Below are 131,545 nucleotides of genomic sequence, written 5' to 3'. Positions count from 1 at the left end.
GAGACTGGATAATGAAACACAAGAGGCAAGGAACTGGATTACCATGTATGAGATACCTTCAAACATTTTTGTCAAACTAATGAGTATAATGAGATTAAATGTTGCTCCTAAGGTCACTGAATAAAGTGGGGGGAAAAAAGGATGAGATCAGGGATTCAAATTCCCAGCCCAAGCACTGTATAAATGATTGAAAGCTTCTAGGTCTATCCTTAAAGAGATACTTAACTGCAGAGCTGAGATTGCTGAAAACCAAACCCAGAATCTCATCTAGTTTGTAACTGAATTACAGTTTAATTGAAAAATGAAAGCATCGATGAGGAAGGAATGGGATCCTGATATTTGGAATGGGATGTATGAGAATACCCTGATGACGCTGGGGACATTGGGCCTGTAAATTCTGTTGCACTTTCTTTGCCGATAGAAGCAAGCTGTCTAGAGGGGATCCCTGGGTGGCTCAGCGGTTTAGCGCCTGCCTTCGGCCCACGGCGTGATCCTGGAGTCCCGGGATTGAGTCCCACATCGGGCTCCCTACATGGAGCCTGCTTCTCCCTCTGCCTGTGTCTTTGTTTCTCTCTCTCTCACTCTGTATCTCTCATGAATAAATAAATAAAATCTTAAAAAAAAAAAAAAAGCAAGCTGTCTGCTTGTCTGAGATACACCCTCCATTGCACTAGGAAACTGCAGTAGTCTCCTCCAAGGCAGTTGCCTTGAAAGACACTGCTGATTTTCTTCAGAACCCACTCCCACCATTCCTCTTTGCTTCTAGAACTATAAGTAGACTAATATCCCAATAGGCCCTGGAAATACAAGTATATAAAGAAGTGACCCAAATATCCTTGGTCCCAACTCCTGCTATCCTACCCCCCCCCTCTTTTTTTTTTAAATTTATTTATTTATGATAGTCACAGAGAGAGAGAGGCAGAGACATAGGCAGAGGGAGAAGCAGGCTCCATGCACTGGGAGCCCGATGTGGGATTTGATCCCGGGTCTCCAGGATCATGCCCTGGGCCAAAGGTAGGCGCCAAACCGCTGTGCCACCCAGGGATCCCTGTCCTACCCTCTCTCTCCCAGCCTTCACCTGTGACCTCATGGGAAGTTCCCTGTGATCAGGTGACAGAGGAAGAGAAAACTTGGCTTAAAGTGGTTCTTGGGGGATCCCTGGGTGGCGCAGGGGTTTAGCGCCTGCCTTTGGCCCAGGGCGCGATCCTGGAGACCCGGGATCGAGTCCCACGTCGGGCTCCCGGTGCATGGGGCCTGCTTCTCCCTCTGCCTGTGTCTCTGCCTCTCTCTCTCTCTCTGTCACTATCATAAAAAAAAAAAAAAAATTAAAAAAAAAAAGTGGTTCTTGAATTACAAGTGGTTGTGCAGGATATGCAGGTACCACCCAAAAGTGGACAGCTGTGTACATCCATGAAAGGCAATGATATAGAGAGATCCTCTCAGTAGGCAGGACTTAGAAGTCCATTTTGCTTAGAAGGAGAAATGGCCAGATGAGTTGATTATAAACCAATTCATGGGCTGTGGCCAATGGTTTGGCTGGATGGTCAGGGACTTGGTAAGAACATGATTAGAAAATTGGTGACAAGGGAGTCTGGGAAAGAGATACATAGATTGACTTCCTTGGATGGGTGAAAAACGTGAATATATTTGTGTCCTATATAAATGCTCACCAAAGGGTGACCTCAGTAGAGGAGGATTTTAGTAAGTGGATAGCAGTTGGCCTCTTCAAGCCACTGCTGTCATGGCCCAATGACTATTTTAAAAGTGGCCATGATGGCAGAGATGGAGGTTATGATGGAATCAACAATATGGACTTTGATTCACCAAGGCTGACTTGGCCATAGCCACTGCCAGGTGCCCAGTTTGCCAGCAGCAGAGACCAATACTGAGTCTCTGATATGATACTGTTCCTCAAGGTGATGAGCCAGCTGCCTGATGGCAGGTTGATTACATTGGACCGCTTCTGTCATGGAAGAGGCAACAGTTTGTTTTTACTGGAATCAACACTTATTCTGGACATGGATTTGCCTTTTCCCGCATCCAATGTTTCTGCCCAAACTACCATCCATGGAGTTAAAGAATGCCTTATCTGCTATCATGGTATTCTACAGTGTTGCTTCTGGTGAAGGAACTCCCTTTACAGCAAGTGAAGTGTGGCAATGGGCCCATGCTCATGGAATTCACTTGTCTTGCAATGTTCCCTACCATCCTGAAGTATCTGGTTTGATGGGATAGTGGAATGGCTGTTCAGACTCACAGCTCCAGCAGTTACAGTACCCTGTAGGTGGCAGTACCTAGTAGAGCTGGGGGCAAACTTCTCCAGGTGGTTAATGTGCTCTGAATTAGTGTCCAATATATGGTGCTACTTTTCTCATAGCATTCACAGGTCTAGGAATCAAGTGGTGGCAGTGGGAATGGCATTACTATAACCCACTAGTAAAATTTTTGCTAGCTAGCCCTACAACCACTGGCCTACTGGTCTTAGTTCTAAAGGGAGAAATGGGGATCCCTGGGTGGCGCAGCGGGTTTAGCGCCTGCCTTTGGCCCAGGGCGCGATCCTGGAGACCCGGGATTGAATCCCACGTCGGGCTCCTGTTGCATGGAGCCTGCTTCTCCCTCTGCCTGTGTCTCTGCCTCTCTCTCTCTCTCTCACTGTGTGCCTACCATAAATAAATAAAAATTAAAAAAAAAAAGATTTAAAAAAAAATTTAAGAAAAAAAAATAAAAATAAAAAAATAAAGGGAGAAATGTTTCTAACTGGAGACACAGTAATAGTTCCATTGAATTGGAAATGAAGATTGTCACTTGACCACTTTGGACTCCTCATGCCCTTGAATCCACAGATTTGTCCTTTTTTTTTTTTGTAAGATTTTATTTATTTACTTATTTATTTATTTATTTATTATTTATTTATTTAAGATTTTATTTATTCATGAGAGACAGAGAGAGAGAGAGAGAGGCAGAGACAGAGGCAGAGCGAGAAGCAGGCTCCATGCAGGGAGCCCGATGTGGGACTTGATCCGGGGTCTCCAGGATCACACCTGGGTGGAAGGTGGCACTAAACCACTGAGCCACTTGGGCTGCCCAGATTTTATTTATTTATTAATGAGAGACACAGAGAGGCAGAAGGAGAAGCAGGCTCCCTGCAGGGAGCCCGATGAGGGACTGGATCCTGGAACCCCAGGATTACGCCCTGAGCCAAAGGCAGACACTCAACCGCTGAGCCACCCAAGCATCCCAACAAATTTCTCTTTTGACTTAATGGAGTTTGTTTTTGTCACGTGGAAACATTTTTATTTAGATGTGGTTAGACTTTTTTTTTTTAAATTGGAGTTCAATTTGCCAACATATAGCATAATACCCAGTGCTCATCCCACCAAGTGCCCCCCTCAGTGCCCATCACCCAGTCACCCCAACCCTCCACCCACTTCCCCTTCCACTACCCCTTGTTCGTTTCCCAGAGTTAGGTGTCTCTCATGTTTTGTCACCCTCACTGATATTTTCACTCATTTTCTCTCCTCTCCCTTTATTCCCCTTCACTAATTTTTATATTCCCCAAATGAATGAGACCATATAATGTTTATCCTTTTCCAATTAACTTATTTCACTCAGCACAATACCCTCAAGGTCCCTCCACGTCAAAGCAAATAGTAGGTATTTGTCGTTTCTAATGGCTGAGAAATATTCCATGGTATACATTATACTAGATGTGGTTGGACTTATTAATGCTTTTGTAAATTTGAGTACTCAGAAGTACTGCAAAAGTTTATTTCTCCCTCTACTTGTAATTTTTGTTTTTGAGTATGATATTTACACAATTGCTGATATTTATAACTTTTCATTGTGAATTATAACTGAAAGCAGTATTTTCTCATTTAAAGATATTTGGCCTCCGCCTCATCTTCTATTAAAATTTTTGCTCCTTTCTTTTATTTGCCTTTGACTAGCACACCTTTACTCATCCTATTTCAGTCTTCTGAATCACTTTGAGGTGAGCATCAATAATGCAACATAGAGTTTGGTTTAACTTTTTTTTTTTTTTAAGATTTATTTATTTGACACAGAGAGAGCACAAGCAGGGGGAGAGGAAGGCAGAGGAGAGGGAGAAGCAGGCTCCCTGCTGATGTGGGGGTGGATCCCAGGACTCTGAAATCATGACCTGAGCTGAAGGCAGACTCTTAACTAATTGAGCCACCCAAGTGCCCCTGTTTTACTTTTTGAGGAATCTGAAAATGTTTTTATTTTAAAAGATGATCAAACCCATCGACATTTATTAAAATGACAGAAATATTTAGTCTTAATTTTAACATATTGGGGATCCCTGGGTGGCGCAGCGGTTTGGCGCTTGCCTTTGGCCCAGGGCGCGATCCTGGAGACCCGGAATCGAGTTCCACGTTGGGCTCCCGGTGCATGGAGCCTGCTTCTCCCTCTGCCTGTGTCTCTGCCTCTCTCTCTCTCTGTGTGTGACTATCATAAATAAATAAAATAAAAAAAAATTTTTAACATATTTTGTGTTATGTCTTTTCCTATACTGTTTGTTTGCTTTGGTATGTGTAATTATGCATATATACTCACAGATTTTCTGATATTTAAGAAGTTTTGTATTTTTGTTCTGATGATAGTGATAAATATGCCTCTTTAACTTTTAAAAACTATTTTTTTCTTTATCTTCTGATTTCAGTTAACATTATTTTTCTTACTATTACCACTACACTGTTAAATATGTCATAAATATTACCTTTAACTCCAGCTGTTGTAGATGAAACAACCAGCAAAAACTTACCCTACTTCATTTCTTATATAATCTTTGCCTCCTTTTTTTCCGTAGCATCATTTCTATATTGCTAGAGTATATTACATTTATATTCTGTTTTTTTTTTAATCGTCCATACCTAAGTTTGTCCAGTCTTAGTTTTGTAGTTATATATACTTAATGCCCCTGCTAGTTCCATCATTGAAGTTTCCCTTGGCATCCATTGGCTGGTAGAAATTTGTTCACTAGTAGTTTTCTCAAGTATCTCCGTGGGAAAAATATTTCCAGCATTCTTTTTTAAATTTTTTTTAAGATTATTTATTTATTCATTCATGAGAGACACAGAGAGGGAGAGAGAGGCAGAGACACAGGTAGAGGGAGAAGCAGGCTCTATGCAGGGAGCCCGATGTGGGGATGTGGGACTCAATCCCGGGACTCCAGAATCATGCCCTGGGCCAAAGGCAGGCGCTAAACCACTGAGCCACCGAGGGATCCCTATTTCCAGCATTCTTGTATGCTTAAAACTATTGTTCATAGCCTTTATGTGAATAATGGTTTAGGTAAAAAAAATCAATGACTTATATTCTCTTCTCTTCCGTACCTTGTAGATCAGTGCTTCTACAACTTTAGCCTGCTTTAGGAACATCTAGAGGCTTCTTAAAACACAGATTATGGGTCCCTGTACCCCAAGTTTCTGATTCAATGTCTAGGGTGGGAACCAAGAATTGTTTTTCTAACGAGTTTCCAGATGATGCTGATGTGGGTTTAAGGATCTTGTTTTGAGAGACACTATAGTAGCTTGTCTTTTTTTTTTTTTTTTTTAGATTTATTTATTTGTGAGAGAGTGCATGTACACAAGTGTGTAGGGGAAGGGCAGAGAGAGACTCAAGCAGACGACCCCCTGAGTGGGGAGCCCAATGCAGGGCTTGGTCTTGTGGCTCTGAGATGGTGACTAGAGTTGAAACCAAGAGTTGAATGCTTAACTGACTGAGCCACCCAGGCCCTCTGTAGCTTGTCTTCTGATACTAAATTCCTCTATGGAGAAGTATAAGGTTATAGTCCCCCACTCTCACCATGTTACTTGATCTATTTTCCTGGCAGCCCAAATTAGCCTTCCATCATTTTTATTATTTATAAATTAGTTAATTTGGAGGATCCTGTTTGATTCAGTTCAGTCCCCTCTACTTTGTTATTGATATAACAAATTACATCTTTGTGTGTTCTGTATCGGATTTGTAATTATTCTCATGCATTTCTGTCTTACTCCTTTATTTTTATTTTTTTTAAATATTGTTTTGTTTTAGATTTTATTTATTCATGAGAGACAGAGGGAGAGTGAGAGGCAGAGACACAGGCAGAGGGAGAAGCAGGCTCCATGCAGGGAGCCCGACGTGGGACTCCATGCCGGGGTCTCCAGGATCACACCCTGGGCTGAAGGCAGCGCTAAACCCCTGAGCCACCCAACTGCCCTGTCTTACTCCTTTAGAAAAGTAAAAGTGGGGTTACAAACCTAAATTATAACAACACCGGTTTTTATATTTGTCCATATGTTAATCTTTAAAGAGATCTTTTTATCTTTGTATGACTTCAAGTTACTCTCTAGCATCATTTCATTTCAACCTGAAGGACTCCCTGTAGCATTTCTTGTACGTTAGGTCTGCTGCTAATGGCCTCCTTCAGCTTTTGTTTATTTGGGAATATCTTATTTTCTCCCTCATTTATGCACAATGGATTTGCTGGATATAGAATTCTCAGTTGACAGTTTTTTCTTTTTTTTTTTTTTTTAAGATTTTGTCTATTTATTCATGAGAGACACAGAGAGAGAGGCAGAGACACAGGCAGAGGGAGAAGCAGGCTCCATGCAGGGAGCCTGATGTGGGACTCGATCCTGGGACTCCAGGATCATGCCCTGGGTCAAAGGCAGGTGCTAAACTGCTGAGCCACCCAGGGATCCCTGACATAAGTGTTTCTTATTACACTTTAAATATATTATTCCACTTTTCTTCTAGCCTCCGTTTCTGCTGAAAAGTGGCTGATGATATTTTTCTCCTTTTTAAAAGTATTTTCTTTTTTTTAAAAGATTTTATTTATTCATGACACACACACACACACACACACACAGAGGGAATGGCAGAGACACAGGCAGAGGGAGAAGCAGGCTCCATGCAGGGAGCCCGACGTGGGACTCGATCCCTGGTCTCCAGGGTCACGCCCTGGGCTGAAGGTGGCGCTAAACCACTGGGCCACTGGGGCTGCCCCTTTCTCTCTTTTTTTATTTTTTTTATTTTTTATTTTTTTAAATAATTTTTTTTAATTTTTATTTATTTATGATAGGAACACAGAGAGAGAGAGAGAGGCAGAGACACAGGCGGAGGGAGAAGCAGGCTCTATGCACCGGGAGCCTGATGTGGGATTCGATCCCGGGTCTCCAGGATCGCGCCCTGGGCCAAAGGCAGGCGCCAAACCGCTGCGCCACCCAGGGATCCCGTAGAGCGTCTTTTTTTAAATTGAAGTATAATTGACATACAATGTTCTATTTCTGGTGTACATCGTGGTGATTTGATATTTTTGTACATTGTAAAATGATCCCCATGATTAGTTTACCATTTATCATACAAAGTTATTACAATATTAACTTTATTCCTTATGCTATACATGCTCATGACATTTATTTTATAACTAGAATGTTGTACCTCTTTTTTTAAGTTCTTTTTTTAAATATTTTTAAATTTATTCATGAAAGACACACAGAGAGAGGCAGAGACACAGGCAAAGGAGAACCAGGCTCCATCCAGGGACTCTGGGATCACGCCCTGAGCCAAAGGCAGATGCTCAACTGCTGAACCACCCAGGTGTCCTGAACTTTGTACCTCTTTATCTCCTGTACCTATTCTCTATTGCTTCATTTATCTATGTGTCTGTTTTTGTGCTAGTACCATACTGTTTTGTTGGTTACAGCTTTGTAGTACAGCTTTAAGTCCAGAATTGTGATGACTCCAGCTTTGGTTTTCTTTTTCAACGTTACTTTGGCTATTTGGGGTCTTTTCTGGTTCCATACAAACTTTAGAATTGGTTGTTCCAACTCTGTGAAAAATGTTCGTGGTATTTTGTTTTTTTTAGATTTTATTTATTCAGTCATTCATAAGAGACACACACACACACACAGAGGCACACACAGGGAGAAACAGGCTCCCTGCAGAGAGCCTGACGTGGGACTCAATCCCAGGTATCCAGGATCACACCCTAGGCTGAAAGCAGCACTAAAGATAAACCGCTGAGCCACCCAGGTTGCCCTGCTGGTGGTATTTTGATAGGGATTGCATTGAATGTATAGATTGCTTTGGGAAGTATACATTAGAAAAATAATTGTCCTCCCAATCCATGAGCATGGAATATTTTTCCATTTCTTTGGGTCTTCCTCAATTTAAGTGTTCTATAGTTTTTGTTTTTAAGATTTTATTTTATTTTTTTATTTATGAGAGACACAGAGAGAGAGGCAGAGAGATAGGCAGAGGGAGAAGAAGCAGGCTCCTCAAAGGGATCTGTGGACCAGGATCACGCCCAAAGGCAGACACTCCCCCGCTGAGCCACCCAGGTATACCTAAGTGTTCTATAGTTTTCAGAGTACAACTCTTTTATCTCTTTGGTTAGGGGTGTTCTTAGGTATCATATAGTTTTTGGTGGAATTGTAAATGGGATAGATTCCTTGATTTCTCTTTCTGTTGCTTCATTGTTAGTGTATAGAAATGCAACAGACTTATGTGTGTTGATTTTATACCCTGTGATTTTGCTGAATTCCAATATCAGTTCCAGTACTTTTTTGGTTTTTTACAAAAGTCTTTTGGGTTTTCTTCATAGAATCATGTCACCTGTGAAGATTGGAAATTTGACTTCTTCTTTGCTGATTTGGATGCTTTTTATTTCTTTTATTTATTTGATTGTTGATGCTAGGAACTTCCAGTACTATGTTGAACAACAGTGGTGAGAATGGAAATCCCTGTTGTGCTCCTGACTTTAGGGGAGAAGCTCTCTGTTTTTCCCTGTTGAAGATGATATTCACTATGTTTTTTTTTGTATATGGCTTTTATGTTATTGAGGTATGTTCCCTCTATTCTTACACAGCAGAGCATTTTAATCAAGAAAAGATGCTAGTATTTTGTCAAATGATTTGTCTGCATCTATTGAAAGGATCATATGGTGATCCATATTAAGTGGTGTATGACATTGATTTGTGGATGTTGAACTACCCTGCAACCCATGAATAGATCCCACTTGGTCTGGTGAATAATTTTTTTTTTTTAATGTACTGTTGGATCCTATTAGCTTGTATCTTGGTGAAGATTTTTACACCCATGTTCATCAGGGATATTGTTTGGTAATTCTTTTTGGTGGGATCTGTGGTTTTAGGATCAACCTCATAGAATGTTTGGAAGTTTTCCTTCCATTTCTGGTTTTTGTAATAGTTTCAGAACAGATATTCATTCTTCTTTAAATGTTTGGTGAGGGATGCCTGGGTGGCCCAGTGGTTGAGTTCCTTTTAACAAGCAGACCAAAACACACCCAGGATCTAGTTTTGTTTGTCTTTGTTGTTGTTATTGATGTTTTTATTGTTTTTTTCTATCACCTTTTCCTTTATGGACAAAATGACTAGATGGAGAAATTTACCCCAAAAGAAAGAATAGGAGGTAGTACTCACAACCAGGGAGTTAATCAATACAGCTATAAGTAAGATGTCTTAACTAGAACTTATTTTATTTATTTATTTATTTATTAAGATTTTATTTACTTTTTCATGAGCCACCAGAGAGAGGGGGGTGGGGGGCAGAGACACAGGCAGAGGGAGAAGCAGGCTCCATGCAGGGAGCCCGACGTGGGACTTGATCCCGGGTCTTCCAGGATCAGACCCTGGGCTGAAGGTGGTACTAAACCGCTGAGCCACCTGGGCTGCCCTGAACTAAAATTTAAAAGAACAATTATAGGGAGGAGGGGCAAGATGGCGGAAGAGTAGGGTCCCCAAATCACCTGTCCCAACCAAATTACCTAGATAACCTTCAAATTATCCTGAAAATCTACGAATTAGGCCTGAGATTTAAAGGGAGAACAGCTGGAATGCTACAGTGAGAAGAGTTCGCGCTTCTATCAAGGTAGGAAGACGGGGAAAAAGAAATAAAGAAACAAAAGGCCTCCAAGGGGGAGGGGCCCCACGAGGAGCCGGGCTGAGGCCGGGGCGAGTGTCCCCAGGACAGGAGAGCCCCGTCCCGGAGGAGCAGGAGCTGCACCAACCTTCCCAGGTGGAAAGGGGCCCGCAGGGAGTTAGAGCAGGACCCAGGAGGGCGGGGATGCCCTCGGGCTCCCTGGGACACTAACAGGCCCCTGCGCCCGGGGGAGAGTGCGCCGAGGTCCCTAAGGGCTGCAGCGGCACAGCGGGACCCGGAGCTGCTAGGAGGGGCTCGGGCGGCGGCTCCGCGGAGGGGGCTGGGCGGCTCCAGGAGCAGCTCGGAGGGACTTGGGCAGAGGAAGAGGCTCCGTGCAGAGGGGGCTGCGGGGCGGGAGCGCGAATCCAACAGCGCAGACCGGGAGCACTGGGCGCAGGGACACAGCCCAGGATCCGGCCTCCCCCCGGGACAGGCAGAGGCCGGGAGGGCCCAGGACAGCAAGGACGCTCCTGCCCGGAGCTGAGCAGATCAGCGGCCCCACCCCGGAGCCTCCAGGCCCTGCAGACTGAGAGCCCCGGAGCTACTGCCGGAGCTGACTCCAGGGCTGCAGAGCTGCCCCCGCCACTGCGGTTGTTCCTCCTGGGGCCTCACGGGGTAAACACCCCCACTGAGCCCTGCACCAGGCAGGGGGCAGAGCAGCTCCCCCAAGTGCTAACACCTGAAAATCAGCACAACAGGCCCCTCCCCCAAAAGACCAGCTAGACGGACCAGGTCCAGGGGAAGTCAAGGGACTTAAAGTATACAGAATCAGAAGATACTCCCCCGTGGTTTTTTCTTTTCTTTTTTTTTCTTTTTGATTTCTGCTTGCTTCCCCCACCCTTTTTTTTCCCTTTCTTTCTTTTTCTTTCTCTTTTTCTTCTCTTTTTTCTCTTTTTATCTTCCTTTTTTCTTTTTTCTTTTTCTCTTTTCTTTCCTTCTTTCTCTCTTCTCTTTTTCTCCATTTCCCAATACAACTTGCTTTTGGCCACTCTGCACTGAGCAAAATGACTAGAAGGAAAACCTCACCTCAAAAGAAAGAATCAGAAACAGTCCTCTCTCCCACAGAGTTACAAAATCTGGATTACAATTCAATGTCAGAAAGCCAATTCAGAAGCACTGTTATACAGCTACTGGTGGCTCTAGAAAAAAGTGTAAAGGACTCAAGAGACTTCATGACTGCAGAATTTAGAACGAATCAGGCAGAAATTAAAAATCAATTGAATGAGATGTGATCCAAACTAGAAGTCTTTTTTTTTTTTCATTGATTTATGATAGTCACACAGAGAGAGAGAGAGAGGCAGAGACATAGGCAGAGGGAGAAGCAGGCTCCATGCCCCGGGAGCCCGACATGGGATTCGATCCCAGGTCTCCAAGATCACGCCCTGGGCCAAAGGCAGGCGCCAAACCGCTGTGCCACCCAGGGATCCCCAAACTAGAAGTCCTAACGACCAGGATTAACAAGGTGGAAGAATGAGTGAGTGACATAGAAGACAAGTTGATGGCAAAGAGGGAAACTGAGGAAAAAAGAGACAAACAATTAAAAGATCATGAAGATAGATTAAGGGAAATAAATGACAGTCTGAGGAAGAAAAACCTACGTTTAATTGGGGTTCCCGAGGGCGCCGAAAGGGCCAGAGGGCCAGAATCTGTATTTGAACAAATCATAGCTGAAAACTTTCCTAATCTGGGAAGGGAAACAGGCATTCAGATCCAGGAAATAGAGAGATCCCCCCCCTCCCAAAATCAATAAAAACCGTTCAACACCTCGACATTTAATAGTTAAGCTAGGAAATTCCAAAGATAAAGAGAAGATCCTTAACGCAGCAAGAGACCAAAAATCCCTGACTTTTATGGGGAGGAATATTAGGGAAACAGCAGACCTCTCCACAGAGACCTGGCAGGCCAGAAAGGGCTGGCAGGATATATTCAGGGTCCTAAATGAGAAGAACATGCAACCAAGAATACTTTATCCAGCAAGGCTCTCATTCAAAATGGAAGGAGAGATAAAGAGCTTCCAAGACAGGCAGGAACTGAAAGAATATGTGACCTCTAAACCAGCTCTGCAAGAAATTTTAAGGGGGGACTCTTAAAATTCCCCTTTAAGAAGAAGTTCAGTGGAACAATCCACAAAAACAAGGACTGAATAGATATGATGACACTAAACTCATATCTCTCAATAGTAACTCTGAACGTGAACGGGCTTAATGACCCCATCAAAAGGCGCAGGGTTTCATACTGGATAAAAAAGCAGGAACTCAACACCAAAGAAACAAACAATCCAATCATGAAATGGGCAAAAGACATGAAGAGAAATCTCACAGAGGAAGACATGGACATGGCCAACAAGCACATGAGAAAATGCTCTGCATCACTTGCCATCAGGGAAATACAAATCAAAACCACAATGAGATACCACCTCACACCAGTGAGAATGGGGAAAATTAACAAGGCAGGAAACAACAAATGTTGGAGAGGATGCGGAGAAAAGGGAACCCTCTTACACTGTTGGTGGGAATGTGAACTGGTGCAGCCACTCTGGAAAACTGTGTGGAGGTTCCTCAAAGAGTTAAAAATAGACCTGCCCTACGACCCAGCAATTGCACTGTTGGGGATTTACCCCAAAGATTCAGATGCAATGAAACGTCGGGACACCTGCACCCCGATGTTTCTAAGATATAAAAAAGCAGGACCCATCTATTTGCTGTCTACAAGAGACTCATTTTATTTTTTATTTTTTATTTTATAAAGGATTTAAACCTTCTTTTTTAATTTTTATTTATTTATGATAGTCACACACACAGAGAGAGGAGAGAGAGAGGCAGAGACACAGGCAGAGGGAGAAGCAGGCTCCATGCACTGGGAGCCCGACGTGGGATTCGATCCCCTGTCTCCAGGATCGCGCCCTGGGCCAAAGGCAGGCGCCAAACTGCTGCGCCACTCAGGGATCCCAAGAGACTCATTTTAGACAGGACACCTACAACCTGAAAATAAAAGGTTGGAGAACCATTTACCATTTGAATGGTCCTCAAAAGAAAGCAGGAATAGCCATCCTTATATCAGATAAACTAAAATTTACCCCAAAGACTGTAGTGAGAGATGAAGAGGGACACTATTTCATACTTAAAGGATCTATCCAACAAGAGGACTTAACAATCCTCAATATATATGCCCCAAATGTGGGAGCTGCCAAATATATCAATCAATTAATAACCAAAGTGAATAATTACTTAGATAATAATACACTTACACTTGGTGACTTCAGTCTAGCTCTTTCTATACTCGATAGGTCTTCTAAGCACAGCATCTTCAAAGAAACGAGAGCTTTAAGTGATACACTGGACCAGATGGATTTCACGGATATCTACAGAACTTTACATCCAAACTCAACTGAATACACATTCTTCTCAAGTGCACATGGAACTTTCTCCAGAATAGACTACATACTGGGTTCCAAATCGGGTCTGAACCGATACCAAAAGATTGGGATCGTCCCCTGCATATTCTCAGACCATAATGCCTTGAAATTAGAACTTAATCACAACAAGAAGTTTGGAAGGACCCCAAACACATGGAGGTTAAGGACCATCCTGCTAAAAGATGAAAGGGTCAACCAGGAAATTAAGGAAGAATTAAAAAGATTCATGGAAACTAATGAGAATGAAGACACAACCGTTCAAAATCTTTGGGATGCAGCACAAGCAGTACTCAGGGGGAAATACATCGCAATACAAGTATCCATTCAAAAACTGGAAAGAGGGGATCCCTGGGTGGCGCAGCGGTTTGGCGCCTGCCTTTGGCCCAGGGCGCGATCCTGGAGACCCGGGATCGAGTCCCACGTCGGGCTCCCGGTGCATGGAGCCTGCTTCTCCCTCTGCCTGTGTCTCTGCCTCTCTCTCACTGTGTTCCTATCATAAAAAAAAAAAAAAAAAAAAGACAAAAACTGGAAAGAACTCAAATACAAAAGCTAACCTTACACATAAAGGAGCTAGAGAAAAAACAGCAGATAGATCCTACACCCAGCAGAAGAGAGTTAATTAAGATTCGAGCAGAACTCAACGAAATCGAAATCAGAACTGTGGAACAGATCAACAGAACCAGGAGTTGGTTCTTTGAAAGAATTAATAAAATAGGTAAACCATTAACCAGCCTTATTATAAAGAAGAGAGAGAAGACTCAAATTAATAAAATCATGAATGAGAAAGGAGAGATCACTACCAACACCAAGGAAATACAAACGATTTTAAAAACATATTATGAACAGCTCTACACCAATAAATTAGGCAATCTGGAGGAAATGGACGCATTCCTGGAAAGCCACAAACTACCAAAACTGGAGCAGGAAGAAATGGAAAACCTGAATAGGCCAATAACCCGGGAGGAAATTGAAGCGGTCATCAAAACACAAAGTCCAGGGCCAGATGGCTTCCCTGGGGAATTCTATCAAACGTTTAAAGAAGAAACCATACCTATTCTACTAAAGCTGTTTGGAAAGAAAGAGATGGAGTACTTCCAAACTCGTTCTATGAGGCCAGCATCACCTTAATTCCAAACCCGACAAAGACCCCACCAAAAAGGAGAATTATAGACCAATATCCCTGATGAACATGGATGCAAAAATTCTCAACAAGATACTAGCCAATAGGATACAAGAGTACATTAAGAAGATTATTCACCATAACCAAGTAGGATTTATCCCCGGGATGCAAGGCTGGTTCAACAGTCGTAAAGCAACCAATGTGATTCATCATATCAGCAAGAGAAAAAAGAACCATAGGATCCTCTCATTAGATGCAGAGAAAGCATTTCACAAAATACAGCATCCATTCCTGATCAAAACTCTTCAGAGTGTAGGGATAGAGGGAACATTCCTCAACATCTTAAAAGCCATCTACGAAAAGCCCACAGCAAATATCATTCTCAATGGGGAAGCACTGGGAGCCTTTCCCCTAAGATCAGGAACAAGACAGGGATGTCCACTCTCACCACTGCTATTCAGCATAGTACTGGAAGTCCTCGCTTCAGCAAACAGACAACAAAAAGACATTAAAGGTATTCAAATTGGCAAAGAAGAAGTCAAACTCTCCCTCTTCGCTGATGACATGATACTCTACATAGAAAACCCAAAAGACTCCACCCCAAGATGCTAGAACTCATACAGCAATTTGGTAGCATTGCAGGATACAAAATCAATGCCCAGAAATCAGTGGCATTTCTATACACTAACAATGAGACTGAAGAAAGAGAAATTAAGGAGTCAATCCCATTTACAATTGCACCCAAAAGTATAAGATACCTAGGAATAAACCTAACCAAAGAGGTAAAGGCTCTCTACCCTAAAAAGTATAGAACACTTCTGAAAGAAATTGAGGAAGACACAAAGAGATGGAAAAATATTCCATGCTCATGGATTGGCAGAATTAATATTGTGAAAATGTCAATGTTACCCAGGGCAATTTACACTTTTAATGCAATCCCTATCAAAATACCATGTACTTTCTTCAGAGTGTTAGAACAAATCATTTTAAGATTTGTGTGGAATCAGAAAAGACCCCGAATAGCCAGGGGAATTTTAAAAAAGAAAAACATAGTTGGGGCCTCACAATGCCAGATTTCAGGTTGTACTACAAAGCTGTGGTCATCAAGACAGTGTGGTACTGGCACAAATAGAGACACATAGATTAATGGAACAGAATAGAGAACCCAGAAGTGGACCCTCAGCTTTATGGTCAACTAATATTCGATAAGGAGGAAAGACTATCCATTGGAAGAAAGACAGTCTCTTCAAATTTTTTTTTTAATTTTATTTATGATAGGCACACAGTGAGAGAGAGAGAGAGAGAGGCAGAGACACAGGCAGAGGGAGAAGCAGGCTCCATGCACCGGGAGCCCGATGTGGTATTCGATCCCGGGTCTCCAGGATCGCGCCCTGGGCCAAAGGCAGGCGCTAAACCGCTGCGCCACCCAGGGATCCCGACAGTCTCTTCAATAAATGGTGCTGGGAAAATTGGACATCCACATGCAGAGGAATGAAACTAGACCACTCTCTTTCACCATACACAAAGATAAACTCAAAATGGATGAAAGATCTAAATGTGAGACAAGATTCCATCAAAATCCTAGAGGAGAGCACAGGCAACACCCTTTTTGAACTTGGCCACAGTAACTTCTTATAAGATACATCCACAAAGGCAAAAGAAACAAAAGCAAAAATGAACTATTGGGACTTCATCAAGATAAGAAGCTTTTGCACAGCAAAGAATACAGTCAGCAATTTAAAAGACAACCTACAGAATGGGAGAAGATATTTGCAAATGACGGATCAGATAAAGGGCTAGTTTCCAAGATCTATAAAGAACTTATTAAACTCAACACCAAGGAAACAAACAATCCAATCATGAAATGGGCAAAAGACATGAAGAGAAATCTCACAGAGGAAGACATGGACATGGCCAACATGCACATGAGAAAATGCTCTGCATCACTTGCCATCAGGGAAATACAAATCCAAACCACAATGAGATACCACCTCACACCAGTGAGAATGGGGAAAATTAACAAGGCAGGAAACCACAAATGTTGGAGAGGATGCGGAGAAAAGGGAACCCTCTTACACTGTTGGTGGGAATGTGACCTGGTGCAGTCACTCTGGAAAACTGTGTGGAGGTTCCTCAAAGAGTTAAAAATAGACCTGTCCTACGACCCAGCAATTGCACTGCTGGGGATTTACCCCAAAGATTCAGATGCAATGAAACGCCGGGACACCTGCACCCCGATGTTTCTATCAGCAATGTCCACAATAGCCAAACTGTGGAAGGAGCCTCGGTGTCCATCGAAAGATGATGGATAAAGAAGATGTGCTCTATGTATACAATGGAATATTACTCAGCCATTAGAAATGACAAATACCCACCATTTGCTTCAATGTGGATGGAACTGGAGGGTATTATGCTGAGTGAAGTAAGTCAATCGGAGAAGGACAAACATTATATGGTCTCATTCATTTGGGGAATATAAATAATAGTGAAAGGGAATATAAAGGAAGGGAAAAGAAATGTGTGGGAAATATCAGAAAGGGAGACAGAACTTAAAGACTCCTAACTCTGGGAAACGAACTAGGGGTGGTGGAAGGGGAGGAGGGCGGGGGGTGGGGGGGAATGGGTGACGGGTACTGAGGGGGCACTTTACGGGATGAGCACTGGGTGTTATTCTGTTTGTTGGTAAATTGAACACCAATAAAAAATAAATTTATTTTAAAAAATGATACAGCATAGGGAATATAGTCAGAGGTATTGTAATAGTATTGTATGGTGACAGATGGTAGCTACATCTGTGGTGAGCATAACAAAACATATCGACTTGTTAAATCACTATGTTGTACACCTGAGACTATTGTAACACTGTATGTCAACTATACTCAAATACAAAATTTTTAAATAATGGGATCCCTGGGTGGTGCAGCGGTTTGGCGCCTGCCTTTGGCCCAGGGCACGATCCTGGAGACCCGGGATCGAATCCCACGTCGGGCTCCCGGTGCATGGAGCCTGCTTCTCCCTCTGCCTGTGTCTCTGCCTCTCTCTTTCTCTCTCTCTCTCTCTGTGACTATCATAAATTTAAAAAAAACCCCACAAAATTTTTAAATAAAATACTTTTTGTTTATAAAAAATAAAAAAAATAAAAACTTTCACATGAAAAAATAAAAGAACAATTATAAAGATACTAGTTGGGCTTGAGAAAAGCATACAAGACACTAGAGAATCCCTTACTGTAGAGATTAAGAACTAAAATCTAGTCAGGCCAAAATTTAAATTTCTATAACTATGAATTGCAGTCCCCAGGGGAGACTACAAAAATGAAGGTGAAATCTCAGGGTCCTAGGAGTGAGCCCCACAACAGGCTCACTATTAAGTGGAGAGTCTGCTTCTCCTGCTGCCTCTGCCCCTCCTCCTGCTTGTGCCCTCTCTGTGTCTCCCGCTTGCTCTCTCCTCTCTCAAAGGAAATGAATAAAATCTTTTTTAAAAAAGGAACAATTTATAGACACAGCATCTTCATGGGTAATGCAATGGCACTAAATTCAGATTCTTAGTGGACTGAGCCACTCAGGTGCCCCTCTCTGTTCCTTTCTGATCTTTGTTACGTTTGGTCTTCTGCTTTAATATTTCTTGCAGAGCTGGTTTAGTTTTCCCAATTTCCTTTGGTTTTTGTTTATTTTGGAAACTCCTTATCTCTCCTTCTATTCTGAATGGTATTCTTGCTGGATAAAGTATTTTTGGCTTCCTATTTTTCCCATTTCGTACATTGAATATATCATGCCAGTCCTTTCTGTCCTGCCAGGTCTCTGTGGACAGGTATGCTGCCAGCCTTATGTGCCTACCCTTATAGGTTAAGGACCTCTTGTCTCAAGCTGTTTTCAGGATTTTTCCTTTATCTTTGTAATTTGCAAGTTTCAGTATATTATGGGGTGTGTGTTTGTGTGTGTTTTAAAGATTTTATTTATTCATGAGAGACACACAGAGCGGCAGAGACATAGGCAGAGGGAGAAGCCAGGCTCCCTGCAGAGAGCCTGATTCAGGACTCAGTCCCAGGACCCTGGGACCATGACCTGAGCCAAAGGTAGACACTCAACCACTGAGCCACCCAGGTGTCCCTTTATCATGGCGCTGCCTTATCTTTGGTGATTTTGAGTGGAGTTCTCTGTGCTTCTTGGACTTGAGTGCCTATTTCCTTCCGTAGATTATGAAAGTTCTCAGCTATAATTTGTTCAAATAAACCTGACTTTTTTTCCTGCTCTACTTCCTCTGGGATTCCTATAATAGGGACATTATTTTGCTTTATGGCATCACTAAGTTCCCTAAGTCTACCTTTGTGACCTAATAGTTTTCTTTCCCTCTTCTTTTCAACTTCATTATTTTCCATAATTTTATCATCCATATCATGGTTCACTCTTCTGCTTCTTTCACCCTCATTTTTGTAGTCTCCCCTGGGGACTGCAATTCATAGTTATAGAATTTTAAATTTTGACCTGACTAGATTTTAGTTCTCTAATCTCTACAGTAAGGGATTCTCTAGTGTCTTGTATGCTTTTCTCAAGCCCAGCTAGTACCTTTATAATTGTTCTTTTAAATTTTAGTTCAGGGCATTCCAGGTGGCTCAGCGGTTTAGCACCACCTTCAGCCCAGGGTCTGATCCTGGAAGACCTGGGATCGAGTCCCACGTCGGGCTCTCTGCATGGAGCCTGCGTCTCCTTGTGCCTGTGTCTCTGCCCACCCCCTCTCTGGTCGCTCATGAAAAAGTAAATAAAATCTTTATAAATAAATAAGTAAATACATACATACATTCTAGTTAAGACATCTTACTTATAGCTGTATTGATTAACTCCCTGGTTGTGAGTACTACCTCCTATTCTTTCTTTTGGGGTAAATTACTCCATCTAGTCATTTTGTCCATAAAGGAAAAGGTGATAGAAAAAGAAAAAACCAAGAAAAACAACAACAAAGACAAACAAAACTAGATCTTGGGTGTGTTTTGGTCTGCTTGTTAAAAGGTACTAGAGCTCCAATTAAGAAAGAGTTAAAAAGGGATCTCTGGGTGGCGCAGCGGTTTGGCGCCTGCCTTTGGCCCAGGGTGTGATCCTGGAGACCTGGGATTGAATCCCACGTCGGGCTCCCGGTGCATGGAGCCTGCTTCTCCCTCTGCCTATGTCTCTGCCTCTCTCTCTCTCTCTTTGTGGCTATCATAACTAAGTAAAAGTTTAAAAGAAAGAATTGGAAAATAAGGAAATATCTGAAAAAAATTTCCTAAAGGACTAAAGAATACAAATACAAAGTATGCTAGATACTGTTATCCCCTAGAGCTGAAGCTTGCAGCCTTCCATCAGTAAACTAGGTGGGAGAGATTGTGCTGGTCTTCCGGGGGAGGGACCACATGAGTCACGTGGACTTGCCCTACCTGGTGAGCGGTACCTTCAGTGCGGAAGGAGGCGGGGTTCCGTGTAGGCAGCACTTTTGTCCGCCAGGTAGCGCTGTTTTGCTCCCCGGAGGCTTTGAGCACAGTTGAGCGGGATGACTATGGCAGGGCCCAGGTCTCTAGCCCCAGAACTGAAAATATGCATCCCTGAGTCTTCGGTGAGCCCTCTCAAAAGAGCAATCGAGCACTCTTGTCTACCTGGTTTCTGTCAGAACTCTGTTCACCCTGCATGTGGCTGAGCGTTTTTATCTCAGGCATGCACTGAGTTTCACAACTCTAACTTTTAGGGACTCCTGGGGCGCAGATCCCCACTGTTCTCCCCGGGGCGGGGAGCGGGGGGGGGGGGGGGTCTCCCCAGCCTTCTGTCTTTTGCTGGAGCCGCTCCACAAAGGTGGTCACAGGACTGTGCAGCAGTTCGCAGTTTACAGCAACACAGAGCAGGAGGCTGGCGCCTAGACTCACTGTCCTCAGTGGGCTTCTGGGCTTCTGTCCCTGGGAGCTGGTGGCACTCAGGCACCACCGTGCTTTCTCCCCTGGAGATGCACAAACGGTGTTCCACGCGGGGTTCCACCCCACTAAGCCACCTGGGCATATTTAGGCCAGGCACGTGTCGTCTCCCCACCCCCCCAACCCCCCAGCTGACTTCTAAAGGTTCCCATGTTGTGCTCCACTGCTCTATAATACTATGGGGCAGCCAAGCAGGCTCCCTCCCCACGGTACCTCAGCTCTATCACACCAGACTCAAGTCTCCACACCTCCTACATTCCAAAGTGGTCGCTTTTCTACCAGTAGACTTGTAGCTTTGTTTTCTCACACTTCAGATAGATTTTTCTGGTGTCCAGAAAGATTTGATAACTATCTAGTTGTATTCGAGCCACGAGATGAACTTGGGGCCCCCATACTCCTCTGCCATCTTAATCCCTCTCCTGAAGAGGTCTTTACATCCACGAGAAGAACTGTATGGATCTCTAGATTGCATCTCTCACAACTCCCCCATTTCATTCTTCTGGGCCTGATTCAGACACCATTATCTTGGGGCAACTGCTCTTACTTTCAAGGCTTCTAGAAGTGAAGACCACACTATGGTTCATCTTAATAGGATTAGTGTCCTGCAGATGCTGGAAAGATGGGGAGGCCTTGGCATGGATCTCTGGCACCAGGTCCAGGAGCAGGAGGACCTGAAGGAGGCTCTTGGGGACAGCGAGCAGATGCAAGTTCAGCCACTGCCTTCCACCAACAAGGCGGGCAGGGAGCTGCTGATGGTTTCTTAAACTGTGTCTTTCTTTAAATCAAGTAGCTGTTATTTAGATATCTTTAAATACTTATTTTGTTCTCATGTTTTGGTTATTTGGGAAGCTCAACTGTCCTTATAGTGTGTCTCCCTTGCCTATTGTCTGTAGCTATCGTTTTTGTTCTCTTTCATTATCTCATATTGTTTTCTTTGCTAATTTTTATCCTCTGTATTGGTAAATGCGTTTTTCATAGTATCAATTTTTATTTATGTTCTTTTTAGTTTCATCTTTATTGATTCCCTCCTTTGTTTTTTATTTTTATTTATTTTTTATTTTTATTTTTTAAAATTTCTCTTTATTGGAATTCAATTTGCCAACATATAGCATAACACCCATTGCTCATCCCATCAAGTGCCCCCCCTCAGTGCCCATCACCCAGTAACCCCAACCTCCCGCCCACCTCCCTTTCCACCATCCCTTGTTCATTTCCCAGAGTTAGGAGTGTCTCATGTTCTGTCTCCCTCTCTGATATTTCCCACTCATTTTCTCTCCTTTCCCCTTTATTCCCTTTCACTATTTTTTATATTCCCCAAATGAATGAGACCATATAATGTTTGTCCTTCTCCGATTGACTTATTTCACTCAGCATAATACCCTCCAGTTCTATCTACGTGGAAGTAATATGCTGACTTTTGTATGTTGACCATATATCCTATTATCCTGTGACCTTTTTAGTTGTAGGAGATTTTTTTTAAATCCCTTGGGATTTTCTATGGAGATAATCATGTTATCTGAAAAAAAAAAAAGGACAGTTTTTTGTTTTGTTTTTTGCCTTATTACACTGCCTGGGACTTCCAATATAGTGTCAAATAGGAATGGTGATGAGAGGACATTCTTTCTTTATTCCCTATCTTAGGAATTAAGCATCCAGCCTTTTTTTTTTTTTAAGATTTTATTTATTAATTCATGAGAGACACAGAGAGAGGGAGAGACGCAGAGACACAGGCAGAGGGAGAAGCAAGCTCCATGCAGGGAGCCTGACGTGGGACTTGATCTCGGGTCTCCAGGATCACACCCTGGGCCAAAGGCAGTGCTAAACTGCTGAACTACCCGGGTGGCCGTCATGCAGACTTTCTTAATTAAGTATGAGGATATCTTTATTTTTTTTTTAAATTTTTTATTTATTTACGATAGTCACACACACACACACACACACACACACAGAGAGAGAGAGAGAGAGGGGCAGAGACAGAAGCAGGCTCCATGCACCGGGAGCCTGACATGGGATTCGACCCCAGGTCTCCAGGATCGCGCCCTGGGCCAAAAGCAGGTGCCAAACCGCTGCGCCACCCAGGGATCCCGATATCTTTATGTTTTATGTAGATGCCTTTTTATTAGGATGAAGAAGTTTCCTTCTATGTGTAGTTTGCTGAGAGCTTTTATCATGAATGAATGTTGAATTTTGTCAAATGTTTTTTCTGCATCAATAAGATCATGTATTTTTTCTTTATATTGTTAACATAGTGTTTTATATTGATTGATTTTCTAATGTTAAATCAGTCTTGCATATTTGGAATAAATCCCACTTGGTCATGGTGTATAGTTCTTTTTATTCGTTGCTGGATTTGATTTGCTAATTTTTTCTTGAGAACTTTTGTGCCTCAGTTCCTGAGATACCAATCTATGGCTCCCTTTCCTTCCCTTCCCTTCCCTTCCCTTCCCTTCCCTCCCCTTCCTTTCCCTCCCCTCTTTTCCTTTCCTTTCCTTTTCTTGCTTCACCTTTCCCTTTTTTTAGTACTACCTTTGTCTAGTTTTGGTATAAGGGTAATACAGGCCTCATGAAATGAATTAGAAAGTATTTCTTCCTTTTCTATTTTCTAGAAGAGAGTGTGTAAAATAGATGTTAATTCTTCCTTAAGTGTTTGATAGAATTCTCCAGTGAAGCCACCTTGGCCTGGAAATCTTTTTCAAAAGCTTATTTAAAAAATCTTGCAGATTAAATTTCTTTAATTAATATAGGAATATCTATGTTATATTTTTCCTATTGGTTAAGTTTGGTAGTTTGTGATTTTCAAAGAAATTGGTCCATTTCATCAAAAATATGTATAATATGTTCTGAGTATTTCCTTTCTATCCTTTTAGGGTCTATAAGGTCTACAGTGATATCTCCTGTTTCATTCCTACACTGGAAATTTGTGTCTTTTTCTGCTTCCCCCCTTTTTCTGTCAGTATTGCTAGACAGTTGTCAATTATATTGATCTTTTCAAAGAACTAGCTTTGGGTTTTATAGATTTTCTCTATTTTTTTCTTTTCAATTTTAAAAAAAGATTGATTGATTGATTGATTGATTGATGAGAGACACACAGAGAGAGGCAGAGACACAGGCAGAGGGAGAAGCAGGCTCCCTGCAGGGGCCTCATGTGGGACTTGATCCCGGGACTCCAGGATCACACTCTGAACCGATGCCAGATACTCAACTGCTGAGCTACCCAGGCATCCCAAAAGTCTTAATTTTTGATTGGATGTTGGGTATTTTGCACTGAATATTTTAGAGACTTAGTTTCCATTATCTTTTTCTAAAGAATGCTTACATTTGTTCTATCAGAAAGTTAAAATAATGGCTAATTGCCTTGTACTTGTGGTGTCTTATACTTTGTTAGGCCACCAGCTGGCCCGAGAGGGCTTCACAAGGCACCTGGGAGACACTCTGGAAGCTCAGCCACGCTGGGCTAAACTCCCCAGGTTGAGCCCAAGACTTTTATATCTGTCCGCCTGTCCCCTTCTGACGTTTCAAGCAAACCCTTTGAAGACGTGATCCCTTAGTTTTATCCTTAGCTCTCAGTTTTAAAGCAAATACTTTGTTCTGGGACATAATGTTTGCTCCTAAACCGGGGTCCTTCTGGGGTTTTAGTGGAAAGCCTAGGATGTGTACAAATCCCTCTACTTTTACAAGATTCAAATGAGTAAACTCTGTTTACTCAGTGGTGCACAGCAGCTGAGATCTCTGTTCAGGTTTCTTTAGCCTTCCACCTACAAATAATAGAGCGCTCAACTGCACTGGCTTAAACAAACAGGATTTTTAAAAAGAAATCTAGAGATGGGTGGCTGTTGGTATTGGGAACCATGGTGCAATCATTTCTAGTTGGTTGCTGTCATTTTTTGGGTTTTTCTTCATGGTTGCAAGATGACCGCTGTACTTCCACTCATCTCATTAATATTAGAGGCTGGAGGAAATAGAAAGGGAGTAGGCCAGTAATGTTATTTTCTTCTCATATTAGGAGAGAAAAAAGCCTTTCCAGCAATCTCCTCAGCATGTTTCTGTATGAATCCCACTAATCAAATCAGGAATGCATGGTCACCCTAAGTTGAACGAGATCTAGGAAGGTGGATTACAGAATTTCACAGTTGGCTAAGACTAGTTAGCAACTTTATTTATTTAAAAATATTTTATTTATTTATTTGACAGAGAGCAAGAGTGATCGAGCGAGCGTACATTAGCAGAGGGATGGCAAGCAGGAGAGGGAGAAGCAGGCTCCCCACTGAGCAGAGAGCCTGACGTGGGGTTCAATCTCAGGACCCTGGGATCATGACCTGAGCTCAAGGCAGACGCTTAACTGACTGAGCTACCCAGGTGCCCCCAGTTACCAACTTTAGATAACTTTTTTGATAATCATTTGACTTAGCAATTTGAGGCATTTATTTATTGATTCATTTATTTTAGATTTTGTTTTACTTATTTTTTTATTGTGGTATAGGTGACATATAACCTATGTTTCAGGTATACAACATAATGATTTGATATTTGTATATATGGTGAAATGATCACGATAAGCCAATATCCATCACCATACATATTTACAATTTTTTTCTTAGGATGAGAACTTTTAAGATCTACTCTCTTAGCGACTTTCAAATATGCAACACAGTATCATTAACTGTACAACCATGTTGTGCATTACAGTGAGATAATAAAAATATATATCTGTTCACCCCTGGTTCTTGGCACAGAGCTCTAGAATTCTTGTTATTTCCTAAGTGATAAGAATACCAGGAGCATCTCTTGTTTTAATATTGGTTTTTGACTTCCGGTTTTTCTTTTTAAGATTTTATTTATTCATTCATGAGAGACACACAGAGAGAGAGGCAGAGACATAGGCAGAGGGATAAGCAGGCTCCCTGCAGAGACCCCAATGTGGGACTTGATCCCAGGACCCTGGGATCACACCTTGAGCTGAAGGCAGACGCTCAATCACCGAACCACCCAGGCCTCCCTGACTTCTGTAGCTGAAACAGAGTTCCTAAAACCCTTATAATTTCCTGGGTGATAGGAGCATCTTGTGTTCTAATGGAGTAATTCTAGGTGGGCTTCTGGATGAGGTCTAATCACCAGAAAGACCAGTCCATGATTAGAAGCTTGGACTTTTCAGCCCTGCCTCCCATTCTCTTGAGAAGAGAGAGGGCTGTAAATGGAGTTAATGATTGATCATGCCTACTCGATGAAACCTCCGTAAGATTCCAAAAGTATGGCGTTCAAAGAGCTTCCAGGTTGGTGAACACACCCTCCCTGGGGAAGGTGATATATCCCAATCTCATGGGGTCTGAAGCTCCTGTGCTTGGGACTCTCCCAGACTTCACCCTATATATCTCTTCATCTGGTTGTCCATCTGTACCCTTAGTAAGCTGGTAAATGTAAGTAAGTGTTTCTTGAGTTCTGTAAACCACTCTAGCAAATCAGTTAAACCTAAGGAGGGGGTCATTGGAACCTCTCCGATATATAGCCAATTGATCAGAAGCACAGATAATAACCTGAGTATCTGAAGATTGTGTGTTGGGGGGGCAGTCTTGTGGGATTGGGCCCTTCATCTGTGGGATATCATGCTTTGAGAAGATAGTGTCAGAATTGAGTTAGGAGTATAGGATATAGGAACATCTGGTGTTGCAGAGAATTATTTGAAGGGGGGTTAAAACTACTGCATCTGATGACCAGAAGTAAAGTGTTTTGTGTAAGTAGTAAAGGACAGCACAGGAGGAAAGAATTGGGTTTTGCTTCCTACATGGGAAGGAAAAAAAAACTGAGTTTTCTCATTTTAATCATATACCTGTAACTTATTTATTTTATAACTGGAAATTTGTACTTTTTGGGCACCTTCATGTATTTCACCCTCTACCTACTCCTAAAGCGATTTAGTTTTTTTTTGTTTTTTTATGATAGGCACACAGTGAGAGAGAGAGGCAGAGACGTAGGCAGAGGGAGAAGCAGGCTCCATGCACCGGGAGCCCGACGTGGGATTCGATTCCAGGTCTCCAGGATCATGCCCTGGGCCAAAGGCAGGCGCCAAACCGCTGCGCCACCTAGGGATCCCCTAAAGTGATTTAGTTTTAACTGATTCACAAATTATTACAAAAGTAATAAATGTTTTAAAACTAATCTCAACCAATATGAAACCAAATAAATTGGAAAGGTATATTCTTCATTCTTTTTACTCCCCAGGATTAATTGCTCGCCAGAATTACTATTGACATGCACAGAGTTTTCTTCTTTCAGAAATGAGAATCAAACTGTATATATAGTTCTGGAGCCACTTCTTTCATAGGACATATCATAGACATATTTCCATGGTGTGACTTATTTTGAATGTCAATATTTACATTAAGTTGTATTTTTCTTTAACTATATTCTTTTTTTTTAATATTTAATTTATTTATTCATAGAGACAGAGAGAGAGGCAGAGACACAGGCAGAGGGAGAAGCAGGCATCATACAGAGAGCCTGACCTGGGGCTTGATCCAGGGTCTCCAGGATCACGCCCTGGGCTGCAGGTGGCGCTAAACCGCTGTGCCACCGGGGCTGCCCTTAACTATATTATTTTGAAACATGATATTTCAGGGTATTCGTATTTAATGTATTGATATACAAATATCACAAAAATATATATACACATACAAATGGATATTAAAAAAATATCTGTATACTCACTGCCATTAAAGAACTCTATAATTTCTCCCCAGTCTCATTTTCTTTCCTGTATCCAGAAGTAACTACCATCCTGAATTTTATGTAAGTACCTTTTATGATATTAAATGATATTCTCTTTTTTTTAAGTTTCTGGTCAATGACTCTTTATATGTATACACTATTGTTGTGAACATTCTTGTATGTGACTCCTGCTACTCATGTGTGAGTTTCTTCTGAGTGTATTCCTGAGGTGGAATCACTGGGTTATAGAAAATGTGCATGTTCAGTGTTACTAAATGTTATATTGTTTTCTGGAGTGATTGTTCCAATTTACTCCATTTTAGAAGGCTATTTTATTAGCACTGAATTATTTTTAAAACATACATGATCCTAATATAGTTAATCATCAGTAAATATGCTAGCTTATAAAAATGTGATCTATAGGAAACCTTTCAGGAACACTATTAGTATTACCTGTATTACTTTTTACTAACCAATTATGATGAAAACTTTGCAAATAATTTGCTACTGTTTTATTATCCTGCATTGTATTTGATTCACATGTGCTATTTAACATTATTCCAGAAGAACAATGAAGCATATTATGATGTGCTTGTATAGTTAGTTATGCCTTGTCAGGGAAGATTACTTGGTGATTCTTTTTTTTTTTTTTTTTTTACTTGGTGATTCTTAGATGTATCTGTGACCACCCATTAGCTTCCTCTGAACATTTTTTTTTTTTAATATGGTTTGTGTTTATAACCTGCCACCTTATTACCACAAGTGCTAGTACAGGTGTGAATGGGAGGTGGGTACAGAGGCCAGATTTTATTTAGTACAAATATTTTATTTGAAATCTGCTTCATATTAAACATCTTTGAAATATGAATTACAGCAGAAATTAATTCTACTTTTTCACGTTATTGTACTTGGGTTTCTTTTCCCCTAGAAATACCAGAACATAAATTACCATTTATGTTCATATACAAGTATTTGGTGTTTAACATCTTGTTCTTTTATTTTTATTTTTTTAAAGATTATTTCTTTATTCATGAGAGACACAGAACGAGAGGCAGAGACACAGGCAGAGGGAGAAACAGGCTCCATGACGTGGGACTCGATCCCCGGTGCCCAGGATCACACCCTGGGCTGCAGGCGGCGCTAAACCGCTGTGCCACCGGGGCTGCCCATCTTGTTTTTTTATTATACTTATTTCTAAATTACTACAAAATATAAACAGTTTCTTAACTAGATTGTTTTTTAGACTCCCTTATTTTGCTCTCCTCCCATTCGTGGTATCATTTTTTTACCTCACATTTTAAAACATCCAAATTCCTCCTGTCTGTTCTTCAGATCAGAACCATCTTGGGCAGATCTGGGAGAAATTAAATCAGGTGTGTCCCAAACCTGCAACCATTTTCTTACAAATGGCATCTGACAGTACTAACCTTCAAGGGCCCGCCTGGCGCAAGAGCAGCAGCACTCTTACAATTCTGGACAGGATCGTGTTCTTGAGAGGCAGGGATGCTCTGGCCAAGTGGGCTCTGCTCCAGCAGCTGCGACCCCTGCCCCAGGGACCAGTTGGAGGGAGCCTGCAGAACTGTTGGCATCTGAGGTTTCAGGCCGTGTTTTAGGGAGGGGCCCCAGCCCAGCTCCAGCCAGCTGAGCCAGAGCTCCCCCTTTATTTATTATAGTCCACTCAAAAGGAGCTTAGCAAGTGACTCCTAGACGAAAACTGGATGACAAGAAAAAAAAAAGAATGTAGGTTCATTTGTCCGCTCAGGGTTTTCCGCATTTTAGTTGCCAATATAAGTAGCTCTGCTCTTTTAATCGCAGTATAGTTGACATGTAGTACGAATATTCCAGCTACTGAAACTCTCCTGGAGACCTCCGTTCCTGCGAGAACAGGAGGTCAAACGCGGATTCAGGAAAGGTCCCTAAGGAGCTTTCGCTCGCGGCCACAGCAGCACAGAGCCCCCGGCCGGCGCCTGCCCCGAGGGTGCGGGCGGGGAGCGCTTCCGCCCTCTTCGGCGCGGTGCGGGCGGGGTGCGCGCCCCGCCGGGGGAGGGGCGGAGGGGCGGAGGGGGGGAGGGGCGGAGGGGCGGAGGGGGGAGGGGCGGAGGGGGGAGGGGCGGGGAGCCCCGCCGGGGAAGGGGCGGAGGGGCGGAGGGGCGGGGAGCCCCGCCGGGGGAGGGGCGGAGGGGCGGAGGGGCGGAGGGGGGGAGGGGCGGAGGGGCGGAGGGGCGGAGGGGGGAGGGGCGGAGGGGGGAGGGGCGGGGAGCCCCGCCGGGGGAGGGGCGGAGGGGCGGAGGGGCGGAGGGGGGGAGGGGCGGAGGGGCGGAGGGGCGGGGAGCCCCGCCGGGGGAGGGGCGGAGGGGCGGAGGGGCGGAGGGGGGGAGGGGCGGAGGGGCGGAGGGGCGGGGAGCCCCGCCGGGGGAGGGGCGGAGGGGCGGAGGGGCGGAGGGGGGGAGGGGCGGAGGGGGGGAGGGGCGGAGGGGCGGAGGGGGGAGGGGCGGGGAGCCGCGCCGGGGGAGGGGCGGAGGGGGGGAGGGGCGGAGGGCGGAGGGGCGGGGAGCCCCGCCCCGGGGCCGGCCGGCTCCCCCCCGCGCCGCGCCGCGCCGCCAGCCTGCTGAGCCCCGCGCGGATCCGCGGCTCCCGGGGTCTGCCTGGGACGCCCCGCGGGCCCGCACGGGTCACCGCCGCCGGGTCGGAGCGCCGCCGGGGGCCGGGGCCGGGGCCGGGGCCGGGGCGGGGGCCGGGGCCGGGGCCGGGGCGGGGGCGGCCCAGGAAGGAGCCGCCGGCGGCGGGGTGAGTCTGGGCATGTGTGTCGCGCTCCCTGTGCTCAGCCCCGTCCTCTGCCGCTCGGCCTCTTCCGCATCTTGGCTTCGCGCTCGGCCTGTGGTTACTAGTCGGGGTAGGTAAACAGAACACTCCATGGGGGTTCGGGGTTTCTTTTCGTCAATGTACTTTTGAGGAGGTGACCCTTGCTTCACCCCCTTGCTGCCTGTTACCAAACAGCATGAATGAATGATGCAATCCTGCTCGGGGCAGTCAGGACAGGACCCGGAGAACCTCGGACATTTAGAGTTGCTGAAAGTGTCTGACTTTCTCATCTTTCCCATCAGAATTAGAATTTATTTATTTATTTATTTATTTATTTAGTATACTTTTTTATTGGAGTGCGATTTGCCAGCATATAGTGTAACACCCACTGCTCATCCCACCAAGTGCCCTCCCCAATGCCCGGCACCGACTTACCCCATCCTCCCATCCACCTCCCCTTCTGCAGCCCTTTGTCTCCCAGAGTTAGGAGTCTCTCTCATGGTTTATCTTCCTCTGTAATTTTTCCCACTCAGTTCTCCTCCTTTCCCTTATAATCCCTTTCACTATTTCTTATATTCCCCATTTGACTGAAACCATAGGTTGATTGTCCTTCTCCCATTGACTTACTTCACTCAGCACAATACCCTCCAGTTCCATCCATGTGGAAGCAAGTGGTGGGTATTTGTCGTTTCTGATGTCTGAGTAATATTCCATTGTGTATATAGACCACATCTTCTTTATCCATCTGTCGAAGGACATCGAGACTCCTTCCACAGTTTGGCTGTTGTGGACATTGCTGCTGTGAACATTGGGGTGCAGGTGTCCCGGCGTTTCACTGCATCTGTATTTTTGGGGTAAATATTGAGTGGTGCAATTGCTGGGTCATAGGGTAGTTCTATCTTTAACTTCTTGAGGAACCTCCACAGTTTTCCAGAGTGGCTGCACCAGTTTGCATTCCCACCAACAATGCAAGAGGGTTCCTCTTTGGGAGACGGAGGATCTTAAGCAGGCTCTATGCCCAGTGTGGAGCCCCATGCAGGGGGGGCTTGATCTCACCACCTTGAGATATTGATTCTGAGCTGAAATCACGAGTCAGATGCTTAACTGACTGCACTACCCATGTGTCCCACAAGGGAATCTTGAAGAGCAGAAGTTTTTCATCTTGATGAAATCATTCTATCATGTTTTCCTTATATTGTTCACGCTTTGGGGATTCTTTTTTTTTTTTTTTTAAAGATTTTATTTATTTATTCTTGAGAGATAGAAGGAGAGACAGAGCCAGAGACACAGGCAGAGGGAGGAGCAGGCTCCATGCACCGGGAGCCTGACGTGGGATTCGATCCCGGGTCTCCAGGATCGCGCCCTGGGCCAAAGGCAGGCGCCAAACTGATGCGCCACCCAGGGATCCCCTCGCTTTGGGGATTCTTAAAGAACGTTTTGCCTATCTCAAAGCTGTTATACTAGCTGTCTATTGCTGTGTAATGAATTACCACCAAACTTAGCAGCTTAAAACAACAAACATTTATTTTTTCACAGTCACCATAGGGCAGCTACCAACGTGGGCAACTGCCCTTCCTTAGAGCAGGGGGAGAAGGCTGGGCCAAGATGGAAGCCATATTCCTTTTTTTGCTTTTGAGATTAACTCAAAAATTGGATGAAAGGGTATGCAACCCCTTTTGAGTTCAGTAAGGACTACATTTTAAAGCTTCTGCATTATTTATTTCCATTCTGGATCCCTTCCTTTTCAACCTCTTTGCTTTTTCTTGCCTCATCTTCTTAACTATTTCTTTTACCTTTTATCCTTCTGAGTTTTGGAACTTCTATTTACAGTTTTAATTAGGATTTTAATTCAAAATTGTTGGCTTTGTTCCCTTGATATTGGGCAACAGGACTCTTCTGTGACTGTTCTGGGCATGTTGGTGACTTTGTCTACTCGTTTTGAAGACAGCAGGATCTGTTTTGCAGAGTCTGCAATACACCTGAGTCAGCTCCTCTGTGTCTGCATTTTGCTCTCTCAGTAAATCCTCTTCCCCTTCCCTCTCCTTCGCATTCTGCTGATCAGGTGGAGGTGATTTCCTGTCCGATCTGAAGCTTTTGCAGAATTAAAGCCAGCGAAGAAGACGTGTTTATTCCTCTGCAGTGCTGAAAGGAGGCAGAAGTCAAACGTTTCGCAAGGGAAGCAGTCTTAGGGAACTTTGCATCTGACCCTTATTTTGTGCCAGTCCTACCAGTGGGCAGAGGGAAGCTAGACTGTTCCTGTCTTTCTTGTGTCTGGACCTTGATGTCCATTTCCACCTCTCCTTCTGGCTCTTCCTCTTGCAGAACTCACAAGATCTCTCGTAAAGAGATTTGTGGTCAGAACTTTATGCTGCATTTTTATTCAGGAAAGAAGCAGGAAGAGAAGAGTCTCATTTCCTAGGAATCCAGCACTGGAGAAACGTGAGTCCGATTTATCTTTGTTGTTATTTAGCTGTGACCAGTTTCCTCTTCACTTGAATAAGATTGTCTGCTATAATGTATGTGGGATGCATAAAATCAGGTTCCCTAGAACAACTGTTCTTTTTTCAAATCATAAAATATATCATAAATGCATTGTGGGGGGAGCACCTGGAGGGCTCAGTGGATTAAGTAGCTGCTCAAGTCCTGGGATCACCCCATGTCAGGCTCTCTGCTCTGTGGGGAGCCTGCTTCTCCTTCTTCCTCTGCTGCTCCTCCTGCTTATGCGCGCTCTCTCTCTCTCTCAAATAAATAAATAAAATCTTAAAAAAAAAAATTAGTGCATTGGTCAGGAACGGTAGGCCTAGTTACCTTTGACTCTCCTCTGACCCAGAAGCTTGTCAAGCTGCCTTTGTGCAGTGCCCACAGGGCCTGAAACAGACTCACCCCTCCTACCCAAGGTGACATCTGCCTAAGCCTAGTAAGTTTTGTTCTCTTGCATGTGCTTGATCTCCACAACCTCTGTACCAGCTTATATTTGTTCTTACACAAGTGAAAGTAAGAGGTCAATCCTAACAAAAGAGTAAGTTGGTGAAGGCGATTTTGGATGCCTCTTCTGAGACACATAGATGGAGAAGTTCAAAGAGAGTTTAGGTGAATAGGTTTTTCCCTCTTATGCAAAATCAGATCTCCTAAGGCTGGCCCTGAAGGAAAACTTGCTTTTGTACTTTTGGAACTAGGGGTGAGGGGAGGTTATCAGCCTTTGCTTCTTTACCGTTTGGTCCTCTCTTTCCCCAAGACGGGCCAGCCGGGTGCCTGGTGGAAGGGAGACCTGTTCTGACCCACAGAAGGGCAGTGCTTCAGTGGTCAGCGTTGGGCCTCGGAGCTGCCTTGTCAAAGCACATACTCTTCCACCAGGGTCTTTTCCACAGCCAGTCCTGTCCCTGTCGCAGGGCCAGATGCGAGGGATCCAGAGTCTATTCTCTAGCAATGATTTTTGTGTGTGTGGTCTCCTAATGTACACAATTTACTTTTTTTTTTTCACAATTTACTTTGAAGCACCTGAACTTATTTATTTTTTTTATTGGAGTTCAATTTGCCAACAGATAGCATAACACCCAGTGCTCATCCCATCAAGTGAAGCACCTGAACTTAGCAGATTTTTTCCCCCTGGTAGCCAAGAAGATTTTGACTGTGAATTCTGAGTGACATGAACAAGGAGACAGGGCACTTCACAGTGCATGCTGGGAAAGGCTGACGCGAGCTGAGGCCACTTGTTCTGAAGTCTGAGCAGGGAGCTGAAAGCTGCGTGACCCTTGGGGTAGAGGGCATATCCCCTGACCTGAGTGTTGTGTGGACAAGATTAAGGGTCGAATTCCATAATCCAGCTCTGTCTCCTTGGGAGGGTGTGGAGAAAGAATCAGCCTTCCTAGTAAATTCATTGCAATGTTTGTCTCCAACATCCTGTTTTCTCTGCCTTTGGTACCACAGTGCCACCCAGAAGGCAGGGGTCAGTGATTCTGAGTCACAGGTCAGGACTAGTGTCCATCGGAGGGTCTGGAAATCCGTCCTCACTGTATTTGAGGAAATGTGTGTTTCCTTGCGTATTTGAGGCTGATGGTCTGCTTGAAGCTACTGCTGTTGTCAGTGGTTGGGGAGAGCCTCAGGTCACTGGCTTCTCAGACATGGACAGTAATGACTTGTCTGAACCCCTCAGTGAGACTGGCAGCCTCTTGGAGACAGTGCCTGTGCCGAACTTCTCCGGCCTTAGGCTGGGCACAGGGTGGCAGTGTGCACTGGCTTTGGCCTTACGAGGTCTGAGGCTTCAGGAGCCTGTCAGTTATTTATTTATTTATTTATTTATTTATTTATTTATTATTATTTTTAAAATTTTTATTGGAGTTCAATTTGCCAATATATAGCATATCACCCAGTGCTCATCCCATCAAGTGCCCCCCTCAGTGCCCGTTACCCAGTCACCCCAACCCCTGCCCACCTCCCTTTCCACTACCCCTTGTTCGTTTCCCAGAGTTGTATCTCTCATGTTTTGTCACCCTCACTGATATTTTCACTCATTTTCTCTCCTTTCCCCTATATTCCCTTTCACTATTTTTTATATTCCCCGTTTGAGTGAAACTATATAATGATTGTCCTTCTCCGATTGACATACTTCACTCAGCATAATACCCTCCAGTTCCATCTATGTCGAAGCAAATGGTGGGTATTTGTCGTTTCTAATGGCTGAGGAATACTCCATTGTATACATAGACCACATCTTCTTTATCCATTCATCTTTCGATGGGCACCAAAGGAGCCTGTCAGTTATTCTGATAAGTGCCCACTCTGAGTTACATTGTACTGCCTCATGCACAGCCTTTAGCCTGTCCCATTGATCTCATTTTAGCTCTTCTTACGTATTTGTCTGTTCATGGCTTTCTTTCTATTTATGTGATTCATTCTCTATGCTCAATGGGGTTGCATTGCACCAAGCATTGCTTTTCCACCGATAGACCGCTGTCTTTTTTTTTTTTTTTTAAGATTTTATTTATTTATGAGAGACACAGAGGCAGAGACACAGGCAGAGGGAGAAGCAGGCTCTATGTGGGGAACCCCATACGGGACTCGATCCCAGGACCCTGGGATCACGCCCTGAGCCGAAGGTAGATGTATAACCACTGAGCTACCCAGGTGTCCCTAGACCCCTGTCTTTTAGGCTTGTGGAGCGAGCCTGCCTAGCCATGTGTTATGAGTTTGCATTGATTTCCTCTAGTCCAGAGCCCAGTAGGTGGTTACTGAGTCACAGACAGGGTAGGGTAGGAAGCTATTTGGTGTTCCCCAGCTTGTTGGAAACTTGATGATTTATGAAACCTGTTTCTATCTGCTGGTCTCCCAAAGAATGTGCAGACTTTCTTCTTTCACTGTTAATGAATGATAACCCATTGTGTTGTCCAGCTAGCAGAACTTTGGTCTGAGTTCTTGATGAAAATGTTTGACATTTCCTGAGTCTGCATAGGTTTTTTTTTAAAAAATTATTTATTTATTCATGAGAGACACACACAGAAAAAGAGAGGCAGATACACAGGCAGAGGGAGAAGCAGGCTCCATGCAGGGAACCTGATGCAGGATTTGATCCCAGGACCCCAGGATCATGGCCCTGAGCAAAAGACAGATGCTCAACCACGGAACCACCCAGGCATCCCTGATTAATTAATTCTAATTAATTATTTGAAGGGGTGGGAAGGAAATAAAACAGTATCAGGAAGGTTATTTAATCTTCATCTTGAAGAATAAATAGGAATTTGTCCACTAGGTATGAGGGATTAGGTGATTTTAGGCAGAGGGAACAGCATTTGCAAAAGCACAGAGGTTTAAAAAACCATGACAGGGGCAGCCGGGGTGGCTCCATGGTTTAGCGCTGCCTTCAGTCCAGGGTGTGATCCTGGAGACCCAGGATCAAGTCCCACGTTGGGCTCCCTGCATGGAGCCTGCTTCTCCCTCTGCCTGTGTCTCTGCCTCTCTCTCTGTGTCTCTCATGAATAAATAAATAACATCTTCTTTAAAAAATTAAAAAATAAAAAACTATTACATATTTAGAGAAGAAGACATCCTGTGTATATCTTGAGCATAAGTGTTGTGTGTGTGTGTGTGTTGGAGAAGAGCAATGAGTGATAGATTGGTGAAATAGATAGGATCCAAATCATGAAGAGCATAATCTAATTGAATAACGGAGACATTATGTTAATCGATATGCTGATAATGGGGAATGGATTTGCAAGGGCATTGTTAAGTCTGATATGATTAAGTCTTAATGTGATTTGATTCTAGAATCCTCAGAAGCCAGACATGAATACAGGCAGGTACAGGAGTATATTTAAAATTAAAATGTAATGGCCATGTTAAAAAACAGTCCTTACATTTTAGAAATATACACTGAAATATTTTGGATGAAATTATGTGATTTGATTCGAGATAATGAGAAAAGGTGGAGGTGTTTGGGTGTGATATTATGATTTTATTTATTTATTTATTTATTTGTAAATTTTTATTATTATTTTTTAAAGATTTATTTTTATTTATTTATGATAGACAGAGAGAGAGAGAGAGAGGCAGAGACACAGGCAAAGGGAGAAGCAGGCTCCATGCAGGGAGCCCGACGTGGGACTCGATCCCGGGTCTCCAGGATCACACCCCCGGCTGCAGGCGGCGCTAAAGCGCTGCGCCACCGGGGCTGCCCTATGATTTATAATAAGAAACATATTTAGGCATCTCTGGCACAAAGCTCTTAAAACCCTTGGAACTTCCTGTGATGAGAGTGATAAAGGTGTTCTTATGATAAAGGTGTTCCACACACACACACACACACACACACACAACACTTAGTGAGGTGACTTTTGGACTGCATGCACCTAACAATGGGAGCTATCTGCCAACGGAACTGACCTTGGTGACTAGAGGATTGGAATATTTAGTCTTATGTCCCTGACCTCTGGGGAGCGGAGAGGGGTTGGTGATCTAGCTCAGTCACCAATGGCCAATGATTTAATCAGTCATGCCTTTGTGATGACTAAAAACCCAAAAGACAGTGTTTGGAGAGCTCCCATGTTGGGTTGGTGAACACATGGAGGTGCGGAAGAATGGCAGGCTCAGAGAGGGTATGGAAGCTCTGTGCTTCTTCCCACATAACTTGACCTGTGTGTCTCTTCTTTTTAAATTTTTTTTTTAATTTTTATTTATTTATGATAGTCACAGAGAGAGAGAGAGAGAGGGGCAGAGACATAGGCAGAGGGAGAAGCAGGCTCCGTGCACCGGGAGCCTGATGTGGGATTCGATCCCGGGTCTCCAGGATCGCGCCCTGGGCCAAAGGCAAGCGCCAAACCACTGCGCCACCCAGGGATCCCTGTGTGTCTCTTCCATCTGACAAGTAAAACATGTCTCTGAGTTCTATGAACCATTCTAGCAAATCAGTCAAACCCAAGGAGGAAGTTGTTGGTGCCTCTGCTCAATATAGCTAATTGATCAGAAGCTCAGGTGACAACCTAGACTTGGCACTGGGTCTTTTTTTTTTTTTTTTAAGATTTTATTTATTCATGAGAGACACAGAAAGAGAGGCAGAGACACAGGGAGAGGGAGAAGCAGGCTCCCTGCAGGGACTCAAACACAGGGTCCCGGGATCATGCCCTGAGCTGAAGGCAGATGCTCAACCTCTGAGGCACCCAGGGTCCCTGACACTAGGGTCTTAAATGTGTGTGTGTGTGTGTGAGAGTGTGTGTGTGTAGTGGTGGTGGTGGTAGGGGGTTCAGTCTTGTGGAGCTTAACCTGTGGAATCTGGTACTATCTCAGTAGATAGTGTCAGAATTGAGTTGAATGATAGGGGACACCAGGTGGTGTCTAAGAATTGCTCAGATGTGTGGGAATTCCCCATGTTGGAATTGGGGTACAGACCCTTTTTTAATGGAGTTGTTGACCACTTGCTGGGATCATTGAAGCAGGGTGATGCATACATGGAATTCATGTATTTGTTCACTCTATTTTTCTATGTATTTGAAATTCTCTGTAATAAAAACCTAAAAAAAATAGTTACGGGAATGTACTTCACAATGATATCATTTCATTTATTCAACCTTCAGAAATTAATTGGCATCTACTCAAAAGAGGCTCAAAATCAGTGTTTTGGGGAATTTTGGATCTTAGTATGAAGAACTTGCAATCCAGGAGTGGAGGTGACATGCACATAAATAAGTTTAAGATAATTAGGAATATTATGAATTTCATATATTGAAAACAGGTCTACATGAAGTACTGTGGAAGTTCTGGGGAGAATTTTTTTCAGCCCCCGGGAATCAGGGAAGACTTGGTAGTGAAGACGGCATTTGAGCTTTATTCATTCACTTACTCAACAAATCTTATTAAGCTATGTGCCTGCTACTGTTCTTAGTCCTAAGGATCCAGCAGTGAACAAAGCTTATAAAATGAGGACAGACGGACAATACTTGGTAAACATAATGAGTATCATTTATCGTATGTTAGAAGATGATAGATGGGGATCCCTGGGTGGCACAGTGGTTTGGCGCCTGCCTTTGGCCCAGGGCGCGATCCTGGAGACCCGGGATTGAATCCCATGTCAGGCTCCCGGTGCATGGAGCCTGCTTCTCCCTCTGCCTGTGTCTCTGCCTCTCTCTCTCTCTCTCTCTCTCTCTCTTTCTCTGTGACTATCATAAATAAATAAAAATTTAAAAAAAAAAGAAGATGATAGATGTTACAGAAAAAAGAAAAAGACATAGGGATATTAGTAAGGTTGGGTTAAGGATAAGGAGGGAGAGGTTGCAGTGATAAACAGGGTGGTCAGGGCTGGCTCATGGAAGAAGGTGATACTTGGGCCAACCCCTTTTTTAAAAAATTCATTTTTTTAAAATTGAAGTATAGTTGACACCTAGTATTATTTGGGCAAACTCCTGATAAGGGATTTGGCCAAGTGGTGTCTGAGTGAAGAGCATTCCCACGAGGGGCACAGCTGGAGTGAAGGCCCTGAGTGGGGAGTTGGCTCAGTGCATTTCCAGAGCAGCAGGAAGACCAGTGTGGCTGGAGCAGAGTGAACAGGGGGACACAAGTAGGAAATGAGATCAGAGAGGCAATGGGGAGGGCGTGGTGGTGGTTGTGGTACCAGGGGAGGGGCAGACCTTAGAGGTAGTTGTAAAAGCTTTGGCGTTTACTCTTAATAAAATGAGGAGCTGTTGAAGGATTTTGAACTAGAAGTGTGACGTGATTTGTTTAGTAGCTTACAGTGATTACTTTGTCGGTTATGTTGAGAACCGAAACTGGGGGGGAGGGCTTTTAGGAGGCTGTTGGTACAGTCTTGGCAAGAAACTTTGGCAACTCAGGCTAGAGGGATAGACATGCATGGGGGGAGAAGTGGAGAAGTGGTCAGATTGTGCTTGGACTTTAAAGGTGGAAGCAACACAGTTTCCTGGATGATTGTTTTGGGTACGGACTGTTGAGGGAGAGAAGGAAGGCGCAAGATGGCAGTTTGGGGGCAAGAAGATCAGGAGTACAGTTTTAGGCACGTGTAGTTTGGGATGTTTACCAGATACCCGAGTGAGGTCAGGTCGGTGGTTGGAGTTGAGAGTTTGGGAGATAGGACTGGGCTCCAGGTCTGTGTTGGGGGTCACTGTCATAGAGGTGACATGTAAGGCCCCGAGCCTGTATGGCTCCATTGAGGGAGTGGGTATGGTCAGAGGAGACCAGGGGTGGACCGTGGGTCACTGCAACATTCAGAGAAGCAATCAACAAAGGAGCTCAGTCGCTAAGAGGGGATGATGTGTGAACCTGGGAAGTCGGTCCTCTGAGGTGAGGGATTGGCTTTAACGGGAGCATGACAGGGGTGGAAAGAGATTATGGATAATTAGTAGAATGTGTATTTAGTATTCATGTATTTTTAAAAAGATGTATTTATTTGAGGGGCAGGGGAAGGGCAGAGAGACACTGTGCTGAGAGCAGAGCCGATGTGAGACTGGATCCTAGGACCCCCAGATCATGACCTGAGCTGCTTGACTGTCTGTGCCACTCTTGTATTCTTGTATTTTTAATAGTTTTCTGCTTAATAGAAACTTCATTCACATTGAGGCTGATGTTAGAGTTTAATACTCTGTTACCTTACTGGATGCATTAATTTGCCTCCTTTTCCCCTGTTTTTGTGGGTCTCCAGTGAAACTCCCGTTTCCCATTTGAAGCACTCTTTTGTAAGGGTTCCAAACAAGGGTCAGCAATTTTTCTGTCAGGGGCCAGATGGTGAATATTTTAGGCTGTGGGGGCTTCAGTCTCTGTTGCAGCTCCTTCCCTCTGTTGTGTGAAGGCAGCTCTGGATGCATAAACCGGTGAGTGTGGCTGTGTTCTGCTGAAACTCTACTTATGGACACTGGATTTTGAAATTCATAGGTTTTGTGTGTCACAGAGTTCTATTCTTTTGGTTTTTTTTCACAGTTATTTAAAATATAGAGGTGCCTAGGTGGCTCAGTTGGTGATCTCACCTCAGGTCTTGATCTCACCTCAGGTCTTCATCTCAGGGTTGTGAGTTCAAGCCCCGTGTTGGGCCCTGTGCTGGGTATGGTGCCTACTTGAAAAAAAGAAAATAAAGGGGTGCCTGGGTGGCTCAGATGATTAAGCATCTGCCTTGGCTTAGGTCATGATCTTTAGGTCCTAGGATCAAGCTCTGAGTTGGGCTCCTAGCTCAGTGGAGTCTGCTTCTCCCTTTCCCTCTGCCTCTCCCTCTGTTTGTGCTCTCTCTCAAAGGAATAAATAAGGGAGACCCAGTGGCGCAGCGGTTTAGTGCCGCCTGCAGCCCGGGGTGTGATCCTGGGGACCCGGGATCGAGTTCCGCATCAGGCTTCCTGCATGGAGCCTGTTTCTCCCTCTGCCTGTGTTTCTGCCTCTCTCTCTCTCTGAATAAATAAATAAATCTTAAAAAAAAAAAGGAATAAATAAAAAATCTTTAATAAATAAATAAATGAAATGTGAAAATTAGTCTTACTTCACAGGCTGTACAAAAACAGGTTGTAGTTGATTTGCCTACTGGCTATAGTTTGCCAGCCCTGCTGTAAAATGTTTTTTTTCTCCTCAGGTCAACTTTCGCTTGGATCATTCTGCCAGACGCAAGGTTAGAAATCAGTTAGGAAGCAGGTTGGCCAGCTCCTTTGAGTCTGTTTTTAGCCGGCATCTTATCTTATCTTTTCTTTTCTTTTCTTTTCTCTTTTCTTTTCTTTTCTTTTCTTTTCTTTTCTTTTCTTTTCTTTTCTTTTCTTTTCTTTTCTTTCTTTTCTTTTCTTTTCTTTTCTTTTCTTTTTTTCTTTCTTTCTTTCTTTCTTTCTTTCTTTCTTTCTTTCCTTTCTTTCTTTCTTTCTTTCTTTCTTTCTTTCTTTCTTTCTTTCTTTCTTTCTTTTCTTTCTTTCTTTCTTTCTTTCTTTCTTTTCTTTCTTTCTTTCTTTCTTTCTTTCTTTCTTTCTTTCTTTCTTTCTTTCTTTCTTTCTTTCTTTCTTTCTTTCTTTCTTTCTTTCTTTCTTTCTTTCTTTCTTTCTTTCTTTCTTTCTTTCTTTCTTTCTTTCTTGTTTCTTTCTTAAGATTTTACTTATTTATTCATGAGAGACGCAGAGACACAGGCAGAGGGAGAGGCAGGCTCCATGCAGGGAGCCTGATGTGGGACTCGATCCAGGGACTCGATCCAGGGACTCTGGGACCACGCCCCAAGCCAAAGCCAAAGGTGGCTCAACCGCTGAGCCGCCCAGGCGTCCCAACCAGCATCTGTTCTAAATATAGGTTATTTGCATCATCTGTGTGGCCTCATACATGACATATTTGATGAGAGGTGTAGGCAATTTTTAGGATCCCATTTACCCCTAATATTCTAGTCCAGTGATTTGCTTAAAAAACACAAAACTCTTGGGGGCACCTGGGTGGCTCCCTCAGTGAAGTGTCTGCCTTCGGCTCAGGGCATGATTCTCAGGTCCCGGGATGGAGCCCCACGTCAAGGTACCTGCTCCACAGGAAGCCTGCTTCTCCCTTTCTCTCTGCCCCTCTCCTAGCTCATGGTCTCTCTCTCAAATAAATAAATAAAATAAAAATATAAGATTCTGAAAATTCTTTTTTTTTTTTTTTTTAAAGCTTCTTCAGCACTGTGATCTCCAGTCCCTTCCTGTGAGCCTGACCTCCTCTTCCGTTTCCTTCCCAGGCCGTTTCCTTCCCTGAGCTGACCCTTTCCATTTCTGCAGGCTCTGCCCTTAGCCCTCTTCTTTCCCTGCTCTCTCCACTGTGCTGACTTTCGTCAGGCCATACCCTCAATTATGGCCTCTGTATTGGTGACTAATCCATGTGCGGTTCAGGTGCGGTTCAAGCTCTGACCTCTCTTCCACGGCAAAAAGCCTTTCAAGGTTTCCTGTTACCTGGATGGTATGATCCAAATTCCTCAGCCTGGCCCAGAGCCCCCCTTGGTGCACCACCTGGCAGCTGGACTCCGTGGGGCAGCTTCCAGGATCTCATCCACCCTTCTGCTCCTTGCCTTTGCCACACCCTCCTCTCTGCATCATGGTCCTCTCTTCTTGCCTCCACCTCCCTGCTTTCTCCTCCCTGCACATGCCCAACTGATACGCTGCTGTTTGAGAACCCACTCAGGTCACTTAACCCTTCAAGGTTCATTTTTTTTTTAATTTTTATTTTTTACCCCTTCAAGGTTCAGTTCGAATGACTGTCCTTGGGATGCCCTGTTTCAGGGCAAGGTTAAGCATTTTCTCTCTGTGCCTGCCCATAGTATCTTAGGCACATTTCCACTTCAGCACTTGCCTTATTGCTATTATTAGGTCAAAAATAGTTGAATATTGGTTGAACATCAGATACATTTATAAGCTGGTACCTTCATTAGAGTGATTCCTGGGAGAAGAGTTTGGCCCACCTCATCTTTGTCTCCCCAGAGCCTGACATTTAGAAGATGCTTACTTTTTGTTAAAAAATGAATAAATCCTTGAGTCCATGTTTATGTGGGATATGCTTGACTTTGATATGAATCAAAGTATATTGGCATTAGTAGGCAAAATTGGATCTTCTTGTGATGATGGGTCTTTAAATATATTTATCTTTTCTTGTCGTAGGAAGAAGATTCTTTCAAGGATGGTCTCCCATTCAGAATTGAGGAAGCTTTTCTGTTCAGCTGACGCAGTGTGCTTTGATGTTGATAGCACAGTCATCAGAGAAGAAGGAATTGATGAGCTAGCCAAATTCTGTGGAGTTGAGGATGCTGTGTCAGAAATGTAGGAACAGTATTTAGTCACTTTATGAAATGAGAAAGAATTGCAAAAGAGTGACATTTGGATGACAGGCAGGACCATAATTCCCCTATTTTTTTTTTTTTTTAATTTTTATTTATTTATGATAGTCACACAGAGAGAGAGAGAGAGGCAGAGACACAGGCAGAGGGAGAAGCAGGCTCCATGCACCGGGAGCCCGACGTGGGATTCGATCCCGGGTCTCCAGGATCGCGCCCTGGGCCAAAGGCAGGCGCCAAACCGCTGCGCCACCCAGGGATCCCTAATTCCCCTATTTTTAGTCCCTGACTGCCGATCATGGGCAGTAAGCTTCTTTTATCACTTTGAGCTGAGTTGGGTAGTGTACATCATCCTGTCATCCATTTATGCAAATTCTCATGGCAAAAAAAAAAAAAATAGTTGCCTCTGATAAATAAATATGGATGACATGCTCTTAGTTTGGTCAGAGAAACGATGACCATAACCAACCAAAGAAGAATGATGGGGTAGGGGATAACGCTCCCCCTCCCCAGTGCTTTGTGACATGGCTAGTTTTGGTTCAGTCTCTCAGTTTCTACCTGGGTGAGACTCCTCCCTCCTGCCTGCCCTCCCCATTGCTGCCTACAATCACCAGGTCATGGACCATTTCATGTTCAGCTGCATTTGATACGAGACATGGCCACAAAATACTAATATGATTCTCAAGCAAACTTGCAGGAAGTTTATTCCCAGGCCTCAGTCCCATGGCATTGTAGCATGTCTGCTGTATGGTGGGGCTCTGGGTAGCACCTTCCTTGTGGGCGAATGTGGGGGGAGCTGGGGAGGTAAGGCCTGTGAACCCAAAGGGTTGTCTGACGTGGCTAGCCTGATTGTTGGGTCTTTCTCCTAGGACGCGGCGAGCCATGGGTGGAGCAGTGCCTTTCAAGGCTGCCCTCACAGAGCGCTTAGCTCTGATCCAGCCCTCCAGGGAACAGGTGCAAAGGCTCATAACAGAGCACCCCCCACACCTGACCCCTGGCATAAGGTAAGAGGAGCCCGGGTCTGGTTGCTGTCTGTCTGTCAGCACCTGTGTTTTGGGGCACATCCTCTGAAGAGTATCTCACCATTGCTCTAACAGCCCCTTCTGCCTGCTTCTTTGAGCTCTTCCCTGTGGTCCTGTCAGACTGGTTGGCCCCGCCCAAGTCATCTGCCCTTCTCCCTTCCCCCCTACTCCCTACGGAGAGCCCAAGCTTCCTCTTCATTTTGTGTTTCTAGGTTCATGGGCAGAATAGAGTTGTGGGATGGTTTCCTAAGCAATCCAGCCCCACCTATTAATTTCTAAGTGCATTTTGAAAAACACACATACAACATGATTAACCAGGCAATAATACCTTGTCCAATGTATTTGGGCAAATCTTCCAGGGGAAAAAATGTATTTTACTTTTCACATTTCATGTTTTTTCTTTTATATTAATCAGTGTTTTGGTGTTTTATATTTCTTTTTTTGCAGGGAGCTAGTAAGTCACCTGCAAGAGCGAAATGTTCAGGTTTTCCTAATATCTGGTGGCTTTAGGAGCATTGTAGAGCACGTTGCTTCAAAGCTCAATATCCCATCAACCAATGTATTTGCCAATAGGCTGAAGTTTTACTTTAATGGTAAGACTTTAATGGTATCATTTTCCCTTTCTGGTCAGTTTTAGTGTTCAATAAATGATGTAATGTGTGTTGGAATGCAACTGAAGCACGGCAGCCTCAGAGTTAAATATTGAGATGAAGGATTCTCTCTTTTTAAATTTAATTTAATTTATGTTATTTTATTTAAATTCAGTTAATTAATATATAGTATATTGTTAGTTTCAGGGGTAGAGTTCAGTGATTCATCAGTTGCCCAAACGCCCAGTGCTTATAACATCAAGTGCCCTCTTTAATGCCCATCACCCAGTTACACCTCCCCATCTCCCCTCGAGGAACCCTCAGTTTGTTTCCTAGAGTTGAGAATCTCTTATGGTTTGTCTCTGATTTTGTCTTGTTTTATTTTTTCCACCCTTCCCCTATGATCCTCTGCTTTGTTTCTTAAATTCCACATATGACTGAGATCATATGATAGTTGTCTTTCTGTGATTGACTTATTTTGCTTAGCGTAATACCCTCTATTTTTTTTTTTTATAATTCTTGGGTTTCATTCATGTTGTATTTATTTATTTTTATTTTTTTTTTTTATTTACTTATGATAGGCACACAGTTAGAGAGAGAGAGGCAGAGACACAGGCAGAGGGAGAAGCAGGCTCCATGCACCGGGAGCCTGACGTGGGATTCGATCCCGGATCTCCAGGATTGCGCCCTGGGCCAAAGGCAGGCTCTAAACCGCTGTGCCACCCAGGGATCCCACGTAATACCCTCTAGTTTTTGTTTTGTTTTGTTTTGTTTGAGATGAAGGATTCTCTTGACCGATGTCTTTTGCTCCTTGGTATGCTTTGCTCTGTAAAATAGACTTAGGCCATCATCTCTCCTGGTTTTAGTGTCCATATAATCCCTCTCTGTATATAAATGTCTGCACTTGATTCCTGGGTACCCAGGTGACTCATTCTTGTTACATGTCATATTTCAGTTTTTTGAGAGTTCTTATGTATTTCAACCAGTTTAGGCTCAGGAAGGAGAGGTTGTTAGCAACAAGTCGCTGCCTTTGAAGCGCCCCTGGCCCCTCTCTGGATCGTTGCAGAGCTGCAGCTGTTTTACTGTCATCTCAGGAGGTCTCTAGTTATGGCAAGGGGTGGCTGACATCCTTAAAACTAAATATTAATTTAAAACATTTTAAATGTGTTGACAGAACATTTTTGAAGGGTCTACAGGTAGGTAGAGCTCATAAAAAAATGTAGAGAGTGAGTGTGGTAATTGCTGTAAGAAAGAAAATCGATCACATGTAAGTTGGAATCTCCTCCTTTTTTTTTTTTTAAATTTTTATTTATTTATGATAGGAACACAGTGAGAGAGAGAGGCAGAGACACAGGCAGAGGGAGAAGCAGGCTCCATGCACCGGGAGCCTGACATGGGACTCGATCCCGGATCTCCAGGATCGCGCCCTGGGCCAAAGGCAGGCGCCAAACCGCTGCGCCACCCAGGGATCCCTGGAATCTCCTCCTACATGAAATAATATAGTAACTTTTTAAAAACCTTTAGTGTGTTATTGTTTCATGGTGTTCTGGCTCAGCAGCAGGCTTGAGAACTACGACTGTGACAGCTTAGAGGACAAAACTGATCGGCCTTATGGTGTTTATGACCTAAAGGAGCAAACGCAGAGAGAGGTGCCTGCCTTTATAAAGCCATGCTTGTTATGTGGAGGAATAGGTGTGGGAGTCCAGGCTGTGTCACTTTACTGAGGCCATTTTTAGCCTTCTTGGTGACATTTAAGGGAGGGTATAATCTGTGCACAAAGCTGGCCCTACTGATATAATTCTGCGATCACTGACACTGTTTTTGTTTTGTTTGTTTTTTGTGATTGCGATGAGTTTTATTTATTTTTTTCACTGACACTGTTTTAACTGCTCTTTTAAGGTGAATATGCAGGTTTTGATGAGATGCAGCCAACAGCTGAATCTGGTGGGAAAGGAAAAGTTATTAAGCTTTTAAAGGAAAAATTTCAATTTAAGAAAATAGTCATGATTGGAGATGGAGCCACAGACATGGAAGCCTGCCCTCCTGCTGTATGTATCAAGTGTGCTAGTTTTTTTCTGGTTGTATTTTTGTTTTAGATGGCTGAGTAAGAAATCCATAAGATTGGTGAGAGGAAAATAAGAACATACTAGGTATCATGGTAACAAACCAAAACAAATGAAACAACTCAATATCAATATGTCAACTGACTTCTTGCAAATCTAAGAAAGAAAATCTTTTAGAACTTAACGACCCTGTTCTTGCAACATGGCTGCTACCTCTTGGCCCAAGTGTTGGCTCCAGGTTTGGCTTCGTCTCCCCCAATAATTCCACAGATAATAATACAGCCCTTAATACTGTAACCAAAATGTTAATGTCTCTTTATATTTGATACACTATTTCTTCATACATTACCCTCTCCTTTTTACTGATTAGGGAACTGAGGCTCATAGAGGTTTAATAATGTACCTGTGTTAAACTATTTTATTCTGGGATGCCTGGTGGCTCAGTGGTTGAGCTCCTGTCTTTGGCTCAAGGCATGATCCTGGGATCAAGTCCCATGTCGGGCTCCCTGCAGGGAGCCTGCTTCTCCCTCTGCCTGTGTCTCTGCCTCTGTCTCTGAGTCTCTCATGAATAAATAAATAAAATCTTTAAAAAAATAAATAAAGCATTTTATTCTTCTGAATAAATGCCGTTTTCTGAAACTAGCAGGAAACACATACTGGATAGTTCGTGTCCTGAATATCCTGTGTGTCCCTTTCATGTAGGACTTTGCCCTTATCGTGTTATTCTAAATGAAGAAAACCTGAACCAAATATAGTGGTGAACTTTTTATTACCTACTTTCCTTAAATCTAAAAATAGTTTTCTCTGAATGATTAACCCAAAGGGGTTAAAGAATCTTTGGATCCTTTTAGCTGACTTGAGTCAATTCAAGATGAGACATCTTTAGAGGATTCACAGCCACCAAGGGGTTGACTAAGTCATAGATGCTGGGCTGGTTTAGGGAGGAGTGTGTAGAAGTAAAGGGTACAGAGTTCCGTCAGGGAGCTCCTAATCCTGACATCGAGAAATGACAAAATCAGACATTCCAGAGGACCCTGCCAGTCATCAGAGGGTGACGTGGCCCGACTGAACCAAGAGCGAGGGTGCACATGCTGTGTGAAGCCCTCAGAGGTGGAGGGTTGGCCGCCATCACCTGAAGCCCTGGCCGGACCGAGGAAGTGTCCAGAGGCAGGGAGGCAGCAGAGAACAGTGTCCTAGGCACAGACCTGGGTGGTCAGCTGGCAGGAGCCCCATATACAGGCTTTCTCTTCAGCAGCTGTGGAAGACTTGATGCATCAGGCACTTTGGTGTTGCCGTCAGGTCCTGGGAAGCCCTGGGAGGCTTCTGGACAGAGAAGGAATGAGTCAGTGTGTCAGGACAGCCAAGCTGGGGCTGGCATGCAGAAAGGGCTGCCACACGGCAGGAAGCTCAGTGAGGGGGCTAAATTTAACTGGAAGGTAAGAATCTCATTACTTTTGCCCAGTTCCCGCCACCCACCCCCCCCGCCTTGTGTGGTCTGAAAAAAAAGTGAAGATGCAAGTAAAAGAATTTTGAATTTCCAAATTATGTCTCTTGTGCCTATATCCTGGCAGAAAAAGAGAAAAAAAAACATTTTAAAAGATCACTGACAACAGGAAGGTATCACTTGGTAGAAATTAAGGAAACAAGGTCATGTAGTTGAAACCTTAAATAATCTTGATGATGGAAAGTAGGGGGCAGCCAGCAGACCCTGGGCTGTCGTCTCCTTCGGCCCAGAACAATCCACGCCCTGGGAGGGAGGAGCGTTGGGTTCACACAGGGTGCCTGTCAGGAAGTGCCTGCTCTGGTCCTGGTCGAGGCCCCAGGGGCCCTCAGCTGTACCCCAGGCTTCTCTTCCACCTGCCCTCTTCAAGATTGCCTGGCTTGCCTCCAGTGTAGAACTCAGATGGTTGCCACCTGATGTGATTTTATCTTTCTAAAACAGTTGTATTGGTTTTAAGAGGGCTTAACTTCTCCATGAAGCTTGCAGTGTCCCCTGGCCTGGATGGGGTGCAGTGCACGGACTCATTCATTCTTGGGACACTGGAGGCAGGGAGGCTCCCAGGGTGCTGGGGAGGCTTCCCCTCCAGGCTGGGCTCCACTTCTAACAGTTTCTTTTTTCAAGCAACTCTTACTGTCCCAGGGTGCTGCTGTTTCCTCCCCCTCCCCTTCCTCCTCCTTGTCCTCCTCCTCTTCTTCTTTTTAAAAGTCTTTCCTTTTTTTTTTTTTCACTCTCTTAGGATGTTTTCATTGGATTTGGAGGAAATGTGATCAGACAACAAGTAAAAGACAACGCAGAATGGTACATCACTGATTTTGTAGAGCTTTTGGGAGAACTGGAAGAGTAATACCAATTTTTATATGGTTCATTTTTTCAGGTTAATTTTTAAAAGTCAGAGTTTGATACTGTTTGCTTACAATTGCCTATTACAACTTAATGTATAGATTTGGTATTGATTATCTGTACTTCCAAGTAAACTATGGAAAATCACTTTTTTAAACTGCAGTCCCAGTATTATTATGACCATTAATTACCTGGACAGTTTTATAATCTGAATTCTTTATGTATTTTCCTAGTGATATTTTATTTGAGACTTTTTAAAGGAGGATAGTAAATTAAACACCTTTCCTATTGGAAATATGGGTTAGGCAGCTTTAAGTGAATATTGGTTTTCCCTTTGATAGGTAAATAAAAGTTTATCCATTTATCAGCACAGATTGGTGGCATTGTCAATTCTGGCTATCATGCGTTTCAAGTACGTTCAATGTTTGAATAGAAACAACCTCCAGAAAAGGGAACCTTCTTACACTGTTGGTGGGAATGTGAACTGGTGCAGCCACTCTGGAAAACTGTGTGGAGGTTCCTCAAAGTGGTCAAAATAGAGCTGCCCTACGACCCAGCAATTGCACTGCTGGGGATTTACCCCAAAGATTCAGATGCAATGAAAAGCCGGGACACCTGCACCCCGATGTTTCTAGCAGCAATGTCCACAATAGCCAAACTGTGGAAGGAGCCTCGGTGTCCATCGATAGATGAATGGATAAAGATGATGTGGTCTATGTATACAATGGAATATTACTCAGCAATTAGAAACGACAAATACCCACCATTTGCTTCAACGTGGATGGACCTGGAGGGTATTACGCTGAGTGAAATAAGTCAATCGGAGAAGGACAAACATTATATTGTTTCATTCATTTGGAGAATATAAATAATAGTGAAACAGAATAGAAAGGAAGGGAGAAATGTGTGGGAAATATCAGAAAAGGAGACAGAACATGGAAGACTCCTAACTCTGGAAACGAACTAGGGGTGGTGGAAGGGGAGGAGGGTGGGGGTGGGGGTGACTGGGTGGTGGGCACTCAGGGGGGCACTTGATGGGATGAGCACTGGGTGTTACTCTCTCTGTTGGCAAATTGAACACCAATAAAAAATAAATTTATTATTAAAAAAATAAAAAAAGAAACAACCTCCAGGCAAGGAACCACCACTCGTGCTTGTCACCACTCATCCTACCAACCCTTGCCCTGGGCCAGAGGGGTGGATGTGCTTTTGTAGCTCTTGGAATTTGTCATGTTGGTAATGTTAAAAAAAAAAAAAAAAGGCTTTAAAAAATGGAGCCTTAAATAAGTGACATTATAACAAGGGTATTTGAGAATCACATGAAGTAAAAGAACTAAAAACACATTTTACTTATCCCAAATAAGTTTTGCCTTAAATGAATTAAGAAATACCTCCTCATTGGGATGCCCAGGTAGCTCAGGGATTGAGCGTCTGCCTGTGACTCAGGGTGGGATCCCAGAATCCAGGATCGAGTCCTGAGTCAGGCTCCCTGCATGGAGCCTGCTTCTCCCTCTGCCTGTGTCTCTGCCTCTTTCTCCCTGTTTCTCATGAATAAATAAATAAAATCTTAAAAAAAAAAAAAAAAAAGGAAATACCTCCTCATAGCCTACGTGAACCATTCTTTCTCAACAGATCACTTGGAAAGACCTGAAAGCCAGGTTTGTGTTTATTCTCTGCAGTGCCAAGAAAGAGAAATTTCAGAACATGCTTTGAAAGTATGCAGTTATATACACTCCCTGGTGGAAAAGTAGGGGGGAGAGGGTAAAGCACAGGTTGAGAGAGAGGCAGGCAGTAGATAATTAAGTGGAAGAGGCTACAGGGTTTAATGTAGGAAATTATTTGAAAAATTCATAATTTAACCAAATAATCAAACTTGGCCAAATAATCAGGTAGTTATTTAGTCAAATAGATGAGATGAATCAGATTCCCTTCCAAATCCAAGTTGCAGTAGGAGAGACATGACCTCGGTTTGGCAACATTGAAATGAGCCTCCCAAAAACAAGGCCGTTGTTTCGCAATCGTGCATCCTTGCTGGCAGCTCCCCCGGAAGCTGTTCTGTGGCATTTGTACTTTCCGCTGGGCCAAGCTCTGGGCAGGAGCAGGCGTGCCAGGTCCGCTGCGAGCTGCCAGCTGCCAGCTGCCAGGCCCTGCCTTCCACAGTCAGTGGCCTGAGCCGCTGCGCGCACCGCGTTTGGCTCGGAGGCACCCGCCGGGCTGAGCCATCGTGCGCCACACGGCACCCGCCGCGCCCGCCCTCTGGCCCACAGGCCGCCCAGCTCCCGGCGCACGGCTCAGCAGCCGCACACCCAAGCCCCTGTCTGGTGGGTGGGGGTGAGTTTGACGTGACGCCAGAACACGCTGACGTCTTCCGCGCTTTTCCAGTTCTGGACCCGGGCTCCCCGCGGCTGCGACCGGGAGTCGAGAGCGCTGGCGCTGTGACGCCGCCTCCTGTCCTCGTGACGCGGCCTCCTGTCCTGTCGCCGCTTCCTGTCCTCGTGACGCCGCCTCCTGTCCTCGTGACGCCGCTTCCTGTCCTCGTGACGCCGCCTCCTGTCCTCCTGACGCCGCTTCCTGTCCTCCTGACGCCATTTCCTGTCCTCGTGACGCCGCCTCCTGTCCTCGTGACGCCGCCTCCTGTCCTCCTGACGCCGCTTCCTGTCCTCCTGACGCCATTTCCTGTCCTCGTGACACCGCCTCCTGTCCTCGTGACGCCGCCTCCTGTCCTCGTGACGCCGCCTCCTGTCCTCCTGACGCGGCCTCCTGTCCTCGTGACGCCGCCTCCTGTCCTCCTGACGCCGCTTCCTGTCCTCGTGACGCCATTTCCTGTCCTCGTGACGCCGCCTCCTGTCCTCGTGACGCCGCCTCCTGTCCTCCTGACGCCGCTTCCTGTCCTCCTGACGCCATTTCCTGTCCTCGTGACGCCGCCTCCTGTCCTCCTGACGCCGCCTCCTGTCCTCGTGACGCCGCCTCCTGTCCTCGTGACGCCGCCTCCTGTCCTCGTGACGCCGCCTCCTGTCCTCCTGACGCGGCCTCCTGTCCTCGTGACGCCGCCTCCTGTCCTCGTGACGTCGTTCTTCTTTTTTTTAAATTTTTTTTTAAAATTTTTATTTATTCATGATAGTCACAGAGAGATAGAGGCAGAGACACAGGCAGAGGGAGAAGCAGGCTCCACGCACCGGGAGCCCGACGTGGGATTCTATCCCGGGTCTCCAGGATCGCGCCCTGGGCCAAAGGCAGGCGCCAAACCGCTGCGCCACCCAGGGATCCCGTGACGTCGCTCTTCATTCCGATCGCGCACACCACTTACGTGAACAAAAAGTCAAGAATTGAAATCGTTCATGGCATTAAATTGAAACAGGAGGCGTCCCTCAAAGCTTTTCTGTGCTTTGGGCTTTGGGCTTCCTCGTGCTCACACCCCCGCTCTGGTTCCCTGCTTTGCTGTTTCTCTTTTCTGGAGACGCAGTTTCTCCGTGACCTCTAGGGCCCGCCGGCCTGGCGCGCCAAGGGAGATCCAGGGTTCAAGCCGTCAGCCTCAGTAGGTGTGGCCACAGGATGACCCCCGAAGAGCGGGGCGGCGATCTGGCCGTGCGTCGCCGCTCACCGTCATACTTCCAGCACGTTTTTGCATGTGTCCTCGGGATTCTCACAACCCTGGGGTCAGCCGTGTAGATGCCGCTGTTAAACAGACGGCAGTGGGCGCCCAGAAGGTGACGACTGCTGCAAGGTCACATTCAGAGCAGGAGCTCGGGCCAGTGATTTCCACGGCAGGCTTCATCCTAGGCGTTACTAAGGGAGTTAACGATTTATGGGGGCCGGGAGAGTCTACGCAAGCTGACACTTAACACTTTATCACAAGTGTTGATGTGTATTGATACAGTAGATGAGTTTTATTCCTGAGAATGGAAGAACTGTTTTATGAAATATTCAGGTGGTGTCATTTGTAATGGTCACTGAACTCTGCAAAAAGTACTAGTTTTAGTACTAGTTAGTACCAGTTGATTGATAGAGGACCGTTCAGTACTTTGCTGATCAGTTTTCAACTCTGAACATACTTTGATGTATGCTTATTGTTTTCCTTTTGGATTTTTTTACTTGTGAGCTTACCTAGGCATATCATCTTAATTTCCAAGGATTGCTAGAGTTTGCATCAAAAATAGTATGAGTTAAAAAAAATAGTATGAATAAGACACTGCCCTACTGTCTGAGAGCTCATGTATTTTCCAGTTGTAACTGCCAGACTCCACACTTCCTCTTTTCTCCATCTTCCCTTTCTCCCTCTCCATTTATTTCCCCTCCCTTCCTTCTATGCATTCATCAAGCACATTTTGAACATCTGTGTCCTGGCCAGAAACCAAAGGCATAAAGTTAATAAATCTAATGTGAACTGAAGAAAAGGCCTTTTGACAAGCAGCCTTGAGAATATGGGGTAAAGAAGTGGGTTCTTTCAAGTGCTGGTCTGGAGTAGAGCAAAGTGTAGGTTCTAGAGGGCTTTCAAAAGAGAAGGGATGGTGTCACATGAATGATAAAAATGAGTTGGCTCGTGCAAGTAATATTCATCAGACTTACACCCAGCAAATGGAAAATGAGTTTGGAAGTTTTGAATATTCCCAATGAAAATTCATAGTGAGATCAAATAATACAATTTGTTCTTCTAAGGTGGGGGGGGGGCTAATAAAAAGATTTGACAAATTGGAAAGGAACGGGTAAAATAAAGTGATTATTTGATAAATTAAGTGTAATGAGAGGATGTTCTTGTAAGTCACCAAGAGACCGCCATGTCACTAAATTAGTGGCCAGTCTTCTGAGGTTACCTAACGCCATCTTGCGGCAGCATTGACACAGGTGACCTCATCCTTGATGGACTTCGTTCACTTAATGCTCATGACAGTCCACTTCTGTGAGCTTTTTCCTGTTTCCATGGTGGTTTTTCACTCTCTTCCTGGTTCCTCCTTACCCTGGCCTCTTCTCTATCTACACTCTCCATAACACCTTAAATTCTGTATGCAGACAATTCATAAATGCCCATCTCCAGGTGAGACTGTGCTTCTGACCTGCAGAATCCACACGTGCCTACCTGCCTATCACGTGAATATCTGCATAGACCATCTCAAATTCAACAAAACATTCCTGATCTTCACTTCCTCAAATCTGTTGCACCGACTCCACCTACAGCCTTCCCCTCTCCAGTGTGCAGGCCAAAACTTGGGCCACTTGATTTTTCTCTTTCATTCGCACTCCACAGTTAATCATTCAGGAAAAAAAAAAAATCATTCAGGAAATTACCTCGACTCCGCTGTCAAGATATATTTAGAATTTCACCATTCTCCCTATTCCCACTGCCATCCCTTGTCCAAGCCACCATTTAAAAGGTAAGTCAGGGCACCTGGGTGGTTAGTCAATTAAAGAATCTGCCTTCGGCTCAGGTCATAGTCATAGGGTCCTGGGTTCGATCCCCACGTCGGGCGCCCTGCTCAGTGTGGAGTCTGCTTCTCCCTCTAACCCTCCTCCATGCTTGTGCTCTCTCGCTCTCTCAAATAAATTAAATTAAATTAAATAAATTAAATTAAATTAAATTAAATGTAAATCAGATCATGCCTTTCCTTTGCTCAAAACCTTCTAATGGACCCATCTCAGAGTAAAAGTCAAAGTCCTTCCAGTGGCCTCTAGCACCTTCCTGATCCAGCCCATGATCTCTGTCTTCTCCCACCCAGTCCTCCCTCTGTGTTTCAGGCGATGGTATTCATACTGCTCCCGTGCATGCCAGGCATGACCCTGCCTTGGGGCCTCTGCTATAGCCCTTCCCCCAGCATGAAGGGATTCCCTTCCAAACCCTGGCTAACGTTTTTGCTTAAATCTCAGCTTTTCAGTGAGGCCAACTCTGACCAGACATATTTAAACCTGCATACTGCCTCGGGATCCCTGGGTGGCGCAGCGGTTTGGCGCCTGCCTTTGGCCCAGGGCGCGATCCTGGAGACCCGGGATCGAATCCCACATCAGGCTCCCGGTGCATGGACCTGCTTCTCCCTCTGCCTCTCTCTCTCTCTCTGTGACTATCATAAATAAATAAAATAAAAAAAAATTAAAAAAAAATTAAAAAAAAATACCGCATCCTGCCTCTCCCAGCCACCCTTAAGATACCTGACCGGTTACCCTGTTCTACCTTCCCCCACTAGAGCATCTGTCAGTTTCTACCATATCATGTAACTTACGGTAGTCTGTATTTTAACTGCCAGTCTCTTCTCATGACTGTAAACTTCACAAAGGCAGAGATTATGTTTTGTTCGTGATGTTATTCTCTGTGTCTGACTTTGGCACATAACAGAAACTCAATATTTGTTAAGTTGAAGGAAGACTAAAGCCTAGCGTGAGGCAGACTGCTTTGTGAAATCCAAGACTTAATTAGGACAAAAATTCCTCTTCCTAGAGTCGGGTATATTCTGAAATAGCCTCGTTTTACAGTTGGTTCATTGCTCTGTTGCTTTTCTGAACAGAAAGCTCCTTTAAAAAAGCAACACAGAACAGAAAAGCAAAGTTTCAAAAAGAAAATGTCATTCTTAAATATTCTATTTGGCATCCAGACATCCTGGTGCTCACCAGATACTGAATGGCTTCTAGATGAGGGTTTGCGTAGATAATACAATTTGGAGAGCCTCATCTAACTCATCTAACAACTGTGAGCTCAGCTAATTGATGGTTAATTTTATATGTCTTGACTGCTCTAAGGGATGTCCAGATAGCTGGTAACACATCTCTGGGTCTATGAGGGGTGTTTCTGGAAGATTAGCATTTGATTCAACAGAATGAGTAAACAGATCCATTCTCATCAGTAGGTGAGCATCGTCTAATCCTTTGGGGGCCCAAGTGGAACAGGGCAAAGGGTAAATGCACTCTCTCTGATTGGGCTGGGATGTTCATCATCTGCTTGCAGACACTGGAGCTCCTGGTTCTTGGGCCTCTGGCCTTGCATTGGGGTTAAACCATCAGCTCTCCTGATTCTCAGGCCTTTGGACTTGGGACAGAATTATACCATTGGTTTTCTTGGTTCTCTAGCTGGCAGATGGCAGATTCTGGGACTTCTTGGCTTCCCAAACCACATGAGCCAGTTTCAGCAAGTCTCTTCTTATGTTTATCTGTATCTAGATATCCTATTGGTTGTTTCCCTGGAGAACCCTAATACTCCAGTGAATGATAGAAAATTCCAGACTTCTGCAGGGTTCACTTCAAGTCCACATAATTTGAAGTGAAAATTCCCTCTGTTCCTAGTTTTTTTCCAGTGCTGAGTAAGATCACCAGTAAAGGTAATTTGCTAAGAATACTAACTCTACCATTTTTTCTTTACATAGTTTAGAAAGCATTTTCACATAAACAGTTCTTTCATTCACATCCTACAAACATGCTCTGAGCATCCAATCAGAAGAACTGCTAAAATGCAGATTTTCTATGACAGAGCTCACCATTCCTTCTCCCTCCTATTGCTTCCTGTGGTGCTTCCTGTGGTGCTAAGAAGTCACAAAAATTCAGAGCTGAAGGGATGTTAAATGCCACCGGATTCCACCTCCCCATTTTATAGATTAAGGGAACTGAACACCAAAGAGGGGAAGTGAGTACCTCATCAAGGAGCAGACCATGGACTTGAAAGCACCTGTTTTGCCAGCAGCCCCATCCTCCCAAACACTGTGCACCAGTTCACCCATATCCATTCCTCAAAACATTCCAAAATGGTTAGGGAGAAGCGGATGAGCTTATTTATTTAGTATTTTGCTCTGTAGACTCACATATACTCACTCAACAGGGGACAAGGTGTTTTTCAAGAAGGACAGGGTCATTTGCAGAACAAGTTCATAAAAAAGATGGCAAACATGTATATGTGAAAATCAAGAGGGTTTTATTGATTTTTATATGTTCTTGGAGAAAACCACATGTAAAAGATTGACATTTGATATGAGATTTATTCACTTTGTTTTACACATTAATTCTTTAATTTGGGGGTCAGATGTAATTTTTCACTTTAACAGGACTTTCACATTACAGTCACAAAATTGGCACACTATATTAAAAAACTAAATCAAACAGAGCTAGACAAAGTATGCATTTTATTCCAACTTAAATCCCAACATGCACCACCCTTCATACATGATCTTAGAAGTATCTGCTATGGGCTTTACTAAAATATTAACTACAGAATGCTTGAGGTCACAAATGATTGTTTACAAAATAAAACCTCTTTTCCTAATGCTACTCATTTTATTATAGAAAAATATTACAAATAAAAATTAGTGCTATTCAAGGTGTTCATTTCAAAATCACATATGATACACAGGTTTAACCCAATATCTCCCCTCATACAGAGATATCACAATACATGATGTAAAGCCTGAATTACTGATTAAATGTACCTTAGCAGCCACTACCAGCTTAGTACTGCATATTTACTATGCCGACTGATTAAAAATAAGAGTGAATTCAAACATTTTCAGGTACTGGGTATACTTCTAATTTTTTCCTAGTCTGAGACTCAGAAAAACTGCTAGAGTAACATAACAAAATCTATATTTCTTCCTGATACAAGAAATTTGTATAAAAATCTGTAATTACAAAACAGATTTGCTTTTTATAAAGAAATTGCTAACTTTTTTTTCATTGTTAGATTCCTGTTTGGAGATGATTCAAATTTTAATTTTGGCCCTCTTTTCCCAGATGGTAGAGAGGGGTGGCTGGTAGAAGGTATATTCAACAAACACAGGGATGTTTCAAAGAGGACTACAGAGCACTGTTACAATCAAACTGTAATAGTTTCCTTTCCTGTGATTATGTAAATTTTAAAGAAAAGAGGTTTCTCATAAGCTATATACAGCAGTTACACACTTCAGTGTTTCTTTTTCACTTGAAATACAATTAAAATTAATTTATAACAAATACTTGTCACATAAATTTATGTAGGCACATAAAATCTGTAGCTTTACTGGAGGGGTGAAGTCTTCAGTGGGATCATGATTCTAGATTCCATTTCCTGAATAAGTGGGACTGAAAACAAGGATCAAGGTTATTGTGCTTGTTCTTTTCCAAACAGATTATGGTAAATATACAGTAACAAAGAATGTTCAGAAGAACGTTCAGAAGACATGGTGCTTGAAATCAGAACAGCATGCTGGAAATTATAGGACTGATCTTGGGGACAGAAATATACAAGTTAATGGTAGATGAGTTAATATCCTAGGAGATGTTAAAATTAAAGCAGATTCTGTCTGGAGGTCTGTTTCATTTTAGGAACTTAGGAAAGTCCATGTTGCAAGAAAAATGGTGCCTTCTCAAAAGGTTGAGAACTGAACTAAAGTTTTTTTTTTTTTAAATGATGGTTTGTTTATTTATTTATTTTAAAGATTTTATCCATTTTTTTGAAAGAGAGAGATAGAGAGAGCACAAGCAGGGAGCAGAAGGAGAAGCAGTCTCCCCGCTGAGCAGGGAGCCCAATGCAGGGTTCGATCTTGGAACTCTGGGATCATGACCTGGGCCCAAGGCGGAGCCACCCAGATACCCCTGACCTAAAAGTTATATAAAATCAAATAATACTGCATGTGACTATATCTTGTGTAAAGGAACAGACAGATGGCACTTCTAAAACTGTCACTGCTGGAGCAGCCCGGCTGGCTCAGCGGTTTAGCGCTGCCGTTAGCCCAGGGTGTGATCCTGGAGACCCGGGATCAAGTCCCACATCGGCCTGCTTCTCCCTCTGCCTGTGTCTCTGCCTCTCTCTCTGTGTCTCTCATTAATAAATAAATAAAATCTTTAAAAAAATAAATAAAATAAAAATAAAAAAGTCACATTAGATGCTTTGAACTAAAAGACAAGATAATACTTATTTTCTAGACAAAGTACTCTTTGATTTTCTTAGTAGTGAATGGGCTTAAAATGTACCTGATATGCAACATGATTGGTACTTACTACCTCTGTCAGTACTGCTGGCTTGTATTCAGCCCAGGTGTTCTTATAAAAATCAAGCAACCAGATTTTCATAGTATCCATGCACAGGCATACACATGTGCTTACAGAAAGTCAAAATGTCAAAGTAATTTTCAAAATTACTTTTTAATGGCTGTTATTAAATTATAATTTGGGGGGAATAAGTAACTTTGATGAGAAAGGGAAAGCTGAGAAAAACATTGTGTAATAAATATTCAGAGAATATAGAAAAATACAAAACAAGGTAAATGTTGTCAAACTTAAAACATACAAGGGTCTGAAAACTTGCTTTTTTTTTAATTTTATTTTATTTTTAAACTCTTCACCCAACTTGGGGCTCGAACTCACAACCTCATGAGATCAAGAGTCACAGGCTCCACCAACTGCTCAGGCTCCCCTACATACTTGAAAGAATGAAAGCTTCTTATTGAAAAGAAGGCATGTCATTATTAAAGAAAACTCTGCTTATTTTCCATCCCCCCACTGGCCTTAATGATTCACCACCCTGGAACAACATACTTTTTTTTTTTTTTTTTTTTTTAATTTTTTATTTATTTATGATAGTCACAGAGAGAGAGAGAGAGGCAGAGACACAGGCGGAGGGAGAAGCAGGCTCCATGCACCGGGAGCCTGATGTGGGATTCGATCCCGGGTCTCCAGGATTGCGCCCTGGGCCAAAGGCAGGCGCCAAACCGCTGCGCCACCCAGGGATCCCTTTTTTTTTTTTAAAGTACACATTAGCTTTGGGGTGAAAAAATGTAAAACAGTAAGATGAGATGAATGACAAGTTTTAGCTCTATGAAGGTTTTACCTGTATAATATACCAATTCTTCCCAGCCATGTTTATGCCATGCTGCATTCCGTATATCTTCCCTGGTCTGAAGATCCTTGTAAGCTGAAAAATAACACACAGCATCAGCAAGACTTAAACCAAACAAGAGGGATCCCTGGGTGGCGCAGCAGTTTGGCGCCTGCCTTTGGCCCAGGGCGCGATCCTGGAGACCTGGGATCGAGTCCCACATCGGGCTCCCGGTACATGGAGCCTGCTTCTCCCTCTGCGTGTCTCTGCCTCTCTCTCTCTCTGTGACTATCGTAAATAAATAAAAATTAAAAAAAAAATTATACCAAACAAGATGTGATACATTCTACTAGTATGTCTGTCAGGTATGGAGTCAGCTGCTCAGCTGGTTTTCTCAGAAAGACCGCTTTGGGAATTTAATACTGAGCTGGGATCATTGTGAGCTGGTTATTCTGAGCAAAATTATGTTAAGGCCTTTTGAGAGAAGCAAAATAAATAGTTATTTAACTTTACAATCTAATGCATCCAAGACCTACCACTTTTCAAGCCCAGTGAATTTCCTCAATTCCTCAAGAAAATGTTAAATTCATAATCAGAAGCTGTAAGACACCTGGGTGGCTCAGTGGTTGAGCGTAGGCTTTCGGTTCAGGGCATGATCCTGGGATCTTGGGATTAAGTTCCACATCGGGCTCCCTGCATAGAGCCTGCTTCTCCCTCTGCCTATGTCTCTGCCTCTCTCTCTCTCTGTGTCTCTCGTGAATAAATAAAATCTTTTAAAAACCCCCCAAAAAACAACTTTCTTAAAAAAAACAACAACAAACAACTGTAAGACTATAGATAAGCAATATTCAATTCAATTTTGCTCAACATTTCCAAAGCACTACAGGGATGTGGGTGAGAGACTGTGTTCAATGCAGTGGACAGCAAAAAGACAAGTAAAGGCTCCCTCCTGAGCACTATGGTATATAGGTCTACAGCGAAGAGGCTGGACAGAGTTGTCTGGAAGGTGTGATCTGACCAGGTGGGTCTTGAAGGTTGAAAAGATGTCATCGACAAGAACAGAAGAGAAAGGCGGTTCAGGTGGAGAGAAGGGCATCAGTCTTTGGTGTCATGTGGTACAATTCAGGTGCCTTGGTTTCTGACTCCCAGCCTGGGCAAGATCCTTCCAACTACTGACCAGGGAAGCACCTCCTAGGCATCTTGATGGGGAAGGGGGAGGGCTGCCCAGTCAAGACTCAAGGACAAAAGTCAGGGCTTCCAGTTTTTATTCTGAGACATACACCTGTTCTCCATAGGTTTCCTTCTCCTGACGAGAAGACCTACCCATGTATGTCTACGAGTGTAACCATCTAAAGATAAAATTTCTCTGAACTAGTAATGGAGTATAAATTTACAACATAAAATTTGGAAGATGCTGAAAGATAGCTGGAAAAAAAAATCTTTTATCTCTCACCACCCAGAGCAAAACAGCATGAACATGACAAGCAGCAGCATTCCAACTGAGGTCAGGTGCATGGCCAGTAACCCTTGCAGGGAGCACAGGTTAGAGATGGCTGCATTCTTATTTCTTAATTTCAAATTTTCATTTCCTTAATTAAAATTCTTTTTATTATGGTAAAATATGCATAGCAAAATTAACATTTTTAAAAAAAGTTTTTATTTATTTATTTGAGAGGGAGAGATCCATCATCATACCCATCACGTTTCTCTGTCCACCTGCCACGCTAACACAGCAGGCAGACAGGATGCAGCCCTTGGTGGGACCAATAGGTCAAACTGATACCTCAGTTAATTAACGTGGTCTAGAAATGAGTTATGATTTTTATTTTTTAACTTTTTTTTTTTTAAGCAGGCTTCACACTGGGCATGAACTCAAGACCCTGAGATTAAGATGTGAGCTGAGATCAAGAGTCAGATGCTTAACTGACTGAGCCACCCACCCACCCCTTCATTTCTTTAACACTAATAAACATATACAAATGTGCCCAAAATGTACCAAGCTATTAGACCCAGTGGTTGTTCTAGCAGGGAGACAGACACAAATAGCCACAAAGGGACAACCTACATGGGCATACTGGGCTCTGGGGGCTCAGGAGGAGTGGGTTCACTGGGTGGCAAGGGATGCATAGGAGTCTGGTCCTGAGAGATACCAAACATGAGGTCAAACAAAAGTGGGTGGGGATGGAAAAGGTGACAGGGAGGAGGTCCTCTGGAACAATGGATCGAGAGGCAGGCAGTGAGTGAGCATGTGGGGAGCTGCCTCTCTGGATAAAATGCAGGAGTGTTCCTAATGTGTTACGAGAAGTGTCTAGAAAAGGATGATAGCTTTATCGTCTTCCCTCTCCCATGGCTCCTTGCTTCACTTCTGTTATTCCTTTCACCATTATCCCCACTCTCATGTCAGCTTGCTAATGTGCCCCAAGCCTGTGGGCCGGCCTTTCACTGTTGACCTCTTTCCTTCTAGATAGCCCAGCACTTGCTTTCTATCTGTGATGTTTGGATTTGCTACAGTGTTTAAAGTTAGTGATTTGAGATGTGCTTTATTGCCTAGTATGGCTTATTTGGTAATGGACCCTGAAGTCCCAGGAACACAAAAATGAAGGAACAAATACATACCCCAGAGATGATGTACCATATATAGCTGCCCAATCTGAGAGAAGAATCCTCCCACAGCTTCATTCCCGTCCTGTCTGAAGCGAATTGCACGAGCCCTGTAAGGAAAAATGACAACATTCAGCTACTGAATTAGGTATGTTTTTTTTTTTCTTTTCTTTATTTATTTATGATAGTCACACACACAGAGAGAGAGAGAGGCAGAGACACAGGCAGAGGGAGAAGCAGGCTCCATGCACCGGGAGCCCAATGTGGGATTCGATCCCGGGTCTCCAGGATTGTGCCCTGGGCCAAAGGCAGGCGCCAAACCACTGCGCCACCCAGGGATCCCCTGAATTAGGTATGTTAAAACAAATCAGACTTCTTCCCTTCTCAAACAATATGAAGATGAATTGTTTTTAATTATCAAATGCAATCAAAAGTTATTTTAATGTAGATAACATATATAAGATGTAAATGTACTTTTCTGTAGCTATAAATAGTCATTTTGGGGGGAAGTGGACAGTAATTAATGACTACTAAAATCGGTGTTTGAGAATAGATGGTTGCACTGCTGATTCTTGACGGTCAAGAAAATTGGCAGAAAATAGGGCCCATCAACTTAAGGACTGCTTCCCCAAGAATGTGGTGAGATAAAACAAGGGAAATGTGGATGCCCAGACACTCAAGATGCCAGAAGTTACTGTATCTAAGGGAGGCAGGGACCACCCCTGGATAATGGGGTTTAACACAGAGATGAAGGGGCACACCTTCAAAGCAGCTGCAGACCATGAATTCTGAAAAACACATTGAAGAATCATGAATGTGGAGCTTCCTGGCATGTCTACACCATCACTATAAAAACTGAAGTTGCCTCATGGCATTATAATAGCGTCATATGGTGACACATGGTGGACACACTTGCGGTGAGCACAGCATAATGTATAGACTTGTCAAATCACTGCGCTGTACACCTGAAGCTGGCTTAACAGGTGTGAACTATATTTCAATATAAAATGAAACAAAACCTCTGGCTCTTGTTTTGTTCTTTCTTAACATATTAAACCATCAGGAAAATGAGTACCAAATGGCATTCCTATGTGTGGAAGAATGTGTATATACAGGTATCTATGTGTGTTACATGAAATTGTGATTATTGGCTAAAAATTGGCACTTAGCTTAAACTTTCCGTTTTAAGATTTCCTACTGCAAAAGGTATCAGGTTCCTTAAACATCTTTTCATATTTATACCAGGTACTTTACTTTTACATTTAGTGATGCACCTGAAATCCTAAAATGATTCTTTTAAAAAGTATATAGGGGCACCTGGGTGCCTCAATCAGTTAAGTATCCCACTCTCAATTTGGGCTCAGGTCATGATCTCAGGGTCCTGGGATTGAGCCCATTGTCAGGCTCCACACTGAGCAGGGAGTCTGCTTCCCTCCCTCTTCCTATGCCCCTCCCACAACTTGTGCACAGGCGCGTGCTCTCTCTCAAATAAATCTTTAAAAGCATAGCTGGAAAAAAAATAAAATAAAAATAAAAGCACACCACAGACCACTCAGTATATTTACATCAACACTACCCAGGTTTAGGTCTGCAGTCTGTAACATCAAATTGACAGGACTTGGGAAGACAGATTCATTCTAGTTAATTTAAAGGAGCTGGAGGCATATGAACAAGGATTCCAATCTACTAACATCTACAGACACAACTCTTGAGGGACAAGATATTTGAGTTGGCTTGACTAGTACATTCTTGTCCTGGAGGCACACTTCATAACACCTGAATTAGAACATCTCAAGGCAGGGCAAGGGCAACCACAGTAGGAGTGATAAAGCTGAACTCCTTGAGACTGATTTGTCCATCTCAGCTCTCATCCCCATAAGCTCAACTGTGTGGGGGACACAAGCTTTTGGGTTCTTTTGTGGTGAAGGAGGGATCTCTTGCTGTTGCCCCCATGGGCTAACCTCAAATGATATTAAATTCCTTAATCTTTATATTTAGGATTAAATGATCAATAACTTCAATAAAGGGGAAAGGAGAAAAAATGAGTGGGAAATATCAGAAAGGGAGACAGAACACGAGACTCCTAACTCTGGGAAACGAACTAGGGGTGGTGGAAGGGGAGGTGGGCAGGAGGTGGGGGTAACTGGGTGACGGGCACTGAGGGGGGCACTTGATGGGATGAGCACTAGGTGTTATTCTATATGTTGGCAAATTGAACACCAATAAAAAATAAATTTATAAAAAAAATGATCAACAACTTCACAAAAATTACAAATCTGATTGGTAAATTATTGAAATTAAGCAAATCACTGTAACGTGCATTCTAACTCAGGGAAAAACTGTTTTTCATTGAGTGATAAATATACAGGATTATTCATTCCATTATGAATTTTTCTAATTGAGGTACAGTAGGCAAAGAAAACATACTTGCCTTAGCCTGGTAATAATCAGAAGCATGTACTGGAGAGGAGATCACCATCTTAAATAGTTACCTATGTGCCAAAATATAAATTGAATGCTGAACTGACTTTATAAATACTTTCAAAATAATTGAAGAATAACCTCAGTACTTCCTTGTGAAGTCTACAGTGGGCAAGTCTTAATTAGTAATGTGCAAAAACAGAAATAATGAATGATCCTATCCTGTGGGCAATTAAATTATTATGTGTATAAGGCCCTTCCCTAAAACTGGTCCCTTAATAAAATGGTGCCTAGAAGAATAGTGATATAAAATTAAATATGTATATCTTAGTTTTCAAATTAAAAAAAATTCTAACTTGCATTATGTAGCATTTGATAACCCAAGAAAAAAAGATTTATTAGAAATAAGAATCAAAAAAAAAAAAAAAAAAAAAAGAAATAAGAATCAGAGGGGCATCCAGACGGCTCAGTCAGTAGATTGTGTGACTCTTGATCTATGGGTTGTGGGTACAAGTCCCATGCTGGGTGTAGAGATTACTTAAAAACAAAATCTAAAAAAAAAAAAAAAAAAAAAGAAGAAGAATACAGAACCGTTTTTTTTTTTTTTTTTTTTTGGTGCTAAATGAGATCTTACAAATTATACAGTTCAAAGCAACAAATTTTATAACTGAAAAAGAAGACATATAAGTTGAAAGTAAGTAAAAAGTCAGATTCTCATTTAAAGAAAAGAAACCAAAAGGTTAATACCTGACTAATGGCCAATAACCTGCTCTTGGGTCTCTCTTAATTACTGAGGCTTTATGTTATTATACTATTTATTTTTTTCTCACAATAGTCAGGATTTTCAAAAACTATATAAAATTATAATGGTGGCTCCTTTTCAGGCAGCAGCCATGGCGGGCCAAGAGGATCCGGTGCAGCGGGAGATTCACCAGGACTGGGCGAGCCGGGGATACGTTGAGCTCATCACCAGCAGCATCAAGAAGATTGTGGACTTTCTCAACTCATTTGATATGTCTTGTCGTTCAAAGACTTGCAAAACTAAACGAGAAATTGACAGCCCTCGAGTGGAGAATAGAGTACATTGAAGCACAGGTGACAAAAGGTGAGACTCTCACCTAGAACTATGCCATGCTGCTGCTGGGAAGTTGCTTTATGGAACACAGGCTGACGTGGGAAAGGCCCCAGGAGCCTCAATTCCTTCCTCTCTTCTTAAAGAGCAACAGGGCTTATTCTTGTTTTTCTTTTTTCAAAAGTGTGGCCTTTGGGCTTTGCCATGTACATTGATGTGTGATGTAGCATGTGGGACGAAGTCCAGGGGAACTCTTGGAACCAACATTAGGCATTTTATCTTTTAAGTAATGTTTTGTAGAACTGTTCATCAGTGTGTTTGAAGCGCTCAGAGCCAGTTGCCTGGGACTCTTTGTTAAGGTCCTCTCCATCTCTCTCTCTGACTTTCATTTTTTTTTTTTTTTAAAGATTTTATTTATTTATTCATGAGAGACACACAGAGAGAGAGGCAGAGACACAGGCAGAGGGAGAAGCAGGCTCCATGCAGGGAGCCTGACATGGGACTCGATCCCAGGTCTCCAGGATCACACCCCAGGCTGCAGGTAGCACTAAACCCACTGCGCCACCAGGGCTGCCCTCTGACTTTCCTTATAGCTCTCATTGCCTTTGCATTGATTCTATAAACAGTCTTTGTCTCCTTTCCACCTTTGGCGTAGGGGGTGGGAGGCAGTCCTGGCTGAGACACTTAAACCCGGGCAAGGTGGCCACCAGAGAATGTGGTTGCTAACCTACCAGTTTCTTGTCCTTGGGGGGAGGTCAAGGCCAGGCCCCCACTTGGCTTGAAGGGTCATTTTCAGAATTTTCTTTCTGTCACTTGGGGTATCTTTGCCTCTCATATTTCCCTAATAAACTCAATTAAAAAAATTATAATGGTAAAAGTTGGTGTTTTGTCATAATACTAATGAGCATGCTTCTCATGTTTCACTGCCAAGTTACTGTAGCTGTTAAGATGGAAGAAATGGATAGTTTTATCATTTAAATCAGGGTTTGCAAAGTAGACCCTCATACTAAATCCAACCTTCTGTAGCTGTTTTCATGGCCCAGAACTTAAGAATGATTTCTACCTTTTTAAATGCTTGAAAAAAATCACACCAAAAGAATATTTCATGATACATGAACATCATGACATTCAAATTTCAGCATCCATAAATAAAGTTTTGTTGGAACACAGCTATGCTCATGCATTTACAATCACTCCTGGCCACTTTCTCACTAAAATAGCAGGGTTAAGTAATTGTTTTGGACACAGAATGGTCCACAAAGCCTAAGATATTTACTATCTGATCCTTTACAGAAAAGTCTGCCAACCCTTAATTTAAATAAAATATTCTATACTCTTAATTTTTAAAGTGTTTATTAGAAATTAGTGCCACTAATAAAATAAAACTGAACATGTATTATTTTTAAGTTGTTTTTAAATTTGTGGCCATTGAAACACTCTAGCCACCTAGATTTTTAAAACATCAATACTTTACTATTTTTATATTTCAGATCCTTTCAAAAAGAAATGAACACTGTAGAAACAGATAAAGTTCCCTTTGCACTTCTCCTCATCCCATCTGCTTCCCTCTTCCTCCATTGGTTACCACTTTTTGGAAACAGCTGCCTCTCGTGCATGGTTTTATATTTCTATTTCATATGTATGTATCCATAAACAATAATATATCTTTTTATATAATTCCTGGTATAAATAAATAAATAACTCTGTTTAAATAACTCTCCTGTTATATCATTTTAAAATTTACCTAAAAGACATCATGTTGTACATACTCTCTAACTTGCTGTATACATTCCCAACTTGGTGTTTTCAATATTGATCCATATTGAAATGTTTTACTTTAACCACCATCTCAGATTCTACTGAACGAATGCACTATAATCCATTACTCTCAGACACATAGGTTGTTCAAAGGTTTGGCAATTTACTTTTTCTTACATAACCACCAGTTTCTGCCATCCATTCAACTTTTACCGAGCACCTAGGATGTGCCAGGCCTTGTGGACAGAGGTGTAGACCTGGAAACTGGAGTCTTCCCTGGGGTACAAGGCTCTAACAGAGGCTAGAGGCAGTGAACTGGGGGGTGCAGAGCCCAGACTCCAATTTCACACTTGATTGTGTTGTATTTATCAATTTCCTCATTTCAAATTATCCTTGGATTCACAGTATAAATTCTCTTTAGTGAGGGGTGTCATTAGCAGCTTTACTGAGGTATATTTTATATACCATAAGATTCAATTAGATGTATACTTTTTAAGTAAATTTACAGACTTGTGCAATTATCACCACAATTCAATTGTGCTAAGATCCCGTGCCCATCTACAATCATCTTGTGTTCCCACCCATAGCCCCAGGAAACCACTCATCTTTCTCTGTAGATTTGCCTTTTCTGGATACTTTGTACATATGGAATCAGAGACTATGTGCTCCCTTGGGGTCTTTCACATAGTATGTATTTGTAGTGCACACCAGTAGTTCACTCCTCTTTATTGTTCAATAGTATTCCATTATGTGGATATACCACAGCTTGTTTATCCATTCCTCTGCTGATGGGCATTTAGATTGTTTCCATTGTTTGGTTATTATGAAAAAGGTTATAGTCAGCATATATGAGCTTATATGGATGCACTTGTTTCATTCTTTCATATACCCTGCAGTTCTAACTGCTGAGCCATATGGTAATTTCATGTGTAACATTTTGAGTAACTGCCTGTTTTCCCAAGTGGCTGCACCATTTTACATTCCCACCAGCAATGTATGAGGGCTCCAATTTATTTGCAACTTCATCAACATGTATAATCATCTGTTTTTTTAGTTATACCCATCTGAATGTGTGTAAAGTCTTATATCCTTGTGGTTTTATTTTACATTTTCTTAATGACTTAGAGTGTTGAGCACTTTTTCATGTGCTTTTTAGGTATTTACACATCTCCTTTGGTGGAATGTCTATTTAAATCTTTTGCCTACTGAAAGAAATTTTTTACAATTTATTTTATGATTATTACTTATTTTTTATCATAGTAAAAAACATTAAGCTTATCTCAGCCTTTTCACAGTTCAGTAGTGTCAAGTACATTCACATTGCTGGGCAACAGATCTCCAGAACTTTTTCATCTTGCAAAGCTGAAACTTGAGGGATGCCTGGGTGGATTAGCGGTTGGGCATCTGCCTTTGGCTCAGGTCGTGATCCCGTGGTCCTGGGATTGAGTCCCACATCTGGCTCCCTGCATGGAGCCTGCTTCTCCCTCTGCCTGTGTCTCTGCCTCTCTCTGTGTCTCTCATGAATAAATAAATAAAATCTTAAAAAAAAAAAAAAAACCTGAAATTTGATACCCACTAAATACCAAGCTCCCTCCACCTGGACTCTGGTAACTATTTGTTTTCCATTACTGTGATTTTGGCTACGTTAGGTATTTGTATTAGTGGAATCGTATAGTATTTATCTTTTTTTTTTCTTTTTTCCAATAGTATTTATCCTTTTATGACTACCTTACTTTAATGTCCTCAAGGCTCATCCATATTGTAGCACATGGCAGAATTTCCTTCTTTGAAAGGCTGCATAATATTCCTTTACCTGTATATATCACATTTTCTTTATTCATCTTCAACAGATATTTGGGTTGCTTCGACCTCTTGGCTACTGTGGCTAATGTTGGAATGAACATGAATGTGAAAATAGCTCCTTGAGATGCTGCTTTGAATTCTTTTGATTATATAACTAGAAGGATGGCTGCTGGATCAGACGATAATTCTATTTTTAATATTTTGAGGAACCTCAGTATTGTTTTCCATAGTGGCTGCAATAGTTTACATTCTTACTGACAATGGACAAAGGTCCCAACTTCTCTGTATCTTCACCAATACTTGTTATTTTCTGTTCTTTTGATAATAGCCATCAGAGACAGTGTGAGCTATCTCACAGTGGTTTTGATTTGCATTTCTCTTATGATTAACGATGCTGAACATCTTTTCATATGCTTTTTGGCTATTTGTAGATCTTAGGAGAACTGTTTATTCAAATCCTCTGTCCACTTTTTAACTGAGTTATTGATCTTATTATTGAGTTGTAGGATTTCTTTATATATGCTGGACACAAGTCCTTTATTTGAAATGATTTGTAAAATTTTCTCCCAGTCTATGACTTGCCTTTTAATTTTTTATTTTATTTTATTTTATTTTATTTTATTTTATTTTATTTTATTTTTATTTATTTATGATAGTCACAGAGAGATAGAGAGAGAGGCAGAGACACAGGCAGAGGGAGAAGCAGGCTCCATGCACCGGGAGCCCGACGTGGGATTCGATCCCGGGTCTCTAGGATCGCGCCCTGGGCCAAAGGCAGGCGCCAAACCGCTGCGCCACCCAGGGATCCCTACCTTTTAATTTTTTAAATGATGCCCTTTGAATTGTAAAAGTTTAATTTTGATGAATTACAATTTATCATTTTCTTTGGTGGACTGTGACTTTGGTATTATATCTAAGAACTCTTTGCTTAGCTCCAGGTCATAAAGATTCTCTATGTCTTCTTCTCAAAGTTTTGCTATAGTTAATTTTGGTATTTATGTGAGGAAGGGTCCAAATTCATCCTTTTGCAAAAATATCCAGTTGTTTCAGCACACTTTGGTGAAAAAACTACCTGTCCCCACAGGACTGTCTTGGTGCATGGGTTGAAAACTAATGGCTCATATATGTGAGTTTATTTCTGGACTTGCACTTCTGTCCCATTGATCTGTATGTCTGTTCTTATGCCAATGTCACATGTCTTGATTAATCTAGCTTTGTAGTCAGTTTTGAGACTGAGATGTATGAATCCTCCAACTTTGTTCTTTTTTAAGGTTGTTTTAACTCTTTTGGGTCCTTTGAATTTTTGAACCCTGCTGGGGTTTTGATTGGGATTGTGGTGAATTTATGAATCAGCAAAATTGTTATTTGGCTACTTAAATGAAGAAAAAAAAAAAAAAACCCAAGCAACTGTGTCATTGTGGTGCTATTTATGTGATAAAAACAGCATTTCAAAAAAGGTAATACCCAAGAAGAATATTAAATACCTAATGCAACACTGCGGTTTTATTTAAAAACAAAACAAAACAAAAAAAAACAACAACCAAAACCAGAAAAAAACAGAATCCTTACCTCATATATATATATATATATATATAAATATATATATATAAAATATTTATGGATGAAATGACATGTTATTCTGGATTTACTTTCAAATAATCTGGGTTGGGAGAGGCAAACCTAAGCAAGATTGGCCATGTGTTGGTAACTACTGAAGCTAAGTAATGGGTATGTAAGGTGTGTGTGGGGGGGATCCATGGTGATATTCTCTCTAGTTTTGTATCTGAAATTTTTTTTTTTAATTTATTTATGATAGTCACAGAGAGAGAGAGAGAGAGAGAGAGAGAGAGAGAGGCAGAGACACAAGCAGGCTCCATGCACCGGGAGCCCGACGTGGGATTCGATCCCGGGTCTCCAGGATCGCGCCCTGGGCCAAAGGCAAGCGCCAAACTGCTGCGCCACCCAGGGAACCCTCTAGTTTTGTATCTGTTCAAAAAATTTCATAATAGAGGGATGCCTGGGTGGCTCAGTGGTGGGGAGCCTGCTTCTCCCTCTGCCTGTCTCTCTGCCTTTCTCTCTATGTCTCTCAATGAATAAATAAATGACATCTTTAAAAAAAAATTCATAACAGCAACATCAAATAAAACAGTCGAGTATCAAATCATGGCGTCATCCTCAGATTTTATTTCTAGAATTAACACTATGGCCTAAAATAATCTATTAATAAGATTACAAACTTACCATTTGGTAATATACTCACCAGTAATTGCCCCATTCAATCATAGTTCCTGGCTGAAAAGAGATTTGGATTTTGGTCTGTTAGTTCTTCTGTGAAGAAATATGGAAATAGTAGTATAAAAAATATCAAATGACAAAACTAACTTAAAAGTTACTTTTAATAATGTAAAGTGCAACAAATAAAAAATGTAACAAAATAATATTATTCACCATGCTCATATCTATCCCATAGTGGGAGTAATATTCTATTCTATTTCATAGAAGAAGATAATATTTACAGTAAGTCATCCAATTGTGGTTATCAAGACTATGGTTAGGTCCATCCTCCAGATTTATTGACCTCCTGATAAAATTGTTGGTACCCATTCAGACTATTGTGAAATTAAAAAGAAATTCAATTTAATTGGATCACTATTTTTTTCCCAGTATAATGCTGAGTATTAGACTACTAAGATCTATTGCTGGTATATATTCCTTTTAACAATGTTGCTATCTGGGGTTTTCTTTCTAGTAGTCACTTCGTGGGGAAACATCATGAATGTCTTTATAAAATATTCCCTTTGATTCTTACAATGCTCTGTAATTTATTCAGCAGACTCACATTTGTTAGTTGCTCTAATTCAATTATAGCAGATGCTATATATTATACCTATTTCTGCATTTTAGGTCTTTCTTCTTAAAAATAGCAATGCTGGGATGCCTGGTGATTCAGTGGCTGGGCATCTGCCTTCCACCCAGGGTGTGATCCTGGGATCCGGGATCGAGTCCCACATCTGGCTCCCTGCATGGAGCCTGCTTCTCCCTCTGCCTGTGTCTCTGCTCTTTCTCTCTCTCTCTCTCTGATGAATAAATAAATAAAATCTTCAAAAAAAATAGTAGTGCTCTATGGAAAAATGTCAAATAAAAAACATTATATATAAGATTATATGAAACAAAAGAACTTAGGAGAAGAAATGAAAGAGAATAAGATTAAAAAAAAAAAAAAAGGAAAGAAGACAAGGAATGGGCATTGGAGAAAACAAACCAATCAAAATATTATGCCAAACATACATCACAAAACGTAAACTTAACTTTTGTTGTTGGCATTAAGGGGTGCTCACATCTCCTCACAGAATAATGAGGAGGAAGGAGGAGCTGGCCCTGCTAGATGGATCCAACGTGGTCTTTAAAATTCTGGGCCCTGTGCTGGTCAAATAGGAGCTGGGAGAGGCTTGTGCCACAGTGGGGAAGAGGCTGGACTATATCACAGCTGAAATTAAGCGATATGAATCCCAGCTCTGGGACCTTGAGCAGCAGTCAGAGCAACAGAGGGAGACCCTGGCTCAGCTGCAGCAGGAGTTCCAGAGGGCCCAGGCAGCCAAGGCAGGGGCTTCTGGGAAGGCCTGACCCCATGGGGGGCAGGGGCGGGGAGGGAATGAGGCAGCTCAAGGGTCTATGCTGTAGCTAATAAAATGTGAAAACCCCACATTTAACTGTTAACTTAGAGATTTCTAGTTTAGGTTTCGGTACTTACTCGGAGCTGGTAAGATCTGAGTTCATATATATTAGGTCCTGACCGTGGGATAGGCTCATTCCAGAAACTGAACTCCAACAGCAGCTGATTCTTCCTAGAGAGAAGCATGTTGCTTCTTGCCTTGCGGAATTCCACAAATTCCTTTGAGGGAAAAAATGTGCTGATGATATCCCTTAGTGTTTACATATAAGCCCATTTTTGTATCATTTATGTTCCTCCTATAATAGAATACTATCATAAATAGGGTCCTAGGTGGCCTGAGACAGCCCCCAGCTTACATTTTGTTGAACCGGCAAAATAACTATTAGCATTCACTTTCACTCTCAAAAGTAGCCAGGTTTAAATGACAAACTACATAGCCATCCTAATTATTTAAATAACAATGTAAGCAAATTCAATTTCCTACATTTTTGAGTTCTCCTAACAGTGTCTGACAACATATTAATAGAAGTGACACAGAGGCTACAAAATACCAGATGGTCCAAAAGCCACTTATATTTGGACTGGGAATCTATCTACACAAAAGGTTTTCTTTCCTAATAATGTGTGGCTGTTAAAATTCTCTTCATTGACCTGCACCTATTACTGAAGGGAGGGGGAGGAAGGAAGTCAGCCCAAGGGAGAGACTATGTGGCTGGCAGTTCCTGAAGCAGATTAAGTGTTAGGTAATCCAGGGCTGACTGAGTTTACCAGGCTGACTTACTGGCATGAAAGTACTAGCTCACGAGTTTCAAAATACAACTGACTTTTACAATAAGAACTGTTATGTTAATAGTATTACAACTGGTTAATTATGTTTTGATACAACTTTAAGAATCCAAATAATAAAACTTTTACTACAAAAAAATTTATTAATATTAAAAAAATGAGGATAGAAAAGCCATTTAATTATGTCCTATCATTTACATCATTAGTCTGAATAAACATTTTTCAAAATCACTACCTGATTTTCTCTGAGTTTATTCATGACTTCTGTGAGGGCTGGATAGCCTCCTTCATACCTCCAGAGGTGGACTGAAACATATTTTTAAAAGGCAACATACATTTAGAGTTTCATGATACTCCTTACCTTGAAAATAATCTACATATGCACAATGTTAACATCATACGAAACTGTAATGAGCCACGTGTTGGCATATGAGTTACACCATAGAGTTTCAATAATGGATTCAAATGTTCAAGCAAAAAAAAAAAAAAATAGTAGTTTTTGCAATCAGTTGCTGGAGAAACTACTTTAACAATAAAACTAGACTAAGACTTATAAGGTTTTGATTATAAAACAAGCATTAAATTTAGTATTATTTAGGTCATTAACAGTAAAGGCTTGGGGACAAGGGTTTATTCCAAAGACTTCTGCTTCCTACCAGCTTGATCCTGCTCGCCATACCACGTGTTCCAAGTCCCCACCAAAGTACAAGGGTAATGCTTATCTTCGTGAATCTTTGGCAACACCTCTTGACTTAAAGAGAAGAAATAGCAACACTAATTAAACAACTGACAAGATTATACCAGGTAGACAACACATGGTCAGCAATAGGAAAAAGGCCATCTACTCTGACAACTGATCTCAGAATATATTTATGATAAAATTATGTGCAGAATTAACCTTTTAGCTGAATTCTGCTGCACTCTAATTTTCCACTTATCAGACAGAGGCTTAGGTTTCTGTTATCCCAACTACCTAGAATAGTTGTAAACAACTCAAGTATAGTGATAAAAATGGATAAGGCAGAGCCAGAGGTCCCAGGATTCCAGGAACTACATGGGTCTACTATTTGCTACTTCAGGAGGAGGGCGGATGGGAGAAGTACCTAGGAAGGGTGAAGTCTCTAAAAGCTAAGTTCTGCTGGTTCCCAAGACAGGAAGGAGAGAAACAGGAATAGTAGAAAAACAGCACAGAAGAAATAAGAGAAGAAAGTAATGTTTGAGATCGGGAGACAACAGAAGCAGCATGAGCAGGCAGCTAGCAGAGGCAGAGAACAAGCTGGCTGTAAGGAGGAAGAGGATGGAGCTAGAACACAATAGAATCTGGAAGCAACGCAGCTCCAACTGTCCCAGAGGGCATCAACATGGCAGAAGAATCCAAATTAAAATGCAACATGGACCATAACATGGGTTCGATTCCATTTAACCAGCAGACAGGATTTAACAAGTACCATATAATCCCATGTTGCATCCCACCTCACCCCTGCAGTTCATTACCAGGGGTTGTACAGGAGCAGTAGCAAAGCTGTGACAGGTCCTGGCAGTATGTTAATTTAACCATGGAAACCTTTGTATGGTACAGATTAGTATATAGAGCAAGGCAAAAGGAAAAGCCATAACTGCCATCCCAAAATAAAATCTAAACATACATACTTTTTGAAGAGAAAAATTATGTACAGTACAGATTCAACAATAAATGCAAAAGGATTTCAAGGGTCAGAAATGGAACCTGTTCCAACTATTTGTTGACACTGAGTGCCAATTAAGTGAGTGATCACTACCAGAGCTGGGCCACCAGAACTGAGTGCACATGCAGTTAAGAGAGAAAAGCTCAGAATCGTCTCTAATGTCTAGCTAAATGAAAACCCATACATGTTTATGACCCAGTACAACGACCACATTTTTTTTAAAAGATTTTATTTATTTATTCATGAGAGACACACACAGAGAGAGGCAGAGACACAGACAGAGGGAGAAGCAGGCTCCCTGTGGGGAAACCGACATGGGACTTGATCCCGGATCCCAGGATCACACCCTGGACTGAAGGCAGATGCTCAACCGCTGAGCCACCCAGGGATCCCCTAATGACCACATTTTGAAGGGTGAAATGCCACCCTTCAAAAAATACATATGGTGTGATCATCGTACTGGGTCAAAAAGATTAATATTAGAAATAACATGGGACTGATAGAAATCAGGGGTGGGGAAAAATGGATTATGTGAAGTTATTGGAAATGGATTTCCTTTTTTGTCATGACAACCCTGAATGGGAGCCAGTGTAGAAGAAAACCTGTACAGATGACCCACGTGGAGTCCAGAAAGGGGCTGGGGCCTGATGATGGGGCCCAGGTTTTTCACCAATACGAAGGCATATCTTCTTTGCTGGGGATTCCAAAGCTGCTCTGGGAAACCCTGGCCTTACATGAATGACAGCTGTGAGGCAGGTAGTACTTGTACTCAGAACTGGATGCGCTGGGCAGAACCTCATCATTGGGCCCCTAAAAACCAGGCAGGAGTTAAGTCTTTATATACTGGAAACTGGGAGCTGCTGAAAGTATCAGAGAAAAGAAAAAAACATGATGCAGGGAAAGCAGACTCAGGGAGATCAATTTGACAAACTTCTAAGTAATGGATTGGTACAGGTACAGCCTTGAGGCCAAGAAGGCAGTCAAAATGGATGCTACTTAGAAATGGGGCTTAACCAGCTGGGAGAGGGAGATGGAGAAGGAGATGAAACGAATCAAAATGCATATCAAATGAAGAATGCACCAATTGCATAGGACTAAGGAAAAGGTTAAATAAAACCATGGTGAGTGACATATGTGAGAAGAGTCAGGTGATTCTAATGTTGAGGTAGACAGAGAAAGACATCTGAATGGAAATATGAACAGACAGGAAATGAAAATCTGAGACAGGAGATGAAGTGATACAAACAGGACAAGAAAGATAATCCAGGGAAACATTACCACGGACAAGAAATTTCATTTTAGGAAAAAAGATTTAGAAATAAGATCTGCTTTGTCTTAGGACATTTTTAAATAAAAAGAACTTGTGTTGAGGTGATTAAGAAACTCTATGCTAATGTTATATTTCACGAATCACCTCCCAAAATAACAAAAGATTTTTGCATCTGAAAATTATACTGATTCTGGTGACAAAATCATTTGCTTTTTCATGAAGGTAGCAGATAAGAAAGGTAAAAAAAATGCTTTTAAATGATACTTGCTCAAAATCAATCATTAAAATACAATTTGCTACCTTAAATGAGAACAAATGCACTTAATTCTCTCTTTAGTCTTGAAGTTTACAAATTCTGTAAGAGCATATGGATCTCATTATTGTTTGGGAATCTGCCAATGGGACTTTAATCTTGGTAACTGGAAGATTTGAGAAGAAATGGTGGCTATATTCAAATACATATAGGACTTTTATGTGGAGTTTTACTCAGGAGTAAAGCTGGAAACAATGGAGGTCACCAGGGTGTGAGTTCTAATTCCTAACACTAAAAGCTGTCCAGAGATGGAATGTATGAATGTACTTAAACACAGGCAGTCATGAAGATCTGCAGAAAGGACTCAAGCACGGATGAGTAGATGGACTAGATGGCCTTACAAGGTATCTGCTTCCAACCTTAAGAGGCTGAAACATTCTAACGTCTGAGAACTTATGTGATGAGTTAGCCGTGTGAGTCCTTAAAATCAAAATGTCCTTGGCAATCCCACACAAAGCTCAATTGAAGAGCCTCTGAACATTCAGCTTCAAGAAGAGGGATCAAAGATCTCACTCTGCTGTCAAGTGTTAGCTGAACCAACAAATATTCAAATTGTTAATTTTCCCCAAGTAAAGTATAGTCTGGTATACACACCAAATTTTGTTGTATGCTTCTAGGCATTCCGGTTTAACATTGTGAACTGAAACAAAAGAAAATTCAACGATAAACTTATGAACAAAGGGAAAAAAGTCAACTATGAAGATAGCAAACCTATCACTCACACTGCAATTTATATAGACTGCTTGTTTCCTTTTTGGCCAGGAGATTAGAGTGAGCATCTTTTCTTGGATCAACTTTCCGGACAAATAAGGATTTTAACCAGCTGTCTTCTCGAGGTCTATTATTGGAGGATGTCAATCTCCTATGGAATAACAAAATATAAAAATTTGAGTCTCATTAGTGGTATGAAGATTTTAGGATCTTGAGATAATGTCACATAGTACATTGTTTTCGTAAAAGCAATCCATTTAGCAAACACTCCTTGAGCACCTATTCTACGCATTGTTATAGAACCTGGGGTATGCAAAATTCTCTGTTAGGATAGCATGCAATATAAACAGCAGGAGCAAACTATAAAAGATGTAACTTGTGTTTCTCCTAAGAGAGCAATTTTTTTTTTTTGTTTTAAAGTTATAACTAGGGGGAATCCCTGGGTGGCGCAGCAGTTTAACGCCTGCCTTTGGCCCGGGGCACGATCCTGGAGACCCGGGATCGAATCCCATGTCGGGCTCCCGGTGCATGGAGCCTGCTTTTCCCTCTGCCTGTGTCTCTGCCTCTCTCTCTCTCTGTGTGACTATAATAAACAAATAAAAATTAAAAAAAAAAAAAGTTATAACTATAGTTGGTATACAATGTTTTCAGGTGTACAACATACTGATTCAGTTATACATAAGTGCAGGTACCATCGGTCATCATCCAGCATTACCACAGTACTATTGACTATATTGCCCATGCTTTACTTTTTCATCTCTGTGACTTACTTTATAACTGGAAGTTTGCATTTTTTTTTTTTTTAAGATTTTATTCATTTATTTGAAGGGGGGGAGGGCGAGAGAGAGAATCCCAAGCAGGCTCCATGCCCAGTGCAAAGCCCGACCTGGAGCTTGACTTCGCGACTGAGATCATGACTTGAGCCAAAATTGGACACTTAACCAATGGAGCCACCCAGGTGCCCCTGGAAGTTTGCACCTCTTAATCCTACTTTGCCGATCTCCTCATCCTACCTCCCCTCTGGTAGTCACCAGTTTGTTTCTACATTTAACAGCTGGTTTCTTTGTTTATTTGTTTTTTAGATTCCACATATAAGTGAAATTGTGTGGTATTTGTTTTTCTCTTTATTTTACTTAGCACAATACCCTTCAGTTCCACCCATGTTGTCACAAATGGAAAGATCTTACTTTTTTATGGCTGAGTAATATTCCATTGTGTATATACATACCATATCTTCTTTATCCATTCATCTATTGATAAACATTTGGGTTGCTTCCATATCTTGGCTATTGTAAATAATGCTGCAATAAATATATGGGTGCATGTATCTTTTTAAATGAGTTTGTTTTCTTTAGTTAAATACCCAGTAGTGGAATTACTAGATTGTATGGTATTTTTCTTTTTCCCTATATTCCTTAGGCTGTACCCCTCATCCTTGTGCCTTATTCATAACTGGAAGCCCTGTACCTTCCACTCCTCTTTATGTTTCTAATAATTTTTTGAGGACCCCTCCATATTGTTTTCCACAACGGCCGAACCAATTTACATTCCCACCACTAGTGCATAAGGGTTCCCTTTTCTCCACATCCTTGCCAACACTTGTTATTTTTTATCTTTTTGATAATAGCCATTCTGACACATAGGTGATATTCACTGTACTTTTGATTTGCATTTCCCTGACGACTGTGATGCTGAACATCTTTTTACAGAGTTCATGTTTATCTTTGCCATTTTTGCTATGTGTTTTTCCCTGCTCCAAAGCAATTTCTGACCTAGAAAAAATACATATGGTAACCTAGAGTAGTTGAGTTCATAGAGAAAGAAAGTAATATAGTGGTTGCTAGGGGCTGAGGTGAGAGGAGAATGGGGAGTAACTGTTTAATGGGCACAGAGTTTGGGAAAGTGAGAGTTCTAGAGATGAATGGTTGTAATGGTTGTACAACAGTGTGAATTTACTTAATGCTACTACTAAATTGTATACTTAAATATGACTAAAATAGTAAGTTCTATGTTATATGCACTTAACAATAAAAGGGAAAATATACAGGGAAAATGAAATAGATTCTTTCTTTAAAAATTTTTTTTAAAAAGATTTATTTTATTTATGATAGACAGAGAGAGAGAGAGAGAGAGAGAGAGGCAGAGACACAGGAGGAGGGAGAAGCAGGCTCCATGCTGGGAGCCCAATGCAAGACTCGATCCCAGGACTCCAGGATCACGCCCTGGGCCAAAGGCAGGCGCCAAACTGCTGAGTCACCCAGGGATCCCCTAGATTCTTTCTTTAAAAAATTATATTGGAGCACTCTGTGTGGCTCAGTTGGTTAAGTATCTGATTTCACCACAGGTCATAGTCTTGGGGTCCTGGGATCAAGCCCAGAGTCGGGCTCCTTGCTTGGCAGGGAGTCTGCTTCTCCCTCTCACTCTCCTCCAACTTGTTCTCACTCTCAAATAAATAAATGAAATCTTAAAAAAAATTAAAACGCTATTTTACCCCTGAACTCAATTAACTTTAGAATCAGGCTTAACTCTAACAAAAACCTAAGAATACAAATTTTATTGACACATAATTTTTAATTTTCACCTTATAATTGAATTTCTACTAATCTACATGCACTGGTATGCTGATATTTCTGAAATAAATTATGTGGAAAAAGCAGGTACAGAACACTACCATAAATACACAAAGTAAACTGTCAATAGTAGTGACATCTGGGGAATATGAACTGGGCATGGGTTGGGAGTAGAGTTTTTTCTTTTCATTACATAGCCTTCTGGACTATTTGACAATTTTCCATATACCTATTTTTATACTTAAAAATTGGCAAAAATATCTCAAGGTATATGCTTAGAGTCTTTTATAGGGTAGGTATATATAACCTAAACAAGATTTTAAAAAATTAGAGCCTGGGTGAATAAAATATCTCAGAATAAATTTAACCACAGAGGTGAAAGTCCTGCACTCTGAAAATTATAAGACACTGATGAAACAAACTGAATATGAGGCTAATAAATGGAAAGATATTCCTTGCTTATGGATTGGAAGAGTTTCACCACATGCAGAAGAATGACACTGGACCGCTTTCTTAGACCATATACAGAAATAAACTCAAAGTGGATTAAATACCTAAATGTAAGATCTGAAACCATTAAACTCCTAAAAGAAAACATAGGCAGTAAACTCTTAGACATCAGTCTTAACAATATATATATATATATATATTTTTTTGTTTTTTTCTCTTTGTCAAGGGAAACAAAATCTCAAGTAAGACTCCATCAAACTAAAAAGCTTTTTCCCAGCAAAGGAAATCATCAACAAAATAAAAAGTCTGAATGGGAGAAGATATTCATAAAAAGATCTATATAATGAGGGGTTAATGTCCAAAATATATTAAGAACTTCATATAACTCAACACCAAAAAACAATCTGATGAAAAAATATAGCATAGGGAATAGTTGATAATATTGTAATAATTTTCATAATGTAGATCAATGTGGAATCACTCAGTTATATATGAAACTTAGATAATATTGTATGCCAACTACACTTCAATTAAAAAAAACTAGAACATGGATGAGACTTATTGTCTAATCTTATATAATCACAATCAAATGACAAGCTGTGTCCTTTTATCTTCCTCATTTTAATTCAGATTTATATATAGAGTGAAATTTACTCTTTTTTTGGCATACAGTTCTACAAGTTTGGCAAATGCACAATTTTCTAACCACCATCATAGTGAGATATGGAACAGTTCCTTCACTGCCTAAAATTCCTTTTTTTTGGTTGTTAAAAATTGAAGCATAGTTGATAACATTGTTACATGTTTTATGTGTACAACACAGTGATTCAACAAGTCTATATGCTACACTGTGCTCACCACAAGTGTAGCTACCATCAGGCACAAGGCTGTTAGAACACTACATACTATGTTCCCTGTGCTGTACCTTTCATACCAGTGACTTATTCATTCCATACTGGAAACTTGTATCTCCCACTCCTTTTGTAACTAACACTTCTCCCCATTTCCAACTGCTAACAGCCACTGATCTGTTCTATGTCCCTATGGGTTTGCTTTATCCAGAATGTCTTGTTTATAGAATAATGTAGATGCAGCCTTTTGAGTCTGTGCCCATTCTCTCTGTATATTCCCTTTTGTAACTGATGGCCATTGTCTCTGTCCAGGCCTATTACAGCATAATCATAATTCTAATCTTAGGTTGGGATGCTGACAGGCTGGTATGAGCCTTTTCTGGAGGTTTTCTAAGGAAACATTACATGATTTTCTACAGACTATTTCCAACTTGCTTATCAGGCCTGCTAAGGCTACAGATACTACAAAGCAATGTAAGAAGAAAAGGGAGAGTGACCCCAGGTATTAAGGAAGAGGACCTGGAATTTAAAGAAAGAGGGAAGAAAAGAATTTAAAGAATTTAAAGAAGAGGGAAGAAAAACTCTCAGAAGATGCAAATTCCCCAATGCTTTATGAGATGAACTTGTGCATTCTACATTACAACAATACAAAAATTCCTATGCTTATTCAACTATGGTGCTTTAGAAATAATACTACATTTCAAATGTTAATAGCCTTTTTTTTTTTTGCAAAAAAAAAAAAATCAACAAACATTACAATTTTCTCCTAAGATGTTCTTTGTTTTTTAAGTTCTTTTAATTTTAAAAACCAATCATTGGTATTCGCTAAAAACCAGATAAAAACAAATAGCTAATACCAAATAAAAAGACTTCTGAATGATGTAAGCTTACAAATCTGCAAACATAAAATACACAAACATAATATTATCAATAAAATGTTTTCTACAATAATCAATTAATATAAAAGAGTACTTTTTCAATCCTTCAAAGATTAAAAAGCAGCAAACTCATTAAACAGGTAAAGTAAGTTAATAGTAGTACTGTACATGCAATTTTTCTTGTAAGTACAGGACAAAAATAAATAGTTCTAAGTGATATTTGTAAAAACAAGTTGGACATTCTTACACATTGCTTTTAATATATGCTAAAATTTATTAGAATTAAGAAAGTGTTAATGGTGGTATCCCTCAGGGAGGGATAGAGAGTTAAGGCAGGAGAGACATGGCTTTACTCATATGTCTGTACTGTTTTTTTGCTTGTGTGTGTGTGTGTATATATATATATATATAAATACACATTTTTAAAAAAATTTGAGCACAATTGATATACCATGTTACATTAGTTTCAGCTATACAACTTAGTGATTTGACAAGTTTTATTCATTATGCTATTTTCACCAAGTGTAGCTCTTATCTGGTTACATTGCTCTCACAATATCAATGACTGTATTCCTTATGCTGTGCCTTTACTTTTGCATATTTTTAAGTACATATTTAGTCCCCTAGTAAAATCGCTTAAAGCAGTTAGGACAGCACCTGATATATGGTGAAAGGTTAAAAACTGAAGTTCTTAAATCTACTTTTTTGATTAAAAGCAATAAATTAGGGATCCCTGGGTGGCGCAGCGGTTTGGCGCCTGCCTTTGGCCCAGGGCGCGATCCTGGAGACCCGGGATCGAATCCCACATTGGGCTCCTGGTGCATGGAGCCTGCTTCTCCCTCTGCCTATGTCTCTGCCTCTCTCTCTCTCTCTCTCTGTGACTATCATAAATAAAAAAATAAATAAAGATGTGTTTCTTTAAAAAAAAAAAAAAAGCAATAAATTATACATAAAATTATTAGCTTTTTAGCAAAACCTCAAACCATACGGTGTTTCTCTTTTCAATTCATTCTGATTATATAAATAAATAAATTCTGAAGGCAATTCTCCATAATGACCAGGGTAAAATTTATGTCAATAAAAACAAACAGGGCAGCCCCGGTGGCGCAGCGGTTTAGCGCCGCCTGCAGCCCAGGGCATGATCCTGGGGACCCTGGATCGAGTCCCATGTCAGGCTCTCTGTATGATGCCTGCTTCTCCCTCTGCCTGTGTCTCTGCCTCTCTCTCTCTCTCTCTCTCTGTCTCTATGAATAAATAAAATCTTAAAAAAATAAAAAAACAAATAAAAACAAACACATTTTGCCAATTTAAATCTTTTAAAGATTTATTTTTAGATATTTGCTTAATAATACCATGAAACACAAGGGTAAGCATATAAAATTAGTGATATACAAAGTAAAAAGTCTTAAGATTTGTTAATGAGACTATATAATTCCAGTTTTTTATTTTATTTTTTAAGTTCACTAGACAGAAACTGTGTTTAAAAATTGGGGAGGGGGGTCTACATAAATTTTAAGAGCTTAGGAATAACTATTATAAGAAATAGGAATAACTATTATAAGAAAGGGGTACAATTAAAGTTTCTAAAAATATCAGCATTAGGGAATTTCATTTAAAATAACAAATATTCACCAAAGCAACCACTAGTAAGTTTTTATTTTTTTTTTTTTATTTATTTATTTTTTTTTTTAATTTTTATTTATTTATGATAGTCACAGAGAGAGAGAGAGAGAGGCAGAGACACAGGCAGAGGGAGAAGCAGGCTCCATGCACCGGGAGCCGGACGTGGGATTCGATCCCGGGTCTCCAGGATCGCGCCCTGGGCCAAAGGCAGGCGCCAAACCGCTGCGCCACCCAGGGATCCCCACTAGTAAGTTTTTAATGGATACTTCCAGAAATGCAGACATGCATCAGCAGGTATATATACAGATATTTAATTTCTATGACATCTAATACCCTATAAACTGAGAACATTTATTAGTACCTTGTTTCCAGGTTTTTCCTGGTATAGGCAATTTAGATATCCATTAACAGGGACTGGTCAACTCAATTTGAAATATCCCAAATCAGAATAGAATGATATCACTAAAAAGAATAAATTAGATCTACATGCATTGATATGTTGATATTTCTGAAATAAATTATGTGGAAAAAACAGGTACAGAACAGTACCATGAATACACAACATGAACTGTCAATAGTAGTGACATCTGGGGAATGTGACTGGGCATGGGGTGGGAGTAGAGTTTTTTCTTTTCATTGTATAGCCTCTGTACATATAATACTTTTATACTTACAAGTCAGCTATAAAAGTGCATGTTTAGAGAGTCTTTTATAGGATAGACACATAGGTATATTGGCAAACTAAATTTGGAAGGGGCAAGATCTCAAAGTAATTTTTTCCTCCTCTTTACAATTTAAGGGGGTTACAAATTAATAAATACTTCCTGTTAGGCACTGAATTAGGTAGCTTCTCTATGTCATCTCATTCAATCCACAGTACAGTCTAGCAAGAGAGGTTATTACCACATTCTAAAGCTTGGCTCAGAGAATTTAAATGACATGATTTAAGAAGTGGCAAAATGAAAATATGAACCCAGATCTAACTATAAAGTTCAAAATATTCTAATAAGGGATCCCCCCAAACATAAATCTCCCCATTTGAGCATTCTCCCAGGTTTTAATAACACCAAAGAAATTTACTTTAAGATGGGTAAAATGAGGTAAGGGATATGGAAACACTGTAATCTACAGATAAGCCTAAGAAATAGCAGCATGGACACACAATCCGAGTGCTGTTTGCTTGTTGACCTGAGTAGCAATTGTCTCGACAAATAAAAAACAGTCCAGTCCTGCACTGACCCCAGTTGATGGTCAAACTGTGAAATCTTTTCAGTGTCAAGTGACCAAAGCTGCCTAACGTGCCCTGTCCATCTAGCTGTCCAAGCTGAATCATGGAAGAGAACCGAGCAGCTGTGCCAACAGCTGTCAGGGTGATAAGATCTGGGCTGGGGTTCTTCACTGAGAAGGACAAACAGCACCATCAGTAGTCTTTGTAACATCATACAAATGTTGTATCCCACTTCACAGAGGGTGAAGAGGTAGGGAGTAGCACATTCTACATTACATCAAATTTTATTTTTATTGTTTTTCAAAGATTTTAAGTAATCTTTACAACCAACTTGGGGGCTGGAGAGATCAGGAGTTGCATGCTCTACCAACTGAGCCAGCAGGTGCCCCACAAAACATCAGACTTTAAGTAGAATAAATATTATGTGCCATGGGACACCTGAGTGGCGCAAGTGGTTAAGTGTCTGACTTCGTTTCAGCTCAGGTCATAATCTCAGGTGAGATCAAGCCCTACGTCGGGCTCCACACTCAGCTCAGGGTTTGCTTGAGACTCTCTCTTCCTCTCCCCTTCATGTTCTCTCTCTCTCTAAAATAAATAAATAAATCTTTAAAAAAATAAGCATTATGTACCAGGTTCTGTGGATATAACGGTGAATGAGATAGATAGACGCCTTGCCTATTTAGTCTCAGGAAATAACCAGTAAACACCCAGAGTGGTCTCAGATACTGTAAACTTAAAATACACACACACACACACACACACACACACACACAGTGGGAGCTCATGGGGATGCACCACTGGACCACTGGCTTGGCTTGTAAGGAGAGAGAGGAATGCCAGGGGAGACATTCTGGCTCTGTCTTAAGAGGACAACACAGACAGGTGGACAAAGCAGGCAATAATTCCAGTCAAAGGGAACATGTTCAGGGGCATGGAGTCCGTGAAACTGTTGGCATATTTCTGGAATAGCAAAGAGTTCAGTAAGGCAGGAGAACCGGGTGTGGGAAGATAGTGGGAGAAAGAACAGAAAGGCAAGGGGGCAGGGTGGTTAGGCTCTTGTGCACCATACCCAGCAGCCAGCAATGCTAACACGTTTTCAAAAAAGATCTAGGTAAAAAAAAAAAAAAAAAAAAGATCTAGGTGTGAAAAGCAGCCTGGTAGTGGTGTGGTAGGTAGACTGCAACAATAAAGGCCCAGAGAGTGGCTTCTGGGCTTCCTCCTGGTGGCCCTGTCCAGCAGTGCCAGGCACAGGAGGCGTTCAATATTCACTGGATGGACCAAAGGAGAGTCCTGGATTACGGTTATGGGAGTAGGAAGGAAAGGGAAGAAATACCTTCAAAAGATATTCCTGAGGTGAAAAAGAAGACACGGGTCCTGATTCGGTGTCTAGACAGTATTGTGGTTTAGTTGGAGCAAATCACAGATGAGAAATAAATTTACCAGACACCACAGGATGAGGCAGCAGTGGTGAAATGGACTTCATTCATTTGAGCGCCAAACACTATTGACGGTGCAGTGCCTGTGCCAAGCACTGGGCTAGGCTGTGGATGTAAAGATGAATATCCTTGGCCCTGACTTCACAGAGCTCAGTTTGCTGGTGGGAGCAGAAAGACAACCAAGATCACAGCCCAACGTGAGATAAGCTCCTCAATGGACACAGAAGGTAGTGGCTGTGCTGGGTGGGGGGCGGAGGAAACGGAGTCTAAGTTGGCCTGGAGGAGACATGAACCAATTCTCTGAAGAAGCACATGTTGAACTGAAAACTTGAAAGATGAGGAACACTTGTCAGGTGGATGCCCATGAGAGGAAGCAGAACCATACCTGCCAAAGCCAGGAGTATGTGAATATAGCTGGAGGTGAGGGGGAGAGAGGCAGCTGCATGAAAGCAGTCATTATGTGACTCTCCTCCTCACCACCAACCTTCCTGCTACCCCAACAAACCTCCTCTCCTCTTCAGAGAACTATCCCCTTTTATTTTTAAAAATTGTACGAAGCGGCGCCAGGATGGCTCAGTTGGTTAAGCATCTGCCTTCAGCTCAGGTCATGATCTCAGGGTCCTGGGATTGAGCCCCACGCTGGGCTCCCTGCTCAGTGGGAGGTATCCTTCTCCCTCCCTGCCCCCACTCAAATAAATAAACTCTTAAAAAAAAAACTTCACAAAGACAAAGGAACAGTATAATAAAGACTTCTATATCCTGCACGTAGGTGAAAAAAGTGACATTTTATCATTTTAAATTTTCTATATAGATTTCCTTATTTTTACCAAACTATTTGAAAGCAGAGTATAGACATGACAGTACTTTATCCCTAAATGCTTCAGCATGCACCTCCTGAGAATAAAGACAAAACCATGGTACAATGCTCACATCTGAGGAAAAGAATAATTCTAATGTCCCCTTCATACATTAAACTATCTCCAGTTGTTCCCAAACTGTTATAAGTTTTCCTTGGCAAGGGTGGGATGGGATGGGAAAGAAAAGGGAGCAGTACCCAGCCCAGGTTTATGTATTGGACATCTTCCTATAGGAAAAAGTTCTGCTCAGAATTCTTTAGTTGCCCCCTTCACCAACAGCTTCAAGTCCTCACTCTTCATGGGACTCCAGACAAGTGTTGCCAAGAGTTAGGCAAGGGAACCAGGGAGATGGTGAGAGAGAAGGCAGAGCCAAGACATGCTGGAGGTAGAACTGACAGATCTGGCAAGTGTCTAGCTGGGAGATGGTGGGCCTGCGGCCACGAAATGGAAGACGGGCCAGTACTTGAGAGAGAACCCAGGAAGAACAGGCAGGCTCTGCAGGAGGCAGATGAGTTAAATTCTGGGTACAGTAAGCATCTCAAGCAGGACATTAGTGCAATGTCCACGAAGCAAATGCAACTCCAGGCCTGTAACTGAGCAGAGCTAGGTAAGAGGTGCTAGCATATATCTCCTGGGAAGACAGCATCCTTCCCTTCTGAAATCCCTCTTGCAAGGTCACACACGGATCCCTATGGGCAAATCCAGTCTTCTGTCATCTTTACTTTTTAGCAACATCTGGCACAGCTGGCCACCACCTCCTTGAAATACCTCCCTTTGGGCACTGCCACAAACAGCAACCTCATTGGCTTTCCCACATTCCCTTGCTCCCTCTCCTTCCTACATTTAGCCTGGGAAAGTTGTTTTAATTTCATTCAATTGTAGTACTGGTTTCAAAAGTAGAATTAAGTGATTCATCACTTCCATATAACTAACACAGTGCTCATCCCAACAAGTGCCCTCCTTAATGCCCATCCCTTTTTGTTCTCCATATCTGAGTCTTTTATGGTTTGCCTGTTTGTATCTCACTTTATTTTTTCTTCCCTGTTTTGTGACTTAAATTCTACATATGACTGAAATCATATTTGTCTTTCTCTGACTTATTTTGCTTACAATAATACACGTCAGTTCCATGTTGCAAGTGGCAAGATTTCATTCTTTTTGATCACTAATATTCCATTGTACATATATACCACATCTTCTTTATCTATTCATTGGTGGACAGACATCTGGGCTCTTTCCATAATGTGGCTAGCCTGTGGATGTTGACATCTCAAAGCCTGTTTCTCAGCCCTTTCTCTATCCACACTCTTCAAGCAATCTCATCCATTCCTATGAATAATGTTTTATTAAGAAAATTTTCAATTAAATGCAAAACAGTATAACAAAACATACATATCTATCAACATTTAGCATTCCTATATACTGACAACTCCTAAATGTAACGTGTAGTCCAGACATCTCCTTTGAAGAGTCAAATAGATCAAATAGGCCAAATACCTTTCCATTTGAATAGCTCACAGCCATTTCCAACTTTACCAGGTTCAGAAGTGCTCTGGATTCTTCCTTCCTGTTCTTCCTTCTCTGAATTAGGAGCAAGCTCCCAGATGGCAACAACTTTATTCACTGATATTTCCCAACAGCGCCTGGCACATTATGGGCACTCATATGCCTGTAGAACAAGGGACTTTCGGGAAATGGCACCAGCATCTGCCCAGTTGGCCACAACCCTTGATTCTGTCTGCTTTCCAAATCAGATTGGTATGTTAAAAACACAGGCCAGATCCTGTCACACTAGAATTTATATCTTTAAATGTCTTCCATGGCTTTCAGTATAAATTCCAAACTCTCTAAAATGGCTTGCAAGGCCTGGAATTATGGGGCTACTGCTCCCTGCCACCTGTCTTCTAGCCTCTCTTCCCTTTACTATGCTCCCCTTCCTAGGCTTTTCTGGAGCTTGCTGGTATGCCTCACTCCTTCCCAGTCAGGGCTTTCCTGCGCACTGACCCTTCAGGCTGCAGCTCAATGGCAGCTTCTTGGAGAGGCCTTCCATGATTTCATGTGGTAGGTTCCCTGATGTTCTCTCACACCACTACCTCAATCTTTAAGTCTGTATGGGTTTTTACCTCTGCCATATGGCTTGCTGGGCATAGTGACCATGACTATTATGCTGAGTTCCACAAAACTTCAAAGACATATACATTCATATACATTCAGTATTTGTAGAAGCAGTGAATTAATTGGGTCTAGACTGAGGCCTAAAGAACATCTACAGTTAAGGCAGTCAAAAGATACAAGGGGCCTGAGAGAGTAATCCAAGAGCTGACATGTTGTGCTTCAGTTTCACAAGAAGTGGGGGTACTGGGCAGACCCAGGTCCAAATCTCCAGTTTACTAGTTTTGTGACTATGGGATCTATAGGTGAATATGCTGGGTCTTTTTGGAAAAAAGAAAATATAAATTTCACAGTTTCTTATCACCTGTGTGAAAAAAAATAAGACACAGCAGATGCTCAGTAACAGAATGAAAATAAAAGGTTGATTTGTTCATCAACTTGGAAACATAAACATCAAATTTGGAAACACAAGGGGGATCCCTGGGTGGCGCAGCGGTTTGGCGCCTGCCTTTGGCCCAGGGCGCGATCCTGGAGACCCGGGATCGAATCCCACATCGGGCTCCCAGTGCTTGGAGCCTGCTTCTCCGTCTGCCTGTGTCTCTGCCTCCCTCTCTCTCTCTCTCTGTGTCTATCATAAATAAATAAATCTTAAAAAAAAAAAAAATTTGGAAACACAAGGTGGACATTAGTCCTAGGGAGGGAAGGGTGCCAGGCCTGAAGCCTGATAAACTTGAGTTCAAATGCCTTTTCCAGCTGGATGTCTCACCTCCATGGAGGTTACGTCTCATCTATAAAATGCAGATCCTGTTACTTCCTTAAGATTGGTACTAGGATTAAATTAAATAAACTCTCTGGCCCATAATAAGTGTTTAAAGAACAGGCAGTCCCTTTACTCTTTTGTTAAGCAGCAACTGAATTTAGTTCTAGAGGCTCGTTATTAAACCACAGATAACGTTTAAGTGACAAATGTAAAGAAAGCAAGAAAGCAAATCTATGTAAGTCAGTAGGAGCTTGGTTTTTGATGGAAAACAGGGCATGGATGTGTCAGAGGGATGAATTCAAGAGAGCCGAATATTTAATCCACAGAGGTTAGAAAAAGTCTAAAGTTGAACCCAAGGCCTACTTGGGGCTGATGACTTGTAAAACCTTCCTGATCGTCACCTACTGCTCCACCCCACTCCGACGGCCGGCAGCGCCGAGCCCACCCGCGACGCCCCCGCGCTCCCGGGGCTCACCGGCAGGCGCTCTTCTCCCCCCTGGAGCTCGGTGCTGTCCGCGGCGCCACTCGCAGAGCGGACCCCAGGCCCTGCGCACAGCCCGCCCTGGGCGCCCGCGGGCAGCCGGATGCCGAGCCCAGGGCCTGGGTCGCGCCGGGTCAAGGTCCCACAGGCCAGGCCCACACGGCGCGCGGACGTGGCCTGGGCACCGGGCGCCGTCCCCGCCGTGACCTTGAGCACGGCCGGCCGGGGCAGCGCTCTGACTGTGCCGAGGCCCTCACGCGCCCCGCCCCGGCCCCCGCTGCCCGGGGCCTGCTCAAGGGAGCGCTGGCGGGCCGTGGACCCGCGCCCTCCGCCCTGGCGGCCACTCCGCGGCCGGTCCCGGGAGGGCAGCGCTGCTCACCGGAGCACAGGCTGCAGGCTGCAGGGAGCGGCCCGCCGCAGGACGCCGCCGGCCCAGGCCGCTCCACAGGCCTGCACAACTCGCGCCGCCATCTTGCTCTGGCGCCTGGGCTCCCGCCGCGCGGGCCGCCGCTGACGCCGCCGACGCCGACGCCGCCGCCGCTGCCGCCGCCGCCGCCCCACGGCCACCACCGCGACCCCTCCCCCGGCCGGGCCCGCCGAGGCGGGGGTGGGGCGGGGCGGGGCCCGCCGAGTGGGGCGGGGCGGGGCGGGGCTCGGCCCGCCGGGGCTGGGGGCTGAGGGCGTGGCCGCCAGGGGCAACTGACGGCGAAGCAGGAGAGGACATCGCCCGCTGCGGAAGAAGCTGGGTGTCCTGACCCGCCTGCGCAGGAGAAATATGAGCAGACGTTACTGTACAGTACTGGCTCTGCGGTTTAGCGCCGCCTGCGGCCCAGGGCCTGACCCTGGGGTCCTGGGATCGAGTCCCACGTCGGGCTCCCGGCATGGAGCCTGCTTCTCCCTCTGCCTGTGTCTCTGCCTCTCTCTCTTTCTCTCTGTGTCTCTCGTGAATAAATAAATAAGATCTTTAAAAAAAAAAATTCTGGATTGTTCGTTGCTTGGGTGCTGAATTTGATAAGTCCAGTCATGAAATGAGCAGAAGATATGAACAAAAATTTTTCTAAAGACATACACATGGCCAACAAGCATGTGAGAAAATGCTCCGCATTGCTTTTTATTAGGGAAATACAAATCGAAACCACAATGAGATCCCACCTCACACCAGTGAGAATGACGAAAATAACAAGACAGGAAACCACAAATGTTGGAGAGGATGCGGAGAAAGGGGACCCTCTTGCACTGTTGGTGGGAATGTGAACTGGTGCAGCCACTCTGGAAAACTGTGTGGAGGTTCCTCAAAGAGTTAAGAATAGTTAGTTACCCTACACCCAGCAATTGCACTGCTGGGAATTTACCCCAAAGATACAGATGTAGTGAAACCCAGGACACCTGCATCCCAATGTTTATAGCAGCAACGTCCACAATAGCCAAACTGTGGAAGGAGCCTCGATGTCCTTCCACAGATGAATGGAGAAAGCAGATATGCTGTATGTATACAATGGAAGACATCAGAAAGGATGAACACCCACCATTTGATTCGACGTGGATGGAACTGGAGGGTATTATGCTGAGTGAAGTAAGTCAATCGGAGAAGGACAAACATCATATGGTTTCACTTATATGGGGAATATAAGAAATAGTGAAAGGGAAAGGAGGGAAACTCCTTATAAGGGAAAGGAGGGGAACTGAGTGGGAAAAATCAGAGAGGTAGACAAACCATGAGAGACTCCTAACTCTGGGAAACAAAGGGTTGCAGAAGGGGAGGTGGATGGGAATAATGGGATAACTGTGTCGCAGGCACTAAGGAGGGCACTTGATGGGATGAGCACTGGTGTTATATGTTGGCAAATTGAATTTAAATTAAAAAGAATCATTCTGGATGTAAACATATTGGAGTTATCTCGTGGTCTAGGGACTACATTGTTCCCGTTCATCCCAACCTTGGTTGGTGCTGCCACCCCCATCTGTTAGGGCAGGATATGAACCAACAACTGGCCGAGTGTGTCAAGTGTTGGCAGGAAGAGGCTCACAAGAGGCGACATGAGAGAGGGCACTGAGGGGACACGAGTTGACCCATGGAAGGGAGGGCATCTCAGGCCAAGAAGCAGGTCATGATGGCATGGTTTAGGGAAAATGTATCCTGGGTAAGATAAAAGCCACAAATATAACCTTGAAAGCTGCAACCAAGACAAGTTAGGCAGAAAGGGAGTCAGTGAGAGAAGGGGGAGAAACAAGGAATAGGCCCCAGCCTGAGGGGAGCATTTGGAGGGCAGTCCAAATCTGCGGAGGCCAAGAGGAAACTGCCCTCAGGACTGCAAAGCTGGGACGTCTCTGTGATCCAGGCAGGCCTCTGCCTAAGAGGGGTGGGGGCAGGAGCTGGGCTTCCTGGAGGCAAAGGCAGCTTTGGAGTTTTCTGACTGGAGGACTATTTGAACATGTTAATAATGTCAGGGAGCCATCATGGAGGACATAAAGTGTCATAAAGGATGGAGGAGTGGCAAGGATTTGCTCCAGACCAGGGACATACATATCTCTTGGAGGCCATTAGAAAAAAGACCAAGGGACACAGGACAAGAGACCAGAGGCTGTGTGGCTGAGCGGGTTCCTGATCTCAACTGGCTTATGCTTAGTGAGCTGGTTAAGAAACCCGGATAGACAGGGCAGCCCCGATGGCCCAGGGGTTTGGCGTTGCCTTCAGCCCGGGGTATGATCCTGGAGACCCTGGATCCCCCCCCTCGTCAGGCTCCCTGCATGGAGCCTGCTTCTTCCCTCTGTGTGCCTCTCTCTGTCTGTCATAAATAAATAAAATCTTGAAAGAAAGAAGAAAAAGAAAAAGAAAGAAAGACAGAAAGAAAGAAAGCTGTTAGACCCAAAAGGGAGGCCAAAATAAGCTTTCCCCAGAGCAGAAAGTACATGTCCCAATCCTCCACTGCAGGAAGCAAGCTTCTTCAAGCCAGTGATGTCGGTGTGCCCTTTGTGACTTTCTCACACATTCTCCCAACTTCCCAGCTATTTTTTAAGAGACCAATGCTTTAAAATATATTTTCCTGAAAAAAATTTTTTTTCCCTGAGATGTAAGCTTGGTAAATATTTCTTGATGTTGCTTTTGTGCTACTTAGAATTAGGCCACTTACTCTGCATTTTTCCCTCCACTATCCTCTTGCTCTGGAGGACCATTAACCCAATGCTTTTTACTGGTGGGGCAGGGGATGGGGAAGTACTCTTATCTCACAGGTGTACAGCTTAGGTTACTCAATGCCACTAAAGAAATACAGGGCATATTCCTGGAACATAATTTTTACACCAAGATTATTAGGAAAAATATCTTAAGATTTAAAAAAAGAGTATATATAAGCATTTTAAATATGAGGTTTTTGAGATGGCTTGCACAGGTGTCCTGTTTTTTCCGGGATAACAGGTTCCATTTAACCCCACCTGTCGGAGACCTAGACACTCTTTTGCTTGTTGGAACATCATCTATCTAACCTCTTTTCCTCTTTCCTCACCCAGTTCAGTTTTGATCTTAGGACTAATCTTTGAACAGATCTGTCTCTATCCCTCTAATCTTTCCCCTTTCAGTCCCATTCTTTACACCGATGCTATTACTTTTATTGGAGTGTGAATCTAATTATATCATTCTCTTTAAAAATGTCAAAAACCCACAACCACTTACAGTATAATTTCCACCTATTTCTCTACCTGAGCTCCACTCATGTTCAAAATGTCCCAGCAGTCGTCATCAGCTTGCAGAACCCCTTGGTTATGCTCCTTTCTCTCATATTTTCAGGATTTTACACTACCTAGAATGCCCTTTCCACAACCCTCACCTATTAGCCTGGAGACTGTTCTTTTAAGATTCCATTCAAGCACTATCTAGCCTTTTCCGGGAAGTTATCCTAATTTCTTCCCCCAACCCACCAAGTGCCTCTCTCCTATGAAGAAACATGCACATGCCTCCCCTGCTAGACTATGAGCCTTGAGTGGGTGGGCAGTGCTTATGGTTACTGCTGAAACCCTGTGCTTGTACAATACACATATTAGTTACACCGAAATATGCTCCAAGTTTCTAGAAGCCAGGAAACTGAAATATATAACTCATTGTTTCTTCAGGTTAAAATCTAGGTTCATAGTTTATTAAAAAGCAGCAACAAAATTGAAACTATCCAACTCAAAAAAAAAAAACCTCTCTAACTCAAGTGCACAGTGTGAGAAACTCTAAAACTTCATCAATGTATCAGATTATATGCACTCAGTCCTATGAAACTACTCTAGAATACAGGATGAAAGAAAAGTGATAGAATTTTCAAGTTTTATTTTCTATGTGTCAACATTTTTAATACAGACTGTAATCTGATAAAGTCTGACCCGAATCTGTTATTTCCATTTGTAACTGGCTAAATCATAGAAAACAATTTAAATTAATTTCAAATATATGCCACCAAAAATAAATATTCACCTAATGTGGTCTGATTGGTTTCATAATATCAAAAGGTTTTTTTCTTCCCCGAATAAAGATTCTAAGGTAATTTCAAGATTCCTTTGAATGAAAAAAAATACAGCTTCTAAAACAGTGAACTTACAAAACAATGCAGGGGAATGCTGGGCACACTTAGTGTAAGAGGAAACTTTATGTCCAGTGAAAAGGAAATTTAAACATGACTTTAAACTTTGGTGAAAAATTTAGTAAGGTCTTTACTTCATTTACTTTTAGCTATTCCATAAACACTGGAACAGAAATTGGACAGTTTGGAACTTAGAAAAATTTCTTTTTCCATAAAGCAAACTTATAAATCTTTCCCTTTGGCTCCTTTTTCCAATCCTCCTTCACTGTGCTGAAGAACTATTGAGTTCTTTTAGATTTTTTGTTAGGCAGGTGGTTTCCAAGCTGACTGGGCTTTCCAGGTAGGTAGTTCCTGCACAGGGTTTTCTGGTCACAGGATCTATGACCTGTCCAACCTTGAAAATGATTTCGGCCAGTTCATGTTTCACATGCTTTGTTCGTGGAACAGGTAGAGCTTTGAGAAGCACAATATCCCCAACTGTGCACTGCTGAAGGGCATCATGAGCAAAGTAGGTTTTTCGCTTATTAAAATACTGTTGAGAGAAAGAGGAACAAATCAGTAGTTCCCATCTGTGATCTGACCATGCAGTATAGGCTATGAAAAAGTAATGCACAGAAAACAAACTGGGACTTGGAGAAAAAAAAAAATACAGTTAAGGGGGGTTCTTCTTAATAAAATAAAATAAAATCTTAAAGATTTTATTTATTTATTTATTCATGGAGACACAGCGACATAGGCAGAGGGAGAAGCAGGCTCCCTGTAGGGAGCCCGATGTGGGACTTGATCCCAGGACCCCAGGATCACACTCTGAGCCAAAGGAAGGTGCTCAACCACTGAGCCACCCAGGTGCCCTGCTGTTGTTGTGTTTAATAAAATACCACTTTATTTCGCTCTTTAACTCACCTGGTGTCCCATACCCTTAACCCTCTGCTGTTGTGTTTTTCATCCTAGAAAACAAAGAGCATTTCTACCTACCTGTGCACCCAACTTGGAATGCAGAACCATCCCTGGCACTTTCCTCTTCCTCCCTTGCACATCTAACAAATCAAGGACCCTGTCCCTTCTTTCTAAAATTTGCTTTTCTCACTCCATTCCCATTGCTCCAAGGACTGTTCAGGTCCTTATATCCATTCCAGACTTTTTTTTTTAAATTTTTTTTTTTTTAATTTTTATTTACTTATGATAGTCACAGAGAGAGAGAGAGAGAGAGAGAGAGAGAGATAGAGAGAGAGGCAGAGACACAGGCAGAGGGAGAAGCAGGCTCCATGCACCGGGAGCCCGATGTGGGATTCGATCCCGGGTCTCCAGGATGGCGCCCTGGGCCAAAGGCAGGCGCCAAACCGCTGCGCCACCCAGGAATCCCCAGACTTTTTGTAATAGCCTTCTTACCCACTTCCTTATCTCCAGTCCTCATCCTTATGTCTCTGTCTTCCTTTACTCATAGGATGAAATCCCTGAATACCACATACAAGACCTCTGTCACCCAGCTCCCATTGTTCTTGCATTCAGTCAACAACAGTTTGTGCCAACTTAGGGTCAAGCTCTGCACTTGGCGTTGCCAAACCATGTGTTGTCCCTGTACAGTCTCATACCCTTTAATGGCTGAAAGAACTTCCAAAAACCACTCATCATGGCTCCTCCAAACCCGGTCCTCTGAATAAGAGCCTTTTTGAGATTCAGCTTAAGGATGCTCTTCTTCAGCGATGTGGGAAGAAACAGATGTCCTGCTCCCTGCTCTCAGTACTTTGCACAGGGAATGACTATCGCAGTTACCAGACTGAGTTGAAATTAACCGTATGTGTCACTAGAATTTGAGAATGAACCACGATCAGTTCAATTTGTTACACCCACAGATCAGCCCAGTGTCTGGCTTGCAGCAGATGGTCGGTCTATCTGTACTGATGGGGACCTTTCTCTGCTCAGAACATGGTGGTGTTTTATCAAAGCCACCGGAAGAAGGGACGTCTCTCACCTTTAATAAATAGGGATCCAGGACAAGCCTGGTCACTCTCACTTTAGCTGTTTTTTGCATTGCTGTTCCAATGACCTTCCCCACGATCCATTTGGCGTGGACGGATGAACGAACGATTGACATTCTGTGGCTTTGGTCACCTGAAAAACAAATTTCAACGTTGAATATGCTGGTGGTTAGGACTCACCAGATGAATTTTGTTACTCGAACTGCTAACGTTCAGCAACGGTTTCTGTCAGCCTTCTGAAATCAGCACTGTTTCCTCAGTCCAAGCTCTCATCTCGACACCGTTTACAAAGGTGTCACGGTCATCTAGGCCTCAGTTTCTCCAGGGTCTGCTCGCAGGTGAGCTCTGCGCGCTCCACAGCGCTCGTGCACGAGGGCCCTCGCTGCCCGGTCCTTCTCGCCTATCCCGAAGGCTCCAGCCCGGCTGCAGCCCAGAGGACTTGGCGGAGAGCTCTGGCGCCCAACTTCGCAGGACACCTTCCCAGGGGGCTGCCTTTCTGGGTGCGTCCGACCGGGCCCGGGTTCGTTGGGGTGACCGATCCTCAAACCCCGCACTACCCGGGGGTCAGGCCACTCACCGCGCCTCCAGGCACGCCCCGGGAACCGCCTCTCTCCCCCGAATTCACCCCTTGCGGCAGCTGCGCGACTTTCCGCGCGCGGGTCCCGCGGAGCGCCTCAGAGCGTGATGACGTCACGCAAGTAGCTCCGCGTCAGACGTCTCCTCTCATTGGACCGTGTGTCACCTCAGCTATGGGCGGGGTAAAGGCAGGGCTCCGCCCACTTCCCCTTAAAGGAACCCCGGACCGTCTATGACCGGGAGGTTCGTCCCTGACTTTTCTCCATGCGCGGGGCCGCTGGAGTATTCCGGTCTTTTATTTAACTATTCCCTTCGGTTTCCTCTTCTTATGCTGGGCTCCCAGACTCGGACAAGGCCTTCCAAATCAGAGGAACCTCATTCATTCATCCAACGCCGCTAAATGCTTAGACTTACGCGTTCTGCCCCACGTCCGCTTTCAAGAAAAACTTCAGTAGGATTTTGTGCCCAATTTGATTTTCGGTGTTATTTCTCCATATCCGCGAGACGGAGAGAAGTCCAGCATTGGCACATATTTGTGTGTGACGATTAGGAGGAAGTTAGACGGGCCGTTAGTCTTCGCAGACCGAGGAGGACAGGGAAGTCAGGGAGTTCAGAGAAACAGAGCAGTAGGCTCCGGGGACCTGAGGGCCGCGGTGGCGGTGTGGTCCGTGCTTGACCGCCGGAACGTCTTAGCAGCTGCTGAGGGAGGACCGGGAAATTAAGAGTTCTCCCATACATCAGTCTGTCCAACACCCGTTTCTTTTTTAGCCAGCAGGTGTACGACTTCTCTCGCTCCGCGCTGGGCAAAAAGATGATTCACAGGACACTCCCGCTTCCAGACAGCCCACAGTCCAGTAAGGACGGATGGGTGAGGAGACAAGTGTACGGCTGTGGGTAATGGAACCTTGGGAAAGGACTGCATAAGTCTGCAGAGAGGAGGACACTTGAGCAATGCATCGCCCTTGAACAGGGGCTACAGCTTGAGGGGAGATGGACATGGGATGTGGAGAGGGCCTGTGAGGCAGATGGAGAGCATGGGCAGGCGTGCTGGGGTTTGACAGGCAGTGTGGTGAGCAGGAGACGGATACTGCCCGGTTATAGGATCGGGAAGAGTGGAGGGATTCAAGTTGGCCGGGGAGGGGCTCCACCTGGGAAGCATTTCTTAAGGGCCTCACTTTTACCTCTAAGTGATGAGACCCCTTTGAGAGAAATGAATAGTTTCGCTAGACTTCAATATCATTGTGGTAGGAGTATGGAACACAGATTGGAGAGATTGGAGGCTAGATGCTTTGTCAGGGATAGTGGAAACCTAACTCAGAGCAGTGGGAATGAAAGAAAGTGGGTTGGAGAAGTGATTGGGAAATTGGCCATGTGAGGCAAAGGGACAGAGAGGAGGTAACACTATGTGTAATATGGCATATAAATAACAGAAGCTTATTTTCTCACAGTTCTGGAGGCTAGAAGTCTGAGGTCAAGGTCCCTATCTGGTGAAGGCTCATTTCCTGGCTTGCAAATGATCACTTTCTTGCTATGTCCTCACATGGCCTTTCTTCTGTGTATGTGTGCACAGGGAGAGAGAGAAAACAGACAGGAGGTGTTTTCTTTTTCTTTTACTCTAATCCATTGGATTAGGGCCCTACCTTTATGCCCTCATTTAATCTTAAATGTGTCCTTAAGGTCTTGTCTTCAAATACCATCACATTGGGGGTTAGGGCTTCAACATACATATGAATGGGGGGGGGGCACAATTCAGTCCATAACAATAAAATCAAAGAAGCAAAGTAAAAGCCTTGTAATCTTAAATTCGATTTGGGAATAAAGTATGAGCACATGATTTATTTTTCTCCAAAAAATTTTTTCTAGTAGGATTCCTGGGTGGCTTAGCGGTTGAGTGTCTGTCTTTGGCTCAAATACTGATCCTGGATGAGTACCACATTGGGCTTCCCGCAGGGAGCCTGCTTCTCCCTCTGCCTATGTCTCTGTGTCTCTCATGAATAAATAAATACAATCTAAAACAAACAAACAAAAAAGTTTCTCTAGGAAGCCTAAAAACCCAGGATTAATCAGTTCCTAGCACCCAGAAAAAATGGTATTTATATACCATTTTTCTCTGAAAGAAACAAAGGATCCTTGAAAAATGACTGAGCAGGAAATGTGTGAGTGAAACTTGGGACATCCTGTGTCAGAAATCAAGAGAGCTATTAAAGATGAATGGAGTCAGGTCAGAAGCCTACCCGAAGCAGTTCCTACTGAACTAAGATGAAATTATAAGAGGCTAAAGAGAATTATAACTGCAATGGATTGAAAAACATGAAATATATAAAAATCCATGAGTTCATAAAGGTACTTAAAAGTAAAGCCCTGGTTGCTTTGGGGAGTCCTAGGGCACCAAGTCAATAATTTGAAAAATAAAAGAAACCCATCTATCATAAAATATGATACAAAATGCATTTCAAAATGACCAAATAATTAACGCATAAGGAATGACAGAATTAAAAAATATTTTTTTTGCAACCACTAATGAAATGATGAATAATATCACTAAAGGTTAACAAAATCATTAAAAGATTGATGGGCAACGTCATAATAAAAAGCAGAGTAATACTACCTGAGCCACCAAATTAATCTTACTATCAGTAAAAGTGAGTCAACTAGACATTATACATCTTTTGGTGTAAAAGAAGAAAGTATATAACATGACTATAAAATGATATTGCATAAAAAGTGATCTGAATCTATTCAATTTTCTAGATCTAATCACCATTTTACAATGAATACAGGAGATAGAGGAACGAGTTAAATAACACCAGGAGCAAGTAACCTTTGAAATAAAAAACCTAGTAGATGGGTTTTTGGCAGATTAGATAGAGCTGAAGGGGGACTTAGTAAACTGCAAGGTAAACCATAAGAAATTATTCAGAGTGTAGCAGAGATGAAAGTGTGGCAAGTAGATTGAGAAGCTCTGAAAACCCAGAAGACTCCATCCCAAGATTGCTAGAACTCATACAACAATTTGGCAGCGTGGCAGGATACAAAATCAATGCCCAGAAATCAGTGGCATATCTATACACCAACAATGAAGAAAGAGAAAGACTGAAGAAAGATAAAATAAGGAGTCAACCCCATTTACAATTGCACCCAAAAGCAGAAGATACCTGGTAATAAACCTAACCAAAGAGGTAAAGGATCTATACCCTAAAAACTGTAGAACACTTCTGAAAGAGATTGAGGAAGACACAAAGAGATGGGAAAATATTCCATGCTCATGGATTGGCCTTAGGAAGCATGGTTCTACTTCTGCTCATTCAAACAACCTTCTTGACTCTTCCCAGTCCTAGATAATGTGCTGAGATAGTGTGCATTAGTAACATAACATCAGGAAGCATAGACAATAGGATAGAGTAGAAATTATTTGTGAGACTTGGATTGGAGAAACTTTGTATGTTTAGAAGGTTCCCAGGATTACCCTCAGGTTCAGTAAATCACTAGAAGGATTTCTAGATTACTCACTCTTGTCAGGCAGGACATTCCAAGGACTTACAAGATTACCTCCCAGGAGCCAGGGCAAAGTGCCAAACCTTTCTTTGGGTATGATTTATCTTTTACTAAACAGCTTGGTATGTCAAATACCCTCCTATATAAGGGCTTTTCTAGCTTCCAAGAGTGTGTATAACCTCTACAGAATTCCAAAAATTATAAAATCATAAGCTGCCAGACCTTCTTAATGATTAGACTTAGAAGTCCAGAACAACACTTCTTTTGCATTTCTGTTGGATCAAGTAAGTCAGAAGCTGATCCAGATTCAATGTGTGAACGGGGCTACACAAGAGCATAAATATCAGGAGATGTGGAGACTGCTTACCGTGGTCCTTTCTTATTTTATAATTTTAATTCCAGTGGTTAAACATTAAAGAATTCCTTATGGTGAGGTAAGTGTGAGTTTTGTTTGTAGTCTTTTCCTTCATGTCCTTTTATATAAAGCAACACCAAAAAACCAATCCCCCCCCCCCCCCAAAAAAAAATCTTTGGTTCAGACTACACTGTTGTTTGGATTCATTCTAATTATGCTTTGTCTCATTCTCACAGAATGAGGGTTTTTTCTGTAGATCTGTTATGGTTTTCTTGTGATGAATCATCACATTCTAGAATTCTCCAAGTATGAATTGTCCCTGGTGAATCTTTGCATTATCATACCATGAAATGGCTCTTCATGATGAGTTTTGCACTTTTTTGTTTTTTCTTTGGATTCAGGCCTAGTGCCTTAGATTTTGAAAGACAAACAGTTCTTTGGGGGAAGAAATAAAACCAAAAATAAATTTTACAAGAAATATATAGTCCCACCCCCACCCCCACCCCCCCGACAAGGCCCGGTCATGACCCTGAAACCCAAGGAATGAATGTAGAAGAGGGAAGAACCAGTGAGCAGAGGACAAAAGTGATTGTAAATGATGTTGCCATTTGGTTGTATAAGGTGAACAGAGGATATTTAACCAGAGTACTGGATGAAGAAAAGGTTGACAAGGAAACTAAAAAGAAGTTATGGTCCTTGAGTACTAAGAGGACAAGGTTTTGAAAGATCAGGTTCTGGAGTCTGGATCATCTCTGATTCTAAGGATACTATAGTATATATATTATAATAATATGTAATATATATATATATATATAGTAATCTGAAGTCAGTGTAGGAAGGTTTTAGGGAGTTTCTGAACTCTACAAAATTGTATATGTAAAATATGGTGTGTATCTACAGGCCTTTGTGGGAAAGTAGTCAATGGCTTTTATCAGATTCTCGAAGAGGTCTGTGATCCTGTTCCTCCCAAATTAAGAAATTACTGCCTTATACCCAGATAACTACAAAAGACTTTGAATTCGTGATACAGCTACTTTAGGCTTTTGATTTAAATCTATCCAAGACACTGCTACCCTGTTAACCTTCCCATTTTTGTAATAGTTCTGTAGCTTCCACTTTGTACCAGAAGCACTTTGTATCTCTGCTTTACATCTAACTAAAATTAATTTATATATATAAATTATATATACATGTATATATATGTATGTGTGTGTATATATATATACATATATAGTAATACATATATATAGTATATATATGTATATACATATATAGTAATATGTATATATATGTATGTATGTATGTATATGTGTGTGTGTGTGTGTGTGTGTATATAGTAATCGAGAAGATCCATGCCCAGGAAAATGAAACCTAGCTATCATGCTGGAGAAACAGATTCTGTTCTATATTTCAATTTGCAAATGGCAGGACTTCATTCTTTTTGACCATTGAGTAATATGTCATTGTACATATATATGCTGCCTCTTTTTCTTCTTACTTTTTTTTTTAAAGCATTACTTCCAGGCACTCTGGGCTCAGGAGAATCCAGACTGAGAGATTTTCATGTTGCTTTTGACGTCAATTTGGCCCTCTTCTCCAAAGCTTCTGGTCATGTGGCAGGAGACACCAACAGGTACCACAGGAAGCTTGGGGCAGCCCACTGGAGAGCAGACCACACTGTGAGCTGAGTGGGCTCACAACTGTTACCCCTCTGTGTGTGTGTGTGTAGAGGGGACAGAGGAGAGGAACATGCCCTTCCTGGGCAGAAACCAGCTGCCAGGTGTTGGAAACCTGACATATCTTTTGTGTTCAGACTCCAGGTCATAGGAGGCAAGATGAGAAGGTGAGTGCTGGGACCAAGCTCAACTACAAATATGTTAGTCATGAGCCCAAAAGTCTTTTTCCATCTGGCTTCTGGCTTTTCCATCTGGCTTCCTCCTTGCCAGATGTCTTTTCAGCTGCCCCTCTGCCCTGAACTGGAGAAGATGGTATCTACTGGGGGTGTCCCCTTGTGGTGATGTCCAGGGAGGACCCAGTTGTGTTTGGATGTAAAGTTCTGTAAATATCTGTGAAATCCATCTGGTCTAGTGTATCATTTAAAGCTCTTGTTTCTTTGGAGATGTTGTGCTTAGAATATCTGTCAATTGTAGAAAGTGCCTTGTTCAAATCTCCCAGTATAAGTGTATTATTATCTAAGTATGTCTTAACTTTTATTAATTGATTGATATACTTGGCAGCTCCCACATTAGGGGCATAAATATCCATGATTGATAGGTCCACTTGTTGGATAGATCCTTTAAGTATGATATAGTGTCCCTCTTCATCTCTTACTACAGTCTTTGGGATAAACTTTAATTTATCTGATATGAGGATGGCTACCCTTGCTTTCTTTTGACGACCATTAGAATGGTAAATGGTTCTCCAGCCTTCTATTCTCAGGCTGGTTGTGTCCTAAGGTCTAAAATGAGTCTCTTCTAGATAGCAAATAGATGGGTCTTGCTTTTTTATCCAGTCTGAAGCCCTGCATCATTTGATGGGATCATTTAGCCCATTCATGTTCAGAGTTACTATTGAAAGATATGACTTTAGTGTCATCATAATACCTGTTCAGTCCCCGTTTCTGTGGATTATTTCTGTGGGCTTCCTTTTTCTTTTACAGGATCTCCATTAGTATTTCTTGCAGAGCTGGTTTGGTGGTCACATATTCTTTCAGTTTCTGCCTATCTTGGAAGATCTTCATCTCTCCTTCTATTCTGAATGAGAGCCTTTCTGGATAAAGTATTCTTGGCTGCAGGTTCTTCTCATTTAGGACCCTGAATATATCCTGTCAGCCCTTTCTGGCCTGCTAGGTCTCTGTGGAGAGGTCTGCTGTTATCCTAATGCTTCTCCCCATAAAAGTTAGGGATCTCTTGTTTCTTGCTGCTTTAAGGGTTTTCTCTTTATCTTTGGAATTTGCAAGTTTCACTATTAAATGTTGAGATGTTGAATGGTTTTTATTGATTTTTTTGGGGGGGAATCTATCTCCTGGATCTGAATGCCTGTTTCCCTCCCCAAATTAGGGACATTCTCAGCTATTATTTGTTCAAATATGCTTTCTGGTCCTCTGGCCCTTTTGGCGCTCTCTGGAACCACAATTAAATGTAGATTTTTCCTTCTGAGGCTGTCATTTATTTCCCTCAACCTTTCCTCATGGTCTTTTAATTGTTTTTCTTTTTTTCACTCAGCTTCCTTCCTTGCCATCAACTTGTTTTCTATGTTGCTCACTCTTTCTTCTACCTCATTAACCCTCATCATTAGGACCTCCAGTTTGGATTGCATCTCATTTAATTGATTTTTAATTTCGGCCTGATTAGATCTATATTCTGCAGTCATGAAGTCTCTTGATTCTTTTATGTTTTTTTTTCCCAGTGCCACCAGTAGCTTTATAATTGTGCTTCTGAATTGGCTTTCTGATCTTTTGTGGTGAGTTCTTTCGAGTCATTTTGCTCAGTGCAGCGTGGCTGTATGAGTGAGCTGAGCAAGAATATCAACTACAACCTAAGTAAATTTCACCCTAGATGCAACAAAGAGGAGAAAAAAAAAAAAGAAAAAGAAAAAAGAATAAAAAAGGGAGACGAAAAAAAGCAGGGGACTGGGAGATGTTGGTGGTGATGAAGTTGTAGTGGAGGGAGAATGTAGTCTACCTGAGGGGTTCTAGAGGGTGAACTTCTGAGTATATTAAGTTCTGTATGTTTGAAGATGCTCAGTTCCAAATTTATATAAACCAGAAATACTTGTAGAAGCCCCCAACACTGACCACCAAAACATAAATGAGATAAAAGAGGAGGGAAGAATATGAATGAGGAATCTCACAAAATAAACAGCACAGTATACCACTTTGTTCTGGGTGCATGCTGGTCATGACTTAGAAGGTATTAATTTAAGCCATTGTAGAACAAAATGAGGCAGAGAAAACAGAAAAAAAATATCTTCTGTATCTCCCAAAATTAAGTTGAGTATGTTGAAGGGAATCTAGAAGTGGAAAATATATTTAGGACCTGTAATTGTAGAAATATGAAAGTCAAAAAGGAAGAATGTTAAAAATGAAGAGATGGTAAAGTATTGTAGTTAAGGTGGGAAAAGAGAAAAATATTGGAATATTTTAGTCTGATATAAAAACAAATTGTAGGGATCCCTGGGTGGCGCAGCAGTTTGGCGCCTGCCTTTGGCCCAGGGCGCGATCCTGGAGACCCGGGATCGAATCCCACGTCGGGCTCCCGGTGCATGGAGCCTGCTTCTCCCTCTGCCTGTGTCTCTGCCTCTCTCTCTATCTCTCTGTGACTATCATAAATAAATAAAAATTAAAAAAAAATTTCTATCAATTTAAAAAAAAAAAACAAATTGTACTGGAAAAAGGGACAAAAAGAGGAGGCCCTCTACTTCTATATACTATAAATCCATGGACTTCCCCTGGAGCTTTCCAGCGCTGCTGGGTCAAGAACTTGCTCTTCCCCTGTCCTTCCAGCTGGTCTTCTGGGGAAGGGGCCTGCTGTGCTGACTCTCATGTGTGTGTACCTGGGGGTGCTGCCCCACCCCCGCCAGATGCCGGGTTCAGTGGTAGCTGTTGACCCCATGAGGCTTCTGTTTCTGGTGGCCCAGCTCTGTCCCAGGCACAGGGTGACACCAGGAGGAACAAGAACAGTGGTGGCGGCCAGGTCTCCAGCCCTGGAGTCAGCTCGCCACGGTAACTACTGCAGCTCCCAGTCTGCACTGGCCTAGATGCTCCCAGGCTGGCGCGGGTGCACTGATCTGCACATCTTGGGGGAACCCAGCAGCAGGAGAGTCCTCGCTGTTCTGTGCCCTCCCCGCCTCCGCCCCTCCGGGGTGGCCGGTGTGGAGCGCAGGATCGTGAGCTGTGTCTGCTCAGCGCCCTGGGAGCCGGGCCCTGCGCTGCTGAAATCGCGCTCCCGGAGCCGCAGCTTCCGAAGGCAGCAGGGTGCAGCCCCCTCCGCCTGGAGCCCCCGCCTGACCGACCCGCTTCTCCCCCATGCCCCACTGGATCCGCACTCTAGCCCTTTACCGAAATGGGCCCACAGTTTGAAAGCCACTGTTTCTTTGTTGATGTTCTGCTTAGATTATCTGTCCATTGCTGTAAGTAGGGCATTAAAGTCACCTACTATTACTGTATTATTATTGATTAGTTCCATTATGTTTTTTATTAATATATTACTTAATATATTTTGGTGACCCTATGTTGGGTGCATAAATATTGACAATTGTTATATCTTCTTGTTGGATTACCCCTTTCTTATTACATAGTGTCTTTCTTTGTCTCTTGTTATGATATTTGGTTTAAGGTTTATTTTGTTTGGTATAAGCATCTCTACTCTGGATTTCTTTAGGTATCTTTTTGCATGATAGATATTTCTCCATCCTCTCACTTTCAATCTGCAGATTTCCTTAGATTGAAATGAGTCTCCTGTAGGTAGCATAGAGAGGGGTCTTGTTTCTTTATCCATCTGTCTTTTTTTTCCTCCAGGTCACACATTCATAACACAGACCAGGCAAAGGGCCTAGGTTGGGGTGAATAAGGGTCGGTTTAATTACTCTGCCTTCCCTTTCTGTACAGTGTAAGAACACAGCATATGGTAAGCACCAGGAGGCTTAAACTTAGATGTTTCTATTGGAGCATTTAAGTCTATTTACATTCAAATAATTATCGGTAGATATTTATTGTGTTGTTTTGTTTAATTATACTAAGTTTGGGGTGCCTGGCTAGTTTAGCATGTGACTCTTGATCTTGGGGTTGTAAATTCAAGCCCCATGTTGAGCATAGAAATTACTTAAAAATAAAATCTTAAGGGGCTCCTGGGTGGTTCTGTGGTTGAACATCTGCCTTTGGCTCCAGGGAGGCTCCTTCTCCCTCTGCCCCTGTCTCTGTCTCTTTCTCTGTGTCTCTCATAAATAAATAAAATAAAATTTACAATAATCTTTAAAAAATAAATCCATAAATAAGATATGGTATAAACACACAGACACACACACACACTGGAATACTACTCAACCATCAAGAAAATGAAATCTTGCCATATGCAATGAATGACATGAATGGAACTAGAGGGTATTATGCTAAGGAAAATAAGTCAGTCAGAGAAAGACAAATACCATATGATTTCACTCATATGTGGGATTTAAGAAACAAAACAGATGAACATATAGGATTGGGGGAAAAAAGGGAGAGAAATGAACTACAAGAGATTCTTAACAATAGAGAAGAAACTGAGGGTTGATGGAGGGAGGTGGGTAGGGGATGGGCTAGATGGATGATGGATAAGAAGGAGGACATGTATTATGATGAGCATTGGGTGTTGTACATAAGTGATGAATCACCGAATTCTACTCCTGAAACCACTATTGCACTGTATGTTAACTAACTAGAATTTAAACAAAAAATTGAAAATAAATAAATTCACTAAGTTTGTGGCAATTTGTTATAGCAGCAATAGAAAACTAATGAACTCTATCTTTTCTTAGTGTTCTTTGAACTGCCTTTTATCTATTCCATGCCAAAAGACTACCTATTCATCCTTAAGATCCTGATTCAATCAACACTTCTTTTCAAAAACCATTTCCAAAGCTTCTAGTTAAATAACAGTTCCTTTATGCTCCAACAATACTTGCAGTTGTTATGGCTTATTCCCATTTTGGTTGTCTTATTTTGTAATCATTTATGTCCTGAGTTTATGGTCTTTGGAGAGAGAAGGCCCAAGACTCCTTTTTTAATTTCCACACAGCATCTATTCAAATACTTTGCACAGAATGGGCTACATACAATAAGGTTTTCTATAAACAGTGCACTCTCTACATGGCATGTATATTTTTGAACTACGGTGTTGGATAGAGTTGAGGAAGTGTGAAATAGTGCAAGTTACTAAAATCTGACTGAGTTCATATTAACAATGCTCTGAACCTAAGCAGTGAACTTCTTCCAATGTCTGTAAGCAAACCCAAAAAGTGACCTTAAGAAAAAACAGAAGAAAGAAATCAAGTTGAAAGCAGAAATTAATAAATTAGAAAATAAGAGGATAGCAGAATAAACTAGTCAATTAAACCCAAATCATTATGGCCATTTTTTTTTGTAAAATGACTATTGGATAGATATAATCTATTGTGAGGTAAAAAACCAATACCTGTAGGCCAATCAACTGAATTAGCAAATACACACTAGAGAATGGGATGGATGGTTTATAAACTAACAGGAATTTTGAGATGTGGAGTGTTATGTTGATATTGACAATCAACATGCTTAAGGAGGAAGTGTGAATTATATCTACACTTATACCTAGTTGAGAAGAGATAAATAGGTAGGAGTAAGGAACACAGCACAGGCTTCTGCAATGGGAAGGCCACAACAAGATAAAGAACAACCGGCTGTACTAATAAGTTCAGACATACAAATGTGGCATGGATGACTATATTTTTCATATCTCCTATGCCGCATGTTATTCATACAATATGATCTTGGCACTCCTCCCATCAAGTGGAGACTCACTTCTTCATTTCTCCTTAACTGGGACTGGCCTAGTGACTGCCTGGACTAATAAAATATGATGGAACCAGTGATTTGTGACTTTTGAGGCAATGTCATAAAGGGTCCTGCAGTTTCACCTTGTTCTCTTGGGGTGCTTCCTCTGAGGAAGCTTAAGCAGCCTGTGGAGAAGCCTACTTAGAAAGGAAAGAAAAGGACGCTTCTGGTACATCATCCAGGTGGAGCTTATGGCCAATGATTGGCACCAATTTGCCAGCTGTGAAAGTTAGGGATCTAGCTCCTAGTCAAGTTCCTCCTGGTGATGCTGTGAGCATAAGTGACTTGTTCCCATTAAGTCATGACCAATCTGCAGATTGATGAGAGAAATAAATGGTTTTTATGGTTTTAATCCAATGAGTCTGGGGGTAGTTTTTTTTTTAAATGAAGTACTAATTCCCCAGAAGAGGTAAGAACACCAAAGTCCCTCAGAGGTAGATTGTCCTAGGACATTCTAAGAGGGAGCACAGATGCTGATGCTCAGATCCAGTGTTAAGAAGGCTAATGTGTGCTGTATGACTCTGTGTTATCTGGCTGGAAGACTCTCCTGGGGGTCAGCACATCACAAGCTAAAAGTTACCTGATCCCACAAACAAAACCTCTTACTGTGGAAGTGGGAAGAAGAGTTGGAAACCACATGCCCTCTCCCCAGAAGCATTTCCAAAGTCCAATGTATGATGCAGATAATAATCTAATTGTTATATAAATTTAGAGAGGGGGTGATGCCCATGGGCTGGTGTGGGTTAATGCTAGGTACATGTCCAGCAGTATGAAAGCATAAAACATAGTCAAGGAGAGCAACAGTTTGGCTCCTCCTCACACCGCCAACACACACACACACACACACACACACACAGAATAAAAATTAATAAAAGGAAACCTTGTTTAGGATGGTATTAAAAGGTCTGCAGGGAGAGCTTTCCCAACCTACTACCCAGCATCAATTACAGACCCAACAGAAAGTCTGTTCTACTTTAGGTACTATATTAGGTACTACATTACTATCCCAGCAAAAGGAAGAAAGATCTCCTCCTTCCCCAGCAATAGCCTAGCTATTAAAGGACTGTCATAATTCAGCCAGTGCGAAGCCACTATACTTCAAACTCCCAGTTTATGCCAAAGGACTTTTGGTTTCTAACAGCCTTCCTATCTTTCCCCTTTTCCTGATAAAAGCATTCCTCTCCTTTGTGCTGCAGACTTGCCTATGATTTTGCCATCACTTGCTTATTCTGAATTGCAATTTTCTGCTATTTCTGGATATTTAATTCTTGCTGGTAAAATAACTGGGAATTTTATTTTTAAGGTTAACATACTTAAGTGATCAGAAGTGGGATCCAGGGATGTCTGCGTGGCTCAGTCCATTAAGCATCTGACTCTTGATTTTGGCTCAGGTCATGATCTCAAGGTTATGAGATCAAGTCCCATGTCAGGCTCTGCACTCGGTGGGGGGGTCCACTTGAGAATCTCTCCTTCCCTCTCCCTTACCCTACTTGTGTCCACTCTCTCTCTGAAATAAATAAGTAAAACAAATAATGAAAAAAAGAAAAGAAATGGGATCCACAGAAGATCTGAGGCTGGAAAGCAAACAGGTGCAAGTACCCATAGAGCCAACTGGGCTCACTGCTTTCTCTCTAACCCTGGAGTGTAAGGATAATTTTCTCCTAGATTTTGAGCTCTGCTCTTTGTATTCAAGCTCTCCAAGCTTTATTCAGGATTTGTTTTAAGACCTTCACACTCCCCCCCAAAAAATACTCATTTGGCCTTCAGTCTGATTCTTTTTTGGTTCCTGTTGAAATTGTACTGGCCTTTGGTCTGTTTCCTTCTGGGATCAGTCTATTCCATTTCCAGCCTGTGCTGCTTAAGAACTCTCTTTTTGTTCTAGAGAAAAACCTCTAAGAAGTGGTATCCTGGTCACCAAAATGCTTTGGGGGCAACCCACCTTCCCCCAGGGACTTTTACATTTAAATATGGTCCCATCCACATGTGCATTTATAACTCAATGGAATGACTTAACCAAAAGTAATTAGAACCTTAATTACTATTATGGGAAACTTTCAGTCTTTTCAAACTTATTTACTAAAAATTAAATGAGAAATCTGGGGGGAATGGAGGGTTAGAAGTACGGTAGGGTTATGTCAATGGGATGAGTAGGTGTGGGGTTAGGGACAGGGCTTGGATTAGAAGTGTATGTTTAGGGGTAGGGCTAGGGCTAGGGCTATGGGCGGGTGCAGTGGTAGGTGTAGGGATAGAAGTAGAGGTAAGGGTGGGTTGAATTGTATCAGGACATTTGGGGTTAGTGTTATGATTACACTAGATAGAGTTAGGCAGGGTTTGGGTTATGGGTATGGGTAGGTGTAGGTGTGGAATAGAGTTAAGGGTAGGAGTAGGTTTAGTTGTAGGTGATGGATAGGTATAGGTCTGGGGTAGTTGTAGCTGTAGTGGTAATGTTAGGTGTAGGAGTAGGTATACGAGTAGGGGTAGGGTTAGTTATAGTGGTTGGAGTAGGATTAGGGTTCATTGTGGGAGTAGCAGTTAGGGGAAGATTAGGGTAAGCGGAGGGTGAAGGGGTATGTGTATGGATATGCATAGGAGTAGGTATAGGTATATGGTTAGGGGTTGGAGTAGGTTTAGGGGTAGGTATATGGTTAGGGGCAGGGTAAATGGTAGGGCTAGGTTTAGGGTTAGTTGTAGGATAGGGGAAGGGTTAATTTTAGGGGTAGTGTTAGAATAGAGGGTATATTTAGGTGTAGGGGTAGGAGTAGGGAGGGATAGGGTTAGGGATACTTGTAGGAGTAGGGGTAATGTTAAAAAAAATGAGAAATCTGTGGCTCCTAGAAGAAAAAAACTTAATGGGATGTCCATTGTAAATGATGCCTTGAGGCCTCCAAATGCTTTCAGGATTCTAAGTTTGCCTCTTTGCAAAATGATATTTCTAAATTAACTGAGGCAAACAAACAATTGAAAGAAGTCAACATGGCTTCTCATGCCTCTTTTCCCCCCCTCCCCTTGTCCTCTTTGTCTGCAGACACCTGGTAGCCACTTTGTGCTCAGGTTCATTTAACCCTCAGTTCCATTTAACTCTATTCTCTCTACTGAACTTCCTTTTTCCTTTAAATATCTCCCTACTTGCTCCTCTCTTGAACCTACTAAAGCCTGCCTCTATTTATTTTTTAAAAGAGTTTGTTTGACAGAGAGAAAGAGCACAAGTAGGCAGAATGGCAGGCAGATGGAGAGGGAGAAGCAGGCTCTGAGCACGGAGCCTGATGTGGGGCCAATCCTAGCACCCTGAGATCATGACCTGAGCCAAAGGCATATGCTCAACCACTGAGCCACCCAGCCCCCATAAAACCTGCCTCTTTAAAGTTAAGTCTTCTGAGGCTCTAAATAAACTACATATTTCTTATGTTCCTTGGACTAAGGCTATAGTTAGAAAGTTTCCTAAAGTGACTGAGGACCCCTTTAAGTTTGCCAAAGAATTTTAAATAGTTATTGAAACTCACAAACCTGTTTCTTTTTAAGATTGATTCCGGGGATCCCTGGGTGGTGCAGCGGTTTGGCGCCTGCCTTTGGCCCAGGGCGCGGTCCTGGAGACTCGGGATCGAATCCCACGTCAGGCTCCCGGTGCATGGAGCCTGCTTCTCCCTCTGCCTACGTCTCTGCCTCTCTCTCTCTCACTGTGTGCCTATCATAAATAAATAAAATAAAATAAAAAAATTGATTCCAATTAGTTCACATGCTTGTTGATGGGGATCAGGCCAAACATTGAATGAAACAAGCTTGAAAGGAATATCCTGAATGAGATTTAGAGAAACAAACCTCTGATTTTTGGCAAGATGCTAGAATACTTACCAGAAATCTCCATTGGGCATTTACAGTAGCTTTCCTAAGCCTGCTGATTGGAACAAAATTCAGGCATGGACATGAAGCCTGATAAACATGTTCATGACTATTTAAATCAACTCCAAATTATCTTTTAAGACAGGTCTGGTTTTCCTTTAGATGTGGAATCCTATCTGGGCAGCACTTAACACTGTGCTAATTAACAAAATGAACTGGAATCTTTCTTTAGTTAAAAGGACCAGGATGGAATGGAAAACTATGTTCACTCCAGATTATTATAGACTGCGAGGTTCAGGGCCTCATTATCTCCAGAACAAGTCCCTGTAACACCCCGATTTTACCTGTAGGGATAGAACTGGATAATTAAAAGGTTATTTAAAAAACCAATGGCATATAGTGTAATGAGCACTGGATGTTCTGTAAGACTGTTGAATCACTGAACTCTATCCCTGAAACCAGTAATATGTGTTAATTAATAAAATTTAAATAAAATGTAAAAAAACCAATGGCTGAGGATGAAGCCTTGTCCAGGACCTGTGAGCAATAAATAACGTTGTTATCCATTGGCAGCCTGTTGTTCCAAACTCCCAAATGCAACTGACATTCATTTCCACTGAGAACAAATTTTTTTACTATAATTGATCTATGTAGTGCATTTTTAGTATTCTAGTTGAAAAGAACAGCCAATATCTTTTTTAATTTAAATTCAATTTAGTTAAGTATACTGTATTATTAGTTTCAGGGGTAGAATTTAGTAATTCATTAGTTGCATATAACACCCAGTGCTCATTACCTCAAGTGCCCTCCTTAATGCCCATCACCTAGTTACCCCATCTCTCCACCCACCTCCCCTCTAGCAACTCTGTTTCCTATAGTTAAGAGTCTCTTATGGTTTGCCTCCCTCTGTGTTTTCATTTTATTTTATTTTTCCTTCCCTTCCCCTTATGTTCATCTGTTTTGTTTCTTAAATTCCACATGAGTGAAATCATAGAGTATTTGTCTATCTCTTTTCTTTTTCTTTTTCTTTTTTGTTTCTGGTTTTTGGCTTTTTATTTTTAATACTTTGTTTTAAAATTTGTTTTTCATTTTAGTGGTCCTTTTGTTTTATTTTGTTCTGTTCTTTTTATTTTCTGGTCTCTGACCCTTTCGGAATCATCTAGGGTGTATTTTATTAAGTAGTTGTTGATATTTTTGACTGAGTCTGCTCATACAGCTACTCTGCACTGGACAAAATGACTAGAAGGAAGAATTCACCACACACACAAAAAAGAACCAGAAACACTACTCTCTGCCACAGAGTTACAGGATTTGGATTTTAATATAATGTCAGAAATTCAATTCAGAAGTATAATTATAAAGCTACTGGTGGCTCTGGAAAAAGGCGTAAAGGACTCTAGAGACTTTTTTACTGCAGAATTGAGATCTAATCAGGCCAAAATTAAATAGATTAAATGAGATGCAATCCAAACTGAATGTTCCAACTGCTAGGGTTAATGAGGTGGAAGAGAGAGTGGGTGACATAGGAGACAAGTTGATGGTAAGGAAGGAAGCTGAGGAAAAAGAGAAAAACAACTAAGAGCCCATAAGGAAAGGCTTAGGGAAATAATGATAGCTGGAGAAGCAAGAATATACGTCTAATTGGGGTCCCAGAAGAGGCAGAGAGAGAGAGAGAGAGAGAGAAAACCACAAAGTATGTTTGAACAAATCATAGCTGAGAGTTTCCCTAATCTGGGGAAAGAAACAGGCATTCAGATCCAAGAGATAGAGATGACACCCTCCCCCCCAAATCTATAAAAACTGTTCAACACCTGAATATTTAATAGGGAAACTTGCAAATTTCAAAGATAAAGAGAAAATTCTAAAAGCAGCTCAACACAAGAGATTATTAACTTATATGGGGATAGGGGATGCCTGGGTGACTCAGTGGTTGATGGTCTGCCTTTGGCCCAGGGTGTGATCCTGGAGTCCCAGGATCTAGTCCCATCAGGCTTAATGCATGAAACCTGCCTCTCTGTCTGCCTATATCTCTGGCTCTCTCTCTCTCTCTTTCAGTGTGTGTATCTTTCGTGAACAAATAAAACTTTAAAAAGCAAAACTTAAATGGGGAGAAATACCAGATTAACAGCAGACCTCTCCATAGAGAACTGTCAGGCCAGAAAGGGCTGGCATGATATATACAGGGTACTAAAGAAAAACATGCAGCCAAGAATACTTTATCCAGTACAACTGTCATTCAGAATAGAAGGAGAGATAAAGGATAGGCAGAAACTGAAAGCATATGTGATCACCAAACTGGCTTTGCAAGAAATATTAAGGGGGACCCTGTAAAAGAAAGAGAGAGCCCGGAGAAACAATCCACAGAAACAGGGACTGAATAGGTAATACGATGACACTAAATTCCTTTCAATAGTTACTCTGAATGTGAATTGGCTAAATGACCCCATCAAATAATGCAGGGGTTCAGACTGGATAAAAACACCAGACCCACCTATATGCTGTCTACAAGAGACTCATTTTAGACCTAAGGACACCACCAGCCTGAAAATGAAGGGGTGGAGAACCATTTACCATTCAAATGGTCCTCAAAAGAAAGCTGGGGTAGCAATCCTCATGTCAGAAAAATTAAAGTTTATCCCAAAGACTAGCAAGAGATGAAGAGGGATACTATATCAACCTTAAAGGGTCTAGCAAACAAGAAGACCTACAGTCCTGAATATTTATGGCCATAATGTGGGAGCTGCCAAATATATCAATCAATTAATAACCAAAGTAAAGATACACTTAGATAATAACATACTAGTAATAGAAGACTTCAACATAGTGCTCTCATTAAAACACAGATCTTCTAAACAGAACATCACCAAAGAAACAGGGGCCTTGAATGATACACTGGACCAGATAGATTTCACAGATTATTAAAGAACTTTGAATCCAAATGCAACTGAATACACATTCTTCTCAAGTGCACATGGAACTTTCTCCAGAATAGACCACATACTGGGTCCTGAATCAGGTCTCAACTGATACCAAAAGATTGGTAGATACCAAAAACTCTTGTGTATAGGGGTAGAGGGAACATTACTCAATATCTTAAAAGCCAACTATGAAAATCCCTCAGCAAATATCATTCTCAATGGGGAAGCAGTGAGAGCCTTTCCCCTAAGAACAGGAATATGACAGGGATGTCCACTCTTACCACTGTTATTCATAGTACTATGAAGTACTAGACATAGTACTAGAAGTCTTAGCCTCAGCAATCAGACAACAACAAAAAAATAAAAGGCATTCAAATTGGCAAAGAAGAAGTCAAACTCTCCCTCTTCACAGATGACATGATACTGTATATAGAAAACCCAAAAGTCTCCACCTCAAGATTGCTACAACTGGTACAGCAATTCAGCAATGTGGCAGGATACAAAATAAATGCACAGAAATGAGTAGCATTTCTATACACTAACTATGAGACTAAAGAAAGAGAAATTAAGGAGTCAGTCCCATTTACAATTGTGCTGAAAACCATAAAATACCTAGGAATAAACCTAACCAAAGAGGTAAAGGATCTATACTCTAAAAACTACAGAACTCTTATGAAATAAACTGAAGAGCTTGTAAAGAGATGGAAAAACATTCCATGCTCGTGGAATAGAAGAATAAATATTGTGAAAATGTCTATGCTACCCAGGGCAATTTACACGTTTAATGCAATCCCTATCAAAATACCATGGACTTTCTTCAGAGAGTTGGAACAAATCATCTTAAGATTTGTATGGAATCAGAAAAGACCCGGAAAGGCCAGAGGAATATTAAAAAGGAAACCAAATCCAGGGCCATCACAATGCTGGATTTCAAGTTGTACTACAAAGCTGTGATCGTCAAGACCGTTATGGTACTGACCCAAAAACAGACACATAAATCAATGGAACAGTATAGAGAACCCAGAAATAGGCCAACTCTGTAGTCAACTAATCTTTGACAAAGCAGGAAAGAATATCCACTGGAAAAAAGACAGTCTCTCCAATAAATAGTGCTGGGAAAATTGGGCAGCCACGTGCAGAATAATGAAACTGGACCATTCTCTTACATCAGACACAAAGATACACTCAAAATGGATGAAAGATCTAAATGTGAGACAAGATTCCATCAAAATCCTAGAGGAGAACACAGGCAACACCCTTTTTGAGGCTGGCCATGGCAAGTTCTTGCAAGATATATCTATGAAGGCAAGGGAAATAAAAGTAAAAATGAACTATTGGGACATAATCAAGATAAAAAGCTGCTGCACAGCAAAAAACAAAACAAAACAAAAAAACAAACAAACAAAAAAAACAAAAAACACACACACACACACAAAAAAACCAGTCGGGATCCCTGGGTGGCGCAGTGGTTTGGCGCCTGCCTTTGTCCCAGGGCGCGATCCTGGAGACCCGGGATCGAATCCCACAACGGGCTCCCGGTGCATGGAGCCTGCTTCTCCCTCTGCCTGTGTCTCTGCCTCTGTCTCTCTCTCTGTGACTATTTTAAGTAAATAAAAAAAATTAAAAAATTAAAAAAAAACAGTCAACAAAACTAAAAGACAACCTACAGAATGGGAGAAGATATTTGCAAATTACATATTAGAGAAAGGGCTAGTATCCAAGATCTATAAAGAACTTATTAAACTCAACAGCAAAGAAACAAAGAATCCAGTCATGAAATGGGCAGAAGACATGAACAGTAATTTCACCAAAGAAGACATACACATGGCCAACAAGCACATGAGAAAATGCTCCACATCACTTGTCATCAGGGAAATACAAATCCAAACCACAATGAGATACCACCTCACACCAGTGAGAATGGCAAAAATTAACAAGACAGGAAAACAACAAATTTGGAGAGGATATGGAGAAAGGGGAATCCTTTTGCACTGTGGTGAGAATGCAAAGTGGTACAGCCACTCTGGAAAACAGTGTGGAGGGTTCTAAAAGAGTTAAAAATAGAGCTACCCTATGACCCAGCAATTGCCCTACAGGGTATTTACCCCAAAGATACAGATGCAATGAGACGCTGAGACTCTGCACCCCAATGTTTACAGCAGCAATGTCCACAATAGCCAAACTGCGGAAGGAGCCACAATGTACTTCGACAGATGAATGGATACAGAAGATGTTGTAAATACATACAGTAGAATATTACTCAGCCATCAGAAAGGACGAATAGCCAGCATTTGCTTTGACATGGATGGAACTGGAGGGGTTATGCTGAGTGAAATAAGTCATTTGGAGGAAGACAATCATCATATGTTTTCACTCACATGTGGAATATAAGAAATAATGAAAGGGATTATATGGGAAAGGAGGGAAACTGGGAAAATTTAGAAAGGGACATAAAGAATGAGTGACTCCTAATTCTGGAAACCAACAATGAGTTGCAGAAGAAAATTGGTACAGCCACTCTGGAAAAGAGTGACATGAAATTTGTCTTGTGGTTGTGTTCTGGTTTCATATCATCGTGGTCAGAGAGGACACCTGGTGACCTAGAACTGTTTGAATGTGTTGAGACTTCGCTTATGGCCCATGATGTGAGCTCTGCTGGAGAATGCTCCATGTGAACTTCAAAAGAATCTGTGTTTTGCTGTTTTAGAATGGAATTTTAAGAAATAAGAAATAATAAGGGATAATAAGAAATATTAGGGGATGAGGGGATGGGCTAATTGGGTGACGGGCACTAAGGTGGCATGCGATGTGATGACCACTGGGTGTTATAGTATATGTTGGCAAATTGAATTTAAATAAAACATATTTTTTCAAGACACATTTATATGCTGTCTACAAGAAACTCGTTTCAGACCTAAAGGTACATGCAGATGAAAGTGAGGAGATGGGGAATCATTTATCACATAAATTGATATAAAAAGAAAGTTGGAATAGCAATAGTTATATTAGATAAGGTAGACTTTATTTTTTATTTTTAAAAGATTTTTTTTGTTTATTCATGAGAGTCAGAGGGGGGGGCAGAGAGAGAGAGGGAGAGAGAGAGGCAGAGACATACGCAGAGGGATAAGCAGGCTCCATGCAGGGAGCCTGATGTGGGACTTGATCCCCGGACTCCAGGGTCATGCCCTGAGCTGAAGGCAGGTGCTAAACTGCTGAGCCACCCAGGCATCCCCAGAGTAGACTTTAAAATGAAGTCTGCATGAGACAAAAAAAACGTACACTATATAATCATAAAGTAGAAAATCCAACAAGAAGACATCACAATTGTAAATTTTTATATACATAAACATGGGAGCAGCCAAATACATAAAATAGTAATAATAGACATAAAGGAACTAATCTATAGTGAGACAATGATAGTAGGGAATTGTAATACTCCACTTATATTAATAGACAGGTGATCCAAACAGAAAATCAAGGAGACAATATCTTTGAATGAATGACACACTGGAACATATAGATTTAACAGATATATTCAGAACATTCCATTCTAAAACAGCAAAATACACATTCTTTTGAAGTTCACACGGAGCATTCTCCAGCAGAGCTCACATCATGGGCCATAAGCGAAGTCTCAACACATTCAAACAATTCTAGGTCACCAGGTGTCCTGTCTGACCACGATGGTATGAAACCAGAACACAACCACAAGACAAATCTGGGAAGACCATAGATGCATCTAGGTTAAGGAATATGCTACTAAACAATGAATGGGTCATCTAAGAAATCAAAAGGAAATAAAAAATAGAGACAAAAAAATGAAAATATAATGGTCCAAAATCTTCGGGTGGCATCAAATGTGGTTCTAGGAGGAAAATTTATAGTAACAGGCCTACCTCAAGAAGCGTGAGAAATCTCAGATGAGCACCTTTTTTTACACCTAAGGGAGCTAGGAAAAGAACAAACAAAATCCCCACCAGTAGAAGGAAGGAAACCATAAAGATTAGTGTGGAAATAAACAATATAGAAATTTTTTTAAAAAAGAACTGATTAGGGCAGCCCCGGTGGCTTAGTGGTTTGGAGCTGACTTCGGCCCAGGGCTTGATCCTGGAGACCATGGATTGACTCCCACGTCAGGCTCCCTGCATGGAGCCTGCTTCTCCCTCTGCCTGTGTCTCTGCATCTCTCTCTCTCTCTCTCTCTCTCTCTCTCTGTCTCTAATAAATAAATAAATCTTAAAAAAAAAAAGAACTGATTAGGGCAGCCCTGGAGGCTCAGTGGTTTAGCACTGCCTTTGACCCAGGGCCTGATCCTGAAGACCCAGGATTGAGTCTTGCATTGGGCTCCCAATGAGAGCCTGCGTGGAGCCTGCTTCTCCTTCTGCCTGTGTCTCTGCCTCTCTCTCTCTCTCTCTGTGTGTGTGTCTCTCATGAATGAATAAATAAAAAATCTTAAAAATAAAGAACTGATTAGGGGTGATTGGGTGGCTCAGTCAGTTAAGCAGCCTCAGGCTCAAGTCAGGATCCTGAAGTCCTGGAAACAAGTTCTGCATTGGGCTCCTGCTCAGTGGGGAGCTTGCTTTTCCCTCTCCCTCTGCTGCTTCCTCTGCTTATGCTCGTTCTTTTTTTCTTTTCTTTTCTTTTCTTTTCTTTTCTTTTCTTTTCTTTTCTTTTCTTTTCTTTTCCTTTCTTTTCTTTAGATTTATTTATTTATTCACGAGACACAGGTAAAGGGAGAAGCAGGCTCACCACAGGGAGCCCAATGTGGGACCCGATTCTGGATCCCGGGATCACGACCTGAGCTGAAGGCAGGCGCCCAACCGCTGAGGTACCCAGGCGTCCCTGCTTATTGCTTATGCTCTTTCTTTCTCTCTCTCTCTCTCAAAATCAAAAACCAAAAACCAAAAACAAACAAACAAAAAAAAAACCCCAAAAAAACAGATTAATGTAACCAGAAATTGATTCTTTGAAAAAAGAATAACATTGATGATCTTTAGCCATACCCATCAAACAGAGTGAGAAAGAGGACTCAAACAAAAATTATTTTTATTGAAAAAATATATAATTATGAATTGTGGTAAAAACTAGAAGGAAATTAAAGAAGAGAATAACCAATCCCACAGAAATACAAAGGATTTTAAGAGATTATGAAAAATTATATGTCAACAAATTGGACAATCTAGAAGAAATGGATAAATTCCTAGAAACATATAACCTACCAAAACTAATGAAGGAACACAAAATTTGGGCAGATCAATTACTAGCAATGAAATTAAATCAGTAATCAAAAAACTCTCAACAAACAAAAGTCCAGGACCAGACAGTGACACAGGTGAATTCTGTCAAAGATTTAAAGATGACTTAATACCTTTTCTTCTCAAACTATTCTAAAAAATAAAGAGGACGGAAAGCTACCAAATTCATTCTATGAGACCAGCATTAGCCTGACACCAAAACAGAAAAGAACACTACAGCTCTGATAAAAATAGATAAAAAATCCTTCACGAAATACTTGCAAATAAAACCCAACGATACATTAAAAAAAATCACTAGCCACAATTAAGTGGGATTTACTCCCAGTGGGGGGAAAAAAGAGTGGTTTAATGTTTGCAAATCAGTCAACATGCTACATCACTTCAAGAGAAAGGATAGGGCAGCCTGGGTGGTTCAGTAATTTATTGCTGCCTTCAGCCCAGGGTGTGATCCTGGAGACCCAGGATCGAATCCCATGTCGGGCTCCTGCATGGAGCCTGCTTTTCCCTCTGCCTGTGTTTCTGCGCCTCTCTCTCTCTCTCTGTCTCTCATGAATAAATAAATAAAATCTTAAAAAAAGGAGAAAGGATAAAAACCATTAGATCATTTTAATAGACACAGAAAAAGCATTTGACAAATTACAACACCCATTGATGATAAAAGCCCTCAACAAAGTAGGTTTAGAAGGAACATACCTCAATATAATAAAGGTCATATGTGACAAACCTACAGTGAATATCATACTCAATGGTAAAAAACTGAGAGTTTTTCCCCTAAGGTCAGGAAGAAGACAAGGATATCCACTCTCACCAGTTTTATTCAACACAGTACGTAATGTCCTCACCACAGCAACTAGACAACAAAAAGAAATATAAGGCACCCAAACTGGTAAGGAAGAAGTAAAACTTCTGTTTGCAGAAAGCCTGAAAGACTACACCAAAAAACTACTAGAACTGACAGATGAATTCAGCAATGTCCCAGGATACAAAGCCAATATAAAGCATTCTTTTTTTTTTTTTTAATATAAAGCATTCTATATGCTAATAATAAAGCAGCAGAAAGAGAAATTAAGAAAACTATACCATTCACAATTGCACCGAAAATAATAAAATATCTAGGAATAGACTAAACCAAAGAAGTAAAAGATCTGTTCTCTGAAAACTATAAAACACTGATGAAAGAAACTGAAGACATCCCATCCTTATGAATTGGAAGAACAAATATTTTTTAAAAAGATTTTGTTTATTTATTCATGAGAGACACAGACAGAGGCAGAGACATAGGCAGAGGGAGAAGCAGGCCCCCTGCAGGGAGTCTGATGCAGGACTCAATCCCAGGATCCTTGCATCACCACCTGAGCGTAAGGCAGACGTTCAACCTTTGAGCCAAACCACATGTCCTGGAAGAACAAATGTTGTTAAAATGTCTATAAAACCTAAAGCAATCTACACATTTAACGCATTAACTATCAAAATACCAACAGCATTTTTCACAGAGCTAGAACAAACAATCCGACAATTTTAATGGAACCACAAAAGCCCCTGAATAGCTAAAGCAATTTTGAGAAAGAAAAACCAAAGTTGGAGGTATCACAATTCCACATTTCAAGTTATATTACAAAGCTATCATAATCAAAACAGTATAATACTGGCATAAACATAGATCAGTCCATGGAACAGATTAGAAAAACCTAGGAATAAACCTACAATTTTATGGTCAACTTATTTATGAGAAAGCAGGAAAGAATATCCAATAGGAAAAAGACAGTCTCTTCAACAAATGGTGTTGGGAAAACTGGAGAACATGCAAAAAAATAAAACTGGACATCTTTCTTACATCAATGACAAAAATAAGTTCAACATTGATGAAAGACCTAAAACATAAAATACCTAGAAGAGAGCACAGGCAGTAATTTCTCTGACATTGGCTATAGCAACATTTTTCTAGGTATGTCTCTTGAGGTAAGGGAAACAAAACCAAAAATAAGCTATTGGGACTACCTCAAAATAAAAAGCTTCTGCACAGTGAAAGTAACAATCAACAAAAACTAGAAAGTAACCTACTGAATAGAAGAAAATATTTGCAATAACATATCTGATTAAAGGTTGGCATCAAAAATATACAAAGAATTGGGATCCCTGGGTGGCGCAGCGGTTTGGCGCCTGCCTTTGGCCCAGGGCGCGATTCTGGAGACCCGGGATCGAATCCCACATCAGGCTCCCGGTGCATGGAGCCTGCTTCTCCCTCCGCCTGTGTCTCTGCCTCTCTCTCTCTCTCTCTCTCTGTGACTATCATAAATAAATAAAAAAATAATAATAATAATAAAAAAAAATATACAAAGAATTTATAAAACTCAAAACCCAAAAAACAAATAATCCAATTTCAAAATGGGCAAAAGACATGAATAGAATTTTTCCAAAGAAGACATCCAGATAGCCAAGAGACACATGAAAAGTTGCTCAACATCACTCATCATCAGGGAAATGCAAATCAAAATTACAATAAGCTATCACCTTACACCTGGCAGAATGGCTAAAATAAAAAACACAATAAACAAGTGTTGGTGAGGATGAGGAGAAAAAGGAACCCTCATGCACTATTGGTGGGGATGCAAACTGGTGCAGCCACTCTGGTAAGTGCGGAGGTTCCTCAAACAGTTAAAAATAGAACTGCCCTACAATTCAGCAATGGCACCATCAGGTATTTACACAAATAATGAAAAACAAACACTAATTCAAATTGAGATATGCACCCCCATGTTTATAGCAGCTTTATCTATCATAGGCAAATCTGGAAACAGCCCACACGGCCATTAACTGATGAATGTACAAAGAAGTAGTATATATACACAACATATGACTCAGCCATCCAAAAGAATGAAGTCTTGCCATTTGTAACAACATGGAAAGACCTAGAGTGTATCATGCTAAGTGAAATAAGTCAGAGAAAGACAAATACCATGTGATTTCACTCATATGTGGAATTTAAGAAACGAAACAAGCAAAGGGGAGAAAAAAGAGAGAAGCCAAGAAACTGACTCTTAAGTGTAGATAACAAACATGATTACCAGAGGGGAGATGAAAAGAGATGAAGAGGATAAGAATTCATTTATCATGATAAGCGCCGAGTAATATATTGTACACCCGAATCACTATATTGCACACCTGAAACTAATATAACACTAATAACTACACTGGATTAAACTAATTTAATTTTAAAAATCTCTATGTAAATACAAATATCCCTTCTGTATTTCCCAATCCCTTTAACTATGCAGTTGAAGAGCTGGCATCTAACCTTCATCTAGAAGTGATTTATCTTCCATTTGACATGATCAAAAACAAATAGAAGAAATTAGGGGATTGTATACATGCCTTCCCAGCAATGAATGTGCTCCATTTAAATGTAGGCTTGTGGATGTCAGTATGTGACAGTTTCTATCTATTTGAAGTTTCCAAAGATGAAATAAGGTATTTTAGAGTAAACTTAACGGATCAACCATTGTGATGGAATTTGGTGATGGAGAACATTTTGAATTCCAGCTCAACAAAATATTCCCCTACTTAAATAATTTCATAAAAAAATAAAAAAATAAAAGAATTTTATTCTCCTCAGTAGACCTGCAGCACAACAAAGCAGGCTATTCACGCATCACAGTTTGAGCATCTAACTACAAATGGGGCGGGGACTGGTGCTCAGGACCGCGGGGGCGCCCCGCCCAGCAGCTCCTCTGCCGGGAACCGGCCACGGAAGGGTCCTGGGCCGCGTCGCCGCCCCGAGCCCCCAAACCTCCTCTACGTGCCACCGCCTCCCAGCAGGGACGCTCCGCGAGGCCCGGGCGGGAGACCACGCCGCGCCCCCACCGCCCCTCCCCCGCCGCGCCCCCACCGCCCCTCCCCCGCCGCGCCCCCACCGCCCCTCCCCCGCCGCCGCGCTCCGCTCCGGCCGCCGGAGCGCCCCAGCGCATGCGCAGTCGGGGCCCCAGCCGGCACCGCGCGGCCGCCACGGCGGGGCCGCCACGGCGGGAAGCACGTTAGAGCCCGCCGGCGTCGGGGGGGCCGGTCCGGCAGCCGGGGCCTCGCCTTGGGCGTCTCTGGCCGAGGCGGGAGGGTCCTCGTCACGCTGTCCCCTGGAGTTAGGGCGGCGGCGGCGGCGGCGGCGGCGGCAGGGGGCGGAGTCGCCCCGCGCCCTTTGTCGGTGGAGGCCGGTGAGTGAGGCGCGGGCCCGGGGGGTGGGGGTGGGGGTGGGGACGGCGGAGGTGCCGGGTGGCCCCTGCGCTCCGCCCGGGGCCGCGCCCCCTCTCCGCCCCGAGGGCCTCCCCACCCGGAGACTGGACACAGTTTCCTCTGGGCTCTTCCGCACTGGGGGTTTCTGTAGGTGAAGGTGGGACCATTTGTTGGAAAGTTTATCGCCATCTCAACATTATTAAAACATTCACCTTTACTTTTTCTCTAATGGTTTTAAAGGATTTTTAAAGTATCTTTGTTTACATTTCTACCTATATGTTGTTAGGTATTCATTTTGCGTTAGGAATCTACCTTTTCCCCACTTGTCCTGCAGATATTGAATCATTTTCCCACCGAATTGAAGTGACACTTTTATTATATTCTGCAGGCGTGTCTACTTTGTGACCTTGAGTCTGTTTCCAGACGATTTCTCACAGCTCTGACAGTTTATGCACTCAGACCGTTTTTAGTGTAAAATATATTTTAATATGTGGCAGAGCAAATCCTCCTTAAATATGTCCTTGGATATAATGGTCAGTTTCTTTTGATGGATTCGAAATAGTGGAAAATGTAAAGATACAAAAATGATAATTCTCTAAGAGACAGATTTTTTTTTTTTTTTTTATGATAGTCACAGAGAGAGAGAGAGGCAGAGACACAGGCAGAGGGAGAAGCAGGCTCCATGCACCGGGAGCCCGACGTGGGATTCGATCCCGGGTCTCCAGGATCGCGCCCTGGGCCAAAGGCAGGCGCTAAACCGCTGCGCCACTCAGGGTTCCCTCTAAAAGGCAGATTTGATCATGGTAGCAGATAGTTATTAAATGAGGGAATGTTTGTCAAAAGTCACCGTGTTGAAATCTTTTACATGCCATCAGGATAATGTCTGCTTTCTTAGAAGTGCCCTCAAAGCCCTTTATGATTTTACTATTGCAGACTGTTTTGTCTTCCTCCCTTGCACATCATGCTGTAGCCATACCAAACTACTTAAACATGATATACAACCCTCTGGGAAATTAAAAAAAAAAAAAAAAAAAAAAAAAAAAAAGGGATCCCTGGGTGGCGCAGCGGTTTGGCGCCTGCCTTTGGCCCAGGGCGCGATCCTGGAGACCCGGGATCGAATCCCATGTCAGGCTCCCGGTGCATGGAGCCTGCTTCTCCCTCTACCTGTATCTCTGCCTCTCTCTCTCTCTCTGTGTGACTATCATAAATAAATAAAAATTAAAAAAAAAAAAAAAAAAACAACCCTCTGGGAAAAATTCATTAATTTGATTATGTCAAAATTTTCAATTTCTGTATTCAGAGAGAGCAAAGACCTAAAAGTCAACACATGAAAATATTTGCAGCATGTGTAAGAGACAAAGGGTTGATGTCCATTCATTATATGTAAAGAGCCTCTGATAATAGCAAAAAAAAAAAAAAAAGAAAGGGGCAAAGGATATGCATAGGCAATTTATAGAAGAAATATAAGTAACCAAAAAACAACAACAAAAAAATTTTAATGCTTAACCTCATAAATAACCATTCGATGCAAATGAAGACAAAGATATTTTCACTCAGTACACTGGAAATATATACAAATACTGATGATAAAAGGTGTTGAGAAAAGTGCTGCAGAAAAAAAAAAGTCCTGGGGCAAAGGTTACCAGTTGTAAAATAGAATAAGGTAGTTTATTTTGAAGTTAACAAACAAAGATTTCTAATACTGAGTAAAGGATGCTGTAGAACCATGGCACATAGTATGGTGTGCGTTAAGTAGGGATGTGGTAATATTATATATGTTCATAAATGCCCAAAAAAGGATGTACACCGAATGACAGTGAAGTACTTCCAGGGAGGGAAGTAGAAGAGTGATTGAACATCACTCAGTGTTACTCATAGACTCCCATGTTTTGTGTACTTATGTTTTCATGTAAAATGTATAAAAAAAACTTGTGTATATCTATAACTTGTGTAAGGAAAAAAAGATGCAGAAAAATTTAAAATTAACATAAGGAAAGCAGTAAAGAATAAAAGACAAATGATAACATGGAGACTACATTTGTTATTTATGTTATCACAAGAGAGTTGCTGTTTACTGTGTTTGTGTTTGGGGACCCCAAAACCATCTGTAGGTTCAGTGATTTGCTAAAGGGACTCCTAGAACTCAGTAAAATTGTTATACTTACAGTAACATGAGTAGTACAGTGAAAAGATACAAATTAAAACCAACAAAAAAAGCAAGAGACCAGGTACAAGCTTCCAGTTGTCTTCTCTCAATAAGAGTAATGCAGATAGTGTTTAATTCTCCCAGAAGTGATATGTAATAACACATATGCAGTGTTACCAATCAGGATTCTCATCCAAACTTTGGCATCCAGAGTGTTGATTAGAAGTCGGTCATGTAGGCATAGCTGACCACCTGTGTTACTGACCTTCGGTCTCCAGTCCCTCCAGAAGTCAAGCTGATACCACGTGGCCCAAGAATCCTACCATAAATCCTATTTTAGCATAGCATATCTGACCTCCGGAAGCCTGAGGTAAACAGACACTCATAACAGGCAGGATATTGCAAGGTATTATAGGTTCTCTCTCAGGAACTAGGCCAGGGCCAAACTTTTTCTTAAAATGTGCAGAGTTTGGACCACCTAGACCCACTCAGTTAATCCCTTCCTGCACACTATACTCTGTAATAAAGATTTCTTACAAATCAATAAGTAAAAGGCAAAGTGGTAGAAAGGTGGACAAATGACACAAGGGTAAGAGTTCAAAACATGAAATAGGAAAGCTAAAAATAGAGAAGTTCTGCTTCCCGTGTTATCTATGAGTTACATACTAAAGTAGCAATAATATACTATTTAAATACTATATGTAAAAAGAATGTTTACTATTCTTGGCTAATGTTCACTGTCATATATTGTTGATGAATTAGTTAATTCTTCAGTGCATTTTACCTTTGTTTTGATCCAGCAGTTCCAATTCTAGGAATTTATCCTAAAGAAATAATCAGACAAGATTATGTCAAAACTGTATGTTTGGTGTTGTCTATAACAGCAAAAGAAAGAAAGGCTCCCAGAAATGTTTATTAATAATGAAGTTGTTAAATAAATTTTGGGCATTGCATGCAATTGATTATACTATGACACTAATATTTAAATTTTTTATTATTTTTTGTTTATATATCTTCATATGGATGTTTATTATCATTTTTAAATTGAGTATACTTAACATATAGTGTTATATTAACTTCAGGTATACAATAAGTGATTAATCAATTCTACATATTGCTCCATGCTTATCATAAGTATACTCTTTAATCCTCATCACCTATTTCATCTATTCCCCCCCACCCCGTTCATCCTCCATACCCACCTCCCCTCTGGTAACTATCAGTTCTTTATAGTTAAGAGTCTTTTTCTTGGCTTGCCTCTCTTCTTTTTTTTTTTTCCTTTTTTTTTGATTTCTTTTGTTAAATACCACATATGAATAAAATAATATGGTATGTGTCTTTCTCTGACAGACTTATTTTGTTTAGCATGATATTCTCTAGCTTCATCCATGCTGTTTTCATTCTTTTTGGTGGCTGAGTTAATATTCCATTGTGTATATCTATGCCACATCATTTTTTTTTTAAAGATTTTATTTATTTATTCATAGAGACAGAGAGAGAGGCAGAGACACAGGCAGAGAGAGAAGCAGGCATCATCTAGAGAGCCTGACGTGCATCATATAGAGAGCCTCTAGATCCAGGGTCCCCAGGATCACGCAAAGGTGGGCTATAGACAGTGCTAAACCGCTGCGCCACCGGGGCTGCCCTCCTTTTTTTTTTTCTTTTTTTGTTTTTTTTTACAATTTGTTTTTGTTTTTCTTATATGGAAAGTGACTTTTTAAATTTAAATTTTGTTAGCACATAGTGCAATATTTGTTTCTGGAGTAGAATTCAGTGATTCATCACTTACAACAACACCTGGTCCTCCTCTCAAGTCCCCTCTTTAATACCCATCAGCCATCCAGCCCATCCCCCACCCACATTTCTCCATCAACCCTGTTTGTTCTCTGCCTTTAAGCGTTACTTATGGCTTGCTTCCCTCTCTCCTTTTTTTTTCAATCCTCCCATGTGTTCGTCTGTTTTCTTTCTTAAATTCCACATGAGTGAAATCATGTGGTACTTGTCTTTCTCTCATTTCACTTAGCATAATACACTCCAGCTCCATCCACATCATTGCAAATGACAAGATTTCATTCTTTTTGATGGTTGAATCCTATTCCATTCTAAATATATACCATGTATTCCTTATCCATTCATCAGTGGATGGGCATGGCATTTGGGCTCTCCATAGTTTGGCTGTTGATAATGCTCCTCTAAACATCGGGGTGCATGTACCCCTTCGAATATGCATTTTTGTATCATTTGGGTAAATACATAATAGTGTAATTGCTGGATCACAGAGTGGTTCTATTTTTAACTTTTAAGGAACCTCCAAACTGTTCTCCAAAGTGGCTGCACCGGTTTGCATTCCCACCAACAGTGCAAGATGGCTCCCTGTTATCTACATCCTTGCGAACACCTGTTGTTTCTTGTGTTGTTAATTTTAACCATGCTGACAGATGTGAGGCCACATTTTTTAACCCATCTATTGATAGACACAGGCTGCTTTATAATTAGGCTATTGTAAACAGTGCTGCAATAAATACAGAATTGCGTTTATCCCTTTGAATTACTGTGTTTTAATTTTGGGGTAAATACCCACTAGTGCCATTGCTGGATTATAGGTCAGTTCTATTTTTAACTTTTTGAGAAACTTCCACACTGTTTACCAGAGTGGTTGCACCAGTTGCATTCCCACCAACAGTACAAGAGGGTTCCTTTCTCTCCACATCCTCACTGACACCTGTTGTTTCTTGTTTTGTTTATTTTAGCCATTCTACCAGGTGTGAGGTGATATCTCATTGTAGTTTTGATTTGCATTTCCTTGATGATGGGTGATATTGAGCATCTTTTCATGTGCCTCTTGGCCATCTGGATGTCTTCTTTGGAGAAATGTCTGTTCACTTCTTATTTGTTTACTTATACGTTTGTTTCTTTGTTTAAAATATTCCTGACATGGAGCTTAGTAAGGGGCTTGAACTCATGACCCTGAGATCAAGACCTGAAAGGAGACTGAGAGTCTCCTCACTTAACCGATTGAGCCACTCAGGCACCCCAGCTCTGTTCTTCTGTTTATTTTTAATTGGATTACTTGGGTTTGGGCTGTTAAGTTCTGTAAGTTCTTTATATATTTTGGGTACTAACTCTTCATCAGATACATCATTTGCAAATGTCTTTTCCCATTCAGTAGGTTACCTTTTAGTTTTGTTGATTGTTTCCTTTGATGTGCAGAAGTGTTTTATTTTGATGAAATCCCAATAATTTATTTTTACTTTTATTTCCCTCACTTCAGGAGACATGTCTAGAAAAATGTTGCTATAGTCAGTGTCAGAGACATTACTGCCTATGCTCTTTTCTTGGGTTTTTATGGTTTCAAGTCTCAC

General features: G+C 42.0%; 4 protein-coding genes, 1 non-coding gene and 1 pseudogene across 15 annotated transcripts in view; 3 read left to right on the top strand and 3 right to left on the bottom strand.

The window, feature by feature from the left end:
• The first annotated feature begins 29,699 nt into the window (after window positions 1-29,699).
• PSPH (phosphoserine phosphatase) lies at window positions 29,700-49,548 on the top strand. 8 transcript variants are annotated; one of them, XM_041750098.1, is made up of 8 exons: window positions 29,700-30,013; window positions 32,307-32,361; window positions 40,973-41,008; window positions 42,990-43,148; window positions 44,032-44,166; window positions 44,632-44,777; window positions 46,674-46,822; window positions 49,075-49,548. In XM_041750098.1, exons 4-8 carry the CDS (start codon window positions 43,009-43,011, stop codon window positions 49,180-49,182), a joined length of 678 nt encoding a protein of 225 aa, XP_041606032.1. In that variant the 5' UTR covers window positions 29,700-30,013; window positions 32,307-32,361; window positions 40,973-41,008; window positions 42,990-43,008; the 3' UTR covers window positions 49,183-49,548. The 8 variants fall into 8 exon arrangements, with proteins under 8 accessions (XP_041606032.1, XP_041606030.1, XP_041606028.1 ...); XM_041750096.1 differs by having other exon boundaries at window positions 32,245-32,361; XM_041750094.1 differs by having other exon boundaries at window positions 31,985-32,361.
• A 7,494-nt stretch (window positions 49,549-57,042) lies between these two features.
• Window positions 57,043-92,053, bottom strand: NIPSNAP2 (nipsnap homolog 2). Its single transcript, XM_041748119.1, has 10 exons — window positions 91,656-92,053; window positions 78,042-78,181; window positions 77,914-77,959; window positions 74,708-74,802; window positions 74,287-74,357; window positions 73,344-73,484; window positions 71,853-71,884; window positions 62,554-62,648; window positions 59,950-60,033; window positions 57,043-58,202 (listed from the first exon to the last, which is right to left on the bottom strand). Exons 1-10 carry the CDS (start codon window positions 91,745-91,747, stop codon window positions 58,138-58,140), a joined length of 861 nt encoding a protein of 286 aa, XP_041604053.1. The 5' UTR covers window positions 91,748-92,053; the 3' UTR covers window positions 57,043-58,137.
• Window positions 65,043-66,828, top strand: LOC121486814 (annotated as a pseudogene).
• Window positions 92,054-95,568: 3,515 nt separating the features above from the next.
• Window positions 95,569-98,523, bottom strand: MRPS17 (mitochondrial ribosomal protein S17). Its single transcript, XM_041750792.1, has 3 exons — window positions 98,392-98,523; window positions 97,808-97,947; window positions 95,569-96,367 (listed from the first exon to the last, which is right to left on the bottom strand). Exons 2-3 carry the CDS (start codon window positions 97,928-97,930, stop codon window positions 96,098-96,100), a joined length of 393 nt encoding a protein of 130 aa, XP_041606726.1. The 5' UTR covers window positions 97,931-97,947; window positions 98,392-98,523; the 3' UTR covers window positions 95,569-96,097.
• A 9,231-nt stretch (window positions 98,524-107,754) lies between these two features.
• Window positions 107,755-107,884, bottom strand: LOC121488552. Its single transcript, XR_005987166.1, has one exon. It is a non-coding gene; the product is annotated as a small nucleolar RNA SNORA51 (small nucleolar RNA).
• A 17,569-nt stretch (window positions 107,885-125,453) lies between these two features.
• ZNF713 (zinc finger protein 713) overlaps window positions 125,454-131,545 on the top strand; it is a 97,070-nt gene continuing 90,978 nt past the window's right edge. For 2 of the 4 annotated variants that reach the window (XM_041748872.1, XM_041748873.1), the window contains exon 1: window positions 125,455-126,018. In XM_041748872.1, coding sequence (XP_041604806.1) covers window positions 125,488-126,018 — 531 coding nt within the window. In that variant the 5' untranslated portion in view covers window positions 125,455-125,487. Of the gene's footprint in view, window positions 126,019-131,545 lie in introns of all 4 variants that reach the window. The other 2 variants (XR_005986819.1, XM_041748871.1) reach the window with 2 other exon arrangements.

Source organism: Vulpes lagopus, chromosome 3 (genome assembly GCF_018345385.1).
Source record: "Vulpes lagopus strain Blue_001 chromosome 3, ASM1834538v1, whole genome shotgun sequence".
NCBI lineage: Eukaryota > Metazoa > Chordata > Mammalia > Carnivora > Canidae > Vulpes > Vulpes lagopus.
The sequence above is the reverse complement of the archived record's forward strand: the minus strand, read 5'-3'. Positions and strand labels throughout refer to the sequence as shown.

What these genes read in the sequence shown, in the direction of transcription:
- MRPS17 (XM_041750792.1), bottom strand. Translation starts at nt 97,930, where the DNA reads ATGTCAATCGTTCGTTCATCCGTCCACGCCAAATGGATCGTGGGGAAG. An exon ending in TGGATCCCTATTTATTAAAG is followed by an intron (nt 96,368 to 97,807) that starts GTGAGAGACGTC and finishes TTCTCTCAACAG; the next exon opens with TATTTTAATAAGCGAAAAAC.
- NIPSNAP2 (XM_041748119.1), bottom strand. Translation starts at nt 91,747, where the DNA reads ATGGCGGCGCGAGTTGTGCAGGCCTGTGGAGCGGCCTGGGCCGGCGGC. An exon ending in AGCCTGCAGCCTGTGCTCCG is followed by an intron (nt 78,182 to 91,655) that starts GTGAGCAGCGCT and finishes GTTATTCCATAG; the next exon opens with GAGATTGACATCCTCCAATA. An exon ending in AGAATTGGTATATTATACAG is followed by an intron (nt 58,203 to 59,949) that starts GTAAAACCTTCA and finishes CCTTGTTTTCAG; the next exon opens with TCCCACTTATTCAGGAAATG.
- PSPH (XM_041750100.1), top strand. Translation starts at nt 43,009, where the DNA reads ATGGTCTCCCATTCAGAATTGAGGAAGCTTTTCTGTTCAGCTGACGCA. An exon ending in GCTGAAGTTTTACTTTAATG is followed by an intron (nt 44,778 to 46,673) that starts GTAAGACTTTAA and finishes TGCTCTTTTAAG; the next exon opens with GTGAATATGCAGGTTTTGAT. An exon ending in TGGAAGCCTGCCCTCCTGCT is followed by an intron (nt 46,823 to 49,074) that starts GTATGTATCAAG and finishes TCACTCTCTTAG; the next exon opens with GATGTTTTCATTGGATTTGG.